At 40.6% G+C, this 104343-nt stretch overlaps 14 protein-coding genes across 18 annotated transcripts; 8 read left to right on the top strand and 6 right to left on the bottom strand.

Annotated features, from left to right (window-relative positions):
- The first annotated feature begins 12821 nt into the window (after nucleotides 1-12821).
- LOC116212866 (ent-kaurene oxidase, chloroplastic) lies at nucleotides 12822-16627 on the top strand. The gene is made up of 8 exons (XM_031547591.1): nucleotides 12822-13198; nucleotides 13863-14023; nucleotides 14314-14475; nucleotides 14733-14873; nucleotides 14952-15206; nucleotides 15293-15454; nucleotides 15538-15732; nucleotides 16021-16627. The coding sequence occupies exons 1-8, from the start codon at nucleotides 13051-13053 to the stop codon at nucleotides 16336-16338; spliced, it is 1542 nt and encodes a 513-aa protein (XP_031403451.1). The 5' UTR covers nucleotides 12822-13050; the 3' UTR covers nucleotides 16339-16627.
- A 16-nt stretch (nucleotides 16628-16643) lies between these two features.
- On the bottom strand, nucleotides 16644-21130 carry LOC116212859 (lysine histidine transporter-like 8). The gene is made up of 5 exons (XM_031547582.1): nucleotides 20462-21130; nucleotides 18417-18550; nucleotides 17692-18119; nucleotides 17470-17601; nucleotides 16644-17361 (listed from the first exon to the last, which is right to left on the bottom strand). Exons 1-5 carry the CDS (start codon nucleotides 20854-20856, stop codon nucleotides 16876-16878), a joined length of 1575 nt encoding a protein of 524 aa, XP_031403442.1. The 5' UTR covers nucleotides 20857-21130; the 3' UTR covers nucleotides 16644-16875.
- Nucleotides 21131-29881: 8751 nt separating this feature from the next.
- On the top strand, nucleotides 29882-32532 carry LOC116194438 (thylakoidal processing peptidase 1, chloroplastic-like). The gene is made up of 6 exons (XM_031523249.1): nucleotides 29882-30943; nucleotides 31383-31451; nucleotides 31547-31615; nucleotides 31739-31825; nucleotides 31968-32035; nucleotides 32187-32532. The coding sequence occupies exons 1-6, from the start codon at nucleotides 30257-30259 to the stop codon at nucleotides 32296-32298; spliced, it is 1092 nt and encodes a 363-aa protein (XP_031379109.1). The 5' UTR covers nucleotides 29882-30256; the 3' UTR covers nucleotides 32299-32532.
- Nucleotides 32533-32932: 400 nt separating this feature from the next.
- Nucleotides 32933-35115, top strand: LOC116194426. Its single transcript, XM_031523240.1, has 3 exons — nucleotides 32933-33147; nucleotides 33258-33569; nucleotides 34140-35115. Exons 1-3 carry the CDS (start codon nucleotides 32938-32940, stop codon nucleotides 34878-34880), a joined length of 1263 nt encoding a protein of 420 aa, XP_031379100.1. The 5' UTR covers nucleotides 32933-32937; the 3' UTR covers nucleotides 34881-35115.
- Nucleotides 35116-35689: 574 nt separating this feature from the next.
- LOC116194418 (putative disease resistance protein At5g47280) lies at nucleotides 35690-39407 on the bottom strand. The gene is made up of 6 exons (XM_031523232.1): nucleotides 39165-39407; nucleotides 38612-39071; nucleotides 37892-38295; nucleotides 37340-37695; nucleotides 36988-37193; nucleotides 35690-36755 (listed from the first exon to the last, which is right to left on the bottom strand). The coding sequence occupies exons 1-6, from the start codon at nucleotides 39405-39407 to the stop codon at nucleotides 35923-35925; spliced, it is 2502 nt and encodes an 833-aa protein (XP_031379092.1). The 3' UTR covers nucleotides 35690-35922.
- A 2870-nt stretch (nucleotides 39408-42277) lies between these two features.
- On the top strand, nucleotides 42278-44210 carry LOC116194448 (probable thylakoidal processing peptidase 2, chloroplastic). Of its 2 annotated transcripts, XM_031523265.1 has the most exons (6): nucleotides 42278-42841; nucleotides 43281-43349; nucleotides 43445-43513; nucleotides 43637-43723; nucleotides 43865-43932; nucleotides 44084-44210. In XM_031523265.1, exons 1-6 carry the CDS (start codon nucleotides 42293-42295, stop codon nucleotides 44193-44195), a joined length of 954 nt encoding a protein of 317 aa, XP_031379125.1. In that variant the 5' UTR covers nucleotides 42278-42292; the 3' UTR covers nucleotides 44196-44210. The 2 variants fall into 2 exon arrangements, with proteins under 2 accessions (XP_031379125.1, XP_031379117.1); XM_031523257.1 differs by having other exon boundaries at nucleotides 43865-44162.
- Nucleotides 44211-52798: 8588 nt separating this feature from the next.
- LOC116194463 (probable disease resistance protein At4g33300) lies at nucleotides 52799-56367 on the bottom strand. Its single transcript, XM_031523277.1, has 6 exons — nucleotides 56042-56367; nucleotides 55491-55947; nucleotides 54771-55174; nucleotides 54217-54572; nucleotides 53864-54069; nucleotides 52799-53631 (listed from the first exon to the last, which is right to left on the bottom strand). The coding sequence occupies exons 1-6, from the start codon at nucleotides 56282-56284 to the stop codon at nucleotides 52799-52801; spliced, it is 2499 nt and encodes an 832-aa protein (XP_031379137.1). The 5' UTR covers nucleotides 56285-56367.
- A 1547-nt stretch (nucleotides 56368-57914) lies between these two features.
- On the bottom strand, nucleotides 57915-58970 carry LOC116194473 (probable disease resistance protein At4g33300). The gene is made up of 2 exons (XM_031523287.1): nucleotides 58544-58970; nucleotides 57915-58435 (listed from the first exon to the last, which is right to left on the bottom strand). The coding sequence occupies exons 1-2, from the start codon at nucleotides 58820-58822 to the stop codon at nucleotides 58202-58204; spliced, it is 513 nt and encodes a 170-aa protein (XP_031379147.1). The 5' UTR covers nucleotides 58823-58970; the 3' UTR covers nucleotides 57915-58201.
- Nucleotides 58971-62586: 3616 nt separating this feature from the next.
- On the bottom strand, nucleotides 62587-66249 carry LOC116192261 (protein OSB1, mitochondrial). The gene is made up of 4 exons (XM_031520754.1): nucleotides 65637-66249; nucleotides 65405-65543; nucleotides 64700-64778; nucleotides 62587-63512 (listed from the first exon to the last, which is right to left on the bottom strand). Exons 1-4 carry the CDS (start codon nucleotides 66191-66193, stop codon nucleotides 63235-63237), a joined length of 1053 nt encoding a protein of 350 aa, XP_031376614.1. The 5' UTR covers nucleotides 66194-66249; the 3' UTR covers nucleotides 62587-63234.
- Nucleotides 66250-68224: 1975 nt separating this feature from the next.
- On the top strand, nucleotides 68225-73597 carry LOC116188260 (mitogen-activated protein kinase kinase kinase 5-like). 3 transcript variants are annotated; one of them, XM_031517513.1, is made up of 10 exons: nucleotides 68225-68831; nucleotides 69586-70119; nucleotides 70414-70501; nucleotides 70871-70933; nucleotides 71018-71181; nucleotides 71332-71407; nucleotides 72044-72103; nucleotides 72209-72334; nucleotides 72701-72895; nucleotides 73174-73597. In XM_031517513.1, the coding sequence occupies exons 1-10, from the start codon at nucleotides 68326-68328 to the stop codon at nucleotides 73237-73239; spliced, it is 1878 nt and encodes a 625-aa protein (XP_031373373.1). In that variant the 5' UTR covers nucleotides 68225-68325; the 3' UTR covers nucleotides 73240-73597. The 3 variants fall into 3 exon arrangements, with proteins under 3 accessions (XP_031373373.1, XP_031373381.1, XP_031373367.1); XM_031517521.1 differs by having other exon boundaries at nucleotides 68226-68831; nucleotides 69571-70119; nucleotides 73045-73597; XM_031517507.1 differs by having other exon boundaries at nucleotides 68227-68831; nucleotides 69571-70119.
- A 1525-nt stretch (nucleotides 73598-75122) lies between these two features.
- Nucleotides 75123-81265, top strand: LOC116187179 (gamma-tubulin complex component 5-like). Of its 2 annotated transcripts, XM_031515796.1 has the most exons (17): nucleotides 75123-75546; nucleotides 75764-75879; nucleotides 75956-76219; nucleotides 76315-76412; nucleotides 76802-76964; nucleotides 77063-77173; nucleotides 77369-78370; nucleotides 78479-78631; nucleotides 78718-78817; nucleotides 78954-79048; nucleotides 79187-79375; nucleotides 79456-79512; nucleotides 79765-79836; nucleotides 79922-80020; nucleotides 80284-80415; nucleotides 80517-80690; nucleotides 80769-81265. In XM_031515796.1, the coding sequence occupies exons 1-17, from the start codon at nucleotides 75525-75527 to the stop codon at nucleotides 80931-80933; spliced, it is 3012 nt and encodes a 1003-aa protein (XP_031371656.1). In that variant the 5' UTR covers nucleotides 75123-75524; the 3' UTR covers nucleotides 80934-81265. The 2 variants fall into 2 exon arrangements, with proteins under 2 accessions (XP_031371656.1, XP_031371667.1); XM_031515807.1 differs by lacking the exons at nucleotides 75123-75546; nucleotides 75764-75879 and having other exon boundaries at nucleotides 76079-76219; nucleotides 76312-76412.
- A 370-nt stretch (nucleotides 81266-81635) lies between these two features.
- LOC116211343 (CST complex subunit CTC1) lies at nucleotides 81636-89753 on the top strand. Its single transcript, XM_031545683.1, is given in 18 exon segments — nucleotides 81636-81967; nucleotides 81970-82818; nucleotides 82921-83039; nucleotides 83404-83478; nucleotides 83575-83653; nucleotides 83799-83861; nucleotides 83944-84027; nucleotides 84151-84351; nucleotides 84978-85082; nucleotides 85209-85487; nucleotides 85578-86039; nucleotides 86122-86733; nucleotides 86815-86906; nucleotides 87003-87201; nucleotides 87338-87455; nucleotides 87633-87964; nucleotides 88144-88673; nucleotides 88918-89753. Coding segments are annotated over 17 exon segments (4104 nt in total). The 5' UTR covers nucleotides 81636-81733; the 3' UTR covers nucleotides 88345-88673; nucleotides 88918-89753.
- Nucleotides 89754-90219: 466 nt separating this feature from the next.
- Nucleotides 90220-91707, bottom strand: LOC116211349. The gene is made up of 2 exons (XM_031545696.1): nucleotides 91202-91707; nucleotides 90220-90603 (listed from the first exon to the last, which is right to left on the bottom strand). The coding sequence occupies exons 1-2, from the start codon at nucleotides 91640-91642 to the stop codon at nucleotides 90460-90462; spliced, it is 585 nt and encodes a 194-aa protein (XP_031401556.1). The 5' UTR covers nucleotides 91643-91707; the 3' UTR covers nucleotides 90220-90459.
- A 1713-nt stretch (nucleotides 91708-93420) lies between these two features.
- LOC116192240 lies at nucleotides 93421-94493 on the top strand. Its single transcript, XM_031520721.1, has 2 exons — nucleotides 93421-93674; nucleotides 94006-94493. Exons 1-2 carry the CDS (start codon nucleotides 93485-93487, stop codon nucleotides 94239-94241), a joined length of 426 nt encoding a protein of 141 aa, XP_031376581.1. The 5' UTR covers nucleotides 93421-93484; the 3' UTR covers nucleotides 94242-94493.
- Nucleotides 94494-104343: the final 9850 nt, after the last annotated feature.

Below are 104343 nucleotides of genomic sequence, written 5' to 3' on the forward strand. Positions count from 1 at the left end.
AGTATTGGGGGTAATGCTTTAGATATAACGTGATATGTCAATGTAACTGACAAGTTGGATCATATCACGCGATAAAATGGAATGAAAATAGGGTTTGAGGACATTGTAATTTAATTCCTTTCGGTCTATTATTCTAGCCACTAAATGGTCGGGAACAAAAGTTTAGATGGATCAAGCATTAATGAGAAATATGGAAGATTATATGAGAAAGAAAAAAGTAATCCATGTTTTTTTTTTGGCTAAAAGCAAATTCAATAATTACATATGGATGGAGTAGTTCTAAAAGGGACAGTGAATAAGGGAGATATTTATTAGGGAGTTAAACTAAAAATGTATGTAAAGTATAAAAATCATCAATTTGGTTAGAAATTCAAACGAGGAAATTACCTCCTTTTGTCCCCCTAGCTACTACGTGTTTTGGGTACTATAATCATCTCATGTATTATCTATTAAAGAGGAAATCAATGTGAATTGATTTAAATTATTTGACATTCTTCTTTCATTCACACTGTAAGTGTTTTATCCTTTAGTGGACTAACTTGGCTTGACCTATATTAGTTGAAACTTATTAGGCTTTCAGATACAATGGTACATACTAAAAAAAAAAGAATTAATTGTCGTGAAAATGTGCAATTAATTTTGTCTAGATAAGAGATCGTGAAGGTTCTAATTGTACATGCATTTTCTAAAGGTATCAAGGTGCCATATTTGTGTTGATCGGATGGCTCGGATCAAAATAGCTCTTACGGTGGGAAAGTTGTTTATTAGGTTTCTCGATATTGCTTCACATGATAATTGTTCGATAAATATTAATGTGGATCCTTTCGGTACTAGTTGTAAGGACAGAATGCACCAATGGCATAATGCTCTTGGCTTAACTATGTGTCGTGCCCGAGTTGGCAATAAAGGAAAGACATGGTGGCCTCTAATGTGAGGGAAATGTTGCCTTCCAAATGGACCGTTCCCTAATTTGCAAACCCTACATGGGGTCATTGAATTTTAATTGTGGATGCGGAGTGGAAGCAGCAGAACACGGAGTGGAAATAGCGCATGAAGTGAGAAAGTCTAGTATAATTTATTGTGGTGCAATTTTTTTTCGACGTGAACCATAGTATCCGAAAGTTCAATTGGGTCACAACTAATTCAGTTGAGCCGAATCGGTTCATAAGGGGTAAAGCTCTCTCGGCGAGAATTTTCTGCATTGACAAGGATTTGAACTTGAGACTTTATTTAAATGAAATAAGCGTTGAGCCGCTTGAGCCAACTCACGTTGGTGTGCAATTGTCTTTTTTAAAGGGAAGAGTTTGCGGCCTATGCTTTGACTCCAAATTGCTATACTTTGTCATTATTGTTTATTTCGTAATGTGAAAATAATGGGGGACTCGAGTCCTGCTACTGTCAAGTTAGATCTTTTCTAACATTGATAATAATATTTTGTTCTTTTCTATCTCATTATTAACCAAAAAAAAACATTGATAAGTGTATCTCGAATTATCTAATCTGTGTTCTTAATAATCGAACGGTTTTTTGAACTTTGGGATTCCAAAAATATAAGATTGCGAAATTTTGATTGTGAACCGATCCCCATTTGAGAATTAAAGGGAAAAGGAAATAGAGAAGTAATGGAAAAGGTTAATGAGAGCTTGAGATTATGTCAAATCTGAGTTCCGCAAAAATGAAATTCTTTGAGAAAAGGCTACTCAAGGCTAAACTCGTCAAGAGAATGATTCTTGTTAACTAATTTTATGATTGAATGTATAGTGGATAACAACGTAAAATGCATGTCTCTTCATTGTAATGAGTCGTTAATTAATGTTAAGAGAAAGACAGCAAAATCAACGATTACGATAGATTTACCATAATGAGTCCGATATAGATCATCAGACACTACGCTTACTGTTAATGAGCTGTCACCATTAGATTGCTTAAACCAAATTGAATATGACCATAAGCCCTTGATCATTTTCCTGTTTGTCTGGATCCCTTTTTCCAATATCCAAGTTCCACCATTATTAATATTAATTATAATTCAATATATATTTTTTTCTAAGCTGTAAATCAATATATATATAAATATATACATCACAATAATTATGAAGTGACCAAGTGAAGTATCGTGGATAAATTTTGAGTGCAGAGGCTTATGGAGAGTCGTACCATTCTACTTCTGCATTAGGTCTCAGAATTGAAAGATCACACAACGTCGAATTAACATCAAACATTAAACATGTTTTTATATACTAGAGCATGACATACGCTACGCACGGAATTAAAAGTAATTTTAATTTAAAAGTTAAACTACCGCATGCGAAATACTATCAAATGCTATGCATATTAACCCTATCAAAATTCCAATTTGAAAAGTTAATAAAAAAAAGATATATTATTGTGTTGAGAGGATACACATTAAAGAGGGGGTGAGAGGAAACATGTTAAAGCAGTTCAACGTTTGTTCCGTTAAAGTAAGGTCAGGTTCGAGTCATTGTGAATACTGAAAAATCTATACTATGAGAGCTTTACTCCTTAATGGGCTGACTTGGCTCGATTGGATTAGTCGGAACTCAATTGCGCTTTCGAATACCAAGGTTCACATCGAAAAAAAAAAAGATGAGAGAGAGAGGTGGATAGAGAGAATTGCGAGAGGAGTTGAGACGAGGTAATTATAAAAGAAATTAAAATTACATAATTATTTATTAACTTCCATTCATTTAGTGGTTGCCAATTAATCGTATTATTTCTTTATAGATAGTTTTGGAAAAGGAAAGTTAGACAAACTAATTTCATTCTCCAATTTGTAGTAATAATAGATAGATAGATGAAGTCGTATGTAAATGGAAAGGAGTCGAGTCAAGGAATAAATCAAGAGATCGTTCGTCAATAATGAACATAAGCTTATTCAGACACCATGTGATCACACTTTTATCAATATTACTCCGCAATCGGTTTTGGCCAGCAACGACGAGTTTCAAGACTATTTTTTGATGAATGATGAGCTATAGGACTAATTAAGAACACGAGCACTCCATATATAAGGTATTATCTAAAGATGGAACTAAATTATGAAAACATGGGTGGTCGTGAAATAAATATATGTCTGGCCGAAGGAATCAAGATCCCTCGGTCAAGGGAAGAGCCCAAATATTGGATTGGATTCTCAATATCTCGGCCTCCAATTGCGTGGAAACTTTAACTTATCGTCAACTGCTCGCGATAAAACAGGCAACTTATATATCGCGAGAAAACAAAGGAGAAAATGGGACATTGACCCAGGAGGGAGAAGATGGTCAACTCACCGTCATCCTCTTCGGTATCGGGAAGATGGGTCGCATCGTGGACCACGTTGACCTCCCTAACCAATCACCTCGATCGGCTCAATATAGGGGAATCTCCAATGCCACTGGCGTTGAAAAGATTTTGAAACTACATAATTTGATTGATTTCAATTTAGCGATTAGCAAATTATATTTTGGTATTTTTCTAATAAACTCGTACGACGAACATATGCGAAGATCATGAGGTTGTTACTTGGCAACTAGCATGCCAATTTATACTAGTTTTCCTATTTATGATTACTCGTGTTTTAACACCGCACTACGTATGTTATTGCTGGAGGTGCTAATGAATTTTGCCTTTACCAATACGGACGTACAAATCGTCGCGATCAGTTAACACTCATATTTCATCATAGATCATGCCAATATTGTGAAGAGAAATTAGACTCAACCCGACTACAAGGGATAACAAAATCATGCTTAGGAAATCGTATTATGGTCGCAATAGCTTTAAATATGCTTCTTGCAGCGATGGCTCGACAATATATATATATATATATAGAGGACGAGTATAAGTAAAAGCTAGTTTAAAATTGATTAGAACTAAGTAGGATTATATAAATATAAGTACCTTTTCTGCTATATAAGCTCATGGTTTATCTAGGAACCCGGATTAATTAAGCTAGCTTTTGCGAAAGTACAGAGAGTCGTCATTATTGATTAGTTATAATAAGATTTCAAAATTGAAGAAGATATATTTATATATATATATATATCATATCATATCATATCATACTATTATTTAAGAGAAATCCTGATGTTATAAATTATAATCACCACATGTGTTCCCTATACTTAATTTTATTGGTAAAAATAATAATTTGTTTGCTCTCCTAAAAATATGGCCAATTTAATTTATATAGAAATAACAAATTGAGCTCTCGCTCGTCTCATAAATAACTAAACATAATTTCTATGTAATGGTCGATTTCAAAAGCAACATACAATTAAAAAATCAAATTGAACTCCTAAGCTTCAGCCAAATGCTATTGGTATAAATATAATTTTGCACAATAAGATTTCAAACTTGAACAAGATATATGTATACATGGAGAAAAGCTATAGCATGATTAATATGAGGGGGGAGGGACCTACTGGTAAAGTTTATTCTCTATAATTTTTTTGACCAAATCCTTGCACCCGTTAATTTCTTTTCCCACCCACTTTTCTACTCTATTAAGTTTCTCGGGTTACACACTTCAAATAAAGTTAAAGGTTGCCTTTATAATTCAATTTCGCAACTAATTTAGAAGTACAAATACTATTTCTCATTTTATTTTGTGCTTACAAAGAAAGCAATTCTTATATATATCATATATGCACGAGAATGTAGTGATGATCCACATGACTCCTTAAGAATTAATCACGAGTCCTTTGCTTGACCCTCTTTTGATCCTTCTTTATATGCGACATATAGACGGATGGAGAACGACAGTTATGACCAAATACCTTTGTTTTTCTCCAACCGAACTTAAAATAATTAACAATAAAGTAATTTATGTGACTTGTACTTCCATAATATAATTGATATATATTGAAGAAATTAACCTACCCCTTTATTAATAATTTTATTTCTCTAGCTCTTCTAACAATTAATATTGGAGTATATGAAAATGTGTCGCAATAGTAATTACGTCTCTACTATCCATGCATGCATAGCAACCAAGATATTGGAAAACTGCATGAATATAATATTACAAATGTCAAATGCATTAGAGTTCGCAACGTGTGAAAAGTTTCAATTGCTGTTACTTGAAATTGAATTCAGAAATATGTCGTAAAGTAATAAGACAATATTAGCTTATATATGATGCCTATAAATGAATTAACTTACCGCATGAATACGAAAGTAAACTAACAATCGAACATGCATTAGTCATCAAGTACATAATCAAGAGTTTGCTACGTTGAAATGATTGGTAATTAGTCACATATATAAAGGTTTTTTACTAATCTTGTAATTGCACTCGCCGACATATATATACTTACAAAACTCCTCCATCAATATCAAATGAGAGTCTCTTTTCACATAAAAAAGTATGATTATATATTGTTTGTGTATATATATATATATATAGACTATAGAGAGAGAGACGTATATGCAAATCATAACTGCGAGAAGTGGATAAATATATATTAGAAAAGATTATATATGGATATATATAGTTGGACTTGTGTACTTTAATGTCATTATTGTGTTTTCATGGTGACATGCAGCACTATGTACAATAATACATCAGTGGTAGTGTGACAGCTATTGTCACATTATTAGGGTTCTTTGCTTTTTCCATGTTGTTCCTTTCCTCTGCCCTCTGCATGTTCTTCCAATTTATCCAAAAATTCCATATACAAATTATAGGTCAATCGAACCTAAATATATATATATATATATATAGTCAATCAATTTATGTCAAAATAATGAGAAATAATTATTACCATGAGAGATGTCGTGGGTTTGAACTAAAAAAGAAAGAAAAAAAAAAGCACTGATTGGGTTTCAATTCATTTGGGTTTAATTTGATATAAGAGATATTTTGCATTTTAATCGTTGTTTTCTTCTTTTATTTTTCTTTTGCTTTTTGCTTTACGATATGATGTGTCGATTAATGTGGCAAATTATAATAATAATTAAAAATTATGAACAAATTTCAAATTCGACTTTATCGAAAAGTTCACCAATATCTAAGTAGTGGGAGATCAACAAAACGAAAAGGAAAAGGTGAGTCGCCTTTTTGGACATTGGTGCTCGAGACGAGACGACAGGTCCATGCAAACAACAATTCTTCGAAGTGGTGTCTTGTCTTGAAGCATCATAAATCTTGTGTCGGCCTAATTATTGCGTAATGTTAATCAATCAATTAATTAATGTAGGTAAGTAGGGACAAATTAATTTAAAAAATTGCAACAAGTAGAGGGTCGATCTCTGTCCTGTTCCTATAAGAAATTTAGAAAATATGATAAAGGTGTCTAATCATTATTATTATTAATATATATGTTTACATAAGTGTATGAAATTGTTTTTGAAATTGGGGCAAGACATGGGGGAAAAAAATGAAATTGATTTGTCCCGTTCATATGGGCTTCGGCCCAATACCTTCTCTTCCATCTGAAAGCCCAATCGTGGACAATATTGATTCCATGGATATGTCCATTTTCTATGAGGAAACCCAAATCCAATCCAATCCAACGTTAAAAGTTAGCACCAAAGCTGAAGTCCTGCATAAATATTAAGAAAACGGATAAAGTAGTCGAGAATAAATAAATGTGTTGACAAAATTGTAAATATATTGTTTGTTGAGTATATCTCCTATTTAGTGGAGAACTCGAAAACCCGAAGACCGGAGCGGTAACGAGATCGAACAAAAAATGAAGGGGCAAGATCTTAGATTATCCTGAAATTATATTTCTTATTTTGTAGGAATTTTATATATCTCTTAAATCTTCTAATAGTGAAATTATCTTCAAGGAATGTTAGATATAATTCTAGAATATCTTTATAATATTTCAAAGGGAAAATATCCTATGATTATATTAGTATATTTTTGAGATATTGGGACGGTATTGTACCTATTTAAAATAGATATGGTCTTGTATCAAGACAAAACGTTATGTCAGAATCATGAGTAATCTTCTTGGGAATTCTCGGGTTTATTCTCTTAGAGTCTCCAGGGTTCATACAGCAAGAGAGTGATGAGAATTGAGATGATTGTGTGGCTATTCTTAGGTAGGGACTTGTAACGGAAGTTGGGAAACACGAGTATGATCTCGAGTCTATAATCTTCGGTTTATTGATCCAATGGAATCTCCTTACTTTGTTCGTGGATATTTCTCTTGACTTGAGGGTTTTACCACGTATATTCTGATGTTATTTCTTCCCTATTCTCGGTCTAAATTTATCGAATTCGACATCTTCCACGATAAATTGGTATCAAAGCGAGGTTTCGGAGAGGACGAATATGTCGGGATCTAAGTTCAACGTGGAGAAATTTGATGGATCAAATGACTTTGGGCTATAGAAGATCAAGATGAAGGCTTTGCTTGTGCAGCACGACCTTGAGGGAATGCTAAAAGGAGAAAAGAAATTACCTGTGACCATGTCACCAGAGAAGAGGAAGACGGTGATGTTGAAGGCTCTAAACGCCATCCAGTTGAGCTTGTTGAATAAAGTTCTACGAGAGATATGCAATCAGGACTTTGGCACCGAAAGTGTGGACGAAGCTGGAATTGTTATATCAGCAGAAATCCCTAACAAGTAGGTTGTAGTTGAGGCAAAGACTGTACCAGTTAAAAATGAGTCCGAAGACCCCCGCAGGTAATCATGTGGACCCCTTTAGTCAAACCATGGTGGTTCTCGCAAACGCGAACGTCAAGATTGAAGACGATGATCATGCTCTATTGGTGTTGTGTTCTTTCCCAAAGGCATACGAGAGTTTCATGAATACCGGTAGAATGAGTATCACCTTGGAAGATGTCAAAGTATAGTTGAACTCGAAGGAGTTATAGAAAAAAGTGATAGAGCTCCATGAAGGCAGCGATAAAGGCCTAATAGCAAGGGGCAGATCGAGCGAGAATGGGTCTCATGGCAGGAGTAAGTCAAGGGGCAGAAAACCGATTTGTTAGAATTGTAACGACGAAAGCCATCTCAAGAGGGACTATCCAAGGCAAGCAAGAAAAGCATGCTCTTGGGGGATGCGGTAGTAGTGGAAGAAAGCTACGAAGGAGGAGATATTCTTATAGCAACAGGTGATGGGAATGCATGTGCCAAGATTCTCATTACATCTGGCACGATAGGTATCATGCTGCACTTTTCATGTTTGCTATGATAGAGGATTATTTTCTACTTATCGTTCCATAAAAGGTGGGAAAGTCCTTATAGCTAATGGTGACGCATGCAATATCGTCGGAGTGGGAGAAATGCGAATCAAGCTGCATACTGGTGGTGAGATTTTATTGGATGATGTTAAGCATGTTCTACAATTAAAAAAACTATGATCTCGTTGGGTACACTTGACAAGATTGGCTATAAGTACAAGTGCCAAGGTGGAGTCGTAAGAATTTCGAAGGGCGCTCTCGTGGTGATGAAGGGACTGTTGCAGAAGGGCATGTGCATTCTCCAAAGAATGGCTTCAACGACAACATTTAAGTGTCCAACTCCTAAAGTAAGGTACTTGCAGTCATTTATGGATTGTGGTGACTTGCTCGGGATTGATAATGTGGAAAACCACGGGTTGCATACGCGCAATAAGTCCTCAAAATTCCTTATCAGTAATGTGGCTTTTGATGTTCCTACTTTGGTCAAGCAGATCAAGGGCACATGGCAAGGACAAGTGGATAAGCCTAGGAGGAAGGTGGAGCTTGAGCCGAAAGCTCCGTAACTCAGCCTGGTATGGAGATACTTGGGATAGACCTGAATGAAGGGAGAAATCTCTTCAGTAGAATAGCTTACAAGCGGGAAACATGCGGAGTAAGCAGTTGAGACCGCGGGAACACTGTGGGCTTGCAAAGTTGGTAGCCTCATGTGACGCTGAAGTCAAGAATACGACTTGTCGAAAGGTCAACTTTGAATGGTGCACCACAATGAAGTTGAAGAAGCTCGGCACCTCGAAAGAGTCGAAAGGTCGCTTGGACTTGAGTAATCGCGCAGGATGAGGTGCAGCCCATGAAGAACTGTGATAGAACAGTTGAGTCTAGATCGATGTAGACTTTATGGAATACGAGCCAAGATGGAGATTTGTTGACTATGTATCATATTCAGTAGAGAACCCAAAGACATGAAGACCGGAGCGGTAACGAGATTGCATGGAAAAGGAAGGGGCGATATCTCAGATTATCCTGAGATTATATTTCCTATTTTGTAGGGATCTTATTGTATCTCTTAAATCTTTAGTGAAATTATCTTTAGGGGATGTTAAAGATAATTCTAGAATATCTTTAGAATATTTCAAAGGGGGAAATATCTTGAAATATCCTATGACTATATTAGGATATCTTTGAGATTTTTGGAAGATATTGTATCTATTTAAAGGGGATTGGGTATTGTATCAAGATATCGCGTTGTGTGAAAATCACAATTGATCTTCTTAGGAATTCTCAAATTTATTTTCTTGGAGTCTCTACGGTTCATATAGTAAAAGAGTTGTGAGAATTGAGAGGATTATGAGGCTATTCTCTGGTTGGGTCTTGTAATGGGAGCTGAGAAACACGAGTGTGATTTCAAGTGTGTAATCTTTAGTTTATTGATCTAGTGAAATCTCTATACTTTGTCCGTGAATGTTTTTCTTTGCCTTGAAAGTTTTATCAGGTATATCTTGGTGTTATTTCTTCTCTCTTCTCAATCTAAATTCCTCGAATTCAGTATCTTCTACAATATTATTTGTGAACGATGGAGAAATTAATTCTGAAAGACATTACAAAAATCCAATTGAACATCTTTGAAACTGTACTTAGACTAGCGGAGTAAAATCAGCTAATGGAGGAAGGTGCTTCGTTGAGACTTGATGTTTACACTAACCGAAAATAAGTGCCTATGAAGGTAAAAACGAGAAAAGCAGTTGATTCATAACCTTACTATGAAAATACAGAAAATTCTTTATGTAAGAAAACATGCTTAATTTTGGGGTAAATATCATTGCCACTCATCAAACTATGGGTGCATGTGAAATGTCACTTCCCAAACTTTGACAAGAAAAGTCCCAGTACCCAAACAATTGATGGGTAGAAATGTTGCCCTCCTCTCTCATTAAAGACGTATGATATATTATGGCATCAGTCCCTTTTTGAAAATCAACATTTGGTAATATTTTGTTAGCGTGTTTACTTTGGAGATGGAAGACACGAAGGTAAAAAGGAAAGAGGATGAGCGCGGATTTTTATACATAAATAAAGATATTTTATTCTTTTTATCATGATATTATAGTTATTTACTGTAGGTTAGCAAGTGATATTTTTATCAATGATTGTTTGGGGAATGAAATTTTTCTTTTTAAAGTTCGGAAAGAGGAAGAGTGCGGATTTTTATACGTAAATAAGGATATTTTAGTCTTTTTATCACGATATTATAGTTATTTATTGTAGGTTAGCAAGTGATATCTTTACCAATTGATTGTTTGGGGAATGGAATTTTTCTTTTTAAAGTTCGGGGAGTGAAAGTTTAGTTAAACCCATTGTTCGGGAAGTAGCAATGATAATTACCCTTAATTTTGACAATAAATATCTTAGAAAACCCCTCACAAAATGACTTTCGACGTAATTCAAGAGAAAAAACAGTATTTGTAGACAAGAAAATTTTAGATAAGCATATCACAAATGACGTGGCAAGTAAAAATTAATAAGAATTTTTTAATGAATAATAATTATGATAATTATTCGAGTGATTAGCATTAAATTTTTTATTTCATAAAATTTGATTAGTGCTTCCTCACGTCACGTGACAAGGTAAGATCACTTCTCATTTGTAGACTTAAAGTCTATATGATAAGCTGTTGCTCTCCGACTCATTCTGATTAATAAAATGCAGTGATCGTTTTGAAAAGAAATGAGAGGCCCAACAAGATATGCCATATTTCTTTTTTAATTTCAGTAGGAAAATTCCAAAAGAGAAAACAGCACCCGGCGGCACAGAAACGGAATATCGAGGCTCCATCAATATTTCCAACGTAAAAGAAACAAATCTAGTCAAGAGGGATGATCCACCAAATTAAGATGATGTTAAAGAAATGCTCAATATGTCGTATTTTTTTCTTTCAATTGTATGGAAGGCCCACAATTTAGTATAAGCAAATAAAAAGGTTAAATAATAAGATACAAATAATCTCACTAATAAAAAATACAATTAGATAAACATGCGTCTCACTGCACTACAACTCTACATTCGCTTTTTCCAATATGCCATTAGTATGTTCATATTAGAAGAAAAATTTGACATCCGAGCGGAGATTAATTTGTCTATGGACATTTTATCGATTTCCATACTAAGAAAATTATCATTTTTAATAAGCCGATTTAACTCAAACTGAATTAGTCAGAATCTAATCGATTTCCACGTAGTAAAGTACGTGCCAAAAATATAAGTAGAAGAGGTCGAGGAATCTTACAAACAACAAGTCCATTTCCATTTTCCAATATTGTCGCGTTGCTTCCTCTCTCTCTCTCTCTCTCTCTGTTCATTGCCTTGTCTCTTCGGTTGCTCCAACAAAGACCAACTCACTAGGGTCCGCGGTAGGAAACAGCTGAAAACATCGGAAGGAAAGGGACTCCACGCTCTTTTTTTTTTTTTTTTTCCTGAACAAGGTACTCCACACTCACCAACCTGACGAGGGTCCCATACATCCAACTATAATTCATGGTCGAGTCTCGGTCGAAATTCGATAGCAGGAGGGCAAGGATCTGGATATATGTCAGGACTCGTAGACGCCTCCGTGCAGGACGTTGGGATACCGACAACTCTTCAAGAAGACAGTTTTTAGATCCTTCGTTTAATATGCAATGGAAGGTTAATTTACTGAGCGATTGTCATCGAAGCCATACTTTTAAGTCATGAGTACATGTGACCAAGCTCATCAGAGAAAAAAAAAAGAAAAAGAGAGTACTTGTGAGTTAAAGCTTTGGTTTGGATGTTTCATCACCGATGTAAAAGTACTAAATATAATTACATAAATATATATGTTACTTTCAGAATATATTAAAATGTTTAGAGAAGTAATAATTTAAAACCATTAAATTTAAAGTTAATACTTAAAATGAGAATGAGTAGAAATAATTTTTATGATCATCTATTAACTCGTTGAATAAAATCACGTTTTCAATCCCAAAAATTAATTAAACAAATAACTATTTCTGATTAAAAATTACTTATTCAATTTCTATCACACTAAGTATTAGCTTGTAATATAATATTTTCCATGAGAATAGTCAACTGCATGTCTATTAAATGATTTGTTACGAGATATTACTTTACCATGATATGGTAGCTTATTAATAACATATGAAACGGCCCGTGGGACAAACAATAACTCACGTTCATTATCTTACAACGTATAATCTTATTTGCAAAACCATATAAAACACTACCGGACCCAGCCTCCCGACTCCATGCCGAACTTCTTGAGTTCGAATTTTTCTCGAACTTGTCCTCTCACGCAAATTTCTGCGCCCTTGGTCCCTCTGATCCAGGCTTCACTTTCCTTGTAAGTCAAGATCCCGGTTCTTTCACATCGCACGCCTCGAGAGCGACTCGCAGTTTGTGTTCACCGATCATATCCCGTTCGGTCCGAATGACTTTCATATCTTATTATTATATATAATATATCGGTTATAAGAGAGGTTCATTGATCAAATATAATAAAATAAAAATTTTAATAATTAATAAATGACACAGATAGTTTCACTTCATATTGAATCGTAACATCTTAATTATCAAGGGCGGGCTTGCGTCACTGTATAATTTCACTGCAACGTGTTGTATTCCCTCGAGTTGATTTAAAAACTTCAATCAGTTGGCATCTCCAGCTTCGTTCATATTTTAATGGCGTCCCCTCCATAAGAATCCACAACCCATCAACATGGGAATCTCAATTTCGTTGTCTATCTGCTCTGTTCCCGATCCCATTTAATGTCGTCACTCTGAAGGATCCATTTGCAGGCCTCTTCCTCTTGACAGAACAGGGAGAAGCAGCAGCAGCAGCAGCAGCCAGAAGTTCACTTGCAGGGTCGAGAATCCATGGCTGTTGGGGCTGTTCTTGATGATTTAGCGGCAAAGGCGCCGCCTTTTGCCGCCACCGCTCTTGTGGCCGGACTTCTCCTCTGCTTCGTCTTCCTCAGGGGCCTCTCCCATAAGCAGAGGAACACGGGGCTTCCGCCTGTTCCCAGTACTGCTGCTGCTTAATTCGCTTCAGTTTGTTTTGCTGTTTCTGCTCATTCAAAAGTCCTTTTCTGGGTTTTACGTGCTCTTGTTATTGTTGCATCATAGCCATGATAGGCTGGATTCGAAGCCTTGCTTTTGTGTTAATTTATGTGTGTATCATAGCAAAGATTGCTGAATGTGGCTTGGCCCTCCCGCATGTTTGCTGAACAATATTAAGAGGGGCATAAGAGAATTTGCAAAAAATTGAATAAGTGTACAGGAATTTAACGGTATTCCACGTGAGGCTGCGGTCGCGTTCCATTCTGGGGTTGATATAAGGGAAGTGACTGGTGATCTAAAAACTAACTCTTTGTCTGGATACGAGGGAAATGGAGGGGAATTTGGGGAAGGGGAGGGAAAGTTGTATGGGTTTGGACAGGAGGGAAATGGAGGGAATGGGAAGGGAGGGGAGAGTAAGTTATATGTCCCCTCTGTTTCGCTTGATCCGAACGGATGGTAAATGAGTGATTTTAACTGAAAGCTTTTGATACGGCGTGTGGTCTTATAGTTAGCTATCGATTTCACTCTGCAAGATGTGTGCTGTGTGCCCTTTTCCTTGTGATGTTATCTTCACAGCAAAAGGATTAAGTTGTGATGTATACGTATTTGGGACTTCTTGGTTCTTGCAGCGGTGCCAGGACTCCCAATCATAGGGAATCTGCTGCAAATGAAAGAGAAAAAACCTCACAAGACATTCACCAGGTGGGCCGAGACTTACGGGCCAATCTATTCCATCAAAACCGGCGCTGAAACCGTGGTTGTGCTCAATTCTGCTGAAGTTGCTAAAGAGGTAATTAATAACCCCCTTTTTATTTCTGGGTAACTTTGGGGGCCAAGGTCCAAAATTAATAACCTTTTCATGATGTGGTATGTGGCATTGCTTTGCTTCTTCTTCTTTTTGAATACGACTGTTCCTTTTCTTGCCGATTTTTTTATTTTTTTTTGTGCTGAAGTTACGTTTTTTGCTGAATCGGATAGGATTGTTCCTATGGTTTATTAGTTCCATGTAATGACATACTTGATTGCAGAATTTTGTTTAGGACTTATCATAGGAAGCTCAACCATCCTCTCCTCTTTCAGGCAATGGTGACGAGGTTCTCATCGATCTCCACGAGAAAGCTTTCGAATGCCCTGGAGATCCTCACAGCCAATAGAACCATGGTTGCAACAAGTGATTATAGTGACTTTCACAAGATGGTGAAACGCTACATTCTGACAAGTGTTTTGGGAGCAAATGCTCAGGTAAAAACTTCAAAGCACTACATTTGACCAAATCATCTTGATTCCTTGAAATATATGTGCACCAGGCAAAGTTTAGGAGTTGAGATATCGACTCACCATAGATGCAATAGGAGTGTACATCCAGTGCATCATTTAAGAAAGGGAAATCTCTCGCCCTCAACATTTTCCTCCACTAATGCCAAAATCTATCATTGGTGTCCCAAAATATTGGTTTCCCAATGCCAAAAAATTGTTTTTTTCTGTATTTTGTATTGCAGAAGAGGCATCGTTCCCACAGAGACGCCATGGTTGAAACTGTCTGTAGACAAATACATGATCAAGTCAGTGGCTCCCCAGGTGAAGCTGTCAATTTCAGAGCCATATTCGAAAATGAACTTTTCGGGCTTGCGCTCAAACAAGTATGCTCTCGCTGTTACCCTTGATGAACTGTTAGGCAAGTTACTTGATTGCCCACTCAAAATGACTGATATTTGTAGGCCATCGGAGTTGATATGAAGTCCATCTATGTGGAGGAGCTCAGGAGCACGTTCTCCAAGAAGGATATACACAGGATTCTGGTCATTGACTTCATGAACAGTTGCCTCGAGGTGGACTGGAGGGACTTCTTCCCATACTTGAAGTGGATCCCTAACAATAGCTTGGAGAACAAGATCCGTCAGGTTACTTTCCGAAGGAAAGTACTGATGAGTGCCCTTATCAGAGAGCAGAAGAAACGGATTGCTTCGGGAGAGGTAGTTCCTTTTACCTATCAAATGTCTACTCCCTCTAGAGAAATGGTTCTTGTAGTTGTCCTAACATGTCAAGGATGTAACTACAGGAGCTGAATTGTTATCTCAACTACTTGCTGTCTGAAGCAAAGACGCTCACAGAGGACCAAATTGCCATTTTGGTCTGGGAGGCGATAATAGAGACCTCTGACACGACTTTGGTCACATCAGAATGGGCCTTATATGAGTTAGCTAAAAGTCCGAAGCGGCAGGTGTTACTTTATAACCTTTTTTTTTCCCCCCCTTCGTTTTCTTTGTAGCTTTAGATTATACTTAAAGCGACTCTCTGGAGCAGGATCGCCTGTATCAGGAGATGAAAAACATATGTGGCTTGGAAAGAATTACTGAGGAGCAATTGCCTCATCTTCCATACTTGGGAGCTATTTTCCATGAAACTCTCCGGAAGCACAACCCTGCCCCATTAGTCCCTATCCGTTATGCACATGAAGACACACAGTTAGGAGGATATTTCATTCCCAAGGGAAGCCAGGTCAGTCAACTACATCTGATCTACTTCCTCCAGCTATGAGTTTAAGCTGCTAACCGATGAGCAAGTCATTCTGTAAACTTCCACATGATATGAGAGCTCGATGCGAAGCTTCTTGATCCTTATTATTCTTACTATTTATCAAGAATAACATTTCAGATTTTTGTTTCTTTTATTTTCATGCCTTAAATCAATAAGCTAAGTTTTTAGATTAGTTGGGAAGTGTTCCTTCAAGATTCAGTCTCTCTCTTGCAATTATTGCCTCAACACTGAAGCAATTACACAACGCAGATTGCGATAAACATATATGGGTGCAACATGGACAAGAAACAGTGGGAAAATCCTGAGGAGTGGATTCCAGAGAGGTTCCTCAATGACAAGTACGACCCTGCAGATCTCTACAAGACAATGGCCTTTGGGGCGGGGAAGAGGGTGTGTGCGGGATCTCTCCAGGCAATGCTGATTGCCTGCATCATGATCGGGAGGATGGTGCAGGAGTTTGAGTGGAAGCTCAGGGAAGGTGAAGAAGCTGATGTAGACACAGTCGGCTTCACCACACATAAGCTTCACCCATTGCAGGCTATCTTGAAGCCAAGAAGGTCGGAGTGAATAGACCTTCAAAAAGTAAAGCTCTGCTCTGGCCTTGTCTGTGGGATGCGTTGCATTTTGTATATCCTGTTATGCTTGCATGTGATACTTTGTTCGAGCTGCGGAAAGAATAGGATGAAAAGATCACTGCTGCTAATGCAATGGTAGTTTAATGCGGTAGAACTGCACCAGGTTACTATGTGTTTGTGTTTCTGCGAGAAACCATCCCAGATGTAGTAAGTTAAAGTCGATTTTCAGTTGAATAAGCTTCAAGCTATCAATATAAGCTGAGTCCTCTGTTTCTGTTTAAGATGAAAACATTTGGGTATTAATCTCCATTGCTTCTTACAAGATCACTCAGATCAGATGGTTTGCTCTACAGCAGAGCTTCTCAAATCCATTAACACAACAATAGTGTCGCCATATCTCTATCTTCCGAATTTGTAATTTTACAGGACAAGTACACGAAATACTTCATTTTCAAACATACAAACTCACACCTGGAAAGCACAAACATCTTCGGGAACCGAAGGGTTTTTCTTCCATGGCTGATTCTTCTCAGTTGGGCTTAAAGAATTTCAACTTAAGCCCGCTATTGACGATGCTCCAAATGCCTCCAATGGAGAAAGCCAAGCTGAAAGCGATCCCCAACCACCCCAAAATCCAGTTGAAGTACCAATTGAAGCTGTATTTCATGGGCTTCTTAATGAGGACCCACATGAAGCATGGGTACGCGAAGGTGACGGGAAGGGTCAGCCCGCCCAGCAGGCCCGCAAGGCTGGAGAGGAACGGGAGAGCAACCCCGATGAAGAAGTTGACAAACCCATAGAAGACCCGGAAGCCCGACCTCACCCAGATGGAGCAGGGCCGATTCGTCCGTGCCGTGTAGCTTGCTTCAAAGCTGTCAAAGACGGGCATGGAGTATATCTGGAAGCTACTCAGGCAGTTGAAGACAACGAGGAGGAAGGTCATTGCAAGGAGGCCCCGGGCAATGTCGTGGCTGTGGAAGCCGTACAGGGCATTGAGAATTCCCCCTGATGGCATCTATCAAAGGAAGAAACACCACAACATAATAACATCAGTGTTTAACTCCAAATTTAAATCAAGTACAGAACAGACAACGGGAGGATCATGCAGGAAATTGTCACTCACAAGGTTGCCGTAGGCCCAATAACCTCCGATTGCAACTGGAAACAAGCACATAGCGATGAAGAAATAGGCAACTTTGGCTCCTTTCCACATTGGAACATGAGCAGGGTGCTTAAACGTCGAGGGCATCGTTGCCTAATCAGAGAAGAATATCCTTATTTACATGGTCTCTCGGGGAAAACATTTTCATAAACCAGATAGAACAGCATCCATTAACATCTTTACCTGTATCTCCAAGGCTAAATTGTGTCCTCTAAAAGCAAAAGCTATGATCCCAAGGGCATTCAAGACGGAGAAGACCGAAGCAGAAAAGGAAGGCAGAGAAAGTGGCTCATAGGAGATAGTAGGGGGCCTTGTTTGGCTCACGGAGAGGACCCACACCATGGTGGAGTAAATGATGGCTGTTACGGCCCCGACAAGGGAGAGACCTGCGATTGAGTTGAGGTTCGGAAGCTGAGACAGCACAATGCAGAGAGAGGTGAACACAAGGTACCACTCCACAGTCGTAAGAGGATTTGAGGTACACAGGGGTCCACAGACGATCTGAAAGAAGAGTTTCATGGTCTCCCCTCCTATGAGGATTAGAGCCGTCGCTGTTCCTGCTGATAAGTAGACGGTCGGGAAGATAGCGAGCCATGAACCTAATCTCTCCCCTGCAAAGACATTACATTACACAATGTTATGGCTTTGCTCTATGAAACGACCAAGCAAAAAGCGCTGCAAAAGTTGGGAGTATGTTTACAGGACACTAATATCATCTGTATCTCTATATGATAAAAAAGCTGGGGGGGTCCTCGTGGGGATGTATAGGATTTTGAGATATCATCATTTCATTAACCCTCAGCTCTACATTATTTTGATATTTTATATACTAGAAGGGTTCTGAGAAACAGATCATGAGAAGTTTATGTATCGAATATTTAGATGAGATGGACTCTAATTGTGCTTACCAAATGCTGCATGTGCAAGCTCAACATATCTGTTGTATCTCTTGCCGGGAACGGCTTCATGGAGCTGAATAAGAACCCAAAGAGTGTAAAGTTGCCAGCAGTAGGCAATTATTAAGGAAAGTATTCCCCAACTCCTGCAAATCGATTGAAATATGAATCAAATCAGTTAAAGCTCTTGTGATTCTCCACAGTGAATAGCACAGGAATACAAGCATCCTTGGCACTTATGAGACATATGTATATAGATTAGTGGTAAGTTCGGCTCGGTCCCACATATCAGCAAGAAGGATAGTAATAAACTTTGATTTCACCCAGCAAGTTTGAAACTTATCAAAAGTACAACATGATAATATCTGGAGCCCGTTGGATAAACAGTTACTCAACTGAAGCTTCTTGCCAAAGTTCCTGAGTTGTGTGGCAAAACTGATAGTGAACAACTAATCTTTATCATTTAAAAAGTTTTTTTTTTTTAACGATAGAATACAATCCATGTCTCGCAACGATTGAAGTTTATTGCTCTTCAACCACACAGGAGAGATGACCAGATCAACAGCTTTATCAATCCACAGTAGATCAGGTATTGGAAAAAAGAAGAAAATCAAAGAGAAAAAGGAGGGTTTTGGAAATGATCCATGCTTCTGCTTTTGGTGATTTTTGACAAAAAAATAACAAAAAGCTAAAAAAGAACGAGGCCAAAGGTTATATACTATTCACATGCCAGAACAGAAGTTGAAAAAAAAAATGTTAGGACAAAAATTTAATGAAGTAGAATCCAAGAAAAGGGAAAAGTTGAAACCAAGGGAAACAGAAAAAAAGCAAAATCAAGTAATTAACAATCAACCACTGCATTATAATGAAATCCGCTAGAAGCACTTTCAATGTCAGAGCAGTGAAAAGCACCGGCTGAGGTATTAGCACTTTCAATGTCACAGCAGTAAAAAGCGCCGGCTGAAAATATCTCGTGATATCTCCGAAAATAAATAAGTAAATAAAGCCTACATAGTAAATTGGCTAAAGCTGTATCTGTCTAGAAAATATCGAAATCGAAGAAAACTGAATTATGTGATGGGGACCACTAGTAGGTAGAATTTCTATCTTAATAACACTACTAGCAAAAGAAGATAAAAGAAATGATAGGATGTTTTCGTATCATACCCACAAAGAAGTCTCTTGACAGAATCTGATAAAGATTTAAGATTGATCAACCGATGGGCCTACAAAGCAGTGAGCTTTACTCAAGTCCTTTTCCTTATTCCATGTGAAAGCAGACAGAGAACCAGACAGACAAACAGAGAGATGGAAAGAGAGAGAGAGAAAGGTGGTCAAAATCAAAGCTAGAATAAGAATTCAGACTGTACTAATGGTGGAATCATGGAAAAGAAGAAGAAGAAGAAGAATCCAATGGAAAGCTACCAAAGAGAAAAGGAACCATGGAAATTGACAGTCCATACTGAGTGTATTGACAAAGAGAGCTAGCAGGAAGTGGGAACTACCCAGCAAGATAGCAATTGATCGGAGACTAATTGGAACGAAAAATACAACACACTATCTCCCGACGATTCCACTGATGTCAGAGTAATCTCACCACTGGCCTCTGAAACCTTAAGAATTTTCTGTCAAATTCTAATACGTAATACATTCTCGAAAAACCTGGTGGACAGACTCGACACCCACCCCCAAGAACAATCGCTATTGCTGGGTCGTTTTCGCCCGAGAATTGTAGTTCGTGGGTTTAAGGAGGGTGTTATAGTACTAGTCAGTTTCATAAATTAGGCAATGAATTGACTGGAAGCACATAATAACCAGGAAGCAGTAAATGCTGTACTGAAAGATATACAGATGCAAACTACTCCATCATCGTCGGCCTGTCAGTCGACTACGCAGACAAGCAATGGCGCTCTCCATTGAAAGAGCAAGCATGTCAAACATTAGACCTCGGATTTATCGGCTCCAAACAAGAACAAACATGGAAAGGAAAACAGAAGAAAAATCACTTCTTTTTACATGGTTTCCACTTTAACCAGACAGAGCTTGGAGTGTCGTACCATCCGAGGAAGGAGAAGGCGACGGGGAGGACGAGGGCCTGAAACCCGACGCCGGCGTTGAGGTTGTGGAAGGCGGCATAGTGGGCGTTGCCGTTGCGGGACTCGGTGATGGGAAGCCACGCGTCCTGGGGGTTCAGCTTCGTGAGGTGGCCAACCTCCTCCAGGTAGCTCTTCATGTTCACCAGCACCCTCTTCATTGGCGTCCCTATGGGGCTCAGAAACCTCGGAGATATCAGCGACGCCGGCGTCCACGCCGCCGAAGCCGACGACTTCGCCCCGGCCCCCGAGCCGGGGCGGGGGGACCTCTGCCCGGACGGCGTCAGCGCCTCGGGGGTGGACACCCCGCGCGGCGTGGCGGGAATGGATATCAGCTCCGTTTCCGGCCTCTCCTCCATTGACAAACTCAATGTGGCCTCTCTCTCTCTCTCTCTCTATGTCTCTGTGTTAGCTGGTGGTGGCTTGCTCTGTTCGGATGCAGAGGCTCTGCTGGGGGCTTAAAAGGGTGGGCGAGGGCTGTGCCTGTTTGAGTGAGGAGGAGGAGGAGGAGAAGAAAGAGAAAGGCAAGCAAAAAAGCAAAGCAAAATGATGAAAATGGAGGTTTTTTTGGAAGCTTTTTTCTTCTCTCTCTTCTCTTTGTGTCTCTGGCTTCAGTGGAGGGGCCAGGGATCAGTCTCAGTGCTCTGTGCTGTGTGCTGTGGGAAGAAAATTCATGAGCACGAGAAATTTTTTTTAAAAAAATATGCATGTATAAACTATAAAGGGTTGTTATATATCATAATATCATCCGTTTTTTAAATTTATCTCATAATTTATAAATTACTCATAAAGATCCATAATTTATATATGGTTTCAAATCTATCATGGCTTAATTTCTCTTTCAACATTTAACGGAATTGCTTACGTGAAACGTTAGTGGGCTCATTCTTGTCACCGTGGCCCTTTACCGGGAATAGATTTGGAAAAGAAAAATAAATCATACGGTAGATTTGAAAAAAAATTAAAATCATAGGATAAGTTTGAAGCTCACTTATATTTCTTTAACCGACAAATTGACGACGTGATAAATTTGGAACAAGATTAAACTATAGGCCTTTTTGGATAATTTTTAAAGCGTAGAATAGATTCAAGAAAACAGTAAAATCACATGATATATGACGTAAAAATCTCCATCTATAAATATAAGGCAATATAGAATTATATACTATAAACCATTGTTTGAATATGAAAGCTAACGGGGCGGGTTAGGGCGGATACTTGAGTATCCACGCTTGCCCCGTGCCCCTAGCACTGCGCCCTGTCATGGCTAAAGCCGGGCGGATCCGTGCATGCCCTGTGTCGCGGTGGGTTCGATTTGGCCGCCCTGCTTCTTGAAAAAGATCTAGAAAAAACCAGAGGAAGATGGGGAGAATAACAAAGGAAAGGGGAGGAGATTGAAAAAAGGAGAGAGAGATTATTGAATTATCGTCAAGATAGAAAATCAACTAGCACACTTTTAAGTGAAAGTTAGTGAACGGAACGGAACGGAACGGGCAGAAGCTAAACTAAGAAAAGAGCGGGCATAACTGATCAATGATCAATTGGACGGAATGAGCTTAATGAGAAGCTAAGGAGACAAGCAGAGCAGCTGCAGCAGCGAATCCTTGAGGATGGGGAGGCCGTGAGAAGCAGCGCAAACTGGGAGTTTGGGAATCTGGGACCAGGAAAGAAACAGGGGAAAGGGAAAGAAATAATATATTTATGTGAATAACGCGAGGCAGGGCAAGGTGAAGAGGGGCGGCAACGACATCCATGCTCGCCCTGCCCTGTGCATGGATATCCAGTCGCCTTACCCTAGCCTCGAGGCGGGTAATATCTGCCCCGAATGGATCAGGGCAAAATTGCCATCCCTGTGTTTGAACAATTTATCAAATTTAACATGTACTTTAGGGCCGTTAAAAGAATCAAAAGACTCGAAAACCGATCCGTCCAGGTGGAACCAGATCTTTGAGTTTTTCAAAATCCGATTCGATTCTAGTATCGGTTTATTATTTGTAACTCGTATTCGAATATGGATTCGGAATTATTAATCCATTTGCTCCAAACCGACCCAAATTTCTATTGTTTATACAGTTTTGTTTTGATGGAGTTTTGGCCCATGTGGACCTTTTTAGTTTTATCTAGGTAATAGTGATGCTATTATGATTTATGGAGTTTTAATTGTCAATGAATATATTTTGTTCAAAATTTGTGTGATAAATTCATATTTTATCTCATCTGTGTTTTTAACTTAAAATTTTCGATTTAAGTCTCTGTTGTATTCGGGTTACTTGATCCAATCCGGAAAAATCTGATATGTTGCGGTTCGGTTCTCTTTTTTATTTCGGGGATGGTTTTAATTTTTTTTTAAACGATCACTTGGGATCGTCAAATTTTTTTTTTGTACCCTACACCGAACTTATCATTTCACTGCCCTAATATACTTTTAGAAATTATTGATGTCCATTTATTAATTATTAAGATTAAAATTTTTATTTCATTTACTAGATCCATAGGTTTTCTTTATAACCTGAAAAAACAAACACTTTAAAAATTATCTAAAATTGTCAATATTGTCACTTACAGACCAAATCTAGCGCATCGAGAAATTTCGTCCAAATTGATCGGAATTGTTGACGTGGCATTTGATTGGCAAACTGAAAATATTATGGGACCCATCATGTAGTATACCGCATAGCATATCGTTATATTAATGTGTCAAATATAGCCCATCCTTATAGTAATGTCTCAAATTTAGCACGCTAATGTGTCAAGTTTGGCAAATTATTTGACAATGTATCAAGTTTAGCACATGCTTTAAAAGGGATAAGCGGGAAATGAACAACCGGCAAAGGGGTGGCTCCCAAGAAATGTCAACGTCTATTACGTTTAGGCACGCTCTATCAACACTTTCCATCAAATTTGGTTGAAAATTTTAACAACATGTTAGATTTGGCATTAAATTAAAAATATAGACATTTTTAGTCAATTTCTAGAGCATGTACTAAAATTCACACATTATTTAACTATTGTGTTGTATCATGTAATCATCCATATATATAATGCATAGTAAAAATAAAAATGAAAAAAATATTTTTCGCTTGAAAAAACAACTCCTCTCCATAGTTCTATATTCTTTGAAGAGAATCCATCGTGGTGCTGGAGGTTGAACTCGCATATTAAATTTTAATTATTAGAAATTCAATTTTCAATTATATCTCGTAATTATTATGCTATTTAATATTGATCTATAACATCTCATTCTTTTTTTCTAAGAAAAGATATATTAGGAAGAATAATTCCTATCAGTAGTTCTTCGTTCTGTGTATAAATCCATTGAGGTGCCGAATAAATTTTGATTATTGAAAGTTAATTTGCTTCTAAATCATATCTCTAGGTTATTGTACTATTTATTTTCATCTATAACATCTCGTTCTTTTTGTAAGGGTGGGAAAAAAAGAAGAAGAAGAAGAAGATATATTAGGAATTAAAGTCCCCAGGACAAGAACCTGTCCAGAGTAGAAGGTAAACGAAAAGGGCCGGAACATGTAGATATCCGTGAAAGTTTGCACCAGCGCGATCTCCACCGTTGATCTCTGTACAGGTTGAGCTTGATGGAGGAATGCACGGTGGTGATGCGATAGCTTGGAGTGACCCTGAGATCAAATCATCAGAAGGGTAAAACATTCGGACGGGAGAGGTGGATGGTGATTGATGCGTGGGGGGAAAGGAGTTTTTGTGGGGCCAGAAGGTCGAGCGATCAATCAGACCGTGGATGATGATTGATCACGTCAAAGGTGAGGTGGGGCCCCGCTCCCTTTCGGAGGTGGGATGGGATTGGGTCTCCGTTTCTTGCCGTCGGACAAGTGTGGCATCGGAACCGTACAACGTTAGCATTGCATATTGCAAAAATTGTCCTTCCAACGCTTTGACTGCTTTGATAAAGTTTAGCTTGATTTTATTTCGTATAAGATACTATTATCCAAAAACTATAACACTGCGTATGATTTATAAATAATATTTTAAAGTTAGATTTTAATTTTTTAAAAAAAGTGATATAAATGATTATGTATGAAACTCACCTTTTGACTTTGTATGAGTTATGTGATTTTAATTTTGAAAATAAATTATATAAATGGGGCTCACATTTTGACTTTATATGAGTTATTTTATTTTGTTGTTGATAGAATTGAGTTAAAGTTAGATTTTAAAATCTCACTTTGAATTCAAATGGAGTATAAGTGTCTGATACTAATTATCTAGTATTTTGATGAATATTACTTGTGATTGCTTTTCGATGTACAACTTTCGATGATATCAGATAAGATACGAGTCCTACAACGAAAAAATTGATAAAGTTTAGCTTGATTTTATTTCGATAAGATACTATTACCCAAAAACTATAAAAGTGGCGGATACTAATTATCTAGTCTTTTGACGAATATTACTTGCAATTGCTTTTCGATGTACAACTTTATAAGATACGAGTCCTACAATGAAAAAATTGATTTGACGATGTACAGGTATCACGAAATTTTTTTAAAAAGAAATAGAGAAGCCTTCTTTCTAAATATCATGGACTTTTATATGTTTAGTTTTGTTTTTTCAGTAATTACGTGCATATTTTAATCAAACCCTGCGAAGAAATACTTGTGCATGCTTATTCCAGTGAATATATTTTTGCTCAAATTTCGCAAATCAACTATGTGCATGTTGCACTGTTTTTTTTTGTTCTAATCACTTCAGAGACCAATAAAACTATAAAAGAAAAAGAAAAGGGGGGCGTAACCCTCTCATTCTCTATTTTCAATTTTTTTCCTGATTTTTCAAATGTGGAACAACCGGTTCACAATAACAAAAGAATGTGTAAAATTCTTGTCGACAAGACTTAAATCGAAATCTCTTAATTTCAGATGAGAGTGCAATGCTCACTATTCTCGGTTCTAATTTATTTGTACCATAGCAAAAAAAAATTTCCCGGTGAAATGGCATGGAAAATTTGGTCGTACTTTTAACCAAAAGAAAACTAACTGTTTTTTGCATAAAAAAACAAAAGAGTGGAGATGAGATTTTTAAGTTATAATTATATCATGGGAAATGATATAAAAATCTCCAAACAAAGAATCCACCGAAAAAAAAAACTCAAAAAAGAGAGAGAGAGAGAGAGAACTTTAACGGGGTGCGAGAAAGGTGGTCCCCACTTCCTGCGATTGCTCCTGCTCTTTGGAGGGGACGGTAACTTCGGAAACGGGGCAAGTGAAAAAGAAGTTGTCGCCGGTTGTTGTCAGCTTTCAGGTTTTCTTGTACCAACATCGCCACGTGCGCTCACCCCGGCCCGTGGACCGCCCTACGGCCGACCCCCGCCGCGCCGGCCTCTCCACCGGCCATACTCCGACGAGGCGTGGCGGCCGGCGGCGACCGACAGCTTCCTCGATACACATCATATGTCCCGCCGTCAGAGACAGCATGCGCGGCTCCTTATCATGTTGTTTTTTATGTTTAAATTAATAATTAGACTTATTAATTTCTCTTGTATTATGTGAATAATTATTTATGGCCTTTTATTATGACATAAACAAATAATCATCATGGTGTTGAAAATGCAATGATTTGAATGGGAGCAGATGGGCAAGTGAAAGATGCCATTGCCCAGGCCAATTGGGCCATTTACGCCGAAAGTTGGGATATCTTTCTCTCTTCTCATGAAAACAGCGGTTTTTTTTTTAAGCATTTCAATTTTCAATTGAAAAAAAAAATTTATTGTCTCTCGAGTCCACTTATCATGTATATACAACAAGTTGCATGGGCGCAATCAGATGCTTCGATGATCGACGAAATGTGTCCAACACGTTGACGAGTTCAGCTGTTCGCTCGATATTCCACCTATACCAATCACGTCGCTCTCAATAACATTGTCGTGGGTACTAAAGACCACATGGTCGTTCATAATTCCCAATTATGTTATGCCGCATTACTGAGAGATGTTAGATTCTATGGGGATCGATCATAATTTTACGGTCGACGATCCCGGGCTACATATGGGCTGATTCTTATTATGCACGGGCCTTATTTATAGGTGTATGAACTATTTGGGCTAAATGATGGACCCCCTTAGCGGGCAATTTGTGATTGTTGCCCGGGTAGGCTTGCTGATGGACCCTTCGGATATTTTAAAGTCAAAGGCAAGTGTTACGCTTTCAATTATTTCAGTCCCAAATTTTGGGGCTGGCAATTTTTCCTCGCCAAATAGAATATATTAATTCGACCCACACGTGAGGCGACTCACTCCATTCATTCAACGAGGAGGAAATTGAATTTTCCTTTTCATAAGGGAATAAAAGTCATTCTTCGGGAAATGCTGATTTCTTTAGGAGAAATAATGATTTAAAATAGATATCGTTTAAATGATTGGTAAAATTTTAAAGACGTACGATAAATTTCATTGACGATAATCAAACATCAGAATTTCATTGATTTCAAGTAAAAATTAAGTGCTACTGCACGGAATTTTTTTTTATTGAATTGGAAAGGTATAGGACAGAGTGAGATAAGAGCAGGTGAGGAGGTCCTTCCTCGACATTTCCTTGTTCACATTTATGTACATAATTTATCGAAATCAATTCAACTCGTACAATCTTGAAATATTCAAATACCCCTTTTATATATATATATATATATATATATATTGAATTTTCATTAAGATTATACGAGTTTAGATTCTTATTCACTTTAAAACTCAAGCTGATGAGTGTTAATTTTCAAATCTTATATAAATTTATAGTTATTTTTTCATTTTTTTTCTATGTGAATTAATACACTCTCAACGGTATACATATATATATATATATATGTATATGTATGTATACACACTAATCAACTAATCATGGATGACGCATGTCTTGGTTCCTCTAGTGGAATTGGCAATATTGTCAAAACCTCAGGTTATACTTAATCACCATCATTAAATGATTCTATGCATGTAGACACATTTGACTGTCAAATAATTCACTCATCATAATTTCCAGACTCTCCTAGGGCACATGCTCTATGATCATGAACTAAGTTTTGCGGAATGGAATGGTTTACAAACGAGCTCCAAGGTAATATTGGAGTTAAAAATAAGAATTAGTGGTCGAGTTTATTGTTAACTCCAGATCAATGATCACGTGGACATAGATTTACCATAAGGATAAAATTATCACGGGCTTCTGACCTTTTGAAATTTCTCTCTCAATATAACATTAGTATATTTCGAGAAAGTAAGTTTTATAGTGAGATTTATGTAACCTTTTATTGTGCATTATTTCCTATCATTGTACTACTTCAACAACCATCTCCCTCATAATAAAAAAAAAGACGTTATGCAATTCTCTTTTTCCTCTTTGACATGGAGGATCAACTGGTTTGATCCTATTCGTCGAGTCATGTTCACATTAAGTTTGAATATTATCGATTACATCGGTGTTATGCGAGCGTTCTAGTTTCTTCCACTTAATTAGAACTAGCATAGTTGAAGTTGGATCCATAATATCCGTGTGTTAATATTCTCTGTCTGCCTAGCATTTTATTTCTTGACCATCGACAGATAATAAGCATTTACTGATAGAAGGCATACATTAATAAATGTTAAACATCGATAGTCAACAGCCTGCAAATTCAACCAATATTAGCTTTTCTATGTTATCCATTATATATAATTAAAACAAGGCATATTTAATTCATAAGTATCCTTAATTTTTTATATATTTAAAGCCATAACCAATGTATCTTACCAATTAAGCATGCATCTAGTCTCCTCGATCGTGATTTGACTTTACTAATAACTACACGAAAAACCAAAACCTGGTTGGACTGGGTCTAATTGGATATCACAATTCACTACTTTAGTACTAAAAAAAAAAGAAAAAAGAAAAACCAGGTTTAATATTGGCATAAGATAGCCAATGATCTCTCTGTGAACATTAAGGTATCATATTGCCAATGTCATGGAATTGCGACACCTCTATTTTTTTTTTCTTTTGTTTAAGATATAATAGAGAGTAGTACACGAATAGACAATCTCAAAAGTCTCGTGCAGTACATATCTCATCGTTCACGAAAACAATCAAAGAAAGATAGTCTCGGCATATTTCATTTCATGTCCATGTATGCAGTACACGGTTAATGATCCATAATCACTGATTCATCGATCGAGCTCATATGTTTCGACCTCGAAGTGTCAGAGATATATTAGGGAGACGGGGGTTTATTTTTTAGGGATAAATATAATGTTTGTGATCTGAAGCCCTTTCCGTCACACCAACCAAGGCAACCGCTGTGGAATTTGGATAGGGTACTTGCTTGGAAAGAGCCCTCGACAATGGGACGATACGAATATTATATATAGCATCCACACTGGTTGGTTCTACTGTATACGTACTTATAAGCTTTATTTATTTATTTTTGCAACGAGTTAATAAGTTTTTATCGAGTCGTGTTACATTGTCGTGAAGAAAACATGCAACCTTGAAACACTGTATATTAAGATTAAAAAGTTAGCGATTGAAAGGTTTGATTGGCACCGAAGTATTCTTGATCATCGTGCATGGTGTCGAAATTTGCGGCCCGAATACTAAATATCAATGTTAAAACCATGAATGTACTAATTACCGAAAGAAATCATGAATGTATTATCTATCAATTAACAAAGAGTTTTCTCAATGCGCGAATGACTCTTCGACATTTAATGGCATAATCGATGAAGATCGAATTGGAGCAAAACATCAATGCAGGGGAGATGGGTCTCCCGAGATCTCAAGAGGCATTTCCTCTTCCCTCTCTCTTGGGAAGAATTTGATGTAAGGGACACAAGCATTAGTCCCCCTCTCTTGGGTTTATGTGCATGGGGAGGGAGTATGTTGTAGTCTTTCGGTGTAGTCATCAGATGTTCCGACTTCCGTGAATTCTCGCTCAGGTGTCGACTTGTCCCGTGCACACGTATAAGGACTTGCAATTGTTTTTGAATTCCTGCATTACGGTTAAAGTTTTCTCATTAACAGCGATTTTATGCTCCGTTTGAAAACGGAATTAAATTAAATTAAATTTTATTTTTTTATCAATTTAATAATACAGCCATCATCTTTTTTTTTAATATTCAATAATAAATTCTCTCACATTCTTTTTCTAATTTATTATTATAATTAATTTTTTTAAAAGTGCTACAAGTGATACGGTTCACCATAACCCTCGCATCTCAGCCGCGTGTGGGCCCCGCTTCCCACTCATCCATTCAACGACTAAGGATGCAAGGTCAAATCAAATAAAATCGTAATCGTACTCCATTATCAAACGCACTATTACCAACGGCATTGTAACTCGTGTCACTGCGTCTTGATTTTTGACCTAGCATTTTATGGAATGGAAGGGAATGAAAAGTGCCAAATTTTGATGAGTCTCTTCTCTAATCTGCGAAAAGCAATAATCTTTGGGAAACTTTCCCTCCGTATAAAACCCGAACTCCGCCTGCCTTTCCTCCCCGATTTTTCGGGCAGCTCAATTTCCTTCTGGGTCGACCTCCCTCGCCATTGAACATCTCACCGATATCCTTCTTCTTCTTCTTCTTCTTCTTCTTCTGCTTCTTCTACCTGAAATCCTCGATCGGATCAAACCCCTCCTCTCCTCGATTCGGCCAATCGTCATCTTTCTCTCAAATATGGCGCACCGATTTCATTTCTAGAACTTTCCTTGGATTTCCCGAAATTCTTGGGACCCTAATCGGCCGTCCCGAGCTCGCCTCCTCCGATGGCTATTCGGGTCACCTTCACCTACTCCGGCTACATCGCCCAGAACCTTGCCTCCGTCCGAACCAGCAACTGCCGCCTCTCCCAAGAATGCTGCATCCTCTCCCGCCTCTTCGGGTCCAAGAAGCCCGACCATGATCCCTCCCCCATGAGGCGGGCTCCTTCCCGCCACCCCGCCGCTTACAGCACCATCGCCGGAGAAATCTTCGGTGGCGGCTGCGGGAGCCCGGTTGTAGAGGGCATGGTCTCGTTGATGAGAAGTCTGACCTGTGGCTCGCTGGGGCCGGGCTGCACCACGGGGACGGGCTTCGGTGCTTGCGGGATTTCCCCGATCCGGGTCGCCTCGATCATGCCCTTCTTCCAGGGGGCTAAGTGGTTGCCCTGCAACGAGGCGGCATTGCCGGGGCTCATCAGCAGCACATTTACGACCGAGTATGCTGATACAGAGGAGGAGAGTGATGATAGGAGGGAGAGCTTTGAGAAGAAGTCAGGCAGTAGTGGGTCGGGGCCGGGTTCCAGTTGGTGGTTTTCGAGGTGGTTTGGGGTACGGTCCGAGGATGCAAAGGCGGCGGTCACGGCTCTAACAGTGAGCCTGCTGTTCAAGTCGTCTCTTGCAGAGGCGAGATCGATCCCTTCTGCCTCCATGTCCCCGACTCTTGATGTGGGTGATCGTATTTTAGCTGAAAAGGTGACGAAATGAGACTTCAGCTTCAGTTTAATTCAATCTATATTTAGGTGTAATTACTGATTCAAATTCTTATAAAAATATGCTTGCTTTGAAGTTCCAGGAAATGAGAGTTTAGCATGAGTATGATTGATGTTATCATCTGCTATATTCTCGAGGGAATTATGGATTTAGTATTTGTTTCGATGTGAAAGATAAAAAATTGTTGCTGAAAAGATTCAGCGGCCTATCACCCGCATTGAAACAGATTACTTGGTAAAGGTGAGTCTCGACGCAACAAGAACAGTCGAAACTTTTATGTGAATAGATACTCCTCCATGAGCAATGGCACACCTCTTCTCAGCATTGCATTCACGGTTTAGTTAAGATTCGTAAGGCACAGAAGGTTAGCTTGTGCTGATGCTCGTTTCACTGTCCTTAATGCTGCCTTGTCTCATTTCAGGTATCATATATGTTCAGAAAGCCTGAGGTTTCTGATATAGTGATATTCAAGGCGCCTCCGATCTTGCAGGTCCGACCTTTATGTGTACTATATGCGTGCACGGCAAAGTTCTTATTTTGGTCCGCTTTAGAATGTGATTGATTCGTTTCCTGTTAACTTGTCAGCAATTGGGCTATGGCTCAGCTGATGTGTTCATAAAAAGAATCGTGGCGAAGGGGGGCGATCATGTGGAAGTAAGCTTTTGCCTTGTATATTTTGAACCTTACCGAATCTTCTATATGTTCTTGATGCGTTGCATTGTCATTTTCCCTTATTTTAATGGTCATTTGGATTGTAATAATGGTCTGGATTTGCAGGTACGTGATGGTAAACTATTGGTGAATGGTGTTGAATGCAATGAGGAATTCGTTCTGGAACCGCTTGCTTATGAGATGGAACCAATGGTAAAATATTCCTCTGCCTTTGTTCTCTTATTCCATCATTTTGTTTCTTCGGATGTTGTTTCTTCTTTGATTTTTTCTTCCTCTTTTTTTTTTCCTTGTTCGAAGAGCTTATCACTGACCAAAATGGATCTCGCTATTGCAGCTTGTGCCTGAAGGTTATGTTTTCGTGATGGGAGACAATCGCAACAACAGCTTTGACTCCCACAATTGGTTAAGTTCGAAATTTTCAAGTTTCTATCTCTTCCTTTTGGTCTACTTCAAACTATCAGGCACCAGATCGAAATGTTACAGAACATTTTGGATATTGATAGCCTTCTCTGAATTTTAAAGTTCTTAGTTATATGCATTCCATAATTTTCAGGGGCCCGCTTCCGGTCAAGAACATCCTGGGTAGATCGTGGTTCCGCTACTGGCCTCCTTCTGAGATATCCGATGAATCACAAACCGGGCAGAAAGCGATTACAGGCTCGTGATACACGACTGTCAAGTGGTCAAGCCATAACCTCTTGCTGCTGAGGAAGAAGGATTTTTGTTCTTTTCTTTTTAGATTTGTAGATGGTGAATTTATATATTCGTCTCGATTCTTTTGTTCTCTTGTCGTCGAATTGCTTAGTCCGATATTGTGCTGTTTTGGATGGTTCAACTCATTGATTCCCCATCCTTTTCGATATAAAATAAGAAGAAACTTGCAGATGAATTGCATCTCTGGTGCTATAATCTTGCAATGCATTCACCTCATGCATTTCGTCGATTGTAACTTGCTGAAACGGATACATAAAATCAAACTGTACTATGTTTTACAACATGTCATGGTGTTGGTTCGATTCATGAGCATACGTCTACGTTTTCCTATATCAGGCTTACTTTCCGAACAAATTATAACATAAAGGGACTCTTCTTATATTTGTAAGTATCCCACTCAACCTATCTCAAAATGCAAGATCGGTTAATTCAACAGGTCACAGCCTACAGGGACGCTAATGCAGAAAACGTTATTAGAAGTGGGTAAAACTGAAATTACAGATAAGTGTAGGATAGAAAAGAAAATTCTACTGATGTTGGCCGTAGTGAGGGCAAAAGAGTCATTTGCTATTATCGAGGCCAAGCGGAAAATGATTTCAAGGGTCGTACGAAGTATGGCGGTGATTCTCTGCTCCGTGCTGACGCGAAGTCCGTTGACGCCACTCACTTTCCGCCACCGGCCACCTCCGCCGATGATCTCCGCCGCCGCATCCTCCCTCCTTGTCTCCCTCCTCTTGCTTCTGCTAACTCTCGCATCCAGTTCACCTCCTCCGTTCAACGCTTCTCTCCATATCCTACAGGTACGCAACTGAATCCCTTCGTCTCCGGACTCCCGATCATCAGCTCGGGAAAGCCCTCAGCGAAACTCGTTCGATATCGACCAATCAAAGCTCTGCAACCCTCTGTGCAGGATGTCGTGAAGGCGATATCTTCGAAGCAGAAATGGGATGGGGAGAGCGTGACCGTCTCGGAGCTGGACTTGCGGCGGGCCAGGTACGGGAGCTTCCAGAGGTACGATTTCCGGGTCCAGGTCGGGAAGGCGGATCTGTTCTTCAAGTTCTCCGACGACGTCGCCGGTTGGAAGAAGTTTCGGAACTTCGAAGGGGATTTGGGGGATCTGGTGAAGTTCGTTAGCTCGAAGTCGGCGGTTGGGTCCTTCAAGGCGGAGGGTCCGCTCGAGTTGCGGGTCGATGGCGATCACGACTTGTCGCTGCTGTTGCCGGTAAGCTGTCTGAAGTTGAAACATTGCCATATTTAGCGGTAAAAGATTTGAGCTTTTCAGTATGACTGAGATGAGGAATAACAGAAGGCAGTTGATGAGGCAGCAGTAAGTTTAGTTCTCTGCTCTGCTCCTCCGTTTTCGACTCTCAGTTGCAGAATCTTAACAATAGACTCAAGACTCTTTATGGATCTATTTGTGTGAGTAGAGTATGTATGTCTTGTGCGAAGGGTGGTCCTAGACCCTGCAGATTCACACTCCGAACTTCTTCACAGCTTTACATCTTTTTGAAAGTGTGTTATTATGAAGGTATAGTTTAGGGGAGATCAAACATGTCCCAAAATCATCTCAGTGGTTATGGAGGGCATGCAGTAAGGGCATCTGGGAAACCATATCATGTTAATGACTTGCCATTGATGTCCAGTTTGCAGGGATCTTAAAGGTTCTCCAGCTACAAATGACATATTTTGCCCTTGTTCATTTATTCATACAGTCCTTTCGCAATTTGCATTTAATCTTCTTAATAAATTTTGGTACTTCCATATTTTAACGTTCGATCTTCTCGGTGATCAGCTCAACACCACACATGGGGGCCTCAGACGCGTCTTTGTTAGTGAAGGCATCACGGTGGAAGTGAATGGAGCCCGTGAAGTTTTCCTTTTCTATGAACCTGATCTGCAGACTTCTGATAACAGGACTGTCACTAACGAGGCAAAAAGTGGGCCCTTGCCCAATTTTCAGACTCGCTGCATGCCCTTATTTCCTATACATATCATAGGACCTGCTTCGGTCATTGCCTATAGGACTCGCAATCGTGGGGCCCGCATCGAGACTCACTCACCGACTGAAGGAACAATCGAGTTGCTTCCCGAGAAATGTTACAGCCACAATTTACATAGAAAGTTCTCTTGCCCAATCAATTCTTTGAGCACGAGGATTGCCACGATGGAACGAGTCCTGATGAGCCTGAAGGGTGACAGAGCACACCAGAAGGGGCTCTTGGATTTTGTGAAAGCAAACATAAAAGCCTCGACATATCTCCATTTTCGGATACAGCTAGAAAGGAATCTAACTGCTACCAACAGGGTTAGGCTCGACGAGTGGAGGACAAGGCCTGGGGTGGAAAGGGTCTGGTTTGAGGTGTTAGTGAAGCTCGAGGGAGAGCGGATAAAGCCAGTCGTAGTAAAGAAGGTTAGGCCTTTTATAGCAGTGGATACAGTTGATTGGAATAGTCTAATGTCGAATGTTTCCTTCACCAAGTTCCCTCCTGTTCTTGTCCCTCCCGAGGCTCTCACTTTGGACGTCAAGTGGTAGTGCGAGGAGGAGATTTCTGTCTCTCTGTAACATAATAATGCTTTGTCTTATTTTTTTGTGTATTTTTGAGGTTATTTTTTGCTTTTTCATGTTGTCTTGCGGCTGAGAGATGTCGTTTGATGGATAGAATCAAAAGCTATGAGCTGTAAAACAGCAGACTACACTCCTCATAGTTGGGTCTGTAAATAACTTCTTGAAGAAAATTGCAGATAAAGGAAGGTTCGGTTTTCGTTCACCATTGAGCTTGAAGCCTTAGAAATTGGAGTTTATAGGCCTTACTCTCTTGACAGCATTGAAATCTCCCGTACTGAGTCAAGCGCCTCGTGACTCGCCCCTAGACCAGTGTGGATGAGAGGCTGCAGTGCTGAGTTTAGGGGATCAGTTGGCTGATTTCAGAGATGTTTGATCCCATTGCATAATACAACCTATAGGTAGAACTTAGAAAGCCTCTCCTGAGGGGGTGGACTGTGATTAAGTTTCTTGCAGCATCAGGCCTCACCAGAGCGAACTCCGGCGAGGTTAACTTGGGCTTGCCAGCCTATGGTCGTTGGTTGGTTGGATTGATGATGAAACAGAAGGCACTAGCAAGCAATTGCGTAGAATCTGCTTTGGTGAATGATAAAAGGACTTCCTTTCGTTTTCATGATGAGATCCAAGACGGGAAGGGAAGTAAACAAAGGGATCTTTGTCTGCCTCTTGTATGAGCGAAAGGTCAGTACATGGACGAACTGGTAGATCTATACGGTAATGTGGTAAGGTTAGTGAGCGCAGAGCAGGAGAGTTCGGTAGAGAAGTTCCAAGGAGTGGAGTTCCATGCTAACGATGTTCCCTTCCGACTTATGTGGTCCAAGAAAATGGGGGTTACATTGCATTACAACAAACTGTACATTACAAAGCTGGGATACCAGGTTTCACACCAAAAAGAAAAGGACGACCTCTGCACTTCTATCTAACTTGCTTCGATCAAATTGATCGGCCATAAACAGTTTCAGCTTGCAGAGTTATTTACGCAATATTATTCATAGTATATTCGTTATTTACTTCACTCATCAAGCCAGTCCAGAGTGAAGCACCTTTCCACGACTTGAAGGTTGAGGCATGGCCTTGCCCTCACTACGTCTCTCCACACGGGGGAAACCTCCTCGTTGCAGATGACTGACTTCAGGGACTGCAGCCCTGAGGCCGACTTGGGGAGGCATCTCACCCGAGAACATTCCCTCATGTCGATCTTCTCCAAGCTCATCAGATTCCCTATCCGATCAGGAAGTTTCGCCAAATTCACACATTGAGAGATATCGAGATATTTCAAGCACTGCAGCTCACAAATGCCAGCAGGGAGCATCCTGAGATTCGGGCAAGCATAGACACGTAAGATCTCCAAGTTTGTTAGTTGTTCCAAACCGGTACTGAGCTTCTTTAAGCCGTGGCAATTTGTAATGCTCAGGCTCTTGAGGGATTGCATCCTGCAGATGCTCGAGGGGAGCTCTGTCAGGTCGTCACAGTGATCGATCGTGAGGTCAGAGAGACATGGAAAGATCTGAGGGAGGTCTACCACAGAGGGGTCGAGGCTGTTGTTGATCTTGCAGAGGATGAGAGAGATCTTCTGCATTTTAGTGAAAGGGATAGTGGTGTTCGATAAATGCGGCACATTGACTTTCTCGAGCCACAGGCTCCTTAGGTTGACCAAGCTGTTGAATACTGAGAAGTTCCGAAGGACTGCGTTAGATTTGCCCTGGTTTATCACAATTAGTGCACGGAGCCTCGGCATGTCCTCAATGAAAGGAGGAAGGAAGTACTCGTTGGATGCGAAGTTAAGGATGAGCACTTCAGCCTTCGGTAATTCCATCCTCGGCCAGTCCATCTCGTTCATTTCACCTATGTTTCAAGATCACTAGGGAGTGAGCCCTGAAGACAGAATGCTTCCAAGTTTATGGCAAAGCGCCTATATAGTTGTGGAAAATGGTTCATGGATATACTTCTTTCAAATTTTCTCTTCAATCTAAAGCTCGTTACTTTATCATTGAGTTTTTCAAGGAAATAAATGAAACATTGGAACAGTTCTTGCACAGCCTAACATCTCAAAGGAACATATAGCAGGAGTCAGTACCTGTGTGAATCGAAACAATCCGGGCATTGAAGGGTCGGTCTGAGTATCTCTCCCACTCTCTCGGGAGCTCAGCTTCTCTTTTTGGCATAACTAGCCGCTCCCGCTCATAGATTTCTCCTTGGTGGTTGAGGTGTAGGGCAAGGTCCCTCAGCACATTATGCTGGATAACAAACGCCTCAGAGTAACTGCTACATAATTCTCCCACCCTGCGATACACATAAGTATGAAATATAGGCGGCCCATTATTTTTGTGATAACCAAATATATGAAAAGAAAAATATTGCCTCCAAAGGTCTTCCAATCCCTTTGCATGAATACATGATTTAAAATTCAATCAAATTGTTCAACTGACCGAGAGTCTTTAATTGAGGAGATGAGATTCTTGTTGGAGAGTTCAACGAGGATGAGAAAAGCTTCTTGCTCATCGATATCATGGACCTCGACCCACATGCTGATGAGGATATCAAGAGGAATCCTCCGGTCCTCCGGGAAGGAACCCAAGTCCAAGAAGCACTCCTTCACTTTCTTCTCCAAATGGTCAAAGCTAATCTTCATTCTCTCCAGTAGATTGATTTCATGGGAGTCACAAATTGGCTGGCCCCGTTGCAACCGGTTTCTCGCACTTTTCCAATACTTCTCGGGTTGGTCCCGCAGCGAAGCTCCAATCACCTTCAGAGCTAGAGGAAGCCCTTTACACTCATTCACAACCTATTAAATAAATCATTCGATTGCATTAGTGGGGAGTAAAACAATCTACTTCTTTCTGAAAATCGGTGGCAGTTTTCTTTCTTGGAAAATGAAAACTGAGAAAGGCGAAAGATTGCGCTTGGAGACCTTTCATGATCCAACACAGAACAGGAAAATTTCAGTTTCCCATGAAAAAAGCAGAAAGCTTATGGAGTACCTGCTTTACTAAGTTTTCATTAGCCTCAGGAGGGATCGAGGTTTGTTCAAATGCAGAAAGACAGAACAGAGTAATAGCTTCATCGTCCCTCAGACACTCCACTTCATAGTGGACTTGGAAAATCGTAGGGAACCGGAAACGTGAGACCACAAGGATCTTGCACCCAGGTCCTTTGATATTCACCAGCGGTTCAAGATCTTTTAATTTCCATACATCGTCCAGCACGATGAGGGATTGCACAGGGTCAAGAGTTCTCCCCCCATATTGCGGGATCCACGGTGGCATCCGGTCATACGAAGTCATTGAATCATTTCCCATGAGAAATCCGTACATCTTTGCTTTCAAGTTGTCGATATTTGGGGACTGAGACACAGTCAGGAACAGCATCTTGTCGTCGAAATAACCTGTAAGAAATGAAACCATGTGTAAGAACTCAGTCAAAGGCTACTATATGTACATTTTTTCGCGATATATCCATAGTGTCAGCATTGAAGTTCGGTAAATGAAGGTTATGCTTGATTCGATAAAATGAAATCGTGCCGGACGAAAACCGCACATATTCCATTTGATCATACCAAACATGACAAAGCAGAAGCCAAACTCGCTTCTCCTAAGAGCTACCCCAAATAAGGAAAGAAAAGTATATTGATATCACCTGAATCTCCAATATCTGTATATATTGGTAATTCTTCTGGAAAGAATAGTTGAGCAAAAGCTCACCTTTAACTTGGTCGTCCTTGAAAATCTCCTTCGCCAAAGTGGTCTTTCCCGACCCACCGATTCCGACGATTCCGACGATCCCCAAATCATTTCTTCCCATCAGCATCTCCCTCACCTTCCTCTTCCCAACTTCCAACCCAACACCGACGTTCGGACCACCGCTGCCACCTAGGCCAACCTCCAACATGGACTGCCCCAACTGCTCTTGGAACTGAACCGCATCCTGGACCCAACCACCACTGCCGATCCTCATCTCCGTGACCTGCTGCTCCAGGCTCCTCATCGAGCCGTCCACTCTATCGAACCTCTCCATGGAGCTGCATCTTATTTGATGGATATCCGCCCACATGTTCAGTTGCATCGGGCCTTGAATGAACCTCTTAATCGACTTCCCGATCTTCTCCAACTTCTTAGCGTACTGGAGGCTCTTGTAGGCGTTCCACCTGCTCGAGTTCTTAATCTAAGGCCGGAAAAAGAAAAAGTTCAGAGAGATCGAGGGGGATATCGAAATTGAGATTGAACTCGGAGCGGGAGGGGAGGGGAATCATCTGACATTTTGACAGAGCTCAATGGCCCTTTTCATTTCCTCGGAGACTTGGTCGAGCCCGAACTGTCGAGTTTCCGAGAGCTCAACGCCGGAGTATTTGATCTCTTGGGTAATGTTGTAGAACTGCTCCACTTCGGCTAGGAGATGGGCCACGCTGGATTTGCAGACAATCGACTTCCCCACGATCTGTGCGAGCATCTTTATGAGCTCCGAGGCGATCTCGCCGACGAAGAAGTCCGTCACAGCCATGGCCGCCGGTGGCGGTGGTGGTGGCTGAGTGGAAGATGAGGAAGATTCGTTTATATAGATAGTGGGTCCCACGACACTCTCAATAGGGCCAATAGCAATCCACGTTGATATAGTTATAATAGTCCGACCATGTAGCAAAATAAATAAAAATAAAATTCTATAATTACTTTAAGGGTTAATAATAAAAATACATAAATTTTTCACATCCTAACCATTTTAAGACGATTTTTTAAATCTAAAAATACACAAAATTTTCGATTCAATAACAATTTTAGCATGACGTCAAATTTTTCATTAATTTAAACGGAATCGAGATTACAGAGAGTCCCAGCGACCCCAATCGGAGGGAAGGACATCGGCTACCTCAATCAAGGGTGGTGAATGGAATCGAGGCCCCCACCCCCTGGAATCAAGAGAACTCTCAAATTGGAGATTATCCCGATTCCGACGGGCGAGGTCACAACCCTTGCCATCACCCTTCCGATTGAGGTCGTCAGCACTTTCTTCCCGATTGAGGTCGTCGTTGTCCTTTGTGGCTTTAATTCCATTTAAATTAACGAAAAATTTGACGTCGTGCTAGAATTATTATCAAATTGAAATTATATATTTTTAGGTTAAGAAAAAGTTCTTTTAGAATTGTTAAAATATGAAAATTTTGTGCTTTTTTTTGTTATTAACCTTTAGTTTAAGCTTTTCAACACTTATTTATACCATTATTTTTTAAAATTAAAATTTAATTTTAAAATTCTATTTTGAAATCAAACACAACATTAAAGTCAAAGGCAAGTGTTACGCTTTCAATTATTTCAGTCCCAAATTTTGGGGCTGGCAATTTTTCCTCGCCAAATAGAATATATTAATTCAACCCACACGTGAGGCGACTCTCTCCATTCATTCAACGAGGAGGAAATTGATTTTTCCTTTTCATGAGGGAATAAAAGTGGTTCTTCGGGAAATGCTGATTTCTTTAGGAAAAATAATGATTTTAAATAGATATGGTTTAAATGATTGGTACAATTTTGTAGAAGTACCATAAATTTCATTAAAGAGAATCCAACACCAGAATTTCATTGATTATAGGTAAAAATTAAGTGTTATTTCATTGGTTCCTCTAGTGGAATAGGCAATATTGTCAAAACCTCATGTTATACTTAATCACCATCATTAAATGATTCAATGCACGTAGGCACGTTTGATTGTCAAATCATTCACTCATCGTAATTTCCAGACTCTCCTCGGGGACATGCTCTATGATCATGAGCTAAGTTTTGCGGAGTGGAATGGTTTACAAACGAGCTCCAAGGTAATATCGGTGTTATGCGAGTGTTCTAGTTTCTTCCACTTGATTAGCACTGGCATAGCTCAAAGTTGGATCCATAATATCGGTGTGAAATATTCTGTCTGCCTAGCATTTTATTTCTTGACCATCGAGAGATAATAAGCATGTACTGATAAAAGGCATACATTAATAAATGTTAACTTTGATAGTCAACGACATGCAAATTCAACCAATATTAGCTTTTCTATGTTATCCATTATATATCATTAAAACAAGGCATAATTAATTCATAAGTATCCGTAATTTTTATATAATTAAAGCCATAACCAATGTATCTTACCGGTGAAGCATGCATCTAGTCTCCTCGATCGTGATTTGACTTTACTAACAACTATACGAAAAACCAAAACTTGGTTGGACTTGGTCTAATTGGATATCACAATTCACTACTTTAGTACTAAAAAAAAAGGGTTTAATATTGGCATAAGATAGCCATTTAAATCTTTGAGATCATTAAAGTATCATATTGCCAATGTCATGGAATTGTGGCACCTCTATTTTTTTTTAATATAATAGAGAGTAGTACACGAATAAACAATTTTGAAAGTCTCGTGTAATACATGCCTCATCATTCACGAAAACAATCAAAGAAAGATAGTCTCGACATATTTCATTTCGTGTCCATGCATGTAGTACACGGTTAATGATCCATTATCACTGATTCATCGATCGAGCTTATATGTTTCGACCTCGAAGTGTCAGCGATATATGGGGAGACGGGGGAATATGCTCCGTTTGGATTCAAAGTAAGATTTTAAAATCGTACTTTAACTTAATTATACCCATAACAAAACAAAATAACTCATACAAAATCAAATGATAGGTCCTATTTATACCACTCTTTTTTAAAATCAAAATCACATAACTCATACAAAGTCAAATGGTGATCTTATACATAACTATTTATACTACTCTTTTTCAAAATCAAAATGTTACTTACAAATCAAACGCATCAATAATGATTGTGATCTGGAGCTCTTTTGGTCTCGCCAACCAAGGCAACCACTGACCATCACTCATTTAATTTATCAATAATATGGTTTTATCGAGTCGTGTCACATTGTCGTGAAGAAAATAGGTAACCTTGAAGCACAATATATTAAGATTAAAAAGTTAGTAATTGAAAGGTTTGATTGGCACCAAAGTTTTATTAGAATTCTTGATCCGCCTGCATGGTGTCGAAATTTTGCGGCTCGAATACTAGATATCAATGTTAAAACCATGAATGCATTACCTATCAATTAACAAAGATTTTCTCAATGCGCTAATGATTCTTCGACATTTAATCACATAGCCGATGAAGATCTAATTGGAGCAAAACATCAATGCAGGGGAGTTATCCCGAGATCTCAAGAGGCATTTCCTCTTCCCTCTGTCTTGCACAATGAGTTTCTCTCGAGGGGGAAAAAGGGGGCCTGCAAGGCAAAACACATGCATTCGGTTTGTTCATACATATGAACATACTTCACGCTCCACACCAATGACCATACGCATCATGCATTCGGTTACATGGACATAATTCATGTTCCACATCGATAATCGTATAATGAACAATTCAAGATGGCTCCTCCCCGCCGCCACCGCTGCTTACAGCACCATCGCCGGAGAAATCTTCGGTGGCGGCTGCGGGAGCTCGGTTGTAGAGGGCATGGTCTCGTTGATGAGAAGTCTGACCTGTGGCTCGCTGGGGCCGGGCTGCACCACGGGGACGGGCTTCGGTGCTTGCGGGATTTCCCCGATCCGGGTCGCCTCGATCATGCCCTTCTTCCAGGGGGCTAAGTGGTTGCCCTGCAACGAGGCGGCGTTGCCGGGGCTCATCAGCAGCACATTTACGACCGAGTATGCTGATACAGAGGAGGAGAGTGATGATAGGAGGGAGAGCTTTGAGAAGAAGTCAGGCAGTAGTGGGTCGGGGCCGGGTTCCAGTTGGTGGTTTTCGAGGTGGTTTGGGGTGCGGTCAGAGGATGCAAAGGCGGCGGTCACGGCTCTGACAGTGAGCCTGCTGTTCAAGTCGTCTCTTGCAGAGGCGAGATCGATCCCTTCTGCCTCCATGTCCCCGACTCTTGATGTGGGTGATCGTATTTTAGCTGAAAAGGTGGCGAAATGAGACTTCAGCTTCAGTTTAATTCAATCTATATTTAGGTGTAATTACTGATTCAAATTCTTATAAAAATATGCTTGCTTTGAAGTTCCAGGAAATGAGAGTTTAGCATGAGTATGATTGATGTTATCATCTGCTATATTCTCGAGGGAATTATGGATTTAGTATTTGTTTCGATGTGAAAGATAAAAAATTGTTGCTGAAAAGATTCAACGGCCTATCACCCGCATTGAAACAGATTACTTGGTAAAGGTGAGTCTCGACGCAACAAGAACAGTCGAAGCTTTTATGTGAATAGATACTCCTCCATGAGCAATGGCACACCTCTTCTCAGCATTGCATTCACGGTTTAGTTAAGATTCGTAAGGCACAGAAGGTTAGCTTGTGCTGATGCTCGTTTCACTGTCCTTAATGCTGCCTTGTCTCATTTCAGGTATCATATATGTTCAGAAAGCCTGAGGTTTCTGATATAGTGATATTCAAGGCGCCTCCGATCTTGCAGGTCCGACCTTTATGTGTACTATATGCGTGCACGGCAAAGTTCTTATTTTGGTCCACTTTAGAATGTGATTGATTCGTTTCCTGTTAACTTGTCAGCAATTGGGCTATGGCTCAGCTGATGTGCTCATAAAAAGAATCGTGGCGAAGGCGGGCGATCATGTGGAAGTAAGCTTTTGCCTTGTATATTTTGAACCTTACCGAATCTTCTATATGTTCTTGATGCGTTGCATTGTCATTTTCCCTTATTTCAATGGTCATTTGGATTGTAATAATGGTCTGGATTTGCAGGTACGTGATGGTAAACTATTGGTGAATGGTGTTGAATGCAATGAGGAATTCGTTCTGGAACCGCTTGCTTATGAGATGGAACCAATGGTAAAATATTCCTCTGCCTTTGTTCTCTTATTCCATCATTTTGTTTCTTCGGATGTTGTTTCTTCTTTGATTTTTTCCTCCTCTTTTTTTTTCCTCGTTCGAAGAGCTTATCACTGACCAAAATGGATCTCGCTATTGCAGCTTGTGCCTGAAGGTTATGTTTTCGTGATGGGAGACAATCGCAACAACAGCTTTGACTCCTACAATTGGTTAAGTTCGAAATTTTCAAGTTTCTATCTCTTCCTTTTGGTCTACTTCAAACTATCAGGCACCAGATCGAAATGTTACAGAACATTTTGGATATTGATAGCCTTCTCTGAATTTTAAAGTTCTTAGTTATATGCATTCCATAATTTTCAGGGGCCCGCTTCCGGTCAAGAACATCCTGGGTAGATCGTGGTTCCGCTACTGGCCTCCTTCTGAGATATCCAATGACTCACAAACCGGGAAGAAAGCGATTACAGGCTCGTGATACACATGACCGTCAAGTGGTCAAGCCATAACCTCTTGCTTATTTTTTTAGATTCGTAGATGGTGAATTTATATATTCGTCTCGATTCTTTTGTTCTCTTGTCGTCGAATTGCTTAGTCGGATATTGTGCTGTTTTGGATGTTTCAACTCATTGATTCCCCATCCTTTTCGATATAAAATAAGAAGAAACTCACAGATGAATTGCGTCTCTAGTGCTATAATCTCGCAATGCATTCACGTTATGCCTTTGGTCGATTGTAACTTGCGGAAACAGATACATAAAATCAAATTGTGCTATGTTTTACAACATGTCATGGAGCTGGTTCGATTCATGACCAGACGTTTACATTTTCCTATATTAGTCTTACTTTCCGAACATATTATAACATAAAGGGACTCTACTTATATTTGTAAGTATCCCACTCAGCCTATCTCAAAATGCAAGATCGGTTAATTCAACAGGTCACACCCTACAGGGATGCTAATGCAGAAAACGCTATTATAAGTGGGTAAAACTGAAATTACAGATAAGTGTAGGATAGAAAAGACAATTCTACTGATGTTGGCCGTAGTGAGGGCAAAAGAGTCATTTACTATTATCGAGGCCAAGCTGAAAATGATTTCAAGGGTCGTACGAAGTATGGCGGTGATTCTCTGCTCCGTGCTCACGCGAAGTCCGTTGACACCACTAACTTTCCTCCACCGGCCACCTCTGTCGATGGTCTACGCCACCGGTACCGCCGCGTCCTCCCTCCTTGTCTCCCTCCTCTTACTTCCGCTTACTCTCGCATCCAGTTCACCTCCTCCGTTCAACGCTTCTCTCCATATCCTACAGGTACGCAACTGATTCCCTTCATCTCCGGACTCCCGATCATCAGCTCAAGAAAGCCCTTAGCGAAACTCGTTCGATATCGACCAATCAAAGCTCGGCAACCCTCTGTGCAGGATGTAGTGAAGGCGATATCTTCGTAATAGAGGAAATAGTGATTTCAAATTCTAGCCTTCCTAGTATAGTTGTTGTATCATAATTATATTAATTATTCTGCATTTATTTCTTTCCTAAAACATGTTATGTACAACTCTATTTAATTCAATACAGAACATCTCCAACAATAAGTTGAGGTTTTAGCCCAATTCATCTAATCTCATATGGTATCATAGCCTACGATCGAGCTATGCGATCGATCTTAACTAGGCTAACCTATCTCAATTCTCTTTCCTGATCCTCTTAATCATTCGTTCCCTATAGCTGACCTAATTTTAACACTCAATCTTCCCTTCTCAATCCCCACTATTCAGGTCAAATTAAATGGCCGAAATTACATGTTTTGGAAGGGTATTATGAGCCCTCTACTCGAAACCTACAGGCTTCTTCCCTATGCCGAAGGACGAGTATCAGAACCTGACAGAACAATCACAGGACCAGATGGCAGCATTTTACAGAATCCAGAGCACTTGCAGTGGACGTCTAAAGATAAATTTACACTCATCTGCATCATGCTAGCGGTGACCGAAGAAATCGGCTTCACCATCCTTTCTGCCAAGACTTCTCATGAGGCCTGGCACTCTATGGAGATCGCATTTCTCAGTCAGACGGCCGCCCAAGAAAACCTTCTGGAGCAACAATGGCGTGACCTGCAAAAAGGATCAAAACCAATGCTGGAATTTATCAACGATGTTAAGAAGAAGGCCCTCAGTTTTGCTCAAATTGGAAAACCCAAAACTCCAACAAAAGTTAATCGACGAATCTATACTGGATTGGGTCCTGAATGGGAGCCGCTTATTCAAGCTAAATCAGATGCAATGGTGACGATGAGCATTGATGAACTCACCTCATTGCTCATGGGGCATAAAGAACGGCGGTCGTACGCTGCTACCAGCGAGCAATCGCAGCAACTGACTCCAGCTCCTCTCTCCGGAATCCTTGGACCACCTCCGGCCGAAGTCCACTACATCGACAGTTGCGGAAGGATTGATTATAGCGGAAATAACTACGGTGGAAAAGCAAAAAACAGAGGCAAAGGAAAGGGAATTGGACAAGGGAGCGCTTACGGTGGTCACGGGCTTGGCGGTAACCCCCGGAGTTCCAGCTATGGCGGTCACGGCAGCACGAGAGGGCAAGGAGGACAGGGACGTCCTCTGTCGAACCCTAACCCTAATTTTGCAGGAAACTATTGGGGAGGGCAGGGGAGTTTTGGCCGGAACGGTTCGGGTTATAACATCAACCCGGCCCGAGACACGAGGACTATCCGGCCCGGTTTCTCCTCCCAGCCCGTCTCTTTTAATTCAATGGGCTCTACTCAGATCGGCCCATTTCACATGCCGGGTGGCCCAGCATCTGCCTCCAGCCCAGTTGCTGCATCTGTTGTATGCCAAAGTTGCAACCGGCCCGGCCATACTGCTCCGTTCTGTCAATTCAATTATTTTTCTGGTGTTCAAGCTAACATTGCTGAAGCATCTTCTCAGGGACTTTATGACCTTGATTGGTACATGGACTCGGGTGCTACACATCATGTCACTTCCCATTTAGCCAACCTAAACATTCATGATGAGGCACTACACTCCGATCACATCTATGTTGGAGATGGTAAATCTCTTCCTGTATTTGCATCTGGTTCTTCCACTATCAAAGTCTCATCTCGCCCCCTCCTCTTGAATCATATTTTATATACTCCTAATATCTCCAAAAATCTCATTTCTATCTCTAAATTTGCTCAAGATAACACTTGCTTTTTTGAACTTCATCCTGATTGCTTTATTGTTAAGGATCAACGGACACGCCAGGAACTTTTGCGAGGCCCGGTTAAGGATGGACTTTATTGCTTTTCTCTGATAGGCAAGCACGCCAGTCAACTTCAGGCTCATCTCTCTACATCTGTCTCCAGTACTCTATGGCATCAACGTCTCGGTCATACGTCCTTTCCAATTGTTCTTCGTGCTCTTAGTTCTTCCTTTTTATTGAATAATGATCGTGCATGACTCGTTTGTTCTGCATGTCAATAAGGCAAATCAATAAACTGTTCTTTTCCTCTCACCATGCATAATAGCACTTCTCTCTTTGAACTCATTCATACTGACATTTGGGGACCATCCCCAATTCGATCGCACACTGGAAACATCTACTATATTCATTTCCTCGACGATTATAATAAATTTTATTGGTTTTATGTCATGAAATCTCGATCTGAAGTATTACAAATTTTTCGTGCCTTTCGTCTTCAAATCGAAATCTCTATGGCCATAAAATCAAATATTTTCAGTCTGATGGTGCCAAAGAATTCCTTTCAGCTGCCTTTCAATTTGAATTGCAAAATAATGGAATTTTCCATTGTATTTCGTATCCTCATGTTCCTCAGCGAAATGGATCCGTTGAACGTAAACACCGTCGCATAGTAGACATGCGTCTTTCCCTAATTTCTCACTCTTCTTTACCTTCTAAATACTGGGACTATGCCTTTGAAATAACTGTCTATCTCATTAACATGTTACCCACAAAATCCTTACAGTTTAAATCTCCTTATGAAATTTTGCTTGGTCACCCTCCCAATTATAGTCAACTCCGGGTTTTTTTGTTGTCTCTGCTTTTCATATTTGCGTCCTTATACCCATCACAAATTAGAACCTCGTTCACAGCCCTGTGTTTTTCTCGGTTATCCCTTACATTATCAAGGATATCGATGTCTCAATCCCATCAGTGGTCACATCTTCATATCTCCTCAAGTTATCTTTGATGAATAATCATTTCCGCTTTGAACTGGCGTGCCTACCTCAGTGGAACTTGAAAAGACATCATCGGGCTCTGCCTCAGCTCCTGGTACCTTCTTCTCTAATCTCAGTACTTCTTTTCCTGATTCTTCTGACACCACGTATATTCCTATTCCACCCGATATCCTCCATCACGTCCCAACCACATTCACTACTCTGATAGATGTTGCACCCGAGGATATTGACCAATCTACAGGTATTGTTGCTTCTATTGAGGATATTTCAGTTCCTCCTAACCCAGTGGAAACTGTCCAGACTTCCCTTGGTCCACCTGTTCCTCAAAACACACATCGAATGGTGACACGGGCTAAAGATGGCTCCTTTCCTCCTCCACGCTTTGTTATCTCACGACATCCTGCGGCTTTTTCTGTCTCTACTGCTTTGTAGGAACCACGTTCCTTTGCCCAGGCACGCAAGCACTCTCAATGGCGTACTGCCATTTAGGAGGAATATCAGGCCTTACTTCGGAATGACACTTGGGATTTAGTTCCACCGAATCCCACGCAGAATATTGTTGGCTGTAAGTAGGTATATCGGATCAAACAAAAGGCAGATGGCACGATCGACCGTTATAAAGCACGCTTGGTAGTTAAGGGCTTTAATTAGAGAGAAGGTGTTGATTACGAGGAGACTTTCAGCCCGGTCATCAAACCTGTCACCATTCGCACTATTCTCTCCATTGCAGTCTCCTTGCAATAGCATGTTCGACAACTTGATGTGAAGAATGCATTTCTTCATGGGCACCTTTCTGAAGAAGTTTATATGACCCAACCTCCTGGTTTCATTGACTCCTCTCGGCCTCATCACGTATGTCGTCTCAAACACTCCCTCTATGGCCTTAAGCAAGCTCCGCGTGCATGGTTTCAGCGTCTGAGCAATTTTCTCTTTAAGCTCGAATTTCATGACTCGAAGGCAGACTCTTCTCTTTTCATCCTCCAACATTCGACTTATTCTATTTTTCTCCTGGTTTATGTTGACGACATCATCTTAACTGGGACTCTGGGTGCTCCATTCCAGTCCATATTAGCGGCACTACACAAAGAATTTGCCTTGAAGGATCTCGGTCCGCTTCATTTCTTCTTGAGCATGGAAGCTAAGTCCGATTTTGCTGGACTTTATCTGACGCAGTCCAAGTATATTAATGATATTCTTGTCCGGACATCCATGCTTGATTGCAAGCCTATCAGTTCATTGGTTGCTGCTAGCTCTCAACTGTCTCTTCATGATGGTCACTCGTTTGAGGATCCTTCTCTCTACCGCAGTGTTGTTGGAAGTCTACAGTATCTGCCTCTCACTAAACCAGATATTGCTTTTGCCGTTAACCAAGTCTGCCAATTCATGCATAAACCTTCTGTGACTCACTGGCTTGCGGTAAAGCGCATTTTACGGTATCTCAAAGGTACTATTATTTATGGTCTTCTTCTTCGATCGGGCTCCATTTCAGCACTGCATGGTTACTCCGATGCTGACTGGGCAGGCAATCCTGATGATGAGATTACGTCGTAATCAAGTAGGCATTCTGTTCAAATTTGTCTTAAGTTGGAATGGTGATTGAACCAGACTTATCCTGCCCTTGTGTTCTCTATGATCCAAGGTTCCGAGTTGTCCTTTCGACTTTTAACAATAGACTCAAGACTCTTTATGGATCTATTTGTGTGAGTAGAGTATGTATGTCTTGTGCGAAGGGTCCTAGACCCTGCAGATTCACACTCCGAGCTTCTTCACAGCTTTACATCTTTTTGAAAGTGTGTTATTATGAAGGTATAGTTTAGGGGAGATCAAACATTTCCCAAAATCATCTCAGTGGTTATGGAGGGCATGCAGTAAGGGCATCTGGGAAACCATGTCATGTTAATGACTTGCCGTTGATGTCCAGTTTGCTGGGATCTTAAAGGTTCTCCAGCTACAAAATATGACGTATTTTGCCCTTGTTCATTTATTCATAGTGTCCTTTCGCAATTTGCATTTAATCTTCTTAATATATTTTGGTACTTCCATATTTTAACGTTCGATCTTCTTGATCAGCTCAACACCACACATGGGGGCCTCAGACGCGTCTTTATTAGTGAAGGCATCACGGTGGAAGTGAATGGAGCCCGTGAAGTTTGCCTTTTCTATGAACCCGATCTGCAGACTTCTGATAACAGGACTGCCACTAACGAGGCAAAAAGTGGGCCCTTGCCCAATTTTCAGACTCGCTGCATGCCCTTACTTCCTATACATATCATAGGACCTGCTTCGGTCATTGCCTATAGGACTCGCAATCCCGGGGCCCGCATTGAGACTCAATCACCGACTGAAGGAACAATCGAGTTGCTTCCAGAGAAATGTTACAGCCACAATTTACATAGAAAGTTCTCTTGCCCAATCAATTCTTTGAGCACGAGGATTGCCACAATGGAACGAGTCCTGATGAGCCTGATGGGTGATGGGGCATGCCAGAAGGGGCTCTTGGATTTTGTGAAAGCAAACATAAAAGCCTCGACATATCTCCATTTTCGGATACAGCTAGAAAGGAATCTAACCGCTACCAACAGGACCAGAGGAGTTAGGCTCGACGAGTGGAGGACGAGGCCCGGGGTGGAAAGGGTCTGGTTTGAGGTGTTAGTGAAGCTCGAGGGAGAGCGAATAAAGCCAGTCGTCGTGAAGAAGGTTAGGCCTTAGTGGACACAGTTGATTGGAATAGTCTAATGTCGAATGTTTCCTTCACCAAGTTCCCTCCTGTTCTTGTCCCTCCCGAGGCTCTCACTTCGGACGTCAAGTGGTAATGCAAGGAGGAGATTTGCGTCTCTCTGTGTAACATAATAATGCTTTGTCTTATTTTTTGAGGTTATTTTTTGCTTTTTCTTGTTGTCTTGCGGCTGAGAGATGTCGTTTGATGGATAGAATCACGAGCTATGAGCTGTAAAACGGCAGACTACACTCCTCATAGTTCGGTCTGTAAATAGTACTTCTTGAAGAAAATTGCAGATAAAGGAAGGTTCGGTTTTCGTTCACCAATGAGCTTGAAGCCTTCGAAATTGGAGTTTATAGGCCTTACTCTCTCGACTGCATTGAAATCTCCCGGGCTGCATCAAAGTGCCTCGTGACGCACCCCCTAGACCGGTGTGGATGAGAGGCTGCAGCGCGAGTTTAGAGGATCAGTTGGTTGATTTCAGTTATGTTTGATGCCATTGCATAATACAACCTATAGGTACAACTTAGAAGGCCTCTCGTGAGGGGGTGGGCTGTGATTAAATTTCTTGCAGCGTCAGGCCTCGCCGGAGCGAACTCGGGCGAGCTCAACTTGGGCTACCCGACCCGGGTTTAATAGCAAAGTAGTGATTGGGAAAACGACACCACCAACCCCCCCCCCCCCCCCGGGCCTGGAATATAGGCCTCTCATTTGAAAGGGCCGTGAAAAGGATCTATTATTGGGCTCGTGGCATGCCCAATTCAAGCCTAATCGAATCTACCGTGGCCGTTTATGAAGCAATCGTTTATAAAATTACGGACTTGTTCATTCGAGATGCGTTTTCCAGAGAATCCTGGTCGAATCAGTCGACTTCAATGAGCTATCAAATTGGCTTAATCATTCTCCCACAGAATATATCAGTAGATAATGGACTGTCGGCCGGATTCTAATAAGAGACCCGCACGGAAACAAATAAGCACAGGTACCTTCCAGTCGCCCGCCGGACACAAAAGTTGACAGTTCCGAAAGCAGGCGGAAAATTCGTCCAATTGAATAGCTATCGCGCCATGTCTTTACTAGGTCCCCACACGTTATTATGCTTCTTTGTTCATATCTATATCTATATATTATTGTAACATGGTGGACATGGGAGTCTTCGTATCGGTCACTCACGGGGACCCTCGCATCAAAATTAGAATACCCTTGGATTCCATGTGTCGTTTGTCTTTCGATAAAGATGATATGACTTATGCAAACGTTTTCATGATATATCGATCATGCTGCTGTATCTTGAATCTAGATGTAAACTGGATCGATATGTTTGGCTAAATCGTATCGCTCTAGTCGGAAAGAATCGAATGCCCTTCTTTGTCCTCTGCCGGGAATCTCGAACCAGTCAACCCGAGTCGCATTTCAATAATTTACGCTATTATGAGGTTTGCCTGCGGAATTGCTAACCTCTGTTTCCTAGCAGGAACTCCCATCACTGACGCATTCCTTACCAGAACAAAGTGTTAAAACATGTTATGTCTTGGTTGAGGGGAAAAAGCCATTAAAAAAAAAAACTGGTAGTTGGACTTCGTTTTCCTTTCTCTGTTTTTTCTTTTTCAAAGCTGCCTTTTTATATAAATTGTAATATATATGTATATATATTGAAGAACTGGTAGTTGGTTGATTGGATTGATGATGAAACAGAAGGCACTAGCAAGCAATTGCTTGGAATCTACTTAGGTGAATGATATAGACTTCCTTTCGTTTTCATGATGAGATCCAAGCCGGGAACAAGGGAAGTAAACAAAGGGCTCTTTGTCCGCCTCGAAAGGTCAATACATGGCCGAACTGGTAGATCGATACGGTAATGTGGTAGAGTTAGTGAGCACAGAGCAGGAGAGTTCGGTAGAGAAGTTCCAAGGACTGGAGTTCCATGCTATCGATGTTCCCTTCCACAATTTATTTGGTCCAAGAAAATCGTGGTTACATTGCATTACAGCAGACTGTACATTACAAAGCTGGAATACCGGGGTTCACATCGAAAAGAAAAGGACGACCTCTGCACTTCTATCTAACTTGCTTCGACCAAATTGATCGGCCATAAACAGTTTCAGCTTGCATTGATCGAGTTATTTAGGCAATATTATTCAAAGAATAATATTCGTTATTTACTTCACTCATCAAGCCAGTCTAGAGTGAAGCACTTCTCCACGACTTGAAGATTGAGGCATGGCCTTGCCCTCACTACGTCTCTCCACACAGGGGAAACCTCCTCGTCACAGATGACTGACCTCAGGGACTGCAGCCCTGAGGCCGACTTGGGGAGGTATCTCACCTGAGAACATTCCCTCATGTCGATCTTCTCCAAGCTCATCAGATTCCCTATCCGATCAGGAAGTTTTGCCAAATTCACACATTGAGAGATATCGAGATATTTCAAGCACCGCAGCTCACAAATGCCAGGAGGGAGCGCCCTGAGATTCGGGCAAGCATAGATACGTAAGATCTCCAAGTTTGTTAGTTGTTCCAAACCGGGCCGGAGCTTCTTTAAGCCGTGGCAATTTGTAATGCTCAGGCTCTTGAGGGATTGCATACTGCAGATGCTCGAGGGGAGCTCTGTCAGGTCGTCACAGTGATCGATCGTGAGGTCAGAGAGACATGGAAAGATCTGAGGGAGGTCTACCACAGAGTGGTCGAGGCTGTTGTTGATCTTGCAGAGGATGAGAGAGATCTTCCGCATTTTAGTGAAAGGGATAGTGGTGTTCGATAAATGCGGCACATTGACTTTCTCGAGCCACAGGCTCCTTAGGTTGACCAAGCTGTTGAAAACTGAGAAGTTCCGGAGGACTGCATTAGATGTGCCCTGGTTTATCACAATTAGTGCACGGAGCTTCGGCATGTCCTCAATGAATGGAGGAAGGAAGTACTCGTTGGATGCAAAGTTGAGGATGAGCACTTCGGCCTTCGGTAATTCCATCCTCGGCCAGTCCATCTCGCTCATTTCACCTACGTTTCAAGATCACAAGGGAGTGAGCACCAAAGGCAGAATGATTCCAAGTTTACGGCAAAGCGCCTGCATAGTTGTGGAAAACGGTTCATGGACGTACTTCTTTCGAATTTTCTCTTCAATCTAATGCTCGTTACTTTATCATTAAGTTTTTCAAGGAAATAAATGAAACATCAGAACAGTTTCTGCACAGCCAAATATCTCAAAGGAACATATAGCAGGAGCTGGTACCTGTGTGAATCGAAACAATCCGGGCATTGAAGGGTCGGTCCGAGTATCTCTCCCACTCTCTCGGAAGCTCGGCTTCTCTTTTTGGCATAACTAACCGCTCCCGCTCATAGATTTCTCCTTGGTTGCTGAGGTGTAAGGCAAGGTCCCTCAGCACATCATGCTGGATAACAAACACCTCGTAGTAACTGCTATATATTTCTCCCACCCTGCGATACACATAAGTATGAAATATCGGCGGCCCATTATTTTTGTGATAATCAAGTATATGACAAGAAAAAAAATTGCCTCCAAAGGTCTTCCCATTCCTTTGCATGAACACATGATTTAAAATTCAATCAAATTGTTCAACTCACCGAGAGTTTTTAATTAAGGAGACGAGATTCTTGTTGGAGAGTTCAACGAGGATGAGAAAAGCATCTTGCTCATTGATATCATGGACCTCAACCCACATGTTGATGAGGATATCAAGAGGAATCCTCCGGTCCTCCGGGAAGGAACCCAAGTCCAAGAAGCACTCCTTCACTTTCTTCTCCAAATGGTCGAAGCTAATCTTCATTCTCTCCAGTAGATTGATTTCATGGGAGTCACAAAATGGCTGGCCTCGTTGCAACCGGTTTCTCGCACTTTCCCAATACATCTCGGGTTGGTCCCGCAGTGAAGCTCCAATCACCTTCAGAGCTAGAGGAAGCCCTTTACACTCATTTACAACCTATTAAATACATCATTCGATTTAATTAGTGGGGAGAAAACAATCTACAATCTACTTGTTTCGGAAAATTGGTGGCAGTTTTCTTTCTTGGAAAATGAAAACTGAGAAAGGCGAAAGATTGCGCTTGGAGACCTTTCATGAACACAGAACAGGAAAATTTCAGTTTCCCATGAAAAAAGCAGAAAGCTTATGGAGTACCTGCTTTACTAAGTTTTCATTAGCCTCAGGAGGGATCGAGGTTTGTTCAAATGCAGAAAGACAGAACAGAGTAATAGCTTCATCGTCCCTCAGACACTCCACTTCATAGTGGACTTGGAAAATCGTAGGGAACCGGAAACGTGAGACCACAAGGATCTTGCACCCAGGTCCTTTGATATTCACCAGCGGTTCAAGATCTTTTAATTTCCATACATCGTCCAGCACGATGAGGGATTGCACAGGGTCAAGAGTTCTCCCCCCATATTGCGGGATCCACGGTGGCATCCGGTCATACGAAGTCATTGAATCATTTCCCATGAGAAATCCGTACATCTTTGCTTTCAAGTTGTCGATATTTGGGGACTGAGACACAGTCAGGAACAGCATCTTGTCGTCGAAATAACCTGTAAGAAATGAAACCATGTGTAAGAACTCAGTCAAAGGCTACTATATGTACATTTTTTCGCGATATATCCATAGTGTCAGCATTGAAGTTCGGTAAATGAAGGTTATGCTTGATTCGATAAAATGAAATCGTGCCGGACGAAAACCGCACATATTCCATTTGATCATACCAAACATGACAAAGCAGAAGCCAAACTCGCTTCTCCTAAGAGCTACCCCAAATAAGGAAAGAAAAGTATATTGATATCACCTGAATCTCCAATATCTGTATATATTGGTAATTCTTCTGGAAAGAATAGTTGAGCAAAAGCTCACCTTTAACTTGGTCGTCCTTGAAAATCTCCTTCGCCAAAGTGGTCTTTCCCGACCCACCGATTCCGACGATTCCGACGATCCCCAAATCATTTCTTCCCAGCATCTCCCTCACCTTCCTCTTCCCAACTTCCAACCCAACACCGACGTTCGGACCACCTCTGCCACCTAGGCCACCCTCCAACATGGACTGCCCCAACTGCTCTTGGAACTGAACCGCATCCTGGACCCAACCACCACTGCCGATCCTCATCTCCGTGACCTGCTGCTCCAGGCTCCTCATCGAGCCGTCCACTCTATCGAACCTCTCCATGGACCTGAAGTTTATTTGATGGATATCCGCCCACATGTTCAGTTGCATCTCCCCCTGAATGAACCTATTGATCGACTTCTCGATCTTCTCCAACTTCTTAGCGTACTGGAGGCTCTTGTAGGCGTTCCACCTGCTCGAGTTCTTAATCTAAGGCCGGAAAAGGAAAAAAGTTCAGAGAGATCGAAGGGAACATCGAAATTGAGATTGAACTCGGAGCTGGAGAGGAGGGGGATCATCTGACCTTTTGACAGAGCTCAATGCCCCTTTTCATTTCCTCGGAGACTTGGTCGAGCCGGAACTGTCGAGCTTCCGGGAGCTCAACGCCGGAGTATTTGATCTCTTGGGTAATGTTGTAGAGCTGCTCCACTATGGCTAGGAGACGGCCCGCGCTGGATTTGCAGACAATCGACTTCCTCACGATCTGTGTGAGCATCTTTATGAGCTCCGTGGCGATCTCGCCGACGAAGAAGTCCGTCACAGCCATGGCCGCCGCCGGTCGTGGTGGTTGGGGTGGTAGTGGCGGGCGGGAGAATCGAGAGAAGCTGAAGGGGAGTAAGCGGATGAGTGGAAGATGAGGAAGATTCGTTTATATAGATGGTGGGTCCCACGACACTCTCAGTAGGGCCAATAGCAATCCGCGTTGATATTCTATGATTACTGTAAATTAAATAAAAATAGCAAATTAAATAAAAATAAAATTCTTTGATTACTGTGAGGATTAATAATTAAAAAAAGCATAAATTTTTCACATCCTAACAATTTTAACACGAATTTTTCTTATTAACCTAAAAATATACAAAACTTTCAATTTAAAAATAAATTTTAATACGACCTCAAATTTTTCATTAATTTAAACGGAATAGAGGTCACAGAGAGTCCCGACGACCCCAATCAGAGGGAAAGGCAACGAAAACCCCAATTAGAGGTGATGGACAGAATCGAGGCCCCTAACCCTTGAAATCGAGAGAATCTCCAATTTGAGAGCTCCTGATTCCAAGGATTAGGGGTTTGTTCAGACAGACAGATTGAGGTAGATCAAGACAGACAGGCCGGACGCGTTCAGTCGGAGCTGGATGCGTCAACGGTAACAAGGGCTTCCGACTGCTAGCATTGGCTTCGAGAGAGTTTGAGAGAGAGGGAGGGTTAGAAAGAGTTTTTTTATCCCGAAGTAACTAATTGTTATTCAGACCGGAAGATCTCTAATCAAATATTCTCTTGAATTCTTATGTTGTATTTGGTTTTAGGATTGAACAGAGTTGAATTTTGATTTTAATTGGTTCGTAATGATTGTGTTATTGAATTATGAGAAAAAATATAAAAAAGTAATGAATAGTTGAGAGAATTTAGTATTTAAAATTGAATTGAATGGTTAAAATAATTGAAAAAAAAAATTGTATTATTGAATTGAAGATAAGTAAAATTAAGTTGAGGAGGAGGAAAAATTGATAGTAAAACTAAACAATGCATTAAAATTGCGGTCGCTTCATCCCTGCAGTGGGTAAAGAGAAGTCGAAATAGGAGAGCACTCGAGCCGAAAAAATAATGTAAATATGATTTTACATCAAAGGAAGTTGCTGCGAAAAAGAGAATTCAAGCTTTTTTAGTGGTGGAGGAGATTACTTTTACCGACCCCCCCACTTTCGCTCCCCCATCACTCGGGATGCACCTTGCAAATTAACTATGTACCAAACCATTATCGATTCCTTACGCTACCACAACTGATGCATGAAATACTTTCTCAACAAACGACATTATTTTCTCGCAACTCTAATGTTCTAATTAACTATCGAAGTATCGTCTGCTATAATTAGTTAATGCTACTGTTTAACAGTTGTTACGAGCTCGTTCTATATGAAAAATGATGCCCTAATGCAATACGCGTCTTAAAATCTTCTGCTGATAGCTAGCTCTCCCATAGTTCTTATCCTATCCCTTGCGTCTTTTGTACTCCGCTGTTGCCAACCTCGGGTGACACCAATGTGCTTGCATATGGACCTGCATTGCACTTTGAATGGCAGACCTTGTGATAGATTCCTCCCTTACCGCATTAAGTTCTCTTGTGCTTTGCCGACTGCACCACTTCATGACTCGTAGAGGAGAGGAAACAGTTAACGGACATTAAAAGGGCAATCATATATAGTTTGATAGACGATTAACGTTTTAAAACAGTCGGCAACAATAATCCTTCATCGACATCCCCCGAAAGTAACATTGCGTAATGGAATACGGTTAACATTTTAGATCAGAAAGCAACGATCCTTCCTCTGCATCCCCTTCAACCTTCCTTATTCCCAACTTCAAATCCGTAACTGATGTTCGGTCCGGAGGGGGGGGGGGCTGCCACCTAGGCTGCCTTCTCTGGCATGGACTGCTCCTGGAAGTTAACGGCCCGCTGGACCGGCTAGCTACCGCCAGTGTCGATCCTCATCCCTGTGACCTGCTGCTCCAGCCTCATCATCGAGCCGTCCATCCGGTCAAACCTCTCCATCGAGCTGAAGCTCAGCTTGTGGATATCCGCCCACATGTGCAGCTGCATCGGGCCTTGAATGAACCTCGTGATCGACTTCTCTATCTTCTCCAACTTCCTAGCGTACTGAAGGTTCTTGTACGCGTTCCACCTGCTCAAGCTCTTGATCTAAAACCCGAAACAGAAGTTAATCCAGAGAAGTCGATGACAGCTCTCTAGAACCATCTTTCCGGAAAATCGAAATGAAATCGCTAGCTGCAGTTGGAGATGAACCACCTTTTGACAGAGCTCCATGCCCTTTTTCAGGTCCTCAGAGACACGGCCCAGCTGGAGCTGCCGAGGTGCCGGGAGCTCGACGCCGGAGTACTTGATCTGTTGGAAGAGACGGTAGAGCTCCTCTATGGTGACTTTGAGCTGCTTCGCGCTCGATCTGTGGACGAGCGACTTTCTAACGATCTCTGCTAGGACCTTTATAAGCTCCGTGGCAATCTCACTGGTGAAGTCCGTCACCGTTATGGGTGCCACAATCTCACAGGTGAAGTCCTTCACCATCATGGTCGCTGCTGGTGCGTTGGTGGCCGGCCTGAGTGATGTGGCCGAGAGTGAAGAGGCTTGAGATGTGGACTTGAGTATAATGGCGGGGCAGTGTCAGTTTTTTCTTCGCTTGCTTTTAGTGGATGAGCGGAAGTATCGAGGATGGACAGAGTTTGGGGGTGGCTGCTCAAATTTTGACGTTACGTGGATAATCATAAATTTTTTTTTATCATTTTTAATGAAATTACTTATATTTATTCCCTAACTTGACAAAATTATTTTTGCTTTTGTTCCCATAAGGACTCGCCCCCGACCAAAATCCTGAGCCCGTGCACAAAACCAATTGGGTCGTTTTAGGAATCATACTAATGTTCTGTCTGGAATCATTGTCATGCAAAATTTCTTTTAAAAAAAACAATTTTTAAGAAATTCCTTAAGGTGTGTTTGTTTTATAAACAATGTTCAACTCAACTCAATTCAACTCCACTTATTTTTAATTCAACATCACAATCATTACTTTTTTTATTTTTTAAATATTTTTAACCATTCAATTCAATTTTTAATATTAAATTCCCTCAACTATTCATTATTTTTTCACAATTTAACAACACAATCATTACTTAATCATTATTTTCTCCCAATTATTTATTACTATTTCACACTTTTTCTCATAATTCAACAATACAATCATTACAAACCAATTAAAATCAAAATTCAACTCAACTCAACTCTCAATTCAAACGCACTCTTAATGGTTCTCGGCTAAGCTTGAATTAAATAAATCGGGACCTTTAAATTTCCTAATGACACAGTACATATAAAAAAATAACAAAAAGGGTTGACCTTTAATTACTCTTACTGCAATTTTATTTAGTCGAAATTTCAAAAGATCAAATAGAAGGGACTAAATAGTTACACGTTATACGGACAATGAGAGTTAACTACATATATACATGCAGAAAGTTCTAAGGGAGGCAGGTTTCTTTACGGAGGTCATCAGAAAAACGGCCGGGTTGGAGCTGCTGGCCGGCCGGTGGAAAACTCATTGCCGGAGCTCCTCGCTTCTTGGATTACAGGAACGAGCTGCTTATGGTGGCTTTCGGCTGCTCCGCCCTCAGTCGACTGCAGACGACTTCCCTCAGTCGACTGCAGACGACTTCCTCGATCTGCACTAGATCCGCTGCTGCCTGGCTGGGCAAGAAGTCTGGCGCTGTCATGGGCAGGCGGCCGGTGGTCTTTATTGGACTGCGAAGTTGGGATCGAGAGTTAGGAAGAGAGACAAATATGGAGTGTCTATCTAGTCCTAAAATGTCCCATTATTTGAAGTCGATTGGCACTTTCTATTAATGCTTGCTCTAACTCCCCGTGCAATGCTCCTTTAATGGTGCGTAATTTAGTAGTATGTAATTAACACGATTGAACGTATATTCGTGGACCGGTCTCCAGTCCAACATGTTTATATATAGCAATGATCGATACGCATCCACACCCCCAATACTCAACAACTATGATGGGTCAAGCTTTTCAAGTTGTTGGGCACAAGCTTATCAAAATCGTGCTATATCGGACTGCATATTCGTAATAGGTCATCATGCTCATCAGTGAATCAGACCGAATCATGTATATACCATCCTGAGAACAGACAAATATGGACATAACTTAGACGTACAAAAATAAGAGACGTGGAGTACGCCATTATCGAACAAGGTGTGAATACTCTTCGACTGATACATCCACTTCAGAAAAATTAATGTGGATCTTCCATGTACATCTACATCACAGGAAATTGCTGAGATGTTGCTAGATTTTTCTTTAATCTAAATAAGTAATAGTTTCATATTTTTTTTATTTTTAAATAATTGATCTCCCCCCACGATACTCCATAATTATCTCCATCAGCGTGACCATTATTAATTTACTTATTCAAGCTATATATTTATTTATCTATTCATCTATGACCTTTGATTAACATTATGGGACATGTTCTCTACTAAAAATTAAATTAATGTTCAATATCAAGGGATTTGACCTAATGATTAAGGTGTGCCTAAATTTGCACTCGATTCCAGGTTCGAATCTCTTTGGGGCCACCGGAACGCTTTTGGCGTGATTACTCGCTTTGTGCGCCGCCGGAGGTTCACAGAGCCCCGAAATTAGTCGGATAAAACCTAGACACCCTGGATTAGAAAAAAAAAAAAGTTCTTTCACTAATGATCGATGACGTGGATGCAGTAAATGGCTGCAGGCATATGTTTCCCCTTGCCACATCATGAAAAGATTATAGAAAACTTTTTCTTTTCAACGAGACCACAAGGTCCCCTTCAATTCATCGGTTGAAATTAATCCTATTCGAGAGTTGTCAATTTAATTCTAGTGATCGCAACATGATTTGTTCATATGACGCTTCAGAAAGCTTGAAATAGTAGTAAAGGAATATACCACTTGAAAAGCTTAAGGATTAATAAATAGAAATCATTATGGGTATATATTAGTTTGCTTTTTTTTCTTTCGCTCCTAACTGGAACATACTATGCTATATCACATGTATATTATCTACATCTATATCAATCAATATATTAGGTTAAAAGAGAATTTCCTGAAACTCTCTGAAACCTCCACATGACATTCATATAATTAAAGAAATATATTTTTTAATAATTAAAAATCTTCTATATATATTGATAAATAATAATTAGATGGTGAAATTTTAATAATTTAATTTTTCAAAATGGTAATAAATTGTTAACTTAGAATTTATTTGCTTAAATTATATACAATTATCAACGGGACTCTTTTAAATGTCAACACGAAGAATTTCTTATTCGACAATTTTTTTCGGTAGATAAAATTTATTAATGTTTAATTTCTAAGAGATTCGACTTCGTAAACAAAAATACTAAAGATATTAATTTAATGATCATTTTTTTGTTAGTACATGTAAATGTATCTGAATTAGGAATTTTTTTCCAACTTCTAAATATATTTCAAATTATTTCAATTTCTTTATAACTTTCTCAAATATTATTTTTATTTAATTATCGAGTAATATACCAATTAATATATATATATATATATATATCATAGGTTGAATGTTGTTGTCATTATTGAGGAGATTGATATTATATATAATAAAAGAAATCATCCTCCACTGTGAAGTTGGAAAAGTTTCACTATTATATCATTGTTGTCGGGTTACATATTCAAGACTTGACCTTATTATATTGAGACCATTGGATCGAATAATTTCACCTCTACTTTTTTGGTTTGGAGGAATCGATTGGATTTATAAAATGTTCTTTTCTGTGGATGGATCATAGTCACGCAAGGCTGCACATTGACCTGAGTGGTTGACCATGGACCGAGAAGAGACAAAGGATGAGCTGTACCCAATCTTTTTATTATCTTTGCTGATTCATAGGATGACGTATCAGCTGTTTTGGAATTAATTGAATTAACCTGTGGAGTGGACCCCAAAAAGTCTTCGTCAACTCTGGAAAAAACAAATTTAAAGAAGAAAAGGGCAGGCGTGATTTAGGACGATAAGTCACCAATGATCAATAATTGCCAGAGGACACAAAATTAAAAAAATAAAATAAAATAAATGAAAATGGAATGGAGAGTTATTGCCTATGGGAGGAAGACGCTCAAAGCCCATGAAACATTTGGGCCTCCGAAGCTATGTAGAGTGAAACCCAGCAAGCAGTGTGAAGGATTCATTTGGAACTTGATGCATGGCAGCAGAAAAATGATATCAATTAGCAAATGCGAAGCAGACCTGGGGAGAATCAAATCGAAAGCTTTTCTAGATTCACATTCATGTCGCAGATTCGATATTATTCCGACAGAGCTCCAAAAGATAGAAAGTTTCGAGTTACATAGTATGTACAAACAGAGATCAACTATTTTCAAATTAATGAGCAGGCTGAAATTCGTAACTTTTACATAAAATGTCTAGAAGACCAGACAGGGTGATAGCCTGTTTGAACTATCGGACTTCAAGGCAGTTCGAACTCGTGGCAACTCAGCCTGATCAGCATCGTTTTAGTGTCCTCCAGTAGGTAAGTACACCAACCGGAAGCGGTTTGTTGTTTCATCACCGGGGTAGAAGAGAGGTTACAACACCCCTCATACATAATGAATGCCAATCCACGCGGCTATTGCTCCATATAGGATCAGAAACAATTACCAAAGCTCCTTTCGGGTTCTTCTGCAGCAGGACCATAAAGATCTCAAGCGACACTGTCCAGAGCAGGATTGATTTTTTGAAACTAATTTCCAACTTCCATTGCTCATGGTCCATCATCTTTCAGAATCTTGGATATCCTGGTAGAAACTTGAACATAGAATCGAGCGACGGCCGCAAAGCAATAGAAATCAGACTGGCAGAGAGACTTAGAACTCCAACTATTCATTCTCGCTCTGTAGAAGCATCCTCATTCATCGTATTCCCATGTGGAGACACGATGCTGAGAACTGACATAGTCCATGGGGCCCAGTTCTTCCATTTTTGAGTCGAGCAGTTCCAGCTGTCTCTTTACCCAAGGTGGATCATTGGATTGCAACCAAAGAGCTTCATGTGTATCCTTGTGCTTAAAATCAGGTTGACGCGAATTTGATTTATGCTTCCTATTGTCCCACCACTCATATGGGTTGGCGAAAAACACTTGCCAGAGGAGAAGCCGCTCTTTACGCTTTTCAATAGGCGAAGCACCTGTAATATTGAAGAGAACAGCATCATGCGATCAGCGGCATAATAAATCTGAAAAAGCGTCAGCAGAACGGATAAGGTTAAGGTTACATGACCAGGAGGAATCAATTAACTCTCCAAGATGATACGGTGAACCATGTTCTTGATGAGCAAAAGGTTTCAATAACCCAAAAGACACCTGACTTCAAAAGCTCAATACTTTACACCTGGTCGATGAATCCGATGGACTCAATTGGCAGGGATTTGGAAGGCAGCCATAATCCTTTTTACGGGAGTTATTTTTCAAATTTAAGAGAGAAATGGAATATGAGATTTCTCACCCAGTTTCCGTCCTATATGTCCATCAACAATCCACAGTAGATGAACTTGGAGGAAGAGGAAACTCCGAGCAATGAATCCTATCTAGGTGAATTTTCTTACTTCCCATCCACTTCAACTTCCAAATGAAGGATTGCCCCTTCCTCTCCCTTTTTACTAATATCATGGAGATCATTTTCCAATTCTTCCCTCAAACTTTATGCCCCCTTGCTAGGAAGCATCCCCACAGAATAGAAGACTACTTAGCTGAGGCAAGATAATGTCCAAAAAAAAAATGTGAATAGGAAGCCCATCTGAGGATCATGTTTGGCACGATATCAAAAATGTTGTCCATACCAGAACTTTGGGCATCCCTGATCTTCCTCAAAGAATCACCACTGATTGCCAACAAAGACTTCTGCAGATTTGGGGAATTATGTGAATTGGGTACTTCTCCTGTATTTGGGGTTTTTTAGGCTCTAAGTTTTGAGTCTACTATCGTTGTTTTGTCTGGCCTTATGATGTTTCTGGTCTCGGGCCTGTGTACTTAGGGGGTTGGTCTTAGCTCTTGTACTGACTTTTTGTAACTTCCCGTGTTTTATTAATGGAAAGAGCATCGCTGATTTGGCAAAAAAATGTGAAAGAGAGAGAGAGAGAGAAGATTAGATAGCTCAAAAGTTCATCGCATGCAAGCCTTCACAAACAAATTTAAAGGAAACCAAATATCGCACATTTTTTACGTGTGGAACACAAAAGCACATATTTTCTTTTATTGTTTTTGAATCTCCTTCGCTCTTCGATTTGGTCATTCCTAAGACTAGAACAGCAAAATCCAATGTTCAACCCAAAATAAGAAGATAAAGAGAAGGCTGCACAGAGCTCTACCACCTCACCTGACTCCATTTCATCTGGATTTCGATGAACCGGTTGGCCACGCTGCTTTGCAACATAATTCAGTTCGTGAACAATTACCTAAAGAGAACATAAAAGAAAAACAGGTTACATAAGCTTTATCTTGGAAACAGTCCCATAGGTTAACAGATTGGCTCAGTGGTTCCTTTTCCAAAAGAATTCAGTAATCAGCCAGGATGATCTCATTTTAATCACATAAACTAAGCCATCCAAATTAAAAAGAAGTTAACAGCATAGTGCTTTTTTTTCCCCCTCTAGCATCTACTCGCGGAAGTTGGCTTTCTGTGAAATTGTAATAAAGAAACAGCAGTTATGATCAGCATCATGCGGTCCGTGTCCATAATATTCCAATCATATGGACACTAGATATCCCCATACCAAGGCAAAGCATGATACTTCCATGGATAAGGGAGAAAAATTCAGGCCCGTCTTCCATCACTGCTCCGAAAGAAAGTTATACGGCTCAATGAAAAAAAAGCACCAAATCATTCGTTGGATTCAACGAGGAAATGCCGTGACACAAAATCTCGAGAATGCTACGCATCGGCATTACTTAGTTTCCGCCTCACTGTCCTGCGAAAGTTTGACAAACATCTAATTTCTGGCATAAATCTCCGAACTTGGCAGTTCGTTTTCCAAAAAATCTTGCTTTTAATGGACATGAAACAATCCCAAACTTTCTCAACCTCATAATTTGCTCGGAGCTGTCCATCTCCGGCAGCCTTCGTGTAGCAACCCAACTGACCGGAAACATAGATGAAATCATTCGGTTTCAAGTGCTCCCATGATATCTCAGCCATCTCATTCCACATCTTCAGCCTCATCCTGCACCCAGAAGTTGCCATTCAAGGTTTTCGAACATCGCTGCGAGAACAGAACAGACAGCAAGCCGTTTGATTGAGTTAAAAATCAACCTACCAGAACGCGCGGTTCGACCGGCGGCGAGTATGCACGGAGAGCACAGTGTGAACCCCAAAAGAACCGTTCCTTGTCGCGACACGCTTGAGAGGAAACTGAACGGTGCCGATCAAACTCGCCTTGTTCTCCAGCCGCGGCTGCCACTTGATGACGGTGGGCCTCTGGAACTTGAGGGCGTGCTCGTAAACCGCACTGCTGCTTCCGCCGTCTGGCTCGTCGGCGGAGAAGCAGCTCGCCGGCCTAGGCCTAGCGGACGATGAGAAGGGGAGGAACCGGCCGAGAGAGGATGGAGTGGTGCTCCTCGTGAAGGCGCGCAGGCGACACGCCTCCATGAAAGAGCTCGATCGAGCTCGAAAGAGCAGAGGGGGACGGAGTTCGAGCTCTGAAGGGACAGAGGAGGACGGGGAATGGACTATTCTGGCCCATTGTCGCGACGGGGATTCACTATTCCCGCGGGCCCATTTCTGCGCGGGAAATGGCCATCTCATTCCGGGCCCCGTGGAGAGGAATGAAGCCGTGAGTCCGGAATAGCCATTCCGGGCTGGGCCGGCATTCATCCCGACCGGCGAAGCGGCAATATCTGGAACCGTAGTAAGACGACAACAATATCCAAGTCTTCAACCATTAAAAAAGGGAAAAAAGAATAATCTACGAAGAAAAGAATAACATCAAAGTCAGCAAAATGTATAAAAGAATATTTAATCAGTCAAACTTCTTCCTCGTCGCCATCAGACGTTGACGTGAAACCTGTAGTCCAATTCATGTGAGATATGTCAGCGATGACAGTATCAATACGGTAGATCGGGCCCAACAATTCTTCAAATATCTTATCTCGTTATGCAATACGAAAAAGTTTCAATAAGATAGTAATAAATCAATGATAGTGTTTATCGTCCTAAGATTATTGGTCATACCTTGAGACTTCCATCCGCTACATCTAAGATTTGCTCGAATTTTGTCCATGGAGCTTAATATGTTACCGAAGTGGTCTACAATACATGCACGTATGAGAAGTCAGTGATGATATAACCTACAAACCCCGCAGTTCGTCCCAAATTTATGTGCGCTTATAAATTGTGATTCCATACGCGTGCATAGTGCAGGATTTTCTTCTCCTATTATACCCACCATGTATGGAGCATATATGCAGAGAGCAATTTTTACCTTAATATCATTCAATCAGAATACATATAAATGACAAATTGAGCTCACAGTGATCTTACATATTTTTACTATAGATATTTTGATTGATTATTACTCATTTAGATATGATTTATGCGACGAGGTCGGGTCAGGTGCGATTGAGGAGTTGACCAATTCAACCCCTGCCCTGCCCTTCCCTTAGCCGTTCTTCCACGGAGAGGTGAGTGTAATATCGGTTTCTTTTTTGGGTCAACTTTGACTTGGTTTTTATTTTTGTTGATTTTTGCGTTAAAGAGAAGGGGACATAGAAGATATCGTTTGATTTTCTTGGATCGTGTGTTGACAGCACCGGTGAATGAATGAGGGTCAAGTCTGCGTCTTTGATCTGAAGCTGCCTCCTCCTCCTCCTCCTCCTCCTCCTCCTCCCTCCCCAAGGAAGAGATAAGCGTTGAGGTTAGGCGTTGAAGTTGAAGAGGAGAGGAGATGGGGTGGGGTGGCGTCAAAATGACGATGTTTTCCCTTTTTTCTACTCAATCCTAGGTAGTCTCCTCCCTATAACTTTCCAAACCTTTGACCCAAGAAATAGTAATTCCACGAGGACAATACGAGTAACCAATAAAATGTTAGTTGAGTGATAATCAATCTAAATTTTCGTAAAAAGGAAAATATAAGTTCAAATCTCGAGAAACTTTTTTGTTGGGAGGAGAATAATCTTTAATATTCGATTTTCCGAAATTGCTAAAATAATGTCTCTCATAATTTTACTTGTCCAAAAGAAAAAGAAAAAGAACCTAAAAGACAACACCATCTCCTTGGGAAATTACCACATTATTCTCCCCTTGCCACCGACGAGAGATTTCAAATTGAGTTGATGATAATATATAACTTTCTGATTATCTAGGCCACTGAAAATTGAGTACCGTGTGAGCCTTGTTGATTCGACCCTTCCAAAAGGAGATCCTATTGATCATCCCTAGGAGCACTAGACTCGGTCGTCAGGGAGCGCATTGTAGTTCTCTCCCCGAAGGCTTATAGCTCATTGGAGGACCATTTCTAAACTATGAGTTTGAGAATGCTAAGTGTCAACTCTCTCCTTTTATCAAGTCCAACAGAAAAATGCACCGCTTCCGAAAGAGACGGTATCGTATACAAATTTGAAAAAGTGGTATGAACGAGACATATGAGAAATAAAGACAATTTTCAATATGATAACTCGATCCAGCTCGGTCCTCGCTCAGTAGGAATATAGTTGGAAATTAGGAGTAAGTTTGATCCATTCTTTTTGTTGCTTGAAATGATCAATTGACAATATCATGCTATCATCATCTTCAATCGCGAAAAGCTTGGGGGAGGAGAAAAGGACACTTCACTGACTTAGATTTGAGACATGACACGTAAGGGGAGAAGGGTAGAAAATCATGGAATTAGTTTACGTTGGAAGAAGCAAAACAGGACAAGGCAGAAGAAGAAATATACATACGGAAAAAGTAAAGGGGGGAGAAACAAGAAACCACCGAGCTGCTTCCATGGTGGCCTGGTATCTTGTATGACTGTGACGACTGAGCTCCGCTTTAATGGAAGTCGAAGTGAAAGACTTCCTTTTCCCGTCTTCCCTACTCAACCCTTTAACAAGTCGCGGATGAGCTCGTCCCGCAGAGCCCCAGCTTACTCCTGCTCCTCCTCCTGCTCTTCTTCCCCCACCGACTCCCCTTTCGGAGATGCCGCCCGCCGCGCCGCCGGGTTGACGGCGATGGGCGACCGGCGCCAGTCCTTCTCGGAGCGGCGGCGTCTCACCAGGCAGAGGAAGCTCCGCCACGCCACCGACGACGAGCTCGGCCTCAGCCTCTCCCGGTCAACGCCTGTCTCGCCCGAGTCAACGCCCAAGTCGCGGTCCCCGCCGGGCGGGGTGAACCGTCGGTGGTCTACGGCGGTGCCCCAGCCTCTGCCCCTCCCCGAGCTCGTCTCGGGCCGGGCGGCCGGTCCCAGCAACTTCAGGTCGCCTCCCGCGGAAGGGCCTACTTCCGAGCTCGTGGGGCATCATATTTCCAACGGGTAATCCATAGCAATCCGAGCGGATACTTGCTTTGTTGTTGGTGTTGATTTGGAATTAGTAGTGTTGCGATTACGGTGGGAATAAGAGCTATGATAATCACATGTTCATTGCATGAGATAAATGATCAAGTCATTGCTTTGGTAATATTCGAGTTCATATAGGACGCCAGGTTGCTCTGCAAACACTCAGAAGCAAGAATGAATAGAATTTCTCTAGCGAAGATATGGGAAATCTGATCATTCCTAGCGAACAAAAGTGATAGCAAAGCACGGCCTTTTTCTTGCGGATGCTAAAAATCTACCCAATGTGCTTTGCTCGGGCATCGAGTATGAATTAGTCAATATCTTTTGGCAATTGCAGAGACTGGTATTTGGATTCTATGCTTTGATCAAGCGACTGTCGGACGAGATTGTTTGCATATCTCAAGCTCAGGGAATAGCAAAACTATAATATGTTTGCTTGCTTTGTCTTCTGTATTTTGTTGATTTGGTATTGTCCTAATCACATTTTGATACCGGTTGGTATTTATAATGATGGCAACGTACTTCTAAAATTCCATTGGATTGGATGACCAAGGCAATTGATCAAAAAGACAAAAAAGAAAATTCTGTGTCCGCTGTGTCATGTCTGGTTCCTTAACTCCTTATGGTGGTTTGGCAAAAATATTTTCATCATTTGAAGTGTATTCACTTGTTTTATATTGTGAATCTGACGAGTGACATTGTGTTGTATGAATAGTGTTTTTTCTTGCAGTAATTCAATTTGTAAACCTTCAGCAAAGACGAATGATCACTCAGCATTAAAAGCAGCTAAACCGGCGACTTACTTTAGACGTGGATTCTCCCAAAACTTAAACTTGGACAGGCACCACCTGAGACCAAACACCCCTGCAAGAAGTGCTCCTTCAAGCCCAGTTCTCAGCCCACCGAGATCATCAGCTCCAGCATCTCAGGCCTGGCTAACCCTTGAACCTGGCAGAAACACGCAGAGCGCTGATCATTCCCCGCTCCATAGCCCAACCTCAGGCCAAAACTTTAACTACCAGAAAAACCCGAGGAGTGTCACGTTTCCATTGCATCATCATAAATCAACTTCGGACTCTCCTAGCTCTTGGTTTGAGAATAATCTGAATGCCCACCCTCTACCCCTTCCACCAGGGCCACAACTTATTTCACAGCAATCTCCAGCTTATAATAAGTCGAATATGTCTTGCTCGAGATGTCAGTGGCAGAAAGGGAAGCTAATCGGCCGTGGAACATTTGGGAGCGTTTATGTTGCAACAAACACGTATGCAAGTCCTTTCTCCTCTTTTCTCTACTTTGTTCTCTTGAAAAGAAATGCATTGCGGAGTTATCTCAGGACCAAAGAACACCCATGAGCCCATAGAACCGGCTGAATCCAAGACTCGTCATTGAGCCCATCTGGATGGCTACACCATGTAGAATAGGGGACAGCCCATTGGAATTTAGACGTGCTGCCACGCCTCAGTACTTGACAACATGCAAATACATTGTTTCATCACATTACATGACAAAATTTTCTTCTTCTTCTTCTTCTTTTTTTTTTTTTCCTGTCTGACAGGGAGACAGGAGCTTTATGTGCTATGAAACAAGTGGACCTCGTACCAGATGATCCAAAATGTGCCGAATCTATAAAACAGCTGGAGCAGGTTAATTTATTTTACTATTTCTCTTCTTGTTTTGTGCTCTTCAATTAGTTCGTGGGCAATGCTTAATGATGTGGAAGCATATTGTTGTTTGTGTACTTGATATATGTGTCAAATATTGTTGATCAGCAGAGCTCATTTTTGATGAGCTAGTTAATTAGCTGTCATTTTTTTATTTTTATTTTTGGGTGGAGAGTTCTTAAGTTCTTTATTGTCGTCTTTTCAATCATTTTATAAAAATCTTTCTATTTTTGGTGGTGTTTAGAAAGTAGGTTATGTCTTATGATATATGAGGGTTTACCACTTACCACTTAAGTTTAAGTTCTTTTGTCTTCTATCATCCTCCAGTCCTCACTGTGTCTGTTTTTCCAGGAAATCAAGGTTCTTCGTCAACTGAAGCATCCAAATATTGTGCAATATTATGGTAGTGAAATTGTAAGATCCGAACTTCTCTTTTATCTTCCATAAAATAGACAACTTGGAAGCTACTGATTGAGTAAGAAATCTTCTCATGTACAGACTGACGATCACTTTTATATCTATTTGGAGTACGTCTATCCTGGATCAATCAACAATTATGTGCAGTACCATTGTGGAGCTATGAATGAATCAGTTGTCCGAAACTTTACTCGGCATATCCTATCTGGACTTGCTTATTTGCACAGTACAAACACGGTCCACAGGTAAGCTCAAAAGAGTTTTACACATAAGATTGTCGACCTTTGATTTGCATGTATTTACTAGTCATAAAGTTTAAACTACTTTGTTTCTTAGGGTTCAAACAAATCATTTGCTGCTTTCTTTAAAACGAAATATAATTTTTCTGTTGGTAGGGATATCAAAGGGGCAAATTTGCTTGTTGATGCCATGGGAGTCGTTAAACTTGCTGACTTTGGGATGGCAAAACATGTAAGTTTGCCTTTGCTTCTACGCTGAAATTCTTTAGGTTCTGAGAAAATATGAAGGTGGGGTCAGTTTGCCTTCGTTTCCATGCTGAAATTCTTTAGGTTCTAACAAAATGTGAAAGTGGGGTCAGTCTTCACTGCTAAGTTTGTGAAAAAATTTCTATGGCTTCTCTCGTGACTGAAGAGAGCAGTCTCTTCATCTCATATTTCTGTCTACAGACTCTTCTGAGAGCTATCAGTACATTACTTGACATTTTAAGACTTCTCATGTGGGTAAATGGAACGAGATTACCTTTATGCGTGATATAAATTTAATGCACAATTGTGAAAACTTTGTTTTGAATCATCTATCACATTATATGAAACATATTTTTCTCGTATTCCACATTTCTCATGAAGGAGAAGAAAAATAAAAAAATGGAATGTTTTATTAAGACTGGACCTTTCTTTTCTGTTTCCATTTCTTTCTTCGGAGCATTACCTTATGACACCACTAAAGATTGTCTTACCCAAAACTAAATGGCTTTGGGCCGAATGTTCTTGGATTTTGTTTGCCAAATTCACCAAGTTTTCGTTGCATCTGATTGGTACTTCTATTCTGAGAATGTAACTTATCTCTGCTAATTTGAATTTTATTCAGCTGACAGGGCAAGTGTCAGTCCTATCTCTGAAGGGCAGTCCATACTGGATGGCTCCCGAGGTGTCTCTTCTTTTCATTGTCGATAATTTCTTCTAGAAGGCTTAAAAATGAGAACTACGGTGTTCATCGTGTACTCCTTTCTAAGCTATATATTTATGTCTGCAGCTCCTTCTAGGAACCCTTACTGGTGACACGAAGCCTGAGATTGCCTTTGCTGTCGATATATGGAGCGTAGGCTGTACCATTATTGAAATGCTGGACGGGAAACCCCCTTGGAGTGATCTTGAAGGGGTAAGCGTGTTAATCTTGTGTGAAGTTTTTAGATGACCATCTTGCTTGTTTTAACGTGATAGGGGTCCGGGAAGCTTGGAACTACTAAGCTACTACAATAATATTGGCTCAAAAGCTATAGCTGTTAGATAAAGCTTGCTAATATATTTATTATTTAACATTGAGAACAAATTATAGCTTATGCCGATTTTATACAGGAACAGGATTCTCGGCTAATACTGGGCTTAGGACTAATTCATTGGTTTATTTGTTGCGTGTTCATTAAGTTTATGATAAAAAACCTAATGTTGGGCGGAACTCCAAACGTATCCCTTGAAGTTAGCCGAATACTTCCTCTGAGTTGTCTCATGGCTTTTCATTCTTCAGCCTCAAGCAATGTTCAAGGTTCTCAACAGAAGCCCGCCTATACCTAAAAATTTATCAGCTCAGGGAAAGGATTTTCTCCAGTGCTGTTTCCGGAGAAATCCTGCGGAGCGGCCATCAGCTGTTGAGCTACTTCAGCATCCTTTCCTGAGGAACTCCCATGATCAACATATTCATTTTCCTGGTCTGAGATTCGTGGTAAGTGCATATAGTGAATGGTTCGGCTTTGAAATTTCCGAAAACTTTCTAATTTTGAGTCCTTCCTCTCTAAGAAAAAAGAAAATGAGTGAAACGACATTCGATTAAGCTCCATCAGACTTATATATCTCCATATTTTCTTAATACAGTAGGAGAAAAATCGAAAGCTGGAAAATTCCTTTCACGAGGCGGATGGATCATGATGTATTGAGCAACATGAAACAACATATCTTCAGATTGCAAAGTAACTTCCTGGTTATGTGCATTATGTTTTCCAGGGAAAATCATCGCACCCAAGAGACTCTTCAAAGCATAAATTCAAGCTGATCTCGATCCTCTCCTGACAAGAGCTCACCTGCCATTGAAGATTTGAGAAGCCATTTAGTTAGTTTTTCTTAGAAAAAACAAATCTTAATTCTGGATATACTACACGAGACGCTGCTGGGTTTAGAAATCTTGGGAGGTGGCTATAAGGGACACCAGCAGAAACTGAATAGGATGTTTCAAATGTACATAAGGGGAAAAGGTGTTTCTTCTCGAATTGATTTTTGTAGATATAATTATCTTGATTGTATACAAATGTAGTTGTTTATTGGGAATTCCGTTTGTTCGACTGAACTGATCATTGTTCCTGATGATTGCATGAGTGAACGTCGAAGAAGACCAATTCAGGTTTCTATGAAAAGGTCGAATATTACTGTCTTTTTTCTCGGTTGATGCATGCTTGTGGTATGAAGTAGCACATTTTAGGTGGCACTTTCCATACGAAGGACAAAAGCAGTGCTTAACAGGACTGAAGACGGGCAGTTGATGATTTATGAGGCAAATTTGTAAGTCGAGCTTTTACGTGATGAGGTGACTGCCATAATGTCTAATTAAAGACCTATAGGTCGCATTTGATATGCGGGAATAGAATGGATTGGAATTTAATGCTTATTTCTTCATTGTACATCATTTTTTTGTTTGTTAGTGTCTCTTGTATAAGTTGGAAATGACATTATCTTATTATCATCTTTTTCCTTCATTTTGATGGAATGAACATTCCCTCAGGATGGGGAATGTTCATTCTCTCATTTAATGTGACATATTGCGAACCATTATTTATGTCCTTTTAATTTATATATGTAAGTGTATATAATATGATATCTTAATAAATAAATTTAATATTATAATTATATTCATTCATTTTATGATAGTTATTAAAGAAAATCACATTTATTGACTCAATATTATTACATTTTCCTATATGAAATCCATTTCTTTCCATTCAATTTTATTCCCGCGTACCAAATACAATCACACAGTGACGCACATATACTGCACAAAATCACAAAATCTCACGGAGCATAATGGAACAAAAGAAACTCGAGGGCTCGGAATAAGGTGAAACTCCTGGGGACAAAATCAAAATTCTTCCTTTATATATTTTTCTAATATTTTGTATTGAAAATGGGCCAATTCTATAATGAAATGTGACATTGCGTTTCGTGACCGAACTTTAGTTTTTTTTTAGTCTTTTTAACATTAAAGAGTATTTTGGCTCATAGTACTTTAAATGGCGTCACAAATTTATCGAGTCACATGTAAAGTACAATAAATTCGGAGGGTCACTTACGTGTCAATGCTGTGTCGTTGATGTGTCTATAAATTAAAACCCGTTTACATGTTGATGACGCGTCGCTAATATGCCTGGCTTATATTAGATCGATTTTCTTTAAAAATCGACATTTATGGTTCGGTTTGGTCACGTGACAATGATGAGTGACGCGGCGGAATGTGATTAGTATATATGGTGAGAAGATTAGGAAATAATGATATGGTATTATAGGAGAAAAATGTGAAATGAAAATATGAAATATTATAAATACTAGAGGTAAAATATATAAATAATGGACGAATAAAATTAAAAGTTGATGAAATATAATGGCTGAAATTAATGTTCTATCTCTAAATACAAGTTAGAATTTCATTATATAATCTACCAAATACACTACGGTGCGTTTGGTTTCAGAGTTAAAGTAATTTTGATTTTGATTGTGGAAAATGACAAATGAGATGAGAGTATAAATTTGACTTGGGAAACGTGTATTTTTATTGTGCAGTGTGTTGAGTTAAAGTTAAAGTTAAAATTTTTGACTTGAGAAATGTGCGTTTTTGTTGTGTAGTGTGTTAAATTAAAGTTAAAAGGCAAAACCCGAAATCCAAACACGGCATGAATGCGCGCTTGCTCATTAGCTTTCCCCTTCTTCCATCTCTCTTCTTTAAGCTGCAGATGCTCTGAAATTGCAGTGTCTCCTTCAGCTTGTATCAGTATCATGCAATCATTGAACCCATACTCGACGCTCACGCCGCCATCATCGACGTTTCAAGCTCCAATTGAGCGTCGGACCGAAGTATAATCGGAGTGAAAATCAATCCCCGGTCGAGCTTTTCCCAGATACATCGGGCAAACCAGATCACTACTCCAACCTTTCTCTGCACTCCGTCCCAGACATTCCAGCTTCGTGCATTTCCGGCCGGAGATTCTGGTCCGACCGGTCGTGTTTGGCGATGTAAGTTACACGGGTCCAGTTCGGTGGGGGCAGCATCTGCTTGAAGGGTGATCTCTGTTGCTCTGAGGATTGCTGTCATGGAGAATCCTCTCTCGCATGGTATGGTCTCTCCGTTGCTAAATGCTTGGAATGAGGGTAGAGCAATGATGAAAATGCCTGCGTTTGAATGAATCTACACGAAATGGTGATTTCGTAAAGATATTATTTTTTTCCCCTTACAGCTTCTCGAGGAACTGTTAGCTCTTCTTTTGAGTTTGTAAATGGTAATTACGGTACACGCAACTGCGTTCACTGACTGCGTCTTTCCACTCGGCAGATGAGGCGAAGATCGAAGATCGTAAAAGTGTAGTTCACAAGATATACGGCTTACTGTCTGATGGTATACATTTTGCTGCCCCCTTTTCGGATGCAAGGGCGAATGAAGCCGATGTGGTAGGCTTGGCTGTTGATCAGGTTTGTTGTGTTTGTATTAGCTCGTGGGCGTATTTTCTGACTCCCATCTCTTTAGGTACGAGGTCTCCTGAAGATGTTGCAAGGCTTCTCCAGTAATCTATTTTATTGGGACCACAGAGCGGGTTGCTTCGGCGTAAAATCTGGGATATACGTTGTGCACCTGTCGAGGACAAGTCTTCATGCCATTCTCAGCCAGTTTAGCTATGCTGCAACATGTTTACAACTTGTAGATATTATAGTCGGTAAAGTGGAAATGCCTTCTAGACTACCTCCGCCGACACTGAAAGCATTTGCAAGCTGCGTATCTTCATGGATAAGAGTAAGTGGTTTAGACTGATCATGCGTACAATTACATGCTATTTTATTTATGTTATTCTTAATAGCAGCTGCCTAAATCGCTTGTTCTTAAAGTAGAGATTGAGGGATGTTGCTTTAAAGGAGGAAATGAAGATGAGCAGCTCAGATAACAAGACCTTTCCAACCTTGTTGGGATTGGCTAGTTCTTTATCAAGGTATGTGAACGTGGAGTCTCACAACGGTGATTATGGCTGTCAAAATTGTGGCAATTCTATTAGGCATTGATTTTTTTCTATCCCCATATGACGGCATTTACTAGATTCTGATGCTATTCACTTATACATACCTTAGCTCCTTTATAATCAACTTGCTCCTTTAAATTGCCTCCTTTCATTCCAGTGGACTATGATAAGAAAATAATTCTTGCTTCGATACTTTTAGTTTTCATTCAAGTAGCCCATGTGAGGAAACTCATGGAGTCATCATTTTCTTGGGCTTTTTACATTTTCCTTATAATAAATATATTTCTTCTTTGTACATTATAGTGGCTGTTTTGTTGTTCCTTCTTTTTATGTATTTTCCTGATAATCTTTAGCCATATCAGTCTCTGTGCAGGTGCTGAATATTTACTCGATATAGTGCATGGAGCCATTCCTCCATCATGCCTTGAGGTTTACTCTTCTGTTACTGCTTCTGAAGTGGCAGTTCACATTCTCGACTATCTTTACAAGAGACTAGACGAAGCATGTCTTGTACAAGGTGGTGAGGTAGCACATTAATCCTTGTGATGTGAATTATATTTCTTGTAGATCCTGTGGCAGTTCTGGTGGAAGAGTCTAAAAATTACCTCCTCTGCTACTTTCAGGAGGAAGCTTATCAGATGCTCCTTCATCTGTTTGTTGGAAGTGTGCAACCATATATTCAGGGTCTTGACTCCTGGCTTTATGAAGGAATTCTGGATGATCCCTTTGAGGAGGTGAATTAGTTGCAATTTCCCAGCAATATTCTCACATATTTGATCACACTGAAGTACCATATCGAAAAGTTTTTTTTTTTTTTTTTCATATCTAATTTGTTTCCATGCCTTGCGGTCGGCTTATGGTGCAGTGAAGTTCTCGTTCAGTGTATTCCTACTTTGAAGAGTTACAGTTTTTCTTCTCTCTAATTGCAGATGTTCTTTTATGCTAATAAAGCAATTTCAGTCGAGGATCCTGAGATTTGGGAGAAGAGCTATCTAATGAGACAAGCACAGCGGTGCAACAAGGATGCCCAACAGATAAATTGGGCTAGTGCAAGGGACCATGTACCTCTGAAAGGTGACAAGAAAGAAATAACAGATAGTATGTCTGGTAAAAAAGAGGGGAATGACGGAGACCTTCTCGTGTATCCTATATTTCTTAAGGACATTGCTAAGTCAGTCATTTCCGCTGGAAAATCATTGCAGCTAATTCGGCATGTTTCTCCAACATCATCAGCTGTATCACCTGGAAAAATTGATTATAGTGTCAAGGATCTAGAAGGTTCAGTTGAGGTCCATGAACTGTCGGGCTTGACTCTGTCGGAAACATTTTGCACCTCAGTTGCAGGTCTTATTGGCCATGGCGGGCACGTGGAGAGATTCTTTTGGCAAGAAGACTCATGTAAATCCAAGACGAATTCTTCCTTTTTGTCCGGTGACAACCAATTAGAAGTAGAGAAGAAGGATAAGGAAAGTTTGCTCGCTCCATTATGCTCAGAGAAGATATGGGATACCTTCTTTACTGACGCTTATGGTCGAAACAGAGAGATTGCTTCTGAATATGGGAATTCGAGCAAATCTGTTCATGCTGAAGAAGTGATTCTGGCCTCAGAAACTGAGGGAGAAACACTTACTTCGATAACCTTCTATCCTGAGAATCCAGTGATTACTCTGTGTCATCCAATTCTTAATAAAAATACCTGTGCCTGGAAATCGTTGAACATATCCAAGAGTTTCTGTCTTCCTCCTTTAAATGATGAGGATATATGGAAGGCTATCTTTGGTGAAGAGAGTGGACCAGTTTCTAGACTTAAAGGGACAGATTTTGCCCTTGGGTTTCAGTTTGGTGGCCATGAATATCTGCATGCAAAGGAGGATGACACGAACATGTTAGAAGGCTTGTTTCCATTTCCTACTCTTCTTCCTTCTGTTCAGGTATGTAGAGGCAGATACTTCTGTGAGCATTCTCGTTTGTCTGGTGTTATTATTAAGCTTTTATCAAGAATGCCCTAGAATACTTCTGAGTTTGAAGCAATGCAACAGGAGGGTCTTCCTGTATCACGTATCTTACCTTTTCAGAAGAATAGCACCCTTCCTTCAAGAGTTCTTCAATGGATTCAGAATGTTGAACCGGAAACTACTCCACTTCCCCTTGCTGTTATGCAGGAATGCCTTGTGTTTTACATCAAGAAGCAGGTATCAGCTTGAAGTACAGAATTTCAATATTCTTCCTTGACATTCTCCAGTGGTTTTTCTTCATAATTCTTGATCATTTATGACAGGTGGATCTTATAGGCAAGCAAATATTGTCAAAGTTGATACTTGACTGGAGGTTGATGGATGAACTTGCAGTGTTGCGTGCCATATACTTGCTGGGATCAGGTGCTCGGGTTTAATTTGGTTCTGGAAAACGGGGAGAATTTTCCAATCTTTATTGTTTTTCTCTCAGACCAATTAACTAAGAAATCAGTGGATTTTAGCAACATATCTGATATCAAGGCAAAAATGTAATTTTCAGGTGATCTACTGCTGCACTTTTTGGCCGTGATTTTCAATAAGCTGGACAGAGGAGAAACCTGGGATGACGAGTTCGATTTAAACACTATATTGCAGGTAGAGTTACCTTAGTTTTTCCGTGTCTCTTGTGGTTGGCTTGTCATTCTATGTTACTGATGCTCTGTCATTTTCAAGTTCGAAAATCGCCGTTATTTCTCATACTGACTTTCCACTCGATTGTTATTGGCCTTACAGGAATCTATTAGCAACTCTGCCGACGGCAATTTATTAAGTGCTCCTGATTCATTGGTCGTATCTATCACAAGAACTCAGGGTCCTCACGCTGACGAACAGCATAATAATGCCTCTGTCGCATCTCCCAAGAAGAGTAATGTGCAAAGATATGGAATTGATGGCCTTGCTTCACTAAAATTCACATACAAGGTAATTGCTGTTTTCATTAAAATTTTTCGAGAAAGTAGTGCCTGCTCCATGGTCTTGGTAATTAATTTCAACTTTGGCAGGTATCCTGGCCTCTCGAGCTTATTGCCAACACTGAGGCAATCAAGAAGTATAACCAGGTATTCTCATCAATGAGAGTCATTTTCTCTATGGCTAGCCTAACTTCTGTATTCTGGCTATTGAATGCCCTCCATTTTCTAACTATTGCAAATCCAACCACTATCGATTTCCGTAGGAACGAAAAGTGTAGCTTGTGCCACGTGAACCAGTATTGTCCCACACGAGCAACTTGGTCATAATTTGCCCTTTTCTTTTAACGGTGACCCCCATTCACTCTCATCTTAATCGTTGTCAATTTGGTTTGTTCACAGATTATGGGGTTCTTGTTGAAGGTCAAGCGTGCAAAGTTTGCTCTTGATAAAGCTCGGAGATGGATGTGGAAGGTTCTGATTCATATGACAGTTTTCAATTGCAAACTTGGGTTCTGGTTTTATTGTTGCACTGATTTTCTTTCGGATTGTACTCCAGGGTAAGAGAACTGCATCTTACAGACGTAAGAATCACTGGTTAGTGGAGCAGAAACTTCTCCATTTTGTGGACGCCTTTCATCAATATGTGATGGACAGAGTAAGATTTTCTTTTTGAACGATAATGTCATGTTTAGAACAGAATTTGTCGTGAATTACATCTAATATTTATTTGTTAGATTTACCACCCAAAGCACAAGATGCACGTATGCTATAACTTCTGTAAAATAAAATCGATCGTCGATTCCACAGTAAAGTGCCCACATGTCACGTCCCAGTGGCCTGCCAAATTACTTAACTCCTCGGAAGGCTTCTACTGAGAAGCTGGAAGCCTATCTAATTCATTGTTACTGGTCCCTCCAGGTATATCACAGCGCCTGGCGTGAGCTTTGTGAGGGCATGGCAGCAGCTCGGTCACTTGATGAAGTAATGGAAGTACACGAGGCCTACTTGCTGTCTATTCAACGCCAGTGCTTTGTCGTTCCAGATAAACTGGTAATAATATTATTATAAAGATTGTCATTAATATCGATATCCTCATTACTATTACTATTACAAAATAAGGTAACATTTCTCTGTGGTTGTTTCATGTAAAGTGGGCTCTGATTGCTAGTCGGATCAACAGCATCCTCGGATTGGCTCTGGATTTCTACTCCATACAGCAGACTCTGAGCAGTGGAGGAGCAGTCTCAACGATCAAGGCACGGTGTGAAGTGGAAGTGGAGAGGATTGAGAAGCAGTTTGACGGATGCATCGCTTTCCTCCTGAGAGTATACTTTCTCTTCCCTACTCCGTTGCTTTGCTACATCTTTGGTGGATCAAAGCTTTTACATTGTTCCGATATGCAGATCTTGTCTTTTAAACTCAACGTGGGGCACTTCCCTCATCTGGCCGACTTAGTCACCCGAATCAATTACAACTACTACTACATGTCCGATAGTGGGAACTTGAAGACCACATCTGCTGCTGCTGAAACTGTTGCTTCTCGCTCTGTCAAGCCCTTCTCTGGTTGAGCAGAATGGTGAGGCTCTCTCTATGTTATGCCCACTTACCTGCAGTTTCAAAGGAATTTTGCTGCTCGAGGAGATAGGTCCAATCCCGAAAATGTCGATGTTGTACTGATGTAATTATATATGAAGTGAATTTTGCAAGGTTCACGGGAAACATTCAGTACTCGTTATGTAAAAGCGATGCAGTCCTCTTAGAATCAAGTTTTAATTATCTTTTTATTTCATTTTTTTTGGATAAAAGAGCATCTTTCATTACCACATTGGAAGTCCAATAGATATAGTGAACTTGTAATTTACTTAGCTGCATTGAAATTTATTAATTTTCTTTAGCTTAATATTTTCCCATCTACTTACAAAAAGTAAAAATAGATAGATATATAATCAATTATATAATCGAATGTATAGAGCGGTGGGGCACATTTTTGTCTTATAATTAAGAGGTTTCATGTTCGATACTTATTTTGGAATTATCGGTGTCCTTTATTTTCTTGTAATTGAAAAAAATTAAATAATCAATTGCGTTAATTTGAACAAAATCTAAACTGGAAGCATGTGGGCCTGGGCTTAGCCATGATTTGGGCCCACAACTGCGGATCACGTGGCGTAGGGAAAGGGGCCGGGCTGTCGTCGTGCGGGCTCACATGCACCGGGTTCAGGAAACGACCTCAGTATCCATTAAAAAGGCCCTTTGCTTTCCCGCGCTTTCGCTTCGTCAATCCCCACTTTTCCGTCTGAGCTCCCCTCACTCCTCAGTACTCAGATTCGATGGCTCGAAGCTAGGGGCAGCTTTGCTCCAATCGTCAATGGAGGCATCCGGCGCCGAGCTGCTCACTCTCTCCGATCTCCTCCGTCGATCCCGCCCGCTCTCCGGCGCAGCATCCCTCTCCTCATCCACCAGCCGCCGGATCCCCGTCCCGAACCCCCGCGAGGAGCCCACCACCGAAAACCCTAGCCTTACCCTGAAAATCCTCGTCCCGTTGAACCACCCCGTCGTTCTCGTCGGGACCGTCATCCTCCCTGTGTACGATGAAAAAGGTGACTCTCCATTCCCTTCAAATGCCCCAGCAGTAACAGCGCTTGCTTTAGGTTCTCGGATGGCACTTCGACGGTCTGCTGCGACGTGCTTAACTTCGGAGTTCCGATGTTAGGGGAGAAGATTCGTGTCCTTGCCTTTAATTTTATTCCTTTCAAGCACGGAGGGGGGTTTCTGGAGATTGTCAAATGGAGCTTCTCTTCATCCTCTATGGCAGGGCTGCGTCCTTGTTCGAGTATAGCTTCGTTTCCATTGACTTCAGGCGCCATCACTGCTTTTGAAGACGGTGCCAAAGCGCGTTATAACGTTCTTGGTGCGGTCGAATCAGTTAGTCCTGTTTTTATCGTACCATGTTCAATGACGATGGAGTCAAATGGAAGGCATCTTCGAGGGTTTCTAGTGGAATTCATGATCTGCGGCTGCCAGTTATGCAAATCCAAAGTTCCTCTCAAGGAACTTGTAAATAGTTCATTTGAAAGTCATTCTTACTCAGAAGCTGTGTTTGTGTACTTCTGCGGGTCTGCTTCACGTTGGCATCCTGCGATTACAAAGCTTATCAGTAGTGTCGTCGTTCTTTCTGGACTGAAGAAGAAGTTGATGTATATAGAGAAGGAGGAATCTCAGTTGGTGTTCGTTGTGACAGAAAAATCCCTCCTGCATCTACTCGGAATGCCCAGGAAATGGTCGACCCATGTCAAAACTGGCATTAAAGGAGAAGGGGAATGTGGTCATTATAGCGGTATTGTCAGAGGGATGTATATGCAAGGCATGGTTGTTGAGCTGGATAAGGAAGTTTGGCTCTTGCTAACTGGTCAGCAACTTATATTGCCCCACAGTATAAGGATCGGCGCTCTTGTGAGTAGCTCGCCATCCTGCGGTTCTTTTTCAATCGCGTTCAGTTAAAGGGTGAGCACTACCTGCCTGTTTAGAGAGTAAAGAAATTTCCCATCTTTGCAGATAGCTGTGAAAAATGCCCATTTTGTGAGAGCAAAGTTTGCATTCACGGAGGTGCTTATACTTGGGCATTGTTTTAAGAGCAGCATAATGGTAGGATCTTTTTCTCCTCTCGAAACAGGGTAAGTTGTTGACTTTCAGCTATACTTCATTTCCATTGGATCTTGTTTTTACGCGGCACATGATCTTGGAAAGTATCACACTACCTGGAAAAAAGAGTCAATACATTTGCTGCATGTAGACTCATTTTTACCCTCCTTTTCGCGGGTCTTTTTTTGGATAAGTATTAAATAATTGTCCTTTTAGCGGGTCTTAATTTGAAACTAATCATATTTATAATTATCTAAGAACGTATCTCAACAGTAATGGTCCTGACGGCAATGATGATAGCCATTTAAAGTTTCCAAGGAAGATCAGACGAGTCTGTCCACTGACACATGTAATTCTGTCATCCAAGATTAAAATGTAATCCGAGTTGTGCTGCAGGTGCCATGTCAAGCCACAGATGCAGAGCCTACTGGGAATCTTCATTGCATCTCTTGCATTCTCTGCTAGGCTATGGTGGGGACTCTTTGTCAAAGTAATAGTTCTCCTATCCTAACCTTTGAAGGATTTCTTGGTTTCTAACCTGTAATGTAATAAACTGTGTCCATCCAGGATGTTACTTGCTGTTTCATGTTTCCTTAAAAAGTTTGCTGGGATCCTACCAGAGAAGGAGATTCTGGGTTCAAAAAGGGTAATTTCCCAATATAATTTGATTATTTTAGTTGGCATGGCAACTGTTCATGTTTTAAATTTTGAATTCCTGATTTCCTTTATTCTCAGTCATCAATTATGGTATTCTGCTAAGCTAATGTAAAATGGTTGAAAGGTGTTACCAGAAGGAAGGACTATCACAGGCGTATGCAAGATCATGCTTGCCTTCATGGGCAATTCGTTCGCAGGTAAGTAGAAGATTGAGAGTGATTTTATTTATTGTAGTCTCTCTTTATTTCCATGTCTAATGCTAAGTTACCTTCGGGGCAGCATGGAGTATTCTTGGAGCTGTGTAAGCATGTTTCTGCTTCCTGTAAGTGTGGTCCTCAGCCATATGACAGTGAGCTGAAATTGGTGAGTGTAGAATTTTATTTTAGTTCAGCCTCCCAGAAATCAACATCCATCTCATCTCTTTTGACCTTCCCCTTTGTGAGCAACATTTTTATGGAGAAAGCCACGATGAATTCATTTCTTCAGGTTGTACCCCTCTCTACTTTTATTCTTTACTGTGAGGCTATGCGGTCCAAAATGCCACAAGGAAGGGGACAAGCTTGTCAAGAATCAGATAAGAGTGATAAAAGTTGCTGCCTTTGCTTTGGAGGAGGAACTCACAGTGAGTCAGTGAGGAGGATCATTCCCAGTCAAGATATTGGAATCATTTTGTTTGGAACTCTCAAGGTTAACCTTATATGTTTCTTACGGCTATCTTGAATTATAGAGGGCTTGTTTGTTGGGGCAGTAGAAAAGAAATTCTGGCTTTTAATAGTATAACTGGTGGAATTTGCTGAATGCATATATTTATTTATTTATTTATCTTCTTTTTTTTTCATTCTAAAAGACTGTCAAATCTGATTGAATTTATCAGTTGCACGAATTGGCAACTGGAACTTCACCAATTACCGAGTTGCATGAAATGTAATGTAAGTGGCTTTTCAATATCAAAAATGGAGAAAAGAGATTGATGTCCAAAAAATTGTCGGATGGAGAGGTCTCACCTTGTTATCTGTGCCTCCTCATGATTGCTCTCTTGACGTGTAAGCACCTCCTCTTATGTAATCAATACAAAGAGGATAAAATTGAGCATAAATTTGGATCCTTGGAGTTACCTTGGAAATCCTATTGTGAAAAGTTTTTCGTACTTGTATTTCCTTTTAACACTGGCAAATAACCTAGTTGCCTGCACATTTTACCCTAACTACATTATTTGATCTGACACAACAGTGTTGTATATTTGGTTCCTTCTGATGTCTGCATCAACATTAACACATGGCTTATCTGTGACTAAGCAATACCTTGTTACTCAGATTTCTCCTGCTTCTGGGAGGTTACAGTTATTTGATGCCACGGGCAGTGTTGATGTTCTTATCCCAGATCTGCCATCTACTTGGAAGTCTAATGGCATATATGAGGTCAGTGCAACGAGTGAACAACATCAGTATACAACTTCTTGACATGGCTTGGGCATTGCATTTTCTTTTTTAATGTGATACACGTAAATATAGTCTGGAATAATTTTACTCTCTTTGGATGTTTAGGTAAGTGAATACAGCATTATTATCGAAGGCATGCCTCAAACAGCATCAGGTCATTCAAAAGAACATCACTTCAGCTCACTTTCCTGCAAAAGCATCTTTAATTGCACTGCGTTGCTGAGAAAGATGAGCATGGGCATCTTTGTTTACTTTCATTTGCGGAATGCAACATACAGAGACTTTTCCTTCCGTTCTTGTGATGTCCCTAAAGATGAGCATGAGGAACTTAGTGGAAAATTCCACGTGCTACAGGTGGTGCACAAGTTCCCTGTTTTACAAAAGGTAAGGGCTTTGGTAATTGGATTAGTATAGTTATATTTCTCATGTATATGCATAAAAGTAGCTGAGAGGTTTAACTGCTGCCTTGAATAGTTTCCAGGTGATCTGGTAATATCAGAGAGGTCATCTGCTTTCGTGGAGGCCATAATCTTACCTTGGGATTTGTTTCTTGCTGGTAATAATGGTGGTGAACATTTTTCTGAAGCAATGAAAAGTCTGTCAAATCACTGGGCACGGGTTTCCAGAAAGAGACAGAAAACTGATGGAATCTCAACAACTCTAAGTTCAGGGTCACTGGATGACGTCAATAACTTCAGATCTGATAGAAGCGCTTTCTCAATTTCTTCCAGGGATGGTGAAATTGATGGACTCATTGACATAAATTCTTATAAAATACCATGTTTGGCTACTGTTAGGAATTCCAACAAAATGGTCCTGGTTAGTTCAGGAATCTTGTATAGCACGAAAAGAGAAGCTAAGACTGGAAGCTGCTGCAAACCAAGTACACAGAAGATATTGATGGAGTTCAAATTCTCCAATTTGTCTCAGTATCAGGTAGTATAATTATCCTCCTTTATTTTCTTCTTTTGGGGTTCTGGTGACAGAAATAGCTTATTTACAATTGTATTTGTTGCAGGGTTTGCAAATTGATGGGTATTACATAGTAAAACACCACGGAAAAAATTCCTCTTTTAGATTTCTGGATTCTGATTATGCCTGGGGAGAGAAGATTCTGATCACTTCAGAAACAAAGCTCCGGAGCTTGTCTATATTTTCAAGCGATACTCCCCTTGATAATGGTTCTTCCAGTGATGCTCCATTGGGCAAATCTCATTTCAGCACCAATGAGATTTTTCTGGGATATGAGATAAGAATTCCTGCCAAAGCCTATGCTGATTATTCTTCAGTGACCTGCTCCGAAATTCACCTTGTAGCATATAAAGATTTGTTGGGTCCCCTGGAGTTAGATCTCAAGGAAATACAATGTCAATTCACAAAGATGAATTATTCTCTGGAAACGGTCAACCTTTCTCGTTGCAATGGGACTAATGTCTCATTGCCTTTGTCCTCTAAAGCACCTGGTTTTGGTTTTCCTTTTCCAGATGGAAATCTAATATGCATACGTGGGGATGTGATTAGTGTTCATAATATCAAAAGTCATAAGAGCCTTGTTAACAGTAATTGTTGGGGGAATTGGCATGGAGATATTAGCAGTGTCTCTATCCATATTTTGAATGGAAATCACACTGTAATGGCCTCTGTCACCTCTTTTTGTCATTTCAATGAGTTCATCATTTCTTTATCTTATTATGATGTTATGATTGGTCAGGTAGAGATTTTTGGTTCTTTGAGAAAACATGCTTTTCCAATTGGACTCGGACCAGGAGTAAATGCAACATTTTACAGAATCCTCAAGCTCAGGTATGATCTGCATGAGTTTATTTTCTGGTGGTAATTTACCTCAGTTCTCACTGGAGCACCAGCATGACAATTGCTATGGTTTATTTTGCTTTCCAGTGCGCAGAATAGATTCATGCTGACACCAATATCATTTATAGAGATAGATTCCGTGAGAATGGTGAATGACCACTTTCCATGCCATGCTAACACGTGTTCTACATCAGACAGCTCTATTGTCCCAACCGTAGCTTCTTCATGTTTAATTTCTCAATTGGTTCCTTGCTCAAGTTCCAATTCAATACAGCTCCGTTGCAGAGTATGTTGCCCAAGATAACTTAAGCTCGTACTTCATTAGAAATTCAGTGTACATTTTTTTATCAGTTCTCTGCTATTCTTTTAATGTTTTTGGTCTGGAAGAAAACTAATTTGTTTGTCATTTTATGCCACACAAGGTCGTTGATGTGGGCATGCTCATACTTGAGAGAGATGGAAGATCTGGTAGTCTGAAATCAAAATTGAAATGCAGGGCACCTCCTCCTTTTAACATTCCAATTGCTGCTTTTGTAGTGGGTAAAGTTCCGAAATTGATCAAAATCCAATTACCCAATAGTAAAAGTCCCCTCTTGTCATATGATATATAATTTCTTCTAAGGAATCATTAGTTGTGAAGTATCCTTGTATACTCAATCCGCAGCCTCCTCGAGCTTACGAGCATTTCTCCAAATCCATCTTTTCTCATCCTTGCAGAAGATGGGTCATCATCGTGTGTTTGCTGGGCTAATGGTGAACAAGCATCGACCTTGTTAAGGCTCTCTGAGACACTCCCAAGGACAGCGCTTGGAAGTAGCTATTGGGCATTGAAATGGGTTGGGGGAGGAAACAATACCTGTGGATCCAGTTACTACTCTCTGGAAAGAATTTTGAAGAAACATGGAAGAATTACCATGAAAAATTATGGTTCATCCATAGAATCTTGTCAAGATCTTAGCTTCTCAGTCAGTTCAGAGAATGTTCTCAGCAACTCGGATGAGAGTCTCCTCCAATATGTTATCTTTAATGCCTGCTTGGGGGTAGACTTGGTAAGTCCAAGTTTGACAATGTTAACCCTTAATTCTCAGTCTGCTTCAAAATCACGGGTCGCATTTTGTTAACTGTTAGGGTGCTGATGAGAAATGTCTCCGATTTCTGAGCTTAAATTGCCTCGTGCATTTTTGAACATCAACTGAATATGCTGCATATCTTGAATCTATATTGGCAGACGATAGTAGGGAATAACATGGATTCGGCTGCTGTGAAAAAGTTGCAAGAACAGCACTCCTTACATGTTGATACGGAGTTGGATTCCTTTCAGCATTTATGGGCAAGAGAAGTCCATCGCTCCGACCCTCTTAAGGAGGCTAGAAGGACAATTGAAGAGTTGCTAGCTGGTAATTGCTATGATGAGCAGATCTCTTGCTAGCAACACGAGGTTTTTGATACTGTTTGCAGAGGGAGAGAAGAATGTTCTACTTGAAAGGGTATAGACATACAGGCCCAAAGCCCTTTCTTGGCTTTTCTTGAGTATGCCTGGCTCCTCTCTGGTCCTTTGTATAGCTTTTACACAATATCGAAAGCATATTTTCTTGGAATGGAGATGGGGATTAAGTGAAGCGTCTTGACTAACCACAACAGCCCAGAAGTTCCACTCCCACCTCATTGCAGCACAGAAGAAATTCAAGCAGACGATTCAGAAGCCTCTATTTATCAATAATATTAAGTAATGACCGTTGCAGTCCTCAACATTCATGTGTAAGTACTTCGGTTCATTGAGAAGATTCTCTTTGTATTCACAGCTGTTATCCTCTCGCAACTTGCTTGTGCTTGCTTGTCGAGTTGAGCTAGGATTGATATGCAAAATAGGAGTGGAAGAAGCATACCATTTTATTGCCATAGACATGATCATTAAATGTTGACATAATTTCATGTAGTACAACTGCTGTGGTCCCGAACGATCACCTGCCTTCATCCGTCCACGCATATGATATTGTTACAGGAAACAGGACCCCTCAAGAACAGAACATAAGTGCTTAAAATGTACTAGAGATCCATATTGCACCAGTAGGAGTTCGCCTGGAGACCTGAGCTTCAGTTTACTCCCGAGAAGAGACTTCTCTGTTGAAAGGGACTGATAAATCTCAAGTCCTTCCTCCCACGGTGCCGATGCCTCAGGATCAGCAGTTGTCTGAGAACAGGCCGGGTCATGGGTCAGTGGGCATGTTCATTGGAGTGTTTGTGGCAGTGGTAGTGTTAGGAGGAGTTGCAGTATTAATCGGATACTTCTGCTCGGGAAAGAGGGGGGCAGGAAACAGCGAGTATGGTACCGATATGGAATGGTGGGCTGAGAGGAAGTGCGCCTCTTGCATTGATGGAAGAACTCTTGATGAGGAGATCCCTGTACCTGCCAAAGCTGAAGCAAAGAAAGAAGCAGCCTGAGAGCAAATTCATCCTTACCTGTTGCACATCTACTCTTCTTTATCAATGGTAATATCTTCATCATGTAATTCGATTTCTTTGTTGGCTTCGGCCTTACGCCCATGATTATGATTACTGCTCTGGTAGTAGTAGAATCAGGAAGCAGGGGAGTTGTTTATGCCCGAGCAGAGGTTCGATTAGAATGATGACTCCAAGTAATTGAATTCTGGTGTTCTAGTTGATGGCTCTCCATTGTCTCGACTCTCGACAGAAAAGAAGAGGCAAAATATCGATGTCAGAAACTCTTTTATCTGTTTTCTTTTTTGCACTGGAAAATATTGAATCATTAAATTTCGACAGGTTCGATTTGGAATGGGAATCTATTATTAGAATTTTCTCCCTCCTGATTTCGAATTTTGTTCTGTTCTTTTTTTAAAATTTCTTGATAGTATGTCATATGAGCTTATTGATGTTTTGTGCTGGGAACCATACTCTTGTTGATCTTGGTTACAACTCACTAGTCGTTGCACTTCCCCGCGAAACATTGCATTGATTAACATTCTAATGTTCCAACAACCACACTGTTTTTAATTCCCGTCCGGGACCGCACTCTCCAGCTCTAAGCATAAATCCTGACGTTTTACAGCCATCACATCGTCTTAACGAGCAAGAGACATGATGTGGTCCTCGCATATTTGGTTGCGCAGCTCCAAACAATTCACTGTATATCCAGATGTCTACTGAACCATCTCAATGAGATATAGATGAAAAACCATGCCCCCTGCACGAAGATGTACAGGACGACTCATTATAGTTCATAGCATCGATTTCTTTGAATTCTATCTATTTGCAGATACTCGAGAGATGGAAAAGTGAACAGATGATGATTCAAGAACCCACAAATTTCATTTTCAACTGTAGCTTGAAAACAGAACAAGTCATGATATCTGGGACTTGTCTATAAGCTGTCTTTCAGGCTTTTCCATGAACAAAGAGCTTACGCGAGACAAGGCCGCCCCAAGATCTCCTTATGTACATAAACAAGTTCGTAGTTACAATCTAACATAATCAATGGTGTCTCGACCCTTGCTTCTCTTGGGAATGCTGTTGATGACTAATACTTCTACGGACGCTTCAATCTGAGAAGGTGAGACAGACCAGCTATTACATGTAATCGGCTGGTCGGAACTCCAGTCTTCGCAAGTGCTCTCCCTTGCTTGTCCAGGATCACAAAGCATGGGACGTATCTTATGTCATAGTGTAGGAGCTGCATCAATAAGAAAGTTATCAGTTTTTACCCATCGAGTCCAAAGAGTATGAAGCCACAGAGTCACTTTTCAACAGTTCGAGATGGCCTTGCAGAACCCTGGTATTCTAACTGTCAAAACCGAGCTTAGCATATACGCTGGTTGCTGCGCCAATTTCATAAAGCTTAACCTTTCATGAGAATTGTTCACATACTGACTCATTCATTTTCCTTATATCGGTTCCTCGAGTCCTGGGGCCCCGACTAGGCAATACATGGCATACCGATTCGGTTATCACACAACGAGCAATTCACCAAGCTCCGTTCTACAAAATAGATGTTTCGACAATTCATCCACCATCACCACTCCATCCAAACAAAGCACAAGAGGCTGCCATCTTACCCGAAATTCTAATACAATCAGCAACAACCACGGCACATCGACAACCGGGCAGCACTTAATGCGCCGACTCGACTTTCGAACTTGTGAAACCCTGAATTCCCATATCAGATCTCGCTGCAAACAAGTTATATTCTTCCCTAAAACCAATTGATCTCATTCTCACCCAACACCCAACAGAACAAAGAAAGGCGACGGACGGGTTCAAAGGTAACTTACCTCGGGGAGCCACATCTCGTTCTCGGCGTCGGCCATGACGATGTTAAGCCATTCCTTGTTCCTCCCCTCCATCTCCAGCACGAAGTTCAGCAGCGAATTGCAAAGCTTGCACTTGGGAGAGTAGAACTCTAACACCGTCGCCTCCTTCTGACTAGCCAGGGCCGAGGCGAACGCCCTCTGCTCCGCCTCTCCCTGCTCTCCGGGGCTCAGCCTCTTTGACTTCGACCTCGGAGCCGCATCTCCGGAGCAGGCGGCTAAAAGCCTGGATTTCGAGACGGAGTTGTTGAAGAAATTGAAAGCGAGGGAACCCATGCTCTGCAGGGACTTGAACATCCATGGGGTGTCGAAATCGCAGGTGCTGGGCATCATCTTGGTGGGGTTCTGAGGGGAATCCCATGGCAGCTTGAAGCGGAAGAAGGGCTGCTTGGGACCGGAGTTCATGGCTACAGAACAACTCCGAGAAGTAGGAGAGGACTGCACAGTGGTTCTCTCTGGAGCCGTACGGCAATGGCGGGTGGAAAATGCAAAGCTGTCGTTCGAAGTACTTTGGGCCGATTTCATGTATGGGCTTTCGTTGGGCTTCCAGTGGGCCGACAGGAGAGGTTAATAGTAATTTTTCACTCGAATTCTTTTATTTATTTATTTTTTTTCATTTCACACTGGTACTTTTCCAGTTCAAGGAGATCAATGGATTATGGACCAAGTAAAAGTTTAGGGAGGGGGTGGGGGAAGGTGCAGGAAGTTCGCAAGCAATAATTGAAGCTGAAACTTTTTGATTATATGTGAGGGCAGATATATATTACTATACTATACTTATTTCTCAATGTTAATAGTACTGCAATTTACCTTATGGAATGATGATCTGAGATGAAAGTTTAGAAGTTAGGGAGTAAAACCTAACATGGTTGTTATAGAGCCCGGTTCATGCCCACAGCCACAATAATATGTTTCATTAGACGCATAAGTAAATTCCTTTCATGAAAAGATTTTGCGTAGTTTACAATGTATCATTGGGATTAGCTGAGAGAGTAGTAGTATCTCCATGCAGAATAATGCAGAAATATAAGATGCTGCGAAAGTCTTTATACGTTACAGTGTGCTATAACCTATAAGTTATACAACCAATGCCTTGACCAGTTCGACGTACGTAAGATGATGCGGTGCACATTCAAAAATAGAAGAAATTACGCATTCTCGCTTAGCGTCTATTATGAAATAAAAAAAAACACTAAAAAAATCCGTATTAGGATATTAATTAATTAATAATAACATAAATGTCGTATCATGACCGTTGGAGCCCGTATATATGGAAGACTTGACTAACCTCCATTAACCCCAAAGTATTCTTCCTCTCAGGGCATATGTTGTAGAATTCATTGGCCTTTTAATCATTGCAATGCCCCATCTTGGCATCTCTTTTTCTTTGTTCAAAAATGGGTTTTTACCAGATTTAAGATGACTTCCATTAGCCTATCGGTCAACCCCATTGAGCAAATTATAATCAAATCCCAAATCTCATTTAACCATGCGCAAAATCCATGTATTATACTAACACAAATCTCCAATCGTAGACATGCAATTATATATACAGGTGATGATTAAAACCTATTATTGAACATAATTCGCGTGCAATTCTATGATACTAATGATTATCGTAGAATTATTCTTGAGGTGGATTCTGAAGTAATGGTTCGTTTTCTAACTTCAAGATCTTCGGAATGTGGCAGCGATGGCTCAATTTTATGGGACATTCGTCAGCTTTTGCTTCGGACTTGGTTGGTCAAAGTCCAACATACATATCGAGAGAGAACTCTTTTGCAGATTGGTTATTTATCGAATTATGCGTTTTCCATGCCTCGTCTATGTAATGTTTAGTTTCATTAATAATATCTTAGGGTCTTTGATCCCTCCATTCACCCAAAAAAAATGTATTATATGTGGTTATGGAGTATTTTTAATGATATCACGAGATGTAATAGCAAAAAAAAATGTGAAAAGCACCAATTTCGTGGGAAAATAATTTCCTAACACATCATTTTGAAGGGAGCATGAAATTGCTGAATGTGCATATCAATGGGTGAGTCAAAACATTAATCTTCCTTCTAGAAATAAAATTTGTTTTGCCCGCCAGAGCAAGAAAAATTATACACTTTCACTGATGACTAAGTCCTCTTATCCTTCTATAAAAAGCCCATAACCTCATATCCTAACTCCACCATCTCACAAATTAAGAACACTGATTCCTAATTCGAACCTCATCGAGAATTCGGGTTTTGTTTGAGGATGAAGATGATGGGATCGACCAACTCTGCCATCACGAGAGGATTCCTCCTTCTCGTAATCGCCGCCACCACCCTGGTGGTAGGCCAGGCCGAGACTGTCGTGGTCGGCGGATCAGAAAACTGGCGCCCTGGCTACAACTACACCGACTGGGCTCTGAAGAGCAGCCCTTTCTATATCAATGACAAGCTCGGTATGTCTGTATATGTACTCATGAACTCATCGAGCTTCGTCGAATATTATTCTTTTGTACTTTTGCCTACACGTTTTGCGCCATCGCAGAAGTATGATAATTTTTACGTGAATTTGTTAGGATTCCAGAGTTAATCTTTCATGGCTCCATATATATAAGAAAGCATGCATGATGCATAAATATAGATATATACAGATATATACATTGATGTCGTATTGATATAATATAATTATATAAGCATGGTTAAATTTCGTTAATCTCATCCGTGGGTCGACCATGTACTGAATGATATTCTATATACGATTTGGTGCCCCCCCCAAAAAAAATGCAGTGTTCAAGTATGAAGCGCCACAAAACGTGTACCTGCTGCCGAACCTGTGGAGCTACATCAAGTGCGACTTCAAGAATGCGAAGCTGCTCGCCTCCGAGACGAATGGTGCAGGGAATGGATTCGAGGTCGTGCTGAACCAGTGGAGGCTCTACTACTTCGCCTCATCGAGCGGGAATGACTGCTCCTCCGGGATGATGAAGTTCTTTGCGATGCCTCTGCCTCACTGGAATTACTGATCATGATCATTAATTACTATGCATCGATGATCATAAGGCGTCTTGTTTCTGGTGAATATTCTCCTCGTGCTACTTTATGGTTCAGCTAAAAAAAGGTTTATCTGCAGGATTATAACGAATAAAGGGTTTGATTTAATTTTGTATGATCACCTGTATTTGTTCTGTGTAACAATTGTGTTTGAATTTGCTGTTTCGCGCCATGTATACGTACGTGCACAATTCAGAGAATAAACTGAGTCTTGTTCTGTGTCTTCTCTCTATCTCATTGGGCTGCATAACTCGAAGATGCATGATTTTCTCAATGTTAGATCGTGCCGTTCCTACGATATACAATCATCGAGAATAGTAGTACTTGATCATGCACGATAGGGGTGGCAATATGTGACTATGTCTCGTACCGATCGTGGTTAAAGGTTAGTGTCAGAAAGCCCTTAACCCAACACTGACACAATGAATGAACGGATCATGATTCTCATATATGTACACTACACGACCCATTTCATTTCATGCTAACACGGATACAACACCCTTAATTCCCGTTTAATTAATCGTGTCTAAGTTTGTATGTATAACCACCTAAATACAATAGGATATGACCTCTGTAAATGAACGTATCCATACGCGATAACACAATAAAAACACATAAAAATACAAGTAGGTTATACAGGTTGCACTAGTTCTACCTTATTATGACTTTTTGACACAGTTTAATTAACATGACTCGTATAGGTTTCTTATTTCTATTCAAGTTTTTCATGTATATCCCCCGTCTTCCTTTCTGCAAAACAAGAAAGGGGACACCTTCCATGTACATCGCATTTGTGTTTGACAGAAGAATGTGTTTTATGCCATACGGACTTCTTTAGTGTGTGATCTTTTTATCTTATGTACTGGTTGAAAAGAGAACAGAGACCATGTTCCACCGAGGGGAACCACAAACCACGTATACATTACTAAAATCACGGAACAATACTCTAACCAGAGAGGACAAACATCATAGATCCAGTCAACAAAAATGATTGAACTACAGCTGGGTAATGAAATATCGAAGATGATAACACAACTTGGTATCTGAAATGGGGACAGTTTTACACTTGAAGGAGTCGTACAATCAGTTTCACAGCACCTCCATTTCCAGCTTTACACAATCACTATACTGTGTGAATCTACGAAAAGGTCAGGTCAGGGCCACCGTTCATGAGTCCTTCAGCTGGTACTTTTCTGAAGAGAATAATTTAACTGCATAGCCATTCAAAATGTGCCACATTAAGTTTTACTTTGGGTAGCTCTGATCCGATGCTTTCACAGAGTTCTCTTGTTCGACTTTCACTGGTTGTTCATCTATTGCCATGGCACTTACGTCTGACGCCTGCAATAAGCAACCACAGTTAAATAAGATTAATAATTAATTAGAACGCCGAGAGTGGTGCCATGCTAACACGTGTTCTACATCAGACAGCTCTATTGTCCCAACCGTAGCTTCTTCATGTTTAATTTCTCAATTGGTTCCTCGCTCAAGTTCCAATTCAATACAGCTCCGTTGCAGAGTATGTTGCCCAAGATAACTTAAGCTTGTACTTCATTAGAAATTCAGTGTACATTTTTTTTATCAGTTCTCTGCTATTCTTTTAATGTTTTTGGTCTGGAAGAAAACTAATTTGTTTGTCATTTTATGCCACACAAGGTCGTTGATGTGGGCATGCTTATACTTGAGAGAGATGGAAGATCTGGTAGTATGAAATCAAAATTGAAATGCAGGGCACCACCTCCTTTTAACATTCCAATTGCTGCTTTTGTAGCGGGTAAAGTTCCGAAATTGATCAAAATCCAATTACCCAATAGTAAAAGTCCCCTCTTCTTGTCATATGATATATAATTTCTTCTAAGGAATCATTAGTTGTGAAGTATCCTTGTATACTCAATCCGCATCCTCCTCGAGCTTACGAGCATTTCTCCAAATCCATCTTTTCTTATCCTTGCAGAAGATGGGTCATCATCGTGTGTTTGCTGGGCTAATGGTGAACAAGCATCGACCTTGTTAAGGCTCTCTGAGACACTCCCAAGGACAGCGCTTGGAAGTAGCTATTGGGCATTGAATTGGGTTGGGGGAGGAAACAATACCTGTGGATCCAGTTACTACTATCTGGAAAGAATTTTGAAGAAACATGGAAGAATTACCATGAAAAATTATGGTTCATCCATAGAATCTTGTCAAGATCTTAGCTTCTCAGTCAGTTCAGAGAATGTTCTCAGCAACTCGGATAAGAGTCTCCTCAAATGTGTTATCTTTAATACCTGCTTGGGGGTAGACTTGGTAAGTCCAAGTTTGACAATGTTAACCCTTAATTCTCAGTCTCCTTCAAAATCACGACTCGCATTTTGTTAACTGTTAGTAGGGAATGACATGGATTCGGCTGCTGTGAAAAAGTTGCAAGAACAGCACTCCTTACATGTTGATACGGAGTTGGATTCCTTTCAGCATTTATGGGCAAGAGAAGTCCATCGCTCCGACCCTCTTAAGGAGGCTAGAAGGACAATTGAAGAGTTGCTAGCTGGTAATTGCTATGATGAGCAGATCTCTTGCTAGCAACACGAGGTTTTTGATACTGTTTGCAGAGGGAGAGAAGAATGTTCTACTTGAAAGGGTATAGACATACAGGCCCAAAGCCCTTTCTTGGCTTTTCTTGAGTATGCCTGGCTCTTCTCTCTGGTCCTTTGTATAGCTTTTACACAATATCGAAAGCATATTTTCTTGGAATGGAGATGGGGATTAAGTGAAGCGTCTTGACTAACCACAACAGCCCAGAAGTTCCACTCCCACCTCATTGCAGCACAGAAGAAATTCAAGCAGGCGATTCAAAAGCCTCTTTTTATCAATAATATTAAGTAACGACCGTTGCAGTCCTTGACATTCATGTGTAAGTACTTCGGTTCATTGAGAAGATTCTCTTTGTATTCACAGCTGTTATCCTCTCGCAACTTGCTTGTGCTTGCTTGTCGAGTTGAGCTAGGATTGATATGCAAAATAGGAGTGGAAGAAGCATACCATTTTATTGCCTATAGACATGATCATTAAATGTTGACATAATTTCATGTAGTACAACTGCTGTGGTCCCGAACGATCACCTGCCTTCATCCGTCCACGCATATGATATTGTTACAGGAAACGGGACCCCTCAAGAACAGAACATAAGTGCTTAAAAATGTACTAGAGATCCATATTGCACCAGTAGGAGTTCGCCTGGAGACCTGAGCTTCAGTTTACTCCCGAGAAGAGACTTCTCTGTTGAAAGGGACTGATAAATCTCAAGTCCTACCTCCTACAGTGCCGATGCCTCAGTATCAGCAGTTGTCTGAGAACAGGCCGGGTCATGGGTCAGTGGGCATGTTCATTGGAGTGTTCGTGGCAGTGGTAGTGTTAGGAGGAGTTGCAGTATTAATCGGATACTTCTGCTCGGGAAAGAGAAAAAAGAATAGAAACTTAAAATTTCCTACCCGTGAAACTAATTCCAAGACCTACTAAAAGAATAAGAGTAAATAAAAGCGTACCTTGAATATTTAAAATTGTCGACCGAGCGTCCCACGCGTGACGCCTTTACCGGTATCCACATCGACTTTGTCGACGAGTCTTCGAGATCGGCGGTGCTAGCGGCCAACACTCGAAAGAAACACCGATGCGACACCCAAAATTTTCAGACTAATGGACCTAATTTGAATTCAACAATTCAACTCAAATTATTTATATATATATCTGCTCACATATATAAAGCATACACACATATGCACGTACACATATATGTATCAGCACATATATATATACATATATGTGTGTTTTATATTTATATCCCTTTAGCAGTATATATCTATATATATAGAGCTTGGGGGGAGCTTTTCAAGTCCCCAAATCGGTGTGGGACAAGAGGAATTAAGAATTCTAAATTGCCATGTGTCCTCACATGGATCGTGCATCAATTATGTCCATTTAATCTAATAAATCGAGTCTAATTAATCGATAAATTTAATCTCATTAAATATCTGATTAATCGGTCGCACCATAAATCATCTAATCTCTATTAGACAATTTTATTATTTCAAAATATCTCGTCAATTTAGTCGTAGTGTGTGACCCTGTAGGTTCCCAATTACGTTGATAGTAATATCGAAAACTCTATTTCAATATTATAAACAGTGAGCGGCATCTAGCAATGCATCACTGTTACTCAAGTAATCGGAAAGTCAATTTCTCGACGAACCTCGTGACCTATATTACTGTGTAATATAATTCATTGTCCTCTATATCTCTATTGAGCCCAAGGCATGGTCGATGACATCCTTGTATGGCTCAATATCTCTCTTTCTTGGTTTACCGGGTAAGTCTATCAGAACAAATGAGCTCGATATCGTTATATCGACTCATTTGGATATGCATACACTTTTAGACTTAACCACCAAATGGCCGTGAGATATCGCTCCCGTTTCGTAGGAGGGACAAATCATATCTCGATCACTCACATTCCTCTCCATGCTCTATGATATACCCAATAATTGTCTTTCTAACCAGCCTGTTACGGTGGCGTTTGACAGTATCAAAGTATATGACATTACATGTAGGAATCCATGGTGACCTCAAGTCAAAGGACCATTACACTATAGTCACTTTGAGATATGCTAATGACAGTCACGTAACAACCCATGTAGCAATCTCATGGCGGGTCAGTCCAATACACATTACTCTTAATGTATACATGTGGTGTGACTTGATATCTCCATATCCATGACCTGTGAGACTTGGTCATCAATCAACACCCACACTAGTCTAATCGTATTATCGTTGTCCTAATTAACGATAATACTTTGACTATGGACATTTAGGAATAATGTTCGGTAATTATAGGATCTCACAATCAAGTCACACTTGATGCCTATAGAACCTACTATTCCAAGGACATTATTGTGTAAAATCATATTCAGCGCAATTTACACAATAACAGAAATGCCTCGTATTATAATGAAATACATATCATATTACAGAACTGATGATAGATTGCCTCTAGGGCATACACCAATTCCCAACAATCTCCCACTTGCACTAGAGCCAATCTGGCATCTCTCTAATGCCAGTAGATCTAGTGTGAGCCTCGTGCTTGCGCTGTACAAGAGGCTTCGTAAGTGGATCTGCGAGATTCTCATCTGTTGGTATTCTACATATCTTCACATCTCCTCTGTCGATGATCTCGCGAATGAGATGGAAGCGCCTGAGTATATGTTTGGATCGCTGGTGAGACCTGGGTTCCTTAGCTTGCGCAATGTCTCCATTGTTGTCACAATAGAGATCCACTGGGTCTACGATGCTAGGAACCACAACAAGTTCTGTCACGAACTTCTTGACCCAAACGGCCTCTTTTGCAGCGTTAGAGGCAGCAATATACACGGCCTCTGTGGTAGAGTCGGCTACTGTCTCCTGTTTGGAACTCTTCCAACTCAAAGCACCTCCATTCAGGCAGAACACGTACCCTGACTGCGATCTACTGTCGTTCTTATCGGTCTGGAAGCTAGCATCGGTGTAACCTCTTACAACGAGCTCTTCTTCGAATCCATATACCAAGAACATCTCCTTAGTCCTTCGTAAGTACTTAAGGATGTTCTTTACTGCGATCCAGTGTCTCTCACCTGGATCTGATTGGTATCAACTCGTCATACTCAAAGCATACGAGACATTAAATCGAGTGCATAACATAGCATACATGATGGATCCAATAGCCGACGCATATGGAATCCTATTCATACGGCCCCTCTCCTCTCGAGTAGAAGGACTCTGAGCCTTCGAAAGACTTATGCCATGTAACATAGGCAGCGACCCTTTCTTAGAATCCTGCATGCTAAAGCGCCGAAGCACTTTATCTATGTATGCACTTTGACTTAAGCCAAGCAGTCTTTTGGATCTATCTCTATAGATCCTGATACCTAGTACGTAGGTAGCTTCGCCTAAGTCCTTCATAGAGAAACACCTTCCCAACCAAGTCTTCACAGACTGTAGGGAATGAATGTCATTCCCTATCAGAAGTATGTCATCTACATATAACACCAGGAAGATTACTATGCTCCCACTAACTTTCTTGTAAACACAGGGTTCATCTTCATTCTTGATGAAACCAAACTCTTTGATTGCATCATCAAAACGAAGATTCCAGCTCCTAGAAGCTTGCTTCAGCCCATAAATAGACCGTTGTAGCTTACAAACCTTTCCGGCACTATGTGGATCGATAAAACCCTCAAGTTGTGTCATATACACATCCTCGAGGAGCTTCCCATTCAGGAAAGCAGTTTTGACATCTATTTGCCAGATTTCATAATCATAATAAGCTGCAATTGCAAGCAAGATCCTTATGGATTTAAGCATAGCCACCGGGGAAAAAGTTTCGTCATAGTCAACACCATGAACTTGTCTGAAACCTTTTGCTACAAGTCGGCCCTTAAAGGTAATCACATTACCGTCCATATCAGTCTTCTTCTTGAAGACCCACTTACACCCAATGGGTTTTGCCCCTTCAGGTGGATCAACCAAAGTCCATACTTGGTTAGTGTACATGGACTCCATCTCAGATCTCATGGCCTCCAGCCATTTCTCAGAGTCAGGGCCTATTACGGCTTCTGCATAGGTTGTAGGCTCATCATTATCTATGAGCAATACGTCATTGTCTTGAGTCACGAGAAATCCATATCTCTCGGGCTCATGACGTATCCTACTAGACCTACGAGGCTCCTGTGTCACCTGTGTAGAAGATTGTGCCACAACAACTTGTGGTACTTGTTCTGCAACATCGCCAGTTGATTGGTCAATGTCATTTTGTGGTAGAACTTCCCCAAGTTCTAATTTCCTCCCACTAGTTCCTTTGGAGAGAAACTCTTTCTCAAGGAATACCGCAGTTCGAGCGACAAACACTTTGCCCTCGATGGGATTATAGAAATAGTATCCTCGAGTTTCCTTAGGATACCCCACAAAGTAACATTTGTCCGATTTAGGGCCAAGCTTATCCGAAGACAATCTCTTCACATAAGTTTCGCAACCCCATATTTTTAGAAAAGACATCTTGGGATGCTTCCCATACCACATCTCATATGGTGTCCTTTTAACTGATTTCGACGGAGTATTGTTTAATATGAGAGCAGCTCTCTGTAGAGCATATCCCCAGAAGGAGTCAGGTAAGTTTGCATGACTCATCAAAGATCGAACCATATCTAATAAAGTTCGATTCCTCCTCTCAGCTACACCATTCCACTGTGGTGTTCCAGGTGGAGTCAGTTGAGATAAAATCCCACACTGTTTAAGATAGTCAGCGAACTCATAGCTCAAATATTCACCTCCTCGATCTGATCGAAGAACTTTAATGCTCTTACCTAACTGATTCTCCACTTCATTCTTAAATTTTTTGAACTTTTCAAAGGATTCAGATTTGTGTTTCATCAAATACACATATCCAAATCTACTGAAATCATCAGTAAATGTAATGAAGTAGAGATACCCACCTCTAGCAAGCTTATTCTCTGGTCCACATACATCGGTATGTATGAGAGCCAAAAGATCACTAGCTCGCTCACCCTTTCCGGTAAAAGGGGCCTTAGTCATTTTCCCCATTAAGCAAGGTTCGCATGTCTCGATCGATTCTAAATCAAACGAGTCCAGTAATCCATCCTTATGGAGTCTAGAGATGCGATTCTCACTAATATGGCCTAAACGACAATGCCAGAGGTAAGTCGAGTTTGAATCATTAGATTTGAGCCGTTTGGTTTCCACATTATAAATAGGCGTATCTAGATCAAGAACATATAGACCATTACTTAAATGTGCACTGCCATAATGTACATCATTCATATACATAGAACAACACTTGTTCTTGATAGTGAAACAAAATCCCTTCTTGTCCAAACAAGAAATAGATATTATGTTTCTACTTATAGCAGGTACATAATAACAGTCGTCAAGATTTAATACAAGCCCAGTAAGCAAAGACAGGTGATAAGTCTCTACAGTTAATGCAGCAACTCTTGCTCCATTTCCAACTCGTAGGTTCACCTCGCCCTTTGCCAACGATCTACTGTCCTTTAGGTCCTGCATATTTCCACAAATATGAGCACCACACCCGGTATCTAATACCCAAGATGTAGAAGTAGTAGAAACATTGATTTCTATAACATGGATACTTGAAGTGGAAGTCTCACTTCCCTTCTTCTTCTTCGGAAGTCTCACTTCCCTTCTTCTTCTTCAACTCTTCCAGGTATACCTTACAATTCCGCTTCCAATGTCCAGTGTTACCACAATGGAAGCAGTAATCATTCTTCGCCACCTTAGCTTTAGGCTTCAACGCATCCAAGTCATACTTGGATGCACCTTTAGCCTTCTTGCCTTTACTCTTGCCCTTGCCCTTTCTTTTGGTCCCCTGGACCATTAGAACGGACATCCCCTTGCTGATATCATGCTCAGCTGTTCTCAACATGTTAAGTAGTTCACGCAATGGTTTATTATAATCATTCATATTATAGCTCATGATGAACTGACTATAACTGCTGGGCAGCGACTGTAGGACTAAATCTGTGGCCAACTCTTGACCCAGAGGAAATCCCAGTCTTCCCAGAGTCTCGACGTACCCAATCATCTTGAGTACATGAAGACCCACCGGGCTACCCTCAGTCAACCTTGCCTGAAAAAGTGCTTTAGAGATCTCGAATCTCTCATGTCGGGCCTGCTCTTGATAGAGCTGCTTGAGATGCACGATCATATCGTACGCCTTCATGTTCTCGTGTTGCTTCTGAAGCTCCGAGTCCATGGTGACTAACATGAGACATTCGACGTTTACGGCATCATCATGATGCTTACTATAAGCATCTTTCTCAGCTTGGGGGGCATCGTCAGGTGGTGGCGCAAGAAGAGGTTGCTCTAAGACATATAGTTTCTTTTCTTGGGTGAGAACAATTCTCAAGTTTCGATACCAACCAAGGAAATTATTCCCTGACAGTTTGTCCTTATCAAGGACGAATCGCAAATAGAAAATACTAGAAGTGCTCCCTGCCATGGTAACTACCACAGAAATATGCAAAATAAGTATTATGACACTACAATATTAATGAGGACTTTATTAAATATTGCTCCCGCTATTTATATCAAATCAATGACACTGAACATTGATTCAGAGAATATCATTCTCATAGTAGTTCAAGATCCATATCTCACCAAGCTCTGAGTCAGCGAGGGCTGATTCACCCAAAACTGGCTATTTAGGTAGGGAACTCACTTTCCCAATTGCATCACATGCAACTCTTGATTAGTTGAGTGAATAACTCCTTATTCAAATCTATCTTATAGATCGATGCCCAACTACATGCCTCTGAACTCCTAATCCTATTAGGTTTGCTCAGTTAAGTCCGACCCACTGGTAAACACAACGTCTTACTAGGATAGATGAGGGCATCCTGCGAGGGCAAGGTCTACGCACTTATCGATCTTGGTCTTGACGAGCGTTACACGATGGAAGGATATGGACTTAATATTTTGAGGGATTTGATTAACATTTAATCGATCTCACCATACACTATTATGTAACCATTACATAATAGTCCACACGTATAACTATTATACTAACACAACTAGTACATAGTCCAAGTCTAACAGTCATGCACCGCAAATATCAAACATAATCACACCAGTACCAAGCATAAAATCATATTTTATGCTATTATCTACTCAGATTCTAACTAGCTAGGCTTTGATACCAATTGCTAGTTTCACAGGAACTACGGAAGCGAAAAAGGAATAGAAATTCAAAATTTCCTACCCGTGAAACTAATTCCAAGACCTACTAGAAGAATAAGAGTAAATAAAAGCATACCTGGAATATTTAAATTGTCGACCGAGGGTCTCACGCGTGACGCCTCTACCGGTATCCACATCGACTTTGTCAACGAGTCTTCGAGATCGGCGGTGCTAGCGGCCAACACTCGAAAAAACACCGATGCGACACCCGAAATTTTCAGACTAATGGACCTAATTTGAATTGAACAATTCAATTCAAATTATTTATATATATATGCTCACATATATAAAGCA

This window comes from Punica granatum, chromosome 1, assembly GCF_007655135.1.
Source record: "Punica granatum isolate Tunisia-2019 chromosome 1, ASM765513v2, whole genome shotgun sequence".
NCBI classification, from domain to species: domain Eukaryota; kingdom Viridiplantae; phylum Streptophyta; class Magnoliopsida; order Myrtales; family Lythraceae; genus Punica; species Punica granatum.

What these genes read in the sequence shown, in the direction of transcription:
- LOC116211349 (XM_031545696.1), bottom strand. Translation starts at nt 91,642, where the DNA reads ATGAACTCCGGTCCCAAGCAGCCCTTCTTCCGCTTCAAGCTGCCATGG. An exon ending in ACGAGATGTGGCTCCCCGAG is followed by an intron (nt 90,604 to 91,201) that starts GTAAGTTACCTT and finishes TTATTGATGCAG; the next exon opens with CTCCTACACTATGACATAAG.
- LOC116212859 (XM_031547582.1), bottom strand. Translation starts at nt 20,856, where the DNA reads ATGGAGGAGAGGCCGGAAACGGAGCTGATATCCATTCCCGCCACGCCG. An exon ending in GCCTTCTCCTTCCTCGGATG is followed by an intron (nt 18,551 to 20,461) that starts GTACGACACTCC and finishes ATCGATTTGCAG; the next exon opens with GAGTTGGGGAATACTTTCCT. An exon ending in ATTGGGCCTACGGCAACCTT is followed by an intron (nt 17,362 to 17,469) that starts GTGAGTGACAAT and finishes TTCCTTTGATAG; the next exon opens with ATGCCATCAGGGGGAATTCT.
- LOC116194463 (XM_031523277.1), bottom strand. Translation starts at nt 56,284, where the DNA reads ATGGCTGTGACGGACTTCTTCGTCGGCGAGATCGCCACGGAGCTCATA. An exon ending in GCATTGAGCTCTGTCAAAAG is followed by an intron (nt 55,948 to 56,041) that starts GTCAGATGATCC and finishes TTCCGGCCTTAG; the next exon opens with ATTAAGAACTCGAGCAGGTG. An exon ending in TCCTTAATTAAAAACTCTCG is followed by an intron (nt 54,070 to 54,216) that starts GTGAGTTGAACA and finishes TGTGTATCGCAG; the next exon opens with GGTGGGAGAAATATATAGCA.
- LOC116187179 (XM_031515796.1), top strand. Translation starts at nt 75,525, where the DNA reads ATGGAGAATCCTCTCTCGCATG. An exon ending in TTGGCTAGTTCTTTATCAAG is followed by an intron (nt 76,413 to 76,801) that starts GTATGTGAACGT and finishes TAGCCATATCAG; the next exon opens with TCTCTGTGCAGGTGCTGAAT. An exon ending in TGGATGATCCCTTTGAGGAG is followed by an intron (nt 77,174 to 77,368) that starts GTGAATTAGTTG and finishes CTCTAATTGCAG; the next exon opens with ATGTTCTTTTATGCTAATAA.
- LOC116192261 (XM_031520754.1), bottom strand. Translation starts at nt 66,193, where the DNA reads ATGAATGCCGGCCCAGCCCGGAATGGCTATTCCGGACTCACGGCTTCA. An exon ending in AGCTCCGAGCAAATTATGAG is followed by an intron (nt 64,779 to 65,404) that starts GTTGAGAAAGTT and finishes TGTTCTCTTTAG; the next exon opens with GTAATTGTTCACGAACTGAA. An exon ending in TCCAGATGAAATGGAGTCAG is followed by an intron (nt 63,513 to 64,699) that starts GTGAGGTGGTAG and finishes TCAATATTACAG; the next exon opens with GTGCTTCGCCTATTGAAAAG.
- LOC116194418 (XM_031523232.1), bottom strand. Translation starts at nt 39,407, where the DNA reads ATGGCTGTGACGGACTTCTTCGTCGGCGAGATCGCCTCGGAGCTCATA. An exon ending in CAAGGACGACCAAGTTAAAG is followed by an intron (nt 38,296 to 38,611) that starts GTGAGCTTTTGC and finishes CATTTCTTACAG; the next exon opens with GTTATTTCGACGACAAGATG. An exon ending in GATTGTTTCGATTCACACAG is followed by an intron (nt 36,756 to 36,987) that starts GTACTGACTCCT and finishes CTTGAAACATAG; the next exon opens with GTGAAATGAACGAGATGGAC.
- LOC116194438 (XM_031523249.1), top strand. Translation starts at nt 30,257, where the DNA reads ATGGCTATTCGGGTCACCTTCACCTACTCCGGCTACATCGCCCAGAAC. An exon ending in ATCGTATTTTAGCTGAAAAG is followed by an intron (nt 30,944 to 31,382) that starts GTGACGAAATGA and finishes GTCTCATTTCAG; the next exon opens with GTATCATATATGTTCAGAAA. An exon ending in AGCTTTGACTCCCACAATTG is followed by an intron (nt 32,036 to 32,186) that starts GTTAAGTTCGAA and finishes CATAATTTTCAG; the next exon opens with GGGCCCGCTTCCGGTCAAGA.
- LOC116212866 (XM_031547591.1), top strand. Translation starts at nt 13,051, where the DNA reads ATGGCTGTTGGGGCTGTTCTTGATGATTTAGCGGCAAAGGCGCCGCCT. An exon ending in TTTTGGGAGCAAATGCTCAG is followed by an intron (nt 14,476 to 14,732) that starts GTAAAAACTTCA and finishes TTTGTATTGCAG; the next exon opens with AAGAGGCATCGTTCCCACAG. An exon ending in TCGGGCTTGCGCTCAAACAA is followed by an intron (nt 14,874 to 14,951) that starts GTATGCTCTCGC and finishes TGATATTTGTAG; the next exon opens with GCCATCGGAGTTGATATGAA.
- LOC116194426 (XM_031523240.1), top strand. Translation starts at nt 32,938, where the DNA reads ATGATTTCAAGGGTCGTACGAAGTATGGCGGTGATTCTCTGCTCCGTG. An exon ending in CTTCTCTCCATATCCTACAG is followed by an intron (nt 33,148 to 33,257) that starts GTACGCAACTGA and finishes CCCTCTGTGCAG; the next exon opens with GATGTCGTGAAGGCGATATC. An exon ending in ACTTGTCGCTGCTGTTGCCG is followed by an intron (nt 33,570 to 34,139) that starts GTAAGCTGTCTG and finishes CTCGGTGATCAG; the next exon opens with CTCAACACCACACATGGGGG.
- LOC116192240 (XM_031520721.1), top strand. Translation starts at nt 93,485, where the DNA reads ATGAAGATGATGGGATCGACCAACTCTGCCATCACGAGAGGATTCCTC. An exon ending in CTATATCAATGACAAGCTCG is followed by an intron (nt 93,675 to 94,005) that starts GTATGTCTGTAT and finishes AAAAAAATGCAG; the next exon opens with TGTTCAAGTATGAAGCGCCA.
- LOC116188260 (XM_031517507.1), top strand. Translation starts at nt 68,326, where the DNA reads ATGACTGTGACGACTGAGCTCCGCTTTAATGGAAGTCGAAGTGAAAGA. An exon ending in AATATTATGGTAGTGAAATT is followed by an intron (nt 70,934 to 71,017) that starts GTAAGATCCGAA and finishes TCTCATGTACAG; the next exon opens with ACTGACGATCACTTTTATAT. An exon ending in CATACTGGATGGCTCCCGAG is followed by an intron (nt 72,104 to 72,208) that starts GTGTCTCTTCTT and finishes TTATGTCTGCAG; the next exon opens with CTCCTTCTAGGAACCCTTAC.
- LOC116194473 (XM_031523287.1), bottom strand. Translation starts at nt 58,822, where the DNA reads ATGATGGTGAAGGACTTCACCTGTGAGATTGTGGCACCCATAACGGTG. An exon ending in GCATGGAGCTCTGTCAAAAG is followed by an intron (nt 58,436 to 58,543) that starts GTGGTTCATCTC and finishes TTCGGGTTTTAG; the next exon opens with ATCAAGAGCTTGAGCAGGTG.
- LOC116194448 (XM_031523257.1), top strand. Translation starts at nt 42,293, where the DNA reads ATGAACAATTCAAGATGGCTCCTCCCCGCCGCCACCGCTGCTTACAGC. An exon ending in AGGCGCCTCCGATCTTGCAG is followed by an intron (nt 43,350 to 43,444) that starts GTCCGACCTTTA and finishes TTAACTTGTCAG; the next exon opens with CAATTGGGCTATGGCTCAGC. An exon ending in CTTATGAGATGGAACCAATG is followed by an intron (nt 43,724 to 43,864) that starts GTAAAATATTCC and finishes TCGCTATTGCAG; the next exon opens with CTTGTGCCTGAAGGTTATGT.